Source organism: Cricetulus griseus (genome assembly GCF_003668045.3).
Source record: "Cricetulus griseus strain 17A/GY chromosome 1 unlocalized genomic scaffold, alternate assembly CriGri-PICRH-1.0 chr1_1, whole genome shotgun sequence".
NCBI lineage: Eukaryota > Metazoa > Chordata > Mammalia > Rodentia > Cricetidae > Cricetulus > Cricetulus griseus.
The window spans coordinates 5,333,030-5,477,208 of record NW_023276807.1 but is presented as its reverse complement, the minus strand read 5'-3'; the positions used below and the strand labels follow the sequence as shown (position 1 = coordinate 5,477,208).

General features: G+C 44.6%; 4 protein-coding genes and 1 long non-coding RNA gene across 7 annotated transcripts in view; 3 read left to right on the top strand and 2 right to left on the bottom strand.

Annotated features, from left to right (window-relative positions):
• Positions 1–10,977: 10,977 nt before the first annotated feature.
• On the top strand, positions 10,978–12,099 carry Gpr45 (G protein-coupled receptor 45). Its single transcript, XM_035452534.1, has one exon. It carries the CDS (start codon positions 10,978–10,980, stop codon positions 12,097–12,099), a length of 1,122 nt encoding a protein of 373 aa, XP_035308425.1.
• Positions 12,100–28,522: 16,423 nt separating this feature from the next.
• Tgfbrap1 (transforming growth factor beta receptor associated protein 1) lies at positions 28,523–81,273 on the bottom strand. 3 transcript variants are annotated; one of them, XM_027386738.2, is made up of 13 exons: positions 80,975–81,273; positions 79,470–79,667; positions 58,225–58,926; positions 52,003–52,197; positions 49,609–49,763; positions 45,204–45,286; positions 42,251–42,592; positions 40,699–40,756; positions 38,201–38,344; positions 35,734–35,880; positions 34,805–34,964; positions 32,887–33,320; positions 28,523–31,104 (listed from the first exon to the last, which is right to left on the bottom strand). In XM_027386738.2, exons 3-13 carry the CDS (start codon positions 58,910–58,912, stop codon positions 30,928–30,930), a joined length of 2,583 nt encoding a protein of 860 aa, XP_027242539.1. In that variant the 5' UTR covers positions 58,913–58,926; positions 79,470–79,667; positions 80,975–81,273; the 3' UTR covers positions 28,523–30,927. The 3 variants fall into 3 exon arrangements, with proteins under 3 accessions (XP_027242539.1, XP_027242540.1, XP_027242538.1); XM_027386739.2 differs by lacking the exons at positions 79,470–79,667; positions 80,975–81,273 and adding an exon at positions 74,746–74,839; XM_027386737.2 differs by lacking the exons at positions 79,470–79,667; positions 80,975–81,273 and adding an exon at positions 74,753–74,832.
• A 73-nt stretch (positions 81,274–81,346) lies between these two features.
• On the top strand, positions 81,347–91,802 carry CUNH2orf49 (chromosome unknown C2orf49 homolog). The gene is made up of 4 exons (XM_027386740.2): positions 81,347–81,504; positions 83,290–83,456; positions 86,818–87,193; positions 88,963–91,802. The coding sequence occupies exons 1-4, from the start codon at positions 81,406–81,408 to the stop codon at positions 89,017–89,019; spliced, it is 699 nt and encodes a 232-aa protein (XP_027242541.1). The 5' UTR covers positions 81,347–81,405; the 3' UTR covers positions 89,020–91,802.
• Positions 91,803–99,248: 7,446 nt separating this feature from the next.
• On the bottom strand, positions 99,249–137,098 carry Fhl2 (four and a half LIM domains 2). The gene is made up of 6 exons (XM_027386736.2): positions 136,788–137,098; positions 125,475–125,654; positions 115,502–115,676; positions 107,478–107,647; positions 104,611–104,797; positions 99,249–99,825 (listed from the first exon to the last, which is right to left on the bottom strand). The coding sequence occupies exons 2-6, from the start codon at positions 125,628–125,630 to the stop codon at positions 99,674–99,676; spliced, it is 840 nt and encodes a 279-aa protein (XP_027242537.1). The 5' UTR covers positions 125,631–125,654; positions 136,788–137,098; the 3' UTR covers positions 99,249–99,673.
• A 4,002-nt stretch (positions 137,099–141,100) lies between these two features.
• LOC118239717 overlaps positions 141,101–144,179 on the top strand; it is a 24,202-nt gene continuing 21,123 nt past the window's right edge. The window contains exon 1 of the long non-coding RNA XR_004772539.1: positions 141,101–141,798. This is a non-coding gene — a long non-coding RNA (uncharacterized LOC118239717). The remainder of the gene's footprint in view (positions 141,799–144,179) is intronic.

Below are 144,179 nucleotides of genomic sequence, written 5' to 3'. Positions count from 1 at the left end.
GCTGTTTCTACAGCAAAGGTCTGTTTCCCGCTTTTCCATCTGCCAAAACTGACTTCATTTCCAGATTTGGCATTTGAGAAACAGTATGTTTTTCTGGAGAAGAGATTGAAAAACCCAATATTCCAAACACCAATGGGTTACAAGAAGTAATACTAAATGCTGTGGAGACAGAGCCTATCAAGTTTCCTGCCACCAGCTGAAACTGGACCAGTAAGGAGAAAACAAATTCGTGTGTGTGTGTGTGTGTGTGTGTGTGTGTGTGTGTGTGTGTGTGTGTGTGTGTGTGTGTGTGCAGGTGCCTATCTTCTCTCCAGTTTTGAAAAACAGTTCCAAAAGGTTACAAACGCTAGGCTGGTGAGATGGCTCAGTGGGTAAAGGTACTTTCTTCTAAGCCTGATGTCTTGAGTTTGAGCCTGGAATCCACATAGTGGAGAAAAAAAGCCAACTCTGGTAGGTTGTCTTCTGACCTCCCCAAGAAGGTCAGGCACGAGAATGTGCATACACACACATACATACATGCACACACACATACACACACAGAGGCACACACAGAGGCACACACAGAGGCACACACAGAGGCACACACACACACACACACACACACACACACACACACACACACACTACATACTTTAAAACAAATACATGCACCATGAGGCTATGAGTGCAAGTGGTTTGCTCTCTAATCTGTGGGTTAGTGGCTCTACCCTATTGGTTATTGTCACTGTAAGGGGACAGGGGGCAAGGGGACTCAGATGCAGAGGACAGAGAAGAGACTAACAGAACCTGTCAGACTCTAGCAACAGATACCATAGGCCAGAGCACAGCCCTGTTCCTCTTTGGACCTGAGCCAAGCAGAGCCATATAGGGAAGCTTGGCAAAGACTACCAGGGCTGAGGAGATTGACTACAGCACTAGAACAGAAAGCCTTATATATGCAACTTATAAGGCTCAGAAAGCTGCTGGAGCCTCTAAGATTCACAACGTCCCTCCCCAGTGTTATTGTCTTAGTTACGTTTCTACTGTTTCAGAAAAAACATCATGACCAAGGCAACTGTATGAAAGAAAGTGTTCAATTTTATCATTTCAGGCAGAGGGTTAGTGTCTATGATGGTGAAGCCAAGGAACAGCTGAGAAAGTTTAGATCTCTCTCTCTCTCTCTCTCTCTCTCTCTCTCTCTCTCTCTCTCTCTCTCACACACACACACACACACACACACACACACACTCAGAGAGAGAGAGAGAGAGACAGACAGACAGACAGACAGACAGACAGACAGACAGACAGACAGAGACAGAGACAGAGTAGTACACAGAAGCAAGCGTACTGAGAATGGCAGGAGTCTTTTGAAACCATGAAGCTCCCAACCCACCTAGGGACACACCTCCTCCAAGAAGGCCACACCTCTTAACTCTTCCAAATAGTTCCACCAGCCAGGAGCCTATGGGAGCCATTCTCATCCAAACGGCTGCAGTTATATAAGCAGCAGTGGCTGCTGATGGTAGTAGAGTCTCTTCTCTGCCACTGACTATGAGACACGAAGGATGTTTCACAGGCGCAGCGTTATGAATCATCAGCAGTGCTGGGGTAGGTTTCTAGGAGATAGTAACCGTGTTCCTCAAGTAACCCCCCCCCACCCACACACCTATCAGTGGCCAAGTAAACTCATGGATTCATTGAGCTACACTTGAATGTAATTATGTCTTTAGTCTGTTGCCAGTGGCGTATCTGGTTTGAACAGACATTTGGTCATGTCTCTCCAGGAAAAACTCACACCAACACCTATACCCACCACAGAGAGAAGAAGCCATTCTGGGCATGTTTAACCAAAACAGGTTCTAGACCTGGAAAACTGAGAACTGATTGGATCCAAATATCTCTGTTATGTCAGCAAGGCATTTGAGTAGTGGGCCATGGCTTGTTACAGAACAAGTTTCTTTGAACTCGCATGCATAAAGACATTTCAGGCAATGGTGGGCCATGTGAATGATGGTGGTCTCACTGTATGCATTACCTAGTGACATCGGATCCATCGGAGTATGTGAAATTACACTTTATGGTACTTCCAAAATAACAGACACTTAACAATGCCATGTCAGAAATAAATAAATAAATAAATAAATAGTGCCCCATTGTGCCCCATATGTGATGAGTGATTGTGTTTTGTCTTGAGTGGAGGACAAAACAAGCCAATTCCAATTTCCAGTTGAGAACTCATTGAAGCTTATTGGTACTACCCCAGCTGATTTCTGCCTATACTACCAGCTACCACACAGGCAATAGAGATTTGTTAGGCAAGATATGTAGGCTGGAAGCTGCCATCTGCTCCTCCTTCCTGATTTGATGGCCACTCAAATATTTTTTATTCTCAATTATAACATTCTTTTTGTTGAAATTATTACCATCATTATCATTTTATTTTCTATGACAAGATCTCATTATATTGCTTACGTTGGCCTTGACCTTACAATTTTGTGCCTCACTCAATCTGCTGAGTGCTGACATTACAGTCATGTACCACTGTATTGACAATATTATGCACATATTTCTCAGAGGAAAATATGCAGCTAGCTAAAGTTTAGTCAAATTGTTAACTCATTGGATGCCGCCAAGTTTCTAAATTATGCTTTCACAGAATTTGTAAATGATTCTTGGTTGGCTGTGATAAAATACTATGACAAAAGCAGCTTACTTGACCAGGGTTTATTTCAGCTCACAGTTTAAAGTTCTAGTCATGGCAAGGAGGCCAAGGCATGAGGAGTCTGAAGCAACCAGCCACATTAAATCCAGAAGCAAGAAGCAATTCCCCCCCCATCAGTTAACTCAGTCAAGACGACCCCTCACAGACATTCTCAGAGGCCAACCTTAATCTAGACAATCCCTAAAAAAATAAGTCTGGAGGCCTATCCCCAAGATAATTCTAAATTCTGTCACATTGACAATTAACACCTTCCATCCCAAAAGTACACGTTGAATGATACATTGTTAGTAATCCAAAAGCACCTTCCACCATAAGGTCCTATGGCCAAGACAAATGAGGCTCCCATCCTTGACCTGAGGATTAGTTCTCAGCTGGCAGGAACAGATACTTGTTGTGCCCAGAATCTTAAATCTTCCCTCAGGACTATTTCATAAGAATCTTCTCCAGCGGCACAGAGGTTATCCCCATTTTACAGATAAGGGGACAAAGGCTTAGAGAAATTAAGGATATCATCAGTTAATAGGAGCCATATTAATCCAGGGCTGAGCTAACAGTCCCTCTTATACAAGCTGGCACCTTCTTCTCCTTCTCCTTCTCCTTCTCCTTCTCCTTCTCCTTCTCCTTCTCCTTATCCTTATCCTTATCCTTATCCTTCTCCTTCTCCTTCTTCTTCTCCTCCTCCTCCCCTTCCTCCTCCTCCTCTTTCTCTTCTTCCTCCCCCTCCTTCTCTTCTTCTGCCTCCTCCTCTTCTTTCCTTTCTCTGTTTTATTCTTTTATTGAAAATAGATTTTTCTCACACAATATATCCTGATTATAGTTCCCTTCCTCTACCCCTCCCTGGTCCTCCCCACTCCCCCAGTCCCCACTCTGAATCTGCTCCCTTTCTGTCTCTCATTAGAAAAGAACAAGCTTCTAAACAATAACAAGTAAACATGACAAAAGAAAATATAATAAGATGAAGCAAAAACCTTCATATCAAAGTTGGACTCAACAACCCAACAGGATGAAAAGAGACCCAAGCGCAGGCACAGGACTCAGAGACCCACTTGTCCTTACAGTCAAGAGTACCATAGCAATCCTAAGCTAATAGCTATAATACATACACAGAGGATCTGGTGCAGATACACATAGGCCCTGTGCTTGCTGCTTCAAGTTTTTGTGAGCCCATATGCACCTTGCTTAGTCGATTCAGATGGTCATGTTCTCCTGGTGTCCTCCATCCCCTCTGGCCCATACAATCTTTTTGCCTCCTCTTTGGCAGGATTCTTTGAGCTTTGGGGAAAGGAATTTGATGGAGACCTCCAATTTAGACTCTCTCTCTCTGCATAATGTCTGGCTGTGGGTCTCTACATCTGTTCCCATCTGCTCCTGGAGGAAGCCTGTCTGATGACTGGATAAGGCCCTGATCTATGAGTATAGCAGAATCTCATTAGGAACCACTTTATTGATTTTTTTTAGACCAGTCATATTTAGTTTTACTCTAGATCTATGGGACTTCTGGTCTCTGGTTTTTGGTTACCCAAGCAGTGTCAGGTGTGGGTTGCTTTTCATGGAGTGGGTTTTAAGTCAATTCAACATTGGTTGGCTACTCCCACAAATCCCATTGTCCTAGCATATCACGCAGGTCAAAAGTTTTGTGGATGGGTTGTTGTGTCTGTGTTTCTCTTTTGGTAGCCTTCAGAATACCTTCCTACACCAAAAAGACTAGATCATAGGGATGAAGGCTCCATGCAGGCCTCAGCTTGACTTCTCCATGTTTAACAAGTTGTGTGGGTGTTGTCCTCAGCAATGGGACCCCTCTGTCAATTTGTGGAAAGCAACCCTTTGTCTTAGCACCAGCCTCAGTTGTTTGGAGACTTTCATGGGACCCCCTTGGCCAAGAATTCCATTGAAAACAACCCAGTCCTGCTAGTGGAAGCCTTTCCTGCCTACAAGAGATAGTCCACACTGGCACTTCTGAAAGATGAATTGATGATGTTGGTACCTTCCTTATATACTGTGTGACATACTCAACATCTGTACTAAAATAAAAAGCCAGAGATTTGTTCAAATTTTGTGGGTTTTTTAAAAAGAAATATTCATTTTATCTGAATTCAGGCTACTCCTCCTCCCTTAAACTATTATATTCCCCATATTGGTAGGGAAAGCTGACAATGTGGATTGGGGGGAAGCCCTCACTGTAGGGGTACCTATAGCCACGCCTGCTTAGGGACTGGCTACAGGTCTGCCTGACCATGTGTTGTGATGTAAGAGTTTCAGGTGGCTGGCTTTCACTTTCGGTTTCCTTTTCGGCTGGCTGCCTAGGTTGCTCTGTAAGTAAGTAAGTAAGTAAGGCTTTTCCCTATTAAATACCCTTGTATTTCTACTTGGCTCCATATTGGTAATTTCCCACTTTACCTCACCTCGTGGACACTGTGATGACCCCAAATTAAGAACTAGCTTCTTCTCCCTGTGCCCTGATGCAAAACCTACCACCATCCTGCCACCCAAATGAAAGCCTGTAGAGAAACTGGCCCATAGAGACTCCTGGGCTATCAGATATGAAGGATGATCAAGATAGGAAAACTATTGGCAATTTTAAAGAGAAAGACAAATATAAACTGAGGAACTCTAAAGGAGTCACATATAAATCAGAAAAAATGGAAGAGAAACTAAAATTAAGTTTTTCCATAGCTTCAGAGGCATTTGAGAATGTAAGACAGCCATAAACAGGAATGCAGTACAATGCAATTGATACAGAACATAACGATGCTCTAAGATTTTAAAGACTGATTGTTAAAACCAGAATTAAGCCAGTGGACCACCACTTGACCTCTGTCATCTCTTCAAGAGCATGGTTAACAGGCCTTTTTCTGAGCGGTGGTGGCATACGCCTTTATTCCCAACACTTAGGAGGCAGAGGCAGGCAGATCAGGCAGATCTCTGTGAGCTCAAGGCCAGCCTGGTCTACAGGGCTAATTCTAGGACAGCCAAAGCCACACAAAGAATCCCTGTGTCAAACAACAAATAAATGTAGGCTACTTGTCAGTGAACTTGTAATGATGGCCACAACTCCTTGGACGTGGCCTCAGGCAGATGGAAGCCGAAAGAGAGGAGCTTAAGGCATGGCCTTCCTTGGCAGGCTCTTTCTGGTGGGTCAACAGATAAGGTAGGAAGGACAGGGAAAGGCTCCTGTGGTTCGTTGTATTTTTCTGTGTAATTGTTCCCCAGTAAACACCCATTTATCATTTATCATTTATCACTTATCTTGGGTTTTGTGATATCATTACATGCTCACCTTCAAATAAATAAATAAATAAATAAATAAATAAATAAACAAACAAACAAATAAAGCCAGGTGGTTGTGGTGCACACCTTTAATCCCAGCATTTGAGAAGCAGAGGCAAGTGGATCTCTGTGAGTTTGAGGCCAGCCTGATCTACAAAGTGAGTTCCAGGACACAGAGAAACCCTGTCTCAAGAAACCAAACCAAACCAAAACGAAGCAAACAAAAAAACCAACCAACCAAATAAACAAACAACAACAACAACAACAACAACAAAAACAGAATTAAAGAAAAATGAACTGGACAAATGAGCACCTGCCTGTGATCCTAGAATTTGGGAGGAGGAGGTAAGAGGTTTAGGATTTGAGGTTACATAGTGATTTTGAAGCCATCATAGGCTACATGAGACTGAAAACAAACACTAAACATAACACGTTTTGTTTTGTTTTGTTTTGTTTTTAAATCACCACAGAGCATAGGATACAAAAGAGAAAGTTTTTTTTAATGGGAAAGAAAATTGAGGCTGGAAGAATGACCTAGCATTCAAATCAGTCTGTGTTCTACCTCGGGATCGGTGGGAAGGTGATACCCAACCTACAGAGGAAAGGGTTTTCCTACAGTTGACCTGAGAGTACCTTTGGATTTAAATGACTTCGTGGGTGAGTGTCCCACATAGTAAAAAATGACCCAGGTGTACATCTGTCACCAACATTTCTAGAAACAAAAATTAACAAAATTTCAAGAGAAAAACACTTGTCATCAATGAAGAAAATAATGGAATCTACTTTAAAGCTAACGTCAGTGATACCGATTGTTGAAGGGGCAAAGCTTTCCATTTCTGGCAGTAAATCCTCAATAGTCAAAGTGTCCATCTGTGAGGAGGTAGAAGAAAATACCTTTTATTTTTCTTTCAGAGACACAAAAGCTTAGAATGCTTTTTTAGCTTGAAGCTTTTACCATTTCCTTGGAACATTTTCTTAGCAAGTAATTTATGGTCATTTTCCAGAAAAGAGACAGCAGTGGATTTAAGAACAAATGAATCATGAGCAGCCAAGCTACTGGCCCAGTGGACAGAGCTCAGATCTGGAGCAGAGGCAAATCTTTAGGAGGGACAGCAAGCCTGATCAAAAATACCAGACCAAAGAATGACATGACAGTGTGAAAAAGAGGTGACAAGGAAATCAAGGGAAACACAAACATCTGTAGGTGACAGTCATGGATCATATATGAAGTACACTGTCATATGTGATTCTTCTAGCTTCAAAGTTTTGATAAGTTACCCAAAATTTATACTTACCTTGACATTTACCTTAGGAATGTACTTGTATATCTGGCCCCTGTAGATCATAATCTTGAACCAGTCAGAAAAATAGGATTCTAGCAGATAAAAATACCCAAATTTGAACAATATTATACTGTCATAAGAATGTAAATAGCTTTATTTTGGGAGTTAAGTTATTAAAGTCTCCTTATAAAAATATCACAGAAGATTGAGCCACAACTGATAAATAGGTGACCTTAATTAGGCAAAAATAAAAATATACCTGATGGTCAAATAGATGTAAAAGAGAGAGAGAGAATGTGGATAATGATAAGAGGTACTGAACTGTGTGTCTTCTATGGTGGAGACAGAAGGAGTCCTGTCCATTCTCAGTGGAGTATCATGCAGAGATTATCTTCTTATAGTCACAATGCTTCTCAGATGACTTCAAAACACTTATCCATCAATCATTAAGAGGAAAAGTCAGTGGTGTTTTAGTTAGGATTTCATTTCTGTGAGAGACACCATCACCGCGGCAACTCTTATAAGAGAAACCATTTAACTGGGGCTGGCTTATAGCTTCGGAGGTTTAGTCCATTATCATCATGGTGGGAAGCATGGCGGCATGCAGGCAGACATGGTGCTGGAGAAGCAGCTGAGAGTACTTCATCTGGATTCACAGGCAACAGGAAGAGAGAATGAACCACTAGGCCTGGCTTGAGCATTTGAAACATCAAAGCCTACTTCCTCCAATTAAGCCACACTTACAATGCCACAACTCCTAATAGTACCACTCCCTATGAATCTATATGGGGGCCATTTTTATTCAAACCACAACAGTGAGATAATAAAACAAGCTCAACCTTGGCATACTGTGGTGAGAACAACAGTATTTAAAGTGAGTAGGTCAGAAACTAAGATGAGAGCTTGTCCTCCAGCATTGTGTGAGCATCATTAGTATAACCCATCATGCTAGAAACTGCTGGGAGTAGCTATTTAAGGGGAACTGGCAAAGATGCCAGCATAAAAAATGAAAGGTTAAAGCATCCATTATGCACAGTGGGAGAAGTAAATACTACCAATGTACATAGGGAAATGTAACTGTTTGAAAACCACACACACACACACACACACACACACACACACACACATACACACACACACTCTTGCGCGCGCATGCCTTTGCCTATACTATCTGCTCACTCCTACTTTCTGCTACCTGGTAACTTCTGTTTGGATGACCTGTGGCAGGGTGCTGAAAACAGATATACCAAGAGTTCCAATAGAGAGTTCCTTGTTGAAGGTAAGCTAGGATGAGGGAAGTGAAGGAGGCCTGCAGGGAGACAGGAAACACATGAAGAACCCTTGAAGAGGGCCAGGTTGTAGGTGTAGAGCACAGCTGTCCCCAGCAGCTGGGGCTTTGCAGGAGGATCAACCACAACCAGGCAGCAGGAAGCTGGGGCAGAATAGAGCTGGTTTCTCACCCCTCTTTATGGACTAGGGTCCATCCTCCCAGGTAAGGGCTGGATGGAGAGGACAGGGAATGTGGAGGGAACAAGAGAGCCTCCAGCACATCTTATGGACTCATCCACATACAGCTCTGTCATCTCTCTCTTTCAGCAGCTGTAGCTGCTATGAGCTCCTAGTTCCTATTTCCAGCTAAGTGTCTTAAGTCTGCTTTATCATGGTCAGGCTCTAGAATAGATTCCTGGGGCCACCTCCCGGTGCAATCAGCTGCAGTGGACTCAGTGAACGTCAAAACATGTTGCTATCAGGTCTATTCCACATGCAAATATGTGCACATGACTCTATGGAGTACATGAAATAGTAGCCATTGTAGCAATGTAATTGGCTTGCCTCGGGGTTTAAATGATAACCTTTAAACCACCTCCAGAGAGCCTTCTTCCATCCAGATGTGGTGACATGAATCTGTGGTATGCACAGCTACTCTGTACCTGGGCCTGAAGCATTCTAGATGAGGGAGTCCAACACAAGGAACTGGTGAGTGAGGATACCCATGGAATTGATGGATACACGGGGGAGGATCCATTTCACCCAGCAAAAACATTTGACCTTAGACCTTGGCTGCTGGACATGATTCCTGCCACATCTCTGAGAAAAGAAATAAAGATTAACACTGTTTTTAAGAACTAGTCCTCTGCTCTGCTTCTCAGTATTTACAAGAAGAATCTCATGGAAGCTTTACACCCATCTGAAACGTCCCTGCCAGAGAAACAAGGCAAAGGACATACACAAAGTCACTATTTGCTTATGACTCCACGTGAGTGTGAGTATACACCTGTCTCAAAGTTAAACAAATGTACTTAAAGATTTTAGTAAAAAACACATTTAAAATGTTTTTTTTTTCTCCAAAGGGAGATCACAGCAAAGAGGGTAGAAGGCTTCCAGGTACACACTTGTCCCTGGCACTATTGAGATGTAAACACAGACACCGTTCACATGCCCTTCACACCTCAAGAAGGTGTTGTTGTTTCCTAAGTTAAGACTTAGGTTATAGACTCTGAGTCTGGTTAATTTTGCTGTGTGATGGGGGTGGGATGGGGATTGGAGGGGGCATGGGAGGATGAGAGGGAGAAGGAACTGGAGTTGATATATAAAATATGATTGTTTCTAAACTAATTTTTTTAAAAAAAAGATAAAATTTCCACTTTTCACTCTGCAGATAAAAACATCTGAACAAAAGATAGCCTGTAATCTCCTTTTTTTTTAAAAAAGAGGAAATAAATATTAAGGTCACAGTATAAAAAAATTAATCATCTCTTCATCAAGGAGCCGGCAAGTACCACCTGCCCGGCAGTCAGGCGCTGTCCTAGGTGCTGGGGACACACAGACTAAAGCTGGCAAGAGTTCTCCCTGATTGAAGCTGGCATTCCAAAGCAAGTGGTTTGCCCAAGGCCCCATTCCATTGATTTTTCATAAAAAATCCATTCAAACTACATAAATGGTAATTCCAAAGTACCCACAAGGCAGTTTCCAAGTGCCCAGAGGATAGCTAGCTGCTTGTGTTTCCTAGACTGCTTGACAAGACTCAACCTTTGTAAATGCCAACCTTTGTCCTAAGTCAGAACAGAATGAGTCATTCTTCTCTCTGCTGCCTGTCCCTGGGAATTCACAAGGAATTGATCCCAACACTTCCTTACAGATTAACATCTCTGGATTCTCAGTTCCCTTATAGAGAGGATGGTGAGATGTCTGCATATAACACTACAATTCATCTTCAGATTATGTGTGGCACACAGTAGTGAAAGAGGTATGCAAATCATTGTATTGTTCAGAGAGAACTGTGGCATGAAGGTCTGTGTATGTTCAGTTCTGATTCTGATGGGGTTTTCTGAAAATTTCCTGGCTTGATTGGTTGAATGCATAGATGTAAAACCCTCACACATTAGACCATCAGTAACGGTAAAACTTAGATCATGTTCTATTCCACCAAGTTTCCAATATCTGACCCTTTTCTCTCTGCCTTCTTGCTCCAGGCTGTAGTGTCTTACTAGGGAGCTGTGCAAACACGTGGCTGCCAGACAGACAGGACAAGGATGTGAGTGATGAGTCACAAAACCCAGCTAGCCACTCCAAAGAAAGATTTCTCCCAACAATTCGAGGGCCCTAGAGATCCTTCACCATCAAATGAAAAGATGCATCAGACAGCGGACAGAAAATGAAAGCCACCCAAGCACTGGGGGGTGCCCTTGCAGCCACGTCTGTCCAGGTCCCGAGTTTCTCTTCACGATGGCCTGTAACAGCACATCCATCGGGACTAACGAACATCTGCTGCTGAATGCGAGCAAAGCTTCGGACCCTGGGGCCACCCCACTGTCCGCACCGCTCAGGATCTCGCTGGCAATAACGATGCTGCTGATGATCGTGGTAGGATTCCTCGGCAACACGGTGGTCTGCATCATCGTGTATCAGAGGCCGGCCATGCGTTCAGCCATCAACCTGCTGCTGGCCACCTTGGCCTTTTCTGACATCATGCTGTCCTTATGCTGCATGCCTTTCACCGCCATCACCCTCATCACGGTCCGCTGGCACTTTGGGGACCACTTTTGTCGGCTCTCAGCTACACTCTATTGGTTTTTTGTCCTAGAGGGCGTGGCCATCCTGCTCATCATTAGCGTGGACCGCTTTCTCATCATCGTGCAGCGTCAGGACAAGCTGAACCCCCGCAGGGCCAAGGCGATCATCGCAGCCTCCTGGGTGCTGTCTTTCTGCATCTCTGCGCCCTCCTTCACCGGCTGGACGTTCATGGAGGTGCCAGCTCGAGCTCCACAGTGCGTTCTAGGCTACACTGAGTTCCCAGGCGAACGCGCCTACGTGGTGATGCTGGTGGTGGCAGTGTTCTTCGCGCCCTTTGGGGTCATGCTGTGCTCCTATCTGTGTATCCTCAACACGGTGCGGAAGAACGCTGTCCGCGTGCGCAACCAGTCAGAAAGCCTGGACCTCAAACAGATGTCCAGGGCTGGCCTGAGACGGCTCCGGCGGCAGCAGCAGCAGGTCAGCCTGGACCTGAGCTTCAAAACCAAGGCCTTCACCACCATCCTCATCCTCTTCGTGGGCTTTTCGCTGTGCTGGCTGCCCCACTCAGTGTACAGCCTGCTGTCTGCATTCAGTCGGCGGTTCTATTACAGCGCCTCCTTCTACACCACCAGCACGTGCGTCCTGTGGCTCAGTTACCTCAAGTCCGTCTTCAACCCCATCGTCTACTGCTGGAGGATCAAGAAATTCCGCGAGGCCTGCATAGAGTTGCTTCCCCAAACTTTCCAAATCCTCCCTAAAGTGCCTGAGCGGATCCAGAGGAAAATCCAGCCGAGCACGGTCTATGTGTGCAATGAAAACCAATCCGCCGTCTAGGGAGCAGGTCAGAGCAGGTCAAGAGACCACTCTAAATGGTCTCGGACCAGACTCTGCTCTCTAGCATTTAGTTGTCTGCATTTTGTGGTGACTACACAAGCACAAAGGTACTCATTTGTTACCAGGTGATCTGTGGCTTTCAATTTTCCGATTTCCATAAGATGAAGTATTATTATTTTTCTCTCTCAGAAAAACCATATATAGTTCTAATGGGAATCGGGGCTTGCAGGAGCTGGCCAGAAAGTGAGAGGGGATGAGGGGAAGCAGACAGTGAAGCTGGCTGAGGGTGGGGCAGGAGGAGGATCTATCAAAAGAGCACATCCCTTTCATCTCAACACACACACACACACACACACACACACACACACACACACAGGCTCAGGAGAAGCCCCTGGGGGCAGATGGTGGTGCCATTGTTCGCTCTGATGTCAACATTCTTCACAGCTGGATCTGCAGGGCCTGGGTATGGCACGGAGGTCTCCATGATGTTCAACTGTGTGTTTCTGATCATGACAACTTATCCTTTCTGGAAAGAAATGGAGATCACATCGGGATGTTCTTAATGTCCCCAGTGTGGCAGGGTGTGTGTGTGAGGTGGGGGGTGGGGGAAGAGGCTCAAAGCTCAAAATGGACCGTGTGACAACTTAACTGAAATGAGAAGTCCACCTGGATAGTTGGGCATGTGCCTGCCCCTCACACATCTGTCTAGTCTGACAGTCTCTGTTCCTCTGTCCCTGTCTATTTTTTGTTTTTCATCCTTTCCAGTGTGCTAAGAACATACCTAGTGTTACTCGTCCACTGGACAAGTATTTGTAGTGACTTGCTCTCAGAAGCAGCCAGCGGCATGGCTTTGTTTACACATCTCCTCTGGACAACCCAGAGCCTCGGGAGGCACCAAATCCACATCACCAGAATCGCTACAGGGACAGAACAGACACCCCTCCCCAAAGCTGGGCTTATACCCATCCATCTCTGTTCCTCCTACCTCACTCATGTCCACTGCTGCTGTCAAATCCTCTGATCCTGGGAGTGAAGCTCCTTAGAGGGGACATTTGGCTTGTACCCTAAGTTTGAACACTATGCTTCTGGCCACCCATATAACCAAGAGCTTCTGGTATAGGAAGATGAATTCTGCAGGTTTGGGACACAGCAGTGGGTCCATTGAGCTCTCTTTACAAAGTCAGACCTGAAGAGAGGGAGAAAGTAAGAAAATATGATTCCAGGTCTGACTCTATCAGGGACCAGTCAGTAATCTCGTTCATTTCATCTTCTGTCAGCCTCAGTTTACCCATTTGTCAAAGGAGGAAACAAGTCTGTGTGACTTCAGTCCCCTCGAATCTATGCTTGATTGTAGCCAAAAGGCAGAGGAGAGATAAGTCCCCTTGATTCTAAACTGGATGTTTTCTGCCTGGAATCGCCAGTTCCCTCATACTTTTATGCTTCCATACAATGGGCATCTATTACGTAAGTGCCTATTGGATGAGATGTTCTATTCGAGTGATAGTGTCAAAAAAAAAAGGCTAGAATGTACCCCAAACTAGCCGTCTGGTTTCCCTCAGGAGTATGAGAACTCAGCCCAAGAGCGCAGAAGTTTTGGTTGGCTTCGTTTCTTATTTCTCCCCAAGTTATACACAGAGGCTAGCTCCCTCCTCTCCCACCCTCTTCCTGTGGTATCGGTGACAGAGGCAGTGGAGGAAGTTGGGGTGTGATGAGAACACAGCTTATGTTAACCTCAGCCCAGGGGAGGGTCTGTCAAGAAAACGACTGGCCAGTTTTCATCAACCAAGAGGAAAAGGGAGAAAAGATGGGACTGGTGTGTAGCTTATTAAGGCTGGTGCCACCAATCCTATGCCTCTCCCAGTGCCCCAGCAAGACTAGGGTTGGCCTCAGCTTCCATGGGTCAAGTTCACAGGGCCCAATGGTGCCCGAGAGTATTGCCAGACTACTGTGGGGGGCAGGCCTATGGGTATCTCCCCTCCAGTGGTACGTTAGAGAGTTTTTATTCAGGAACCTTGAGAAAAGAGAAATCACATAACTGAATGAAGGTAAAAAAATTTACATCAATGTGTGTTATATGATATATGTTGGATAGTAATATATATGTTTCAAAGTAATAATTTTGTATATATTTTAAATAAAGTATTATGGCTCTTTCAGTGTATAAGATCATGTTTTTGCCAAAACTTTTTTTGTATCAAAGCTACTATTAAGCCTGGAATCCTGTGCCCAATACCTATTCATCAGGCTGTTCAGGCTACACCTTTAACTGTGTAATTACAAACCTTGCAAATACAGGTTTTATAGTTCTATAAGCTGGAAAGTCTAAGATAAGGAAGTAGCAGATTTAGTGTCTGGTAAGGGTCACTCTCTTGAATCACAGAAGGTACCTTGTTGCTGTGTCATCACATGGCAGAAGCCGAAGGGGAGGGAGGTTCCTCTAGTGTGTGTGTGTGTGTGTGTATGTGTGTGTGGGTGGGTGTGGGTGTGTGTGGTATATATGTATGTATGCACGATCATGTGTGTTCACTTGTATATGCATATGTGTCTGTGGATGAGAGTGTGCATGCGAAGGCCAGAGGTTGACACCAGCTGTCTTTCTTGTTCTCATTTAAAAAATAGAATAAAGATGCTAATACTATTCAGAACAGTGGAGCCCTCATGGGGGAATCACCTCCCCATGGCTCCATCTCTTAATACTATCACACTGCTGTGAAGCTGCTGCATCAGAACTTGGGGGAACACTTCATAGCTATAGCAATTGCAAAGACACAATGGCCTCCCTGGCGTGGACAGCCTGTGAGTCACCAGCAAGGCTGGCAAGACGGAAGTGGATGTGACACTGAGATGACAGCTGGAGACTGTTGGAGCCACAGGTGTCTCCGTGCAGAGGCTGTTGCTGTTTTACACCATGATTCTGCTGAGCCAATGAGCAGCTGGCCACCTCCACCGTAGGCTGGGTGTCACTCACACTCTAGGGAACCTCCACTTCCTGAGAGTGGGAGTAAATGCCGAGTGCTGGTGTCCAGGACTTGAGAGGCAAGTCCTGCTTTGCTTTGGAATCATTCATTTATGTCTCATTCTCTTTGGCCCATAATTTAGCCAGGTCCTGGGATTTCCAGGATTTGTGATGCCACAGCAGCTATGTACATGATTTTATTTTTTTCTGTCAAGGCCTGAGGAAGAGAAAGAAACCTCTCAGTCATAGGGATAACTGATTCCCATCCCATGAAGATGCCTGAGCCACATGGAAGAGCCTCAGACATGAGAAACAGAGCCATACCCTCTGAGGGTGTGGGAACCAATTCCCTACAGATAGCTACATTTAGAGGTGCTCTGTCTCGTCTGTGAAGTGCTTCAATGTTCAAAGAACCAACGCACAGCCTCCCTGGATACTTTTGAAGCACTTGTAGACGATGCACATACTGTACAAGCACACAACATACTGCACTAAGGAAAAAAAATAATGACAGGGAGAGACCTGTACATATTTAGTACAAAGGATTTTATTTTTCAAATATTTTCCATCCCTGGGTGGTTGACTCCATGCATGTAGAACCCAAGGATATTGTCATAATTATAATGAATCCCCCCAAAAAACTATCACCTTTTTTCTATTATTTTTTTGGCATTTATGTGTGTACATGTGTTAGGGAAGGGGGGCAGAGCAGGCTGTGGAAGTTAGAGGACAGTTTGCAGGAGTCAGGCATCTCCTTCTACCACGTGGGTCCAGGTAATGAAGTTGAGTTGTCAGGCTTGGTGATAACACTTTTACCCACCGTGCCGTCTCTCCAGCCCCCATCTTTTCATCTTTAACCTTGGTCTCCACAGTCGGAGTAAAAGCAGAGCAATTGCTCAGCTAGGAAGAGTACGTAACTGCTCTTGCAGGGGACCCAGCTTTGGCTCCCAGAATCCACATGGTGGCTGGCAGGTGTCCTTAGCCCCAGTTCCAAGGGCTCCTGTGCCTTCATCTGGCCTCTGCAGGCATCAGGTGAACACATAGTGTTTATACATGCATGCATGCAGGCAAGAAACTCACACACATCAATAAAAATAAATACATCTTTAAAACAAAACAAAACAAAACAAAACCCAGCAAAGTCCCAAGAATGTTGTGACCATTAAAATGAACAATGGGAATCTAGGTCTGTTTCTCCTATTTCTGAACATTTTGTGTATTTTCCACCCGCACAATTCACAGAAGAGTCTGTTTGGGACCGAGTTCAGGGCTGAATACAGTCGCTCAGCTCCCCATGCTCAGGCAGTGGGCACCACCATCCCCATCCACCCTCTGTAGTTGGGAGGGGTGACACCCTGCACTCAGGACTGAGTCCAATAGAAACGTAATGTGTAACATGGGGGAAGTGCTCCTGATGGCCACAGTCTGCATCCCGAGGCTTCTTACTCCAAATAAGTAATGGAGCCCCTTGACCTCATGCCCCTCATCTTGGAAATGAAGGGAGTCTCCCCAGGCACAAAGCCTTGGCGAAGAGCAAGCAAAGGGCGAGGGGTCACTGGTGGAAGTGTGATCATCTAGCAATCTCAAGGTCCAAGCTTCCACCCCCAACCCTAACAACATAAACAAACAAATAGAAATTGCAGATTTATAGGCTAGAGCCCACAGAAGGCCTGACCCATGGCAGGCACTGGGATCTGGAAACCGTAATTATTTCAGATGGACTGGGCACCTGCTTCCTATCAGTTTGTCCTTTTTATGGGCTAGGGCAGAAAGTGGTTAGAGAAACAGGCTGTTGAGTTTTTCTGAACGAAAATGAAACAGAAACGACTCTCCAATTAAGAGTAGCATCTGGCTTGATTCAGTTTAGCAGTGTCTTACCTGGAGGTGACATCAGATCCCACAGGTTGGGGGCTCAGTCCCTAAGACTAGACAACCCCCCACCACATATTTCAGGTAACAGCACAAAAAGTAGCTGAAGTGCATAATGGTCTATAAACCAGAGCTCCCATAATGCCCTGCTAGGTGAGATTAATTTGGTACAGCTGCTCACAGAACCCAGGGAGCCGTTTTGCTTCCGCTTATTGCGTTATTGCAGAGGAAACTGAAAGGCTACAGATGGGCAGGTAGTGGAGGAGATGAGTAGGATGTGGCCTGAGGGGAGGAGCACTCTGCCTCCCTGCCCTCTCCTAGGTAGAAACCTCTGGCAAAACTTCACTAGGCAGCTCTGGGAAGCCCATCTGCACCCATCCTCTGGGTTGCTACGGAGGCTTCACTACACAGCCATGGCCACTAGTCACCTGTGGTCACCTCTCCTCTTGTCAAGGCTTGGAGTAGGATTGAAAAGTGCTTTGACTCTCTAGATTGCATTGACCTTCCCGGTGGCCAGTGCCACTTGGAAGCGCCCTGGAGGCCCCAGCCACACATGGGAGCATGCAAAAGAAACAACTGATCTGAGAATCCCAGCGTTTGGACGCCAGAACTAGGGGCAGACCCCACAATATTTGTTGCGTTCTCTCATAGTCCTTGCAATTACGTGGTTGAAGATTTCAAAGCATTGATGGATTTCAAAGGGGAAAGTCTGCCAAATGGCCTCAGCTGCACCCCTTTACTCCATACAAATTTCTGCTAGGCCGTGAGCTGGCCGAGAGGGGAGATGGGATGAATGCCATGGACAATGAGAGCAAACCCATCCCTCCACCTGGAGAAAACAATTGCATGCACATTGGCTCTTCTGGGGGCTGTTCCAGAACCTACAGCACACATGGGAAACCAGGGAGGCAGTATAAGATGGGAGCCATAGTTCCAGAGCCTACAGCACACATGGGAAACCGGGGAGGCAGTATAAGATGGGAGCCATAGGTAAACATGGCTTTTTGGGAAGCAGATATTGGTTACTAAATGGCTGGGCACACTGGCCATCATTCAGGCTGTCCCTTTTGCTGGTTTCCCATTATCCTCTTCATATTTATGGTCTCCACAGTGTGGGCTAGTCAGGGCTGCAACCACGTTCTCCAGCACATGAGGGTGGGGCAGGTATGGAGAAGCATGTGTGATCAATGTTCTCCACATAACCTGTCCTCCATGGGCTCACATCCATGGCTGGGACCTGGAGTGCTTTCTCGTGAGGCTATATGCCTCGCTATAGTTTGCTACCTCTGGAAGAAAAGGAGGCATTTAGCGGACTCCCCATAGTATCTGCCAGTGTACCACACAATTTAAAAATAGATGAGAGATCTCAGAACTCATAGGAATTATAAGTCCTAAGCTCGAATTTCTTACATGAGCCTCTATTCTCAAAAAATAAACATAACCCTATTACATCAATTGAAGAAGGTGATCTCCATTTTTTATGGATCTACAAGAAGGAGAAAGAGGGCCCACATTAAACTTCTCAGACAAACAATGGGAGACATAGAAGTGAAAGTTTGTAGCCACATAGGGATGAACATCACTAAGGTAAATTTTAAAAAATTAATACAAAACTAATTGACAGAACTCTGACTATGCTGAAGGAAAGGGTAAGCTCAAAGCTCCAGTGCCTTTGTGGTAGAGACTGGGTGCTACTTAAAGATTGCTTAGTGGGCTGACTGGACCATCATGCTCATTTAAACATGTAAGGAGAGGTTTGGGAACCCCTGCCGGTGTCTCTGTGTTTGGATTTTATCCTAATAGCAGTTGGTGTGAATGCAAATGCATGAGGGGTGTGTGTCATTCCGGGCAGGCATCCCAGGTTACTGCAGTAAGGAGTCCTAGGTTCCCTCCCGTTTCCTGTCCTTCACCCTGAGAAAGCTAAGGACTTGACACTCTGGGAAGAGAGTGCCAGAGAAAGGCATGGCCAAAGAGGGGACAGTCGAGGAGTGATGTCCAGCTTCATCCGAGGGCCACTCACTCACTCTACAGCTTCATCACCCCTCGTTAGTCTTGAAGGAACAGGGAGAGGTTTTTGTTTGTTTCTGTTTTTTTAATGAGAAGAGCTCAAATTTGATGGCGTTGTCAGAGTTCATCTTCATTGTTAACTGCACAGGATTCAGAGTCACCTGGGAGACATGCTTCTCTGTGTATCTGTGAAAGAGATTGGGGAGAGGGTAACAGAGGACTCTGCTTGAATGCGGACAGCCCATGCTGTGAACTGGGCCCAGACTCCTTAAAAAGGAGAATCAGCTGAGCGTATGTGTCCTGTGCTCTTCTGTGTTCTGATCCACCTGGATGTGGCCAAGCAGCCTTCTATTTCTGCAGCCACAGAGAGGGCCACTCCCATCACCACCCTTCCCCCCCCCCACACACACACAATGGACTATACCCTCAGACCACGAGCCAGAATAAAATTATTGTCTCTTAAGTTGCTTCTCTCTGATACTCTAGTCCAGCCTCCCTCAGTGTGTAAGTAAACACCTGCAGATCCCCATGGCCCAGTTAGGAAGAACAAATTACTTCCCCTATAGCTCCCTGTTCTGTCTCCAACCCTCTTTGCTGCTGCCTCCAGCATCCACTGTCCATTTGCCAAGTACTCCCTAGGGGAGGAGAAAAAAAAAAAAGACCAAGCCCATTTAGCATTTTTATCGGAAAGGCTTGCTGTTCCTGATGCACACTCCTTTGGGGAATGAATTTCCAGTTTCCTTCCTCATTGAAATGCTGCTGCTATACTTCTCCATTTCAGGACTTTGCAGTGGTATCAGGGAGCCTTTGAATGCTTTATTATACCGTGAAGGGAGGTCACTGCTCACCATGAAAGACAAACCGAACACTTTAGAAAATGGGTAAGGAAAAGTGGAAAGCTTAGAAAGAGAAAAGAGAAAAAATGCTTTCAAGGGTGAACAGAATCATGGAGAAACATTATCTGGAACTCGAAGCTTTTCTCCCTCAAGCCTTCCAGATTGCCCCTGGGATTTGATGGATCTACTGAGCTGCTAGCCCAGGCTATGGAGAAAGCACTTACCCCATGCACAGACCTTTGGGTATCATCTTATGACTTGAGCAGGCGGTTGTGGTCACTACTGGTTTTCTTCCTGCCAGGCATACCCAAGTGCTTCTGGCTGGCTGCCTCTCACATTCCCCAGAGGATGCCCTCTATATTTTCTAAATCAGTCGTACCTCATCTGAGTCCTCTTCCCAGGTTATCTCCTAATGCTATAACCCCACCTCAGACTGTTCAAATTGTAAGGAAAGAGATGTATTTAAGGCTTGTGGTTCTGAAGACCTGGAAAGCCGCATTGTTTGTTATAAGCATAGACTTGAGTCCCACGGGGCACCTGGTGGAGTTTCTGGGGTTTTGTTTGTTTGTTTTGCCTCCCAAGACAAATAATTGCACCAGAAACCCATGCTTAGACACAGAAATAGAGACAGAAAAAGAAAACACTCCCTCGAATGGGTTTGTGGGCTGGGAAAGACATACATTCAAAATCACTGGACCATGAGGCTCATGACCTTTAAGGTCATTTACATAGCATCCATCTCAAATCTCTGTATATTACAGGACTTCTTGTACCAGCCAATTCTTAACCATCCTCCCCCTCTCCACACACATATAGTAGCTTTATTAGCTTGCTCTCCTCTCTCTCTCTCTCTCTCTCTCTCTCTCTCTCTCTCTCTCTCTCTCTCTCTCTCTCCCCCACCCAAGTAATATAATAAGCACCCTGGCAAGGCCACAGTGGGCTGGGAACAGCTGACCTTGTCTGTCCATTGTTTACGAAGCAGCTCATTTTCCAGTATTTATGTAAACAGAAAATATCTGAAAACGACAACAGTGGAAGCAAATTAAGCTCACACAGGACAGACAGTGCCCTGCCTGCCTCTTGTGTTCACTTGCGTGAAATTACAGTGACGGAGCAGAGATAATGATGCGCTTACAGGATGCTCTCACATTCGGCATGCCTAGCCTCTATAATTAGATAACCTTTGCTTCCGTCTATTCTGTAGAGATTACCCAGGACACAGGCCTGCAACGCAGGTGTGCAAACATGCCAGGGAATCTGCAGTTCCCGGCTCCCCATGGCGGCAGAGAAAGGAAACAGGCTGGCTTTGACTCACTCAGATACTGTTTCCTCAGCTCATGCCCACGGAGAAGTGGAACACCAGCCCTTCCCATCCCATCCTAGACCAGACCCCATCCCCACCATTCACACCCCTCAAAAGGTCACCTTACGCCCCCAACAAATCGAGACAGAGGACTGCGCCCCTATCTTGGCCAGTTCATCAGGCTGTCACCAACCCATAGACTTCAACATCATAAGCAGTGGTGATCCACTCAGTTAAAAATGGAGGTCATGGTAACTTCAGCAATTTTCCAAGGAGGGACATGGCCAAGGTAATGAAGGTAGGGCATCCATAAGACTGGATGGTTGTATACAGAGAAAGGTTGAGGACAATTATGGGAGACATAACATTCGCTAGACCTACTGGAAAACACACCCCTGACTGTTCTGTCATATGCCAAGATCTGTAGGCACCTGGCCCTGCTCTACTTCCCTATGTAAGTCAGTCTGGCTCTTGTTTCTTAATCGGCTTTGCACAAACCTTTGAAGATAAGCAAGTGTCACATCATAAATGGGTGGTGGGGAGTCCTTGTTGACAAATATCTTGTACTGAGTTTAAACTCATTCTTGAGGTCCTACATCAGACCACATACCAGCTTTGCTTATTGTCTTAATCATTGATCCAGACAATAAATGGATGACATTTAGAGGGGTTGATATAAAGTTGTATTTTACATGTTCTGGGTATGAAAAATAGAAATCTTAATTCTATTATAATCTAATGATTTCTAACCTAGTAAGTTCATTATATATATACTCAGCTCTCTCTCTCTCTCTCTCTCTCTCTCTCTCTCTCTCTCTCTCTCTCTCTCTCGGCAACACACTATTTAAAACCATGAAATGGACTGTAGATTCTCTTTTTAAAAGTCAGTTATGACACATGCACACAATAGGCCAAGTGAATGCAGTCATGGCAAAGAACTGCATGGTTTGACTTATTTGAGCTGCCCTGCCATTAGGAATTGGAGTATGTTTGCAGGGGCCAGAGATGTCAGTATATCCCACAAACACAAAAACCTCAGGGATCATGACAAAGTGGAGAAGGATAATGGTAATGGTTGCATTGCAATGTGACTCACGCCACTGAAAGGCACACTGAAAAGCGGCTACTGGGCTGCAGAGGTGGCTCTGATGTTTTGTTTTGTTTTGAATTTTTTATTTGAATTACAAACAAGATTGAATTACATGACAATCCCAGTTCCCTTCTCCCTCCCTTCCTCCCCTACTACCCCCAAACTAAAACCCTACCTATCACATATCCTTTCTTCTAATCTACAGCTGACTCAACCTTTCTGCTCCCTCATGTCCTCTGCATCCTTCCTCTTCTCCCCTTCTCATTCTCATAGCTCCCTCCCTCCTCTTCCCATGCTCTCAATTTGCTCAGGGGATGGTGACCCTTTCCCCTTCTCCAGGGGACAAAGTTTGTCTCTTTTAGGGTCCTCCTTGTTTACTAGTTTCTCTGGCAGTGTGGATTGCAGGATGGTAATCCTTTACTCTATGTCTAAAATCCACATATGACTGAATACATATCATGTTTGTCTTTTTGTGATTGGGTTACCTCGATCAGAATGGTTTCTTCTAGTTCCATCCATTTTCCTGCAAATTTCAAGATTCCATTTTTTTCCCCGCTGAGTAGTACTCCATTGTGTAAATGTAACACATTTTCTCTATCCATTCTTCGTTTGAGGGGCATCTAGGCTGCTTCCAGTTTCTGGCTATTACAAATAGTGCTGCTATGAACATTGTTGAACAGATGTCTTTGTTGTATGAATGTGCTTCTTTTGGGTATATGCCTAAGAGTGGAATTGCTGGATCTTGTGGTAGACTATTCCCCTTTTCTTGAGGAGTCGCCATACTGATTTCCAAAGTGGCTGTACAAGTTGGCACTCCCACCAGCAGTGGAGGAGTGTTCCCCTTTCTCCACATCCTCTCCAGCATAAACTGTCATGGGTGTTTTTGATTTTAGCAATTCTGACAGGAGTAAGATAGTATCTCAGAGTTGTTTTGATTTGCATTTCCCTGATGGCTAAGGATGTTGAACACTTTCTTCTGTGTCTTTCAGCCATTTTAGATTCCTCTATTGAGAATTGTCTATTTAGTTCTGTACCCCACTTTTTAATTGGATTGTTTGGTGTTTTGGAGATTAGCTTCTTGAGTTCTTTGTATATTTTGGAGATCAGCCCTCTGTCAGATGTGGGGTTGGTGAATATCTTTTCCCAGTCTGTGGGCTGCCGTTTTTTCTCTTGCTGACTGTGTCCTTTGCCTTACAGAAGCTTCTCAGTTTCAGGAGGTCCCATTTATTAAGTGTTGATCTCAGTGTCTGTGCTACTGGTGTAGTGTTCAGGAAGCGGTCTCCTGTACCAATTAATTCAAGGGTATTTCCCACTTTATATTCTAATGGGTTCGGTGAGGCTGGTTTTCTGTTGAGATCTTTGATCCATTTTGACTTAAGTTTTGTGCAGGGCGAAAAGCTTGGGTCTATCTGTAGTCTTCTACATGTTTGCATCCAGTTATGCCAGCACCATTTGTTGAAGATGTTCTCTTTGTTCCAGTGTATATATTTGGATTGTTTGTCAAAAATCAGGTGTCCGTAGGTGTGTGGGTTAATATCAGGGTTTTCAACTCTATTCCATTGGTCTGCCTGTCTATTTTTGTGCCAATACCAAGCTGTTTTCAGTACTATAGTTCTGTAATAGAGCTTGAAGTCAGGGATGCTGATGCCTCCAGAAGTTCCTTTATTATACAGGGTTGTTTTGGCTATCCTGGGTCTTTTGTTTCTCCATATAAAGTTGAGAATTGTTCTTTCAAGGTCAGTGAAGAATTGTGTTGGGATTTTGATGGGGATTGCATTCAATCTGTAGATTGCTTTTGGCAAGATTGCCATTTTTACAGTGTTGATCCTGCCTATCCAAGAGCATGGGAGATCTTTCCATTTTCTGGTATCTTCTTTTATTTCTTTCTTTAGAGACTCAAAATTCTTATGGTACAGGTCTTTCACTTTTTTGGTTAATGTTACCCCAAGGTATTTTATGTTGTTTGTGGCAATTGTAAAGGATGATGTTTCTTTGATTTCTTTCTCCACCAATGTGTCATCCATATATAGTAGGGCTACAGATTTTTTTTTTTTTGAGTTAATCTTGTATCCTGTCACTTTGCTGAAGGTGTTTATCAGCTGTAGGAGTTCCCTGGTAGAGTTTTTCAGGTCATTTATATAGACTACATATCATCTGCAAATAGTGAGAGTTTGACAAAAACCTCAGGGATCATGACAAAGTGGAGATGGATAATGGTAATAGTTGCATTGCAATGTGTCCATACTCACGCCACTGAAAGGCACACTGAAAAGCGGCTACTGGGCTGCAGAGATGGCTCTGATATTAATAGTACCTACTGCTCTTTTAGAGGGCCAAGGTCCAATTCCCAGCACCTACATGACAACTCACAACTGTGTGTACTTACATTTCCACAGAGTTTAGCACCCCTGCTGGCCTTCTTGGGTACCTCACACAAGCATACCTGCAAGCAAACTCCTATGCACAGAAAACAAAAATAAATAAATCTCAGAAACGATCTATTTTAAAAGCAACTGCAGGGGGATGCAGAGAGGGTCTCAATGGTTAAGAACCCTGGCTTTCCTCCAGAAGACCCTGCTTCAATTTCCAGTACCACATGGTAGCTCATAACCATCTGTAACTCCAGTCCCAGGGGTCCCAGCGCCCTCTTCTGGCCTCTGTGGGCCTGGAATGAATCTTGTGCTTAGACATGCAAGCAGGCAAAATACTCATACACATAAAATAAAATAATATGGAAAAGGAAAGTGGTTGTAGGGTTGGTATAATGGCTCAGTGGTTGAAAATGATTACTACGGAGCCTAATGATCTGAGTCCAATCCCCAGGACCCATCTGATGAAAGAGAATTGACCCCCTTGAGTTGTCCTCTGATTTCTGGGTGTGTGTAGCTGCAAACTCTGACCTGCCCCCCACAAAAAAATGATGAAAAAATATTAGTGCTTGCAGTGATAATTTTTATGGGGTATGTCTTTATGGTTTGAAAGAGGAGCACTTTTTAAAATGTAGTCACATTGGTAACATAGAAACAGTTATTGCTTTTCTTTGGGGCATAACACTGATTTCTTGACATGGTTTATTCATATAAAATAAATATACTCTGGTAAATTATTTGAAATCAAAGAAACTGTTTTCAGAGGTGTGCGTTATTATGCAAATAACCAAGGAAATGCTTTCTTGTCCTCTAATTCCCAAGAAAGCAAAAGTTTAGCATTTGGTTATACATATTTATAAGCTTCAGTCAATGGTGGTCTGTAATTCAGCAAAGTATTGAAGCAATTTAGAATGGATCTGGGTTTGTTTGTTTGTTTGTTTTTCTGTAACACCCTGACTAGAGGGGAGGGGGTGAACGACAGAAGGCAGCCTGGCTCCCCTAATTCTATCATGTGCATCAGCTGACCCAGGTAAATCATCAGTGTCTATGTGGACCACTGGCAGGGCAAGCCAGCTTAATTGTAGCCAATGATGAGAACTACGTCACTTTAGCTTATATTCTTGAGAGCAGGCTGGGCTTTGTCTGCTGACCTGAGAAGAACATGAACAGAATCTGAAGGGAAAACTTTTGTCTCAAGTAAGACAAATGGGAAAAAAAATGTTCTGTTGAGAAAGATGACCATAGTGGTCAAGGACTCGAAGACACCAGAGGCAAAGCTGTCAGGGGCCATGAGAGATGCAGAAGGTGTTAACTAGTGTAAACTCCTAATAGCCTGCTTTGTTCTCTTACTCAGACTAACTGCACACAATTATCTCACTTTCACCTCAGAACAAGTTCAAATCGAAGACATTTTTTGTAAATAGATCATAAGTTTGAAACCTTATAGTTAGGTACAAGGTGAGAGCCATAGATGTCCAACCAACATTACTAAGAAAAGCAAGCCTATTCTTCACTTGACAGTCTACTAACAATAGATCTGTGTCTGAAAGTTGTCATTGGGCACTGTGCCCTCCCTGTCTGGTCATGGTTTTGCTCCTATGGCCTTGGACCCTTGTGATATCATGGTAAATGGCTCAGCTCCTTATCACTTGCTCTAAGAATGCCCTTTGGTCCAATGGAAGAAATTTCTTTATCACTTCAAGGCCCCTGAAGGAGGAGTTTTTAGAAGAAGCCAGAAGAAGCATGGAGAAGCTACAAGTAGGACAGGATTATTAGAGTAAAAATACAACAATAAAGAGCACAGGAAATAAAGAACATGCCCCTCAGATTGTGTGTGAAGTTACTATAGAAACCTTTTACCCCCTCCTTCGCTCCTGAGAAATATTTCACCTTTGGAAGCCTGCGTAGGAGCTGGAGCAGGACTCTCAGCCCTTACACAAAATGCTTCTTAGTACAGACTGGAAGACAGGGGCAATGGAACATCAGACAGCTAGAACCCATGTGGATGACTGTGGGGTCACTTTCCTGGACACAGTGAGTGAGGTGTGGAAGAGCTGGCATCCCACAGGGACAGGTTCACCCACAGCCATGCTGCTGAGTAGGAGTTTCTGTGCTGGGTGCTACTGGGGCTCCTCGAGCCCTAAAGAGCATCACTGAGTGTTCATGCCCATTCCCTCACCCCATGCTCAGAAAGTTAACACCTAAAGAGACCTCTGATGCTACCCAGCTCTATCTCCTGATCATGGAGGAGACCCCAAGGTCTAAAGGACATGACTGTGTCCAGGTAGAGTATCAGAGGCAGCAGCACCCAGATCTGGTACCTAACATCTTTTTGGTAAAGTCTCACTTGGTCCAGGAGCTGTGTGTTGCTCTCTAATTCTTTCTTCCCACGTGATCTCATTTAGCTAATTTACAACTCTAGGCTGCAGACTGAATTATAGCTATTTGTTTCCCTTCCACGGTTGCAAGCTAAAGAAAAGCAGGCGTCATTAATTCCGCACTTTTCTCTGAACAGCATGTTAACAAGCTTTTAGATGGTGCTGCAGCCACTGAGCTTTTCTGAGAAGGTGAAAAGGTCTCTGGTCCATATGGTCTAGATTCTTGTAGGTTTTCATTTCAAACGCTAAGGTTGACAGATCAGCTAGGAGCAAATGGGGTATTAGTTAATATCTAATTACTCCTAACACAAGTCACAGCCCATTTAACTGAGGCAGACGCCAATCTTTGCCTCCACAAAACCCACTTAGGACAATTTACTTTTTCTCTGCTACTTGGCCTTGTCTTTTATCTTTGTAGTAGTTCCACAATTCAGTGCGGATGGACCCTCTTCTTCCCAGGCAAGCCTCTACCATCTTTTGCTTTCTTACTATTTAATATGCTTGGATATCAGAGTGGAAAAAAAGGGGGGGGGACTATCCCAGCTGTGGCCTCCTGTCTCTCAAAATGGTACCCATAGTAGTTTGAGTAACACTGAACCTGGGTTAGCTTTTGGGTCTCCTTGCTTAGCAAAGTGCCAGACAGGAGAATTTGCAGTCAAGATGTCATCTAGCTGGCCTGGTGCCAAACTAAATCACCAGAGCAATACCCCAGTTTCCTGCTTGAAATCTGAATGACGACAAAGTGCCACACTCCACTGATGCAGGGTTGACCTGACAGGAGGGTTAGAAGAGTCAGAAAGTCACTTATAGTGCCCATGCTCAAAGATGGAGCAGTACCCAGGATGCAAGCCCATGAGACAAGACTGACATTCAACAGGATTGCTCAGTGACCTGCTGGGACCTCTTCAGGGACAGGGGTTGATGTGAAAAAACTTGGTACATGCCTGTGTACCATTTCAAGGAGGGGACTGTATGGAGGCAAGAGGGCTGTCTCAGGTGTCCTGGTCTGCCACTCTTCCTCATTCCCTGAAGACAGAGAGGGAGGGTCTCATTGAACCTGGAGCAATGCTGTCCCTGCCCTTCCATACCTCTAGGCTTACAGGCCAGCTGCTCCTGGCTTCCAACATGGGCTCTGGGATCGTGAATCAGGTTCTCAGGTTTGCAACAAGCACTCTCACCCACTGAGGGATCTTTTCACCCCATGAAAGTAGAGTATCAAAGGCAAGGTTTGCTTATATTCCTGGAACGTGTTCAGGGTCAAGAACGCAGGAGCCTAGGGCTTAAGAGCATTTAACTTGAAGGAGAATGAGCCAAGTCATTAGAAATCTTGGTGCCCACCTGTTAAGTGCATTGTTCACCTGAAGGCAATGAGTGTACAAGAGTGCCCTAGGAATATGCAGGAGATAAATTCTGAGGTGAAGGGGTTAAAACCCAGCCAAGCCACAGCAGGCACTAAGGGACATCTGCAGCTGATGCAGGCACTTCCATGGGCACAGGGGAAAGTCACAGTGCAGCTGGATTGTAGAACTCCTTACAATGGGGCAGTGTATGTAGAAACCAGCACTTCAGCAAGGTAATTTTTATCTTTAAAAAAAAAATGACTAAAAAAAGAACAAAGAATTAGAAGAATTTTAATAAAATCAACAAGTTTACATTTGTACATCTTGTGGATTTGGGACCCATTAAGAGGCAAAGGAAGCTACGAGGACAAAGTTCCTTTGGGAAAGCAAGCAGAAAGCAAGGGCTGCCCCAGCTGTGCGACAGGTGCCAGGTGACAGTGTGACCGAGCGCTCACTTCTCTGTGCTCCAGTAGCGTCAAGCATGGCTCATGAAGCCTCTCAGCTCTGTGCTCACATCCGGTGCCCACAGACTAGGTGACAGGCCCGCATTAACACTGAATTAAACAGTCCCACCCACCAGTTATGAATGTGAACCAATCTCGGCCCATGCTGCTCTAACGAGGATGGTTGCACAGAGCCTAAAGGGAGGAAATAGGCCTGATTCCAGTTGTCATGGCACCACTCAATGGACAGTCACCGGCTGTGAGCAGGGCTATGACAGGACCATGTGTTCATCTTTAAAATGGGATTTGAGAAATGGCCCTCGGGAGAGTGTGAGGAAGGTGAGGAGATAGGATTTGTAACATATGAGGTGATTCTTAGCCTTGTAGAACTGTTTGCATTAAAGGATTTGGTGGGGGTTGGACTGTTCAACTTTGTAGCTCAATACTCAAAGAGATCAGTGTCCCCACGTTAGGAGTGAGCAGTCACAAGCCCTTTCTGAGACCAAACCATTTTGTGCAGGGAGAACAGTGCTTTCAGGTTTGACACTGCTCATGGGGTAGCTTGTTCTTTGGGAATTAGGACACCAATTCATAGGTTGTAATGACATGCAGTGAGAAGAGTGTTCTCAGTTATCCTTGGGACACAGGGGAGCTGCAAGGAGACTTCATTTATTCTTAGACATTCAACACACGCAGAGAAAAGGGTGTCAGTCCCCCGAATGGTGACAGACGCTTTTGCTTCCTGGCTTCCTCAGAGTCCCAAGAGGAAAGGAATACACTGATCATTGTAAGTACAGGGAGCACTGTGTGGAGGGTGGGCACTGAGGGAAGGTCTGGCAGGTAGAGGGAGGGTGTGGCCTGTCAGCCCAGGGATCACAGAAGAGGGTGTGTTGTCTGCCCCGAGGCTCTCATAGAACCAGCACCCTGACGATGGCTGGGTGACTTGAAAGAGGGCAGTGAAATGGCAAGAGCTGCAGCTTGTCTGTGATACGACACAGAAACACCAAGTCCAGTTGGTCACGGATGAGGCCTTTCCTTTGAGGGCTCAGGAAAGCTCGGCAGGCATATAAAGTGCTGGCAGATCAGGTAGCCTGGCCAGACTGCCTCCTGAGATCCTGAAGAAACACCTGTGGGAAGCACAGGGACCAGCAGCTCTGCCAGCTACAGGGTGGAGGCCGATGCCAGCCTCCCCTGGAAGGCTCATCGGTTTACTCATCCTTTTCCCTTTGATTTTCCCAAGTATTCAGTAGGAGGTACACTTTAATGAGGAAAGGGATACCTGTAATGAAAATGACTGAGGAAATTCCAAATGACAGAAAACTGCAAAGATAATATGAATTCAAATAATAGTATTTAGCTGTGTATGTCCATCAAGGGTTTCCAATCAAGTGGATGGAAATGAACCTGTTACTGGCCATCACACAACCTGGGTCCCCTTTCTGTTGCAGTCGTCAGGACAGGCAAAGCAGCTTCCTACTTAGATCTCTTTTTCTTTTTTCCCCCTTACGTGTGTGTGTGTGTGTGTGTGTGTGTGTGTGTGTGTGTGTGTGTGTGTGTATAAGAGGACAGCCTGTGGGGGTTGGTTCTCTCCTTCCACATGTAGGATCTGGGGACTGAATTCAGGTTGTCAGGCTTGGTGGCAAGTGCCTTTGCCCACTGAACCATTTCAGCATCCAGCCTGCTTCAAGCTTTAACTGTTTCTAAATAGCTCTCCATGTGCTAGGCAGTCAGAAGCATAGGACCTTACACCAACTGAGTGCTTAAGTGAACAAGGCAAAGGGTTTCCGAGGTCGACAGCTGGGTGGGAAGAACAAAAACTATGTCCATTTTAGTGGCAGATGCGGAGCCTCTGTGAAGAGCATACCGCCTCAGAAGGCAAGGTGCCCACCTCAGGACTCTGCACCCTGGACACTTGCCTGAGCCAGGTGAGCCTCATTTCTGGGCCCCACCTGTGTCTGGATCACTCAGGCTACACTGCCTGCTTTTCAAAGTTGGCTTGTGCTTTGGATGACGGTAACCCTCCTGGACGGGTAGTCTCTGGCCTGTCACTATTCTCAGGGTTTCAGGCCTTTTCCGTTTACATTCCACACAAAGAACAATCAGTGGTGATGTGCCATCATTTCCCAGGGACAGCATTTCCCTGGCACCCAGATGCCTTCCCTTTGTTCTAGCTGGCTGGCACAAAGCAGGTTTGGAAAAGAACTCAGAATCCCCGTTGCAGCCTGGAACCAGCTCTTTCAAGTCCGAGTACCAGGGCTGGGTGAGCTGGGGGTCGTGTGTCTGCTGGCAGCACAGTGGGTGTGCACAAGCCCTCCGTTTGGGTATCTGACAAACACAGGCTCACTGAAAGGGTTCTGGCAGAGCTGGCAAAGCTTTTTTTCAGAGAGCTGGACTGCACTTCCCTTCAGCTTCATCTGCAAACAGAAAGCAATAAATAGTGAGGAGGCTGAGTCAGGGTGGATGCACATTCTGTCATGGACGATGATCGCTGCCAGGACTGCACCCCATCAACTTCTTGACACAGGACACAAGAAATGGAAATAAACAGAACCATTCTTAGTGAGCAGACAGAGGAAGCAGCAGAGTTGCTTTCCTTTTATTTTTAAATATTGATTTAGTCATTTTTATATGTATCTCTGTGTGCCTGTATGAGTTTATGTGGCTGCAGAAGCCAGAAAAGGTCATCAGACCCCTGGAACTGAAGTGAGCCACTGTGTAGGTGCTGGGGACTGAACCCAGGTCCTCTGCAAGAGCAGTAAGCGCTCTTCAACTCTGAGCCATCTATCTCTCCAGCCCCAGGAGTTAGTTTTCTTAAAGTAACCACTGTGCCTGGAAATTCCTACACAAACTCTTCCCTTCAGCATTCTCAAAGCGCTGGCTGTCTTAACCCCAGACTGACACAAGAGCATGGCTATCAGAGCTGAGTATCAGGGACCAAGTAAGACCCTCATTTGCATATAAAAAGAAGGACCCAAATCAGGGATTTGGCCACAGTCACTCAGTTAATTAGTGGCACATTCCCACATCACAATTTCATTTTTTGAAAGTTAGTAAGAAACAGTACCTGTCACTATTGGTCCTAGTCTGATAATTAGGACTTGAGTTGCATAACTTGAAGTTTCTCTATACAATCTCTCCATCAGTCTGGGCAAGTCAGTCCACTGACAGGGGCAAGCAGCAACTCAGGGAATTCTCCTGCATGAACTAGTACTCTCAACATGCAGCCCAGCAGCATGCTGGGATTGGCACTAGGGAAGCATAAATAAAGGTTCCTGTCCTCAATATCTAAAAGTAAGAGAGGAAGTTGTCAATGCACACATAAGGGGTGTGGGTAGGCAAAAGACTTAAAGCTTAAGGCTTTAAGGTGGAGAAAAAGAGTCAGGCCAAATGCTGACTGGGTGTTCACGAAGAAAAAGGAAAACTACTGCAGGTGGTGGAGTCAGCATTGCCAAGGATAGGAGGTAAGGCAGCAGACCACATGGCCAGACAGCTAAGCCAGGGCATGCACTGGGAAGCAAGAAGGAATTAGAAAGAGGTGATACTGAATCTCCCAGGCCACAGGGTCTTAAGGAAGGCTTATGTGTGGGACAATAAATGATTCCTGCTGTTTCAGCCAGCCATGTGGGTTTCCGAACTGGCCTAGAAGGTACTTCCTTCTGGGCTCTTCCATGTGACTGTCACAGGCTCAGTTTTGTCCTCTGTGCACGAGAGAGGACACCAAGAGACACCACCATGATGCTATAAAGTGCTCCAAAAGGCATAAAGAATGTATCTGGGGAGCCGCGTCACTATTCTTATAGCACTCGCCCTCCCTACACAGTTTTCCTGGTTTGTTTGAGACAGGGTCTTGCACTGAAGCCCACACTGGTCTGGAACTTACTATGAACCCCAGGCTGACCTTGAGGTCCTGACCATTTTCCTGCCTAGCCCCCCAAGTTCTGGGACGACAGTGAGTGACCCCATCCAGCTCTATAGCTGCATGATTACCTGTGTCCCAATGGGAAAGGCCTCACTGATATTGCCAGTGCAGCCTCTGCGTCTGCTCACATAGATCCCTGTATCTTGGTGGAAACACTCAATACGTGTAGAATAGAAATAAGAACTAACCAAGACCATTTTTTCATAGGCTAAAAACTCACTTCTCGTGCAAAATGGGCTTGCAGAGAAGCAAGTTAGCACAAAGGCCAGGCACTCACCTTATCATATGTGTAAATCAGGTTTTCTGACTTGGCCAGGCCAAGAGCCACCTGTGTGGTCCTCCTGGCATGGATGCTGTCCCTCATAGCCCCTGTGAGGAACGGGCAGAGAAGCTGCACTGACCAGGTATCAGGCAGTAGCTGTAGGACCTGGGTGGCATCAAACTCCCTGGAGTGATGGTTCAGCAAGTCCACAGCAGCCACAGTCAGCTCATGGGCAGAGGGGCCTGCACGGAGGTACATGGCGAGCAGTGTGTGGAAAAGGCGCTGACGGCAGGCTGCGTCCTGACCCTCAGAGCCCCATAGGCAGTAGTCCTCAGCTGCAGAGAAGTCCCCCATCTCATGCACCAGAATATGCAGGGCCTTCTCGTGCTCGCCCAGCTTCCCGTGGAGGATGGCACTTTCCATGGGCAGGCCAGCACCCTGGATCTTCTCTGTCAGACAAAATTGGCACTCAGTAACACACTGGGCTGGCTGGCTGAGGCCACCTGCTTGTTCCTACAGCCTCAGAAAGCGCAGGCTATGCAGCTACTCTAGACATTGCTAAATACTGCCACCTAGATGGTTGAGGGAGGTGGCTCCTTGGATTTTTCCCCTGGTGACTCTGAGTCATAGAAAAACTGGACAGACTCCACTGCTATGAACCAATGGGTGAGTCTGGTCTCAAAAGGTCCCTAAGCATTGCTAGAACCCTATCTTCTGGTCTGCAGTTACCATAGCATCACTCTATCTTCCGGTATGAAATCTTATGACTAACACACGGGGGAACAACTGTCCCTCCCTCTGTGTCTTCAGGGGAACTAGAGTCAAGACTCTCTCAGAAAGAGCCCCAAATTCCCTGTAGTGTTTTCCAGTAACTAACACTTTATACTTAAGATCACCTCTGGAGGACTTAGGATACAGTGTAAACATGGCTGACCGTAAGGCTATGATATTTAGGGGGACATATTTTCAAATCACAGTTGGTGGAATCTACAGATGCAGAACCCATGGATAAAGTCCAAATATCCACTTAACTCACAAAGCCATGTTCAATGCCCTTTGTTCCAATTTAAAATACGCTTCACTGAAAGGAACATGGGTTCAAGGTATTTTAAAAAATCCTATCTGTATTATCCAATGAGTGTCTGCAGATCTAAAAACTTTTCCTCTATTCCCCCTGCAGTTAAGCTTCTAGAAATGACACAGCCCAGAGGCATGTCAGTCCTCATCAAGGCTCCCCATTAGTGGGCTGATGGGCTGAGTCTCACTACCCAAGGTCACTTTGCTCCTCTGTGGGCTATGAAATAGGGAACAACACAAGATCTTTCCCTGCTGCAATAGGATAATCTCAGGCCAACTCTCTGTTGAGGGCCAAGTTTAATACTAAATGATAGGCACTGGTATCTGTAGTTTGGCCACTATGGGCTGCTCCTCAGGCCTAATTCCCGAGGCAGATATTACCAGCCTGGAGGTAACGGGCTGGCTGTATAGCCTGTGTCAAGTAGAGCAGCAGCCAGACACCACAGCACACATGCATTGCCATTCTGCCCACAGTGGAATGTCAGGAAACAATTACTAGGAGGCTGCCATATTTAAGGCACAGACAGAGGTACAAAGGTTAGCAGATGGGAGCTACACAGGTTCTATGCTCAGACTATGACGTTCAAGGGCATGAGCATCGCAGATCTGGGGAGTCCTGGGGGCCCACGTGACACCTCCAAGGATACTGAGTGATGAAGGTACTGAAATCATTAGAAAGACCTGAATCGTGGGTGTTTTAAAGCTCAGTCCAAAACTCATCAGGACAGCTCTGAGGAAAGAAAAGGGGCTCAAGGCTCAAGGAAGCACCCTATGGGACCCAAATGTACTCTGGGACAATGGCTCCCAGCCCCAGCCCCAAAGAAGTCTCTCACTGGGATGCAAAGCTTATCCTCACCTTTCAACAAGTGGACGTGGTATGAGTCAGACTTCTGGAGCAGCCTCCGGAGTTTGACCTGAGTCTCAGTGGCTTCCATGTCCTTGCTGCCAGTGGCTACCCTCTGCCTCAGCACTTCTTCCAGGTAGAGGGTGGCCAGGTGGGTGTGGTACTCTTCTTTCTGTAGAAATCAGGGATGCGCCAGACACAGTGTTTACATGAGGGAGGCTGTGCTGGATTCTTAAACATGGTGGGCAGGACACCATCAGGGCACTGGAAAACCCCCAGCAACCCCAACACAGAAGAAGGGATTACTTGCTATAGCGTGGATGCTGAATGTGCCCCCAAAGTCCATGGGAAGCTACTGGGGGCAGTGGGGATGGAACCTGGAAGGAATGGAGCCAATGGGAAGGAGTGGGACCACAGCAGGGACAATGGAACCTCAACAAATGCTCTGCTCTGCCCTCCTGACTTTCTGGTCATGGCACTGCCCTCTTCTGCCAAGATGCTTCATCAAAAAGAATGGGACAACCTGCCACAGATCAAAAGCTCCAGGGTTGTGGGGCCAAACAAACCCCTTCCCTCCTTAAGTTAATTGCCTGGGGTATTTTGTCATATGATGGAAAGAAGACTAACACAGGTGGGGGGGGGGGACACATGAAGGGGTTATTATCATTCTGGTATTCTACAAGTGATGTAGCTTCTCCCATTTTCTTTGAGGATGGTAACAAAGAGAAGTGGAGTGGTTATGAGACTGGAGATACAAACATCTACCTAGTCCCTCCCGGTTGTTTCCACTAAGGCTCATACTCCCTCAAATAATCAACAAGAACAGATGGAGTGACCGAGGGACACCATCAGCCCCAAAAGCGACAGTCAGATTCCTTATCCTAAGTTGTGAATGACTTTGTAGCCTGCCAGGGACCTTGGTCCAGCCTCTGAGTGCTCACCTGTAGTCTCCTGTCGATAACAAGATGCTCCAGATATTTAACCAGGGCTTTAGGATATTTCTTAAGGCAACGAATAATGTCATCTGGATTAAAACTAGTCTGTTGCTGCTCATCCAGGGGTCTCTTGGTGAAAACTTGAACTCCGATCTGCAGAAAGAGCAGCAATTCAGTTTTCTCCATCTTTCCTTTAGTAACTTAACATTTATGGTTTGGCTAACTTCATGCAGAATATGCTGATGGATTAAGCAGGTGCAGCTTCTCATACGCCACACTCATCTCAAAAATATGGAAGAAAACAGTCTAGCAAGAAGTCCTGAGAAAGACCAAACAAAGGACACAATGCAGACAGGAACAAGGCCAGCATTTTGAAACAATCCCCACTCACTGCTGGGATTTCTCGTAGAATGGTTGGCAACTGACGAATGGAGCAGTCACTGGTAATAAATAGGCTTTGACAGCCATGCAGCAAACACTTGTGTTATTAAGCTTATCCTAAATAGAGACTGTCCCTTGCAAAGTTTAAGAGAGAAAAAATCCAAAAAGAATGAAAATGCAGTGTACTCTTGGTTCTCTGAATGCATTGTCTGGCTAGGGGATTATTTCCTGTGCTTGGCTAGTCCACCATCTGAGCCTGTCATCCCTGAACAGCTTCCAGGCTGCCTTCCCGTGTCAGCAATGAGGAGCACTCTAGACCGATCCTGCCTTCTGAGAAAATACTAAGAAGACCATTACTCCTTGTTGGGTTCACCGTACACTTACATGTGCAAGTATTATTGCATGCCCACAGGTTTACATGCACACATACCACATAACATCTGAACCCCAAACACGAGAAACACGACCCAGCTCCAGGTATGGATTTGTGTCTCAGCTTTGCCTGTCTACATGACCTTGAAAAGCTCTGCTATTTGTTTGTTTTTTTCCTTTTGTTTTCCGTCTTGTTTTTAGGGTTTTGTTGTTGGTGGTGGTAGTGGTTGGTTGGTTTTTTCAAGGCTTTCTCTATGTAGCTCTGGCTGTCCAGGAACTCACTCTGTAAACCAGACTGGCCTTGAACTCACAGAAATACACATGCCTCTGCCTCCTGAGTGTTGGGATTAAAGGTCTGTTAACCCCATTTGTGAACCTTGCTCTTCAAGAAATGACAAAGGTCAAGTGGTGGGCCACGATGTGGCACACAGAATCTGTGCATTTGGTTATGATTGCCCAGTGAGTGGATAGAACTTAACCCTTTCAATGACACTGTATCCACACCACAAGAACATGTGCTGGTGTGTTCTGTAGGCATGTGTAGGGGTAAAGGAAGAATGGAAGAAAAAATATACAAGGAGGGGCCCATGAGCTGGCTCAGCAGGTAAAGTTACTTGCTACCAAGCTTGAATATTTGACTGGAGTAAAATTTGACTCCAGTCAAATATTCAAGGGAAATGCTTGGAGGAAGATGAAGACCTCAGCTGTCCTCTGTCAATCATACATACAAAGTGGTACATATATGTACATGTATGTGCACAAATACACACAAATAAATGTAATTTAAAAATGTTTCAATATAGAAGGCATAAGGGCTCTGACCTGGCTCAGGAAGTAGAATGCATAGCAGGAGAGTCTGCCCTGCCCTGCCTTGAACTTGTCTGATCTTGTGTCTCCAAGGGGGGCCAAGGAAATGTTATGCTTGCTGACTTTGTGAGAGTGACCTGTGGGGCCCCATTAAGGTCTGTGTCCTTCTCTCCTGAGCATGCTGCCTGTCTTTAGAGCAGTGGTTCTCAACCTGTGAGCTGTGACCCCTTTGGGGTCACATATAAGATATTTACATTATTATTCATAACAACAGCAAAATTACAGCCATGAATTTTAGGGTTAGAGTCACCACAACATGAAGAACAGTATTGAAGGGTCTCAACATTAGGAAGGTTGAGAACCATGGCTCTACAGCCAAGAGCCAACAGTTGCTTTTTCACTACTATATTGTTTCAGACTCCAAGATGAGGCAGGTCATGGTCAGGCCACTTCACACCTCCATGTCCAGGGCCTCTAAGTAAGAGACAGAAACAGAAGAGGACGGTGCTCTTCCTGATGTGGCCCAGTTGGGGTCTACTTCTTGAAAGACCAGGCTGTGCAGGTCTTTCCTGGGAGCAGGGAACAACCTGCTCCCATCCCAGAAAACAAAATGCAGACTTCTGTTTCCCAGCAAGTGAAGAGGGAACTATAGAGTGTTTTCAGAACACCAGGAGCATGCTGCAGACTAGGGAGCATGCTTCAGACTAGGCAGTTTGTATTTCTAGAGAGGCATCTGCAGGATCTCAGCAGCAGCACACTATGGCATTTGCTCTTGCACAAAGGAAGGGATTCAAAATGGTACAAAGTAAATGGGGAGAATGAGTGTAGCTTTTTTCCCCTTCCACCTAAAGCTGAGGGGGCTTAGGTGTCTTTTACCAGCCATTCTGAAGAGAATGCATTATGAAACACAAACCTCCTCACTTTTCTGCAACAGCCAGTCAGCGTGTGTCCACACCAGCTCTTTGTCTAAGCAGTAGGTAAGAAAATCAACGATGTATTCATACAGGTCTGAGCGTGTGGAGTCCTGGATGTCCCCGTTCACAATGTTCACCCACAACTGAAAAGAAATAAAACCCAAGAAACTTTAAATCCAGAATGTTATATGTCTTGTAGAATTATCTTACAAAGCCCTTGTTTTCTTATTCTCTTAAGACTTTTAAAAACACAGGATGAAGCATCCCTCACATGAGAATCTAGAATCCGAACACTGGCTAACATGTTGACAGTACAGCCTGGATTTCAGGGTTGCAGACTGGGTGACTGGCTGGGGTGGCTCTCACTGCCCATGAATTACTTTAAAATCTGAAAAACTCTGACATCTAAAATGATTCTGGTCCCCAGCATTCTGAACAAAGGGTGCTCTATAGAATGCTGTAAATTTCTAGATCAGTTTTGGTTTTTTGAGAAATAAATTTGAAAATCCAAATGTGCTAAATTTTCTTTACAATGTGAGATGATGCTAAAAGTGGAAAATCCCACACCATCAAATTTGGTTTTGAGCACAGTTTATAAAAAGTATTGTATAAATTACTTTCATGCTATTTGTGTAAGACACAAGTGAAATTTAGTTTAGGCTCAGGTCTTATGTCCAAGACATTTCATTTTGTTCATGCAAATACTACAAAATCTAAAATAAGTTGTAATTTAAAATGGTGGTGATCCCCCAATTAAAAATGATTACGATGCTTAATGCATATGAATTATTTTCAGTCCCGAATTTAGTCCTGATTCAGTTACTAAATAACTGAATCAAAGGTCCACTGAAAAGTATTTTTTAATAGAACTTTTGTCACTTATGAATATTTACTCCATATTATTCAAGAATGCAAATCTTTCTCTATAGCTGTTCTAACATCATCATAACACACATGCAGTAATTCTAAAGATGCTGCTACCATGTCTTAAAAATAAACGTTCTGTCTGTAATATCCAAATCTGCTCTTGGCCTTGAGGCATGTGTTGATGGAAACTCATTTTCCTGTTCTCTTCGCTCTGCAATTATGTTATTGTGATGCTTTAGCAAAGTAGCTGCAGACTAAACTCATGGAGCCAATATTACATAAAAGGCTCACGAGGAAACTAGCACCCAATGCAATCTGCAGCATAACAGGGCAGAGAGGAGTACCTCTCCCCAGGGTGTGAGAAGATGCTCTGTAAAGATCAATGGAAACCTGTAAGGTGCAAGCCAAGAGACAAGGCTAACAAATCGATGTCATTGAATTCAGGCCCAGCATCCCTGCTGGCCTTTACATCACAGCTCCTCCACAGAGCAGGGGCATGAACTTGATCACCATTGTTCTGCATTGGTGCTATAAGGGAAGCAACTGCTCAGTTCACTGGCAAGGGTTGCTGTTATTAACAGTGGAAATTATACATGCAACTGTTACCTGCTACCCTAATTTTCTAAGGTGATGTCATATGCCTGCTGGTTCAGCAAAAACAGCGCATTTTAAAGCTAATTTCATACAAGTCATGAAAAGCAGTGGATATTAGCAGTTAGGAAGGGCAGGGAGGGGGTAGGCAGGGGGAAGTTAGATATGGGTTACTAAATACAGTTAGAGAAATAATCCTTAGTGTTCTGTGCTCACCGGGTTGAATAAAAGCACTAAAACAGACGAGCCCCGAGTTTCCCAGTGCAGAGAGATGGTGAGCAGTTAAGAAGGTGGGGACTCCAAAGACCATGACTACATCACCTTCCACTGTAAGCTGAGGTCAAGTGGTACACAGAATCCAAGAAATGTATACATCACTATGTGACAAATTTCTAAATACATATTGATGTGTATGTATGTGCATATGCCACACGTGTGCAGTGCCCAGAGGCCAGAAGAGGGGGGTCAATCCCTAGGATCTGGAGTTATGAGGTGGTGAGCTACCCAACTCAGGTGCTGATGTGGACTCTAGAAGAGCAGCAACCACTCTTAGCCACTGAACCATCTCTCCAGGCCCCCTTTTCATTTTTAAAAAGGAAATCAGCCTTTTTTCATTTCTTCAATTTTCACAAACTCAAGCTTCATAATATTCTTTGAAGAGATTTAAAGACATCACTTCCTGACCTTTTTATCAGGAAGAGACTTGAAGCCAACACTTTTGAAAAGAGTGTTAGGTTTGTTCTCTGTAGAAAAGGCCAGATCAGGCAAAAGTGCTTTCTACTGATTGATGGGAGTAACACAATATTAAAGGTCATGGACTAACAACACTAAAATGCTTTTTTAAAAAATGTGTGTGTGTGTGTGTGTGTGTGTGTATAAACATGGAAGCCCCATGTGCCTCTGTATACATGTGGAGGTCTGAGAACAACTTTCAAAAGTTGGTTTTCTGAGGCTTAGACTCAGGGTGCCGAGGAGGGCACAGCAAGTGGACTTACCTGCCAACTCACCTTGCTAGCCCACTAAAACCTTTGCAACTCACCTGAACTGCAGAGGCATCTTGTTTATTGTAATGATAGAGCAGCCCTAGTGCAAAATACCTGGGAAAAAAAGGAGGAAAAGGATAAGCAAGGGCATGGCACACAGTCTGGGACAGGCATACCTCATGCTCTGCCATGGTCTTCTTCTCACTCAGCAGGTGACCCCCAGAGAGGGCAGGGCCACATCTCAAGACACTGAAATGTCAGCTGGACCCTTCTCTTTTAAATCTCTGGGACCATTATGTGGCTTTTTATAGATACAACATCCTGAGTCACTACCACCAGGTGTCAGTGTGCACTCTGGATTTGAAATCAACAAGCTGAGTAGCACTAATCTGAAACCTGAAATCTGAAACATGTCAAAACATGAAACTTCAAGGGCAAACTAGATGATCAAAACACTTAGGGTCTTTTGTGTGTGTGTGTGTGTGTGTGTGTGTGTGTGTGTGTGTGTGTGTGTGTGTGTGTGTGTGTGTGATTCCCAGTGTAGTCTGCATGTGTTTGGGGGCATATTCCTGTGGAGGCCAACCCTTGCCTTCAGCCATCTCCCTCCATCACTCTCTACTCTGTTTAGTGAAGTTGGGTTTCTCACTGAACCTGGTGCCCATCAGTTTGTGTAGTCGAGGAGCCAGCAGGTCCCAGGTGGGCTGCCATATGTGCCCAGCTTTTTGTGTAGGTTCTGGAGTCTAAGTTCCAGTCCTCAAGCTTGTAGAGCAAATGCTTTCTTCACTGAGCCCTCCCACAAGCCTGTTTCAGGTCTTAAAGCAGATCAGATATTAGAGTTTCAGATTACGAAATTCTTCTGTCCAGGCATTGTGGTTAAGAGATATGCACCTACACCAGCATTCCATAATGTGCTCACTGTAAGCTAGGGAAAGAGCTAACACTGCCAAGGAATTCCATACCACCTTAGGTGTACTACCTGACTGAGTACTACCCTTTTCATTTCGAATTCTAAACAAAAATCACATGAAGTATGGAGAGATGGCTAGGCTTTTAAGCAGAGGACCCAAGGAGCTGCCAGTCCTAAGCAAGCTGGTTACTGTGCAACCACTGTCCATGGACTTAGGACTGCCTACTAACTGTTAGGCATATTAAAGGCAGTTCAAACCATGGTCAGTAAGATCAAGAAGGCTCAGCTATCTATTTAGATGCCTATCTAACCAATTTGGTTGTGAGTGACTCAATTGCACTATGACTACCAAGTAAGCAGCATCTCCTAGGGATGAGTCCTAGTCTGACAACAAGACGATTTGAACTGCTGCATTTACTAACAAAGCTCATGGAAATTCACACTGTACACTCCAACATGAACAAGCACAAGAGTGGATTTCTCCAAGGTCCCTTAGACCAGGAGAACATGGTCATCTGAGGACCATTCATGCCTATTGTCACAATGACTTCTTGGCGTCTGTGTTAGACTTGCTGCCTGGACCCTGGAGAAGCCAAACACAATATTGGCTGAGTCAGTTTCATAGCATCTCCTTGAGGGGCCTCATGGAGTACAAGAGGGCTGGACAGGAAGCCTCACCACACGGGGCTAAGAGCACTCACTTTTTGTGCTTCTCCAGCCAGGCAGCACTGTCCGTCAGCAGGCAGAAGTTCTCAGTGACCAAGAGGTCCAGTAGGCTGTCATGGTCAGCCTCTGCATACAGCTTGAGCAGGGCCGTGTCTATGTCTTCCTTGTAGCCGTTTGCTACCTCTGTGCTGCGGACTTCATTCAGGTAGCTCATGAGGAAGCGCTTGCACTTGGCCATCTTCTCCTGATCGCCTTGGGTCAGTTGGTTCAGGTCTGCATACTCATGAAGAGGAGGGTGAGACCGGGTGAAGGAAGAGGAGGTGGGCAACAGGAAGGGGTAGAGAGAGATCAGCTCCCGGACATCCAGCTGGCTGCTTCTGCAATTACAGTGTCAAACTAAATGAAGCAAAAAAGAGAGAAAGAGTACACATAGGCACACAAACAACACTGGAGGGCAGTGCCTGTAGGCACATGCTAATGGGGGTGAGTGTGTCCCAAGTGATCATCCTAATTTGCTAGCATCAATGAAACAGTACTAAACATGGTTCCAAAAAGAGCAGAGGAAACAAGGGGGACAGACATATACAGATGACTGGGGAGTGCAACATCACGATACCTGAGTTGTGAGGAAACCCAATGAGCCCTGGGATTCCTTGAGTAAGAAAGATCCATCCAAATACAATGTGGCATCAATATGAGCAAGGACATGGTCATGGCCCTTCAGAAGCCAGCATCTCCCTGATACTAAATCCCAAACAGGTTGCTCAGTGGTGCTTAAGTAAGGGACTTTATTCTAACCTGGTTTGTGCTACTACAATTATCTAGTAGCTAGAATCCAGGGCTGAGCACCCTACATTTTACCAGACAGCCCTGCCCCAACACACCCACAATGAAGAACCATCATGCCTAAGAACCAAGACTGTCACAGTCAAGACACTGAGGCCTACGGGAGGGTTCCTGATATAGGAAAAGTCTGCTCACTGCTTCAGATCCAGGGTGAACCTGGTGAAGGAAGATTCTCCTCCTGGTGAACATGAGTCCAGGCAGTACTTACTGGCCAGGTTAGTCCCCACACTAGATGGGAGAGGTCGCTTTCCAACCCCGGATGGCTCTTCAGAAGTACAGGCTCTCTCTCAGCCCCCTGTGTTCTCCATTCTAATACTTAGGCCAAGTTTGCTAAGGGATATCAAGATAGGCTAAATGTCTCCAGAGGAAGACATATAGCATGGGCCCCCTACATGGACACCATGTGGGTTTTCTCATAGGGCCAACCTTGATGAACTAGCAGTATGGTCTTGGGCACAGTTCTGGGGTAGAGTCTGAGGACAAGGCCCATTACAGTGAGGAACTCCTTCACAGCACAAGGGCAACAACAGTTACTCCTGAGAAGCTTCTTACCTAAACGTCACTTCTCAGTGACACTGAATAGGTGAGCAGCCACCAGCCTGATGCTGTGCTGTAGAAAGACTAAGACAGAGGCATAAGAACCTCGTGCTAATGGCAGACAGGCCCAGCTTCTGATCTCTCACCAAGGCAGGAGACTTTTCTAGGCATGCACTCATGGCCATTTATCTGGTATCTTAGGCTGACCCACAAAACGATGTATTGGGATGCATCTATGATGAGAAAGTCAAGGGCACTGACACTGCCAGGACAATACATGATGGGAGCTGAGGTGCAAATGAGGAAGGGATCAGGTTAAACTGAAGACTGCCAGTCTTTACAGGAGCAGATGGTGGCAGCAACTGGACTGGCATAGATAAAAGTTCTCTTGTGGGAGCCACTCCTTAAGAAATGACTTCTTCCCTCAGAAGTCTGTCACTTGGTGACAGAGGATGACATCAAACGTGCCGTGTACATCAGTGCATGCTCGGGCATGAGCAATCATCCTTGAGGAAGGACAGAGGAAGCCTACCTGAGAAGGGCCTGCTAAATCCACTGGGATGTCCAGGGTCTACACAGAGTTTCTTACATATGTTGTTTGTTAGAAAGCTCTAGACCACAGAATGTTCCAGTGCAGCACTGCTCTTTGGGATACTTAGAGACTACAACCATAGCAGGCGCCACAAAGAAATCTTAGATTCCCCCAGCATCTATGTGGATGCTGAGCAAGTTTGTGAGTAGCCATGGAACACACTGGTAAGGGCAAAGGACAGACACAAGGGCAGCTGTGATGACAAAGGTGTGCTTCCTGCACACATGTGGATAAGGAAGACGAAGAGCAAGGGAGATTGTGAGAAGCAAATGAGCAAGAGAAATGGAGAGAAGACAAAAGAGAAATGAATGCCTGTGAGGGCCCACAGGGAAGCCCCAACAGCTACAGGACCAATCAGAATGACAAGTGGTTGTCCTTCTAAAGACAAACTCACTTCCTGAGTGGGCTAACTGGGCATATGCCATCTTTGAAAGTCTACAAGATGACTGAAAAGTTTTTATAAGCTGGGAAGTGGCAGCATACACCTTTAATCCCAGCACTCAGGAGGCAGAGGCTTTGGATCTCTGTGAGTTCAAGGCCTGGCTGGTCTACAAAGGGAGTTCCAAGACAGCCAGGACTGTTACACAGAGAAACCCTGTCTCAAAAAACAACAACAAAAAAAAGTTTTTATAGTTTTTCCCAGAAGCTCTTGCTTTCTTTAAACTCAGCTTCTAGTGAAATCTCTAAAAAGGAGTCAAGAATAAATGTGCCTCAGAATCAACACGTTAGCAATCCCATTCCAGAACCCCGCTGTCCTGGCTCAGGAGACCTGCTACCTTTGTGGACTCTCCTCGGTCTGCCAACTCAGGAACTGGGACAGTGGGCATCCTAAGGGGGTGGTGGAGCCCAGAAGTCACCTTGAAAAGTGTGAACTACCACACACAGCCCTTACCATTCCTACCTGCATCTCCATCTGGCCCTACCACAATCCCCCCTTGAAATCACACACATGATGGAGGTGCCCAGCACAGGGGACACTGAGTGACAGTCCTGCAACCAACACTTCAAATTACCTGAAGAGCTCTTTGGCTTCCAGGAACTGGAGTTGTGCAAACTGTATAAAGCCTGCCTGTTGCAGAATCCGCCTGTACATTACCTGTAAGGAAACACGGATCAATTATCTCCTGAAGATGCCTTAACACCATCACCACAGGGGAAGGCTGCACTCGCCATCCACAACCCAATTTACCTTACTCCACAGCAATAACAAACTACTACTACTACAAAAAAAAAATGTACTTGAACATATGTACTTATCCTGCAGTAGTGAGAAGGCACAGGGTTCCAGGGCCCCAGAGATACCAACATATGTTCAACTTCCTTAGACAAAGCAGCATTGCATCTCATAGATTGTCCTATGTGCTTTAAGTCATGTCTAGATTATCTGTAATACCTAGCAAGTTGTCAGTCCAATACAAACAGTTCTTATAATGTCCAAGAAAACAGGCTGTACATCTTCAGTACAAATGCAAATCTTTCTTCTTGTGATGCTCAAGGGTGGAGCCCAGATCCTCATGTATGCAGGGAAGTACTCTACTGAGCAGAGGAGCTGAACACACACACACACACACACACACACACACTCACACACACACACACACACACACACACACACACACACACACACACTGAGACATCTTCATAGATTTGATTCCATGAACCCCTAAGGTACTGCTTCACCCCTCTTCTTAATCTACTAGACCATGTGTACTACCCTCTTGAAGATACTCCACTCACATTAAAAACAGACTGCATAAGTTCCTGCAGTAACATTGCCAGTTCACCTGGACATGGACCACTGCAACCCAACTTAACTCGTCTGCAGGACTCATTCATTCTTGTAACATCAAACAACACCAACACCAACACCAACACCCCCCCCACACACACACACCCCTGGTCTAGAAAGATGACTCAGTGGTTAAGAGCACTAGCTGTTCTTCCAGAGGACCCAGGTTCGATTCCTAGCACTCACATGGCAGCTCACAACTGTCTGTAATTCCTGTCCAGGGAATCTGACACCTTCATACAGATATACACTCAGGCAGAACACCAATGTACAGAAAATAAAAATAAAAGAAATTATTAAACAATAATTAAAAGCTGGGCAGTGGTAGCACATGCCTTTAATCTCAGCACTCTAGGTGGATCTCTCGATTTGAGGCCAGCCTGGTCTACAGAGTGAGTTCCAGGGCAGCCAGGGCTACACAGAGAAAGCCTGTCTCGAAAAGCAAACAAACAAACAAACAAAATGACACGTACACACTTCAGGAAAGTCAGTCCCTTCCTCCATTCTCTCACTGCCCATGTCTGAGCTCCACTAAGGTTTGTCTGAAATGGGTTCTGCACACATCTTGTTGCTTGTTCTCAAACACCATCCTAGCACTGTGTCCCAACTGAAGACAGTTTTCATTGCTCTCTTTGATACCAATTCTTCTTCTTCTAACCTAGAATGCCAAGAGATCCTTGGATATAAGGTATGCCCACTACTTACCGGAGTACCTCATCATCAGTTTATCAACTACCTCCCATTTATTTGGGGATTGTTGCTCTGAAGGATTCCCTGGTCCATTTTCATTGAACAAATCATTTTCACTCATTGCGCCCCCCATTTTAAATATGAGAAATTCTATTTAGAGATAAGTTTTTAGCTTCAAAGTGGCTAAAATAATAAATAATTGAGACAGGAGCTAAAGTCAGAACTCATCAATACCTTCTATTGTTTCTTGCAACAATCTTGTTCTCTCAAATCAACTTTAAAAGGTTTTTCAGTGGTGTGTGTGTGTGTGTGTGTGTGTGTGTGTGAGAGAGAGAGAGAGAGAGAAAGAGAGACAGACAGACACAGACACAGACACAGAGAGACATAGAGAGACACAGAGAGAGAGAGAGAGTTGTGAATTCTTTTGGATTACTGGGGGTCAAACTGAAGTTGTTGTACATGTTGGTCAAGGGTTCTGCTACTGAGAAACACCCCAGCTCAGTATGGTTTTAAAGAGTTCTCCAAGCATAGCAACAGTTCCTTCAGGGGCACTGAGATCAGCACTCTGTTTAAAAGTACCAACAGGCTTAACAGCTTACACAACATTCTCCATCTGCCTTTGTCTTTCTTCTCTGAAAATAGCCATTTCTGACCTAACAACTGGATTTACTATACCTCCTTATTACAACAATAAGCAGAAAGCAGAGTCCTGCTGCCCACTATCCAGTTCTGCTTCTGGAACTAGAGATAATATGTGCCATCCTTGTAGCAAAAAAGGTTAAAAGAACCTATCAGGTGTGGGGAAAATTCCAACCATATCCAGTCTCGCTTCAAAGAAATCGGTGACAGCAGCATCTTCATGAAACTACTGGACTCAAATGCCCCCTGCCCCTATCACAGGAAGGAGACAGAACCACCATCAGTAAAGATACTGAAGTTTAAATGAGTCCTCAACGTTAACCCCAGATTCATGTTAACAGTGTTTGGAGGTGCAGTGCACCAGATGCAGATAGTGTTGGATGAGGTCACGAAGGCAGGGCCACTAGGATGGCACTAGTACCCTTCTTGTGATGGAAGGTAAGACTAAAGCCCGTGCATTTCCTCTCACTGTGAGATGCCTTGGGGTTGGAAGGTATGAGCTAGACACAGGCTTCACAGGGGCAGCATCAGCTTTAGAAGATATGTTCAGAAAAGAGGATGGGACACCTACACACACACACACACACACACACACACACACACACACACACACACACACACACACACACACGGCTGTTTGCATAGCTCAGGGAAAATAACACCCACATAACAAGAGAGTTGAATTTGCAGGATTACAGGGAGAAGGCAGGGATCAGATGCAAAGGCACAGACACCCCCCTCCCCCACACCACCCCCTGCCATATAGCAGGATGGAGAGCAAGAGAACTCATGTGATTTCATCAGGTGTTGGCTATGTACTTTGCTCTTGTCAAAAAGGGAAGAGTGGAAAAAAAAAAAAAAAAGCAAAATTCAGACACAGAATTCTGAAAACTTCCGTAAGAAAATGCTATATAATTTAAGCGCAGTGGACAACAGCAACTGTGACACAATGCCAGGGCTGCACACTGCCTCTGCCTGCCTGTACTATGTGGACACACGAGGTAATGAAAGTGCCAGCAGTCAGAGCTTTGTGCCTTTGCGTTTGCTGCCCCCTGCTGAATGCCAGTAGGTCAGTGCCACTTCAGCAAGTTAAGAGCAGGGATGAGAATGTCTCAACCATCTGCATGACACATTCACTGGCAGAAGCTACCCTTTGCTCTATGGGTAACTTACATCCAAACACATCTTTTCTGCTACAGCAATCATCCATGGGTAAAATGTGGCTGGCTTTAGTTTCTAAGAACTGTTAGTGATAGATTCGGCTGCTAATAACAAATGTCTATACAGCATCATCATTTGTAGTTTTGTTGTTGCTCTTTTTGTAGCAGTAGGGATTGAACCTAAAGCCTCACCCATGCTAGGAACGTGATGTCACTTTTTACTTTGAGACAGGGTTCCCCTAAATTCCCAGGCTGGCCTTAAGCTCACTCTGTACCTTAGGCAAGCCTTGAACTGGAGGGTCCCTTACCTTAGGCTTTCAAGTAGCTAGCTTTACAGGTCTATGCCTCCAGGCTCAGCTCCCATGTTTTAGCACTCTCAAACATGTGGAGAGAGAGAGCCTTGAATGGTACATCTGATCAGGTAGGAATTTTAGGGAGTGGGATTGATATTAGTTGTATTTATACCAATGACATTTAAAGTTAACATTTCTTCAGGGCACTGCCTGTTTTCTCCCAGGCATGTAGTGATGTGTGCCTGTAATTCCTGTACTTGACAGACTGAGCTTTTCTAAGGAAAAGACTGGGTTTCTGTAATGGGGGGGGGCTCTTTAACCACAGAGTGGGAAAAGCATTGCCTACAGATGATAAAAGACAGACTGCTTGGGGGAGGCAACCTTTTCACATCGTGACATGATAATGTGTGGTCTACTAATGCACTGGATTGATCTGTCCTAGATGCATGTGTCCCCCCATCACACACAGTCTACAGGGAGGACACACAATTAATTGAAGCCCAACAGAGACAAACTCTAGATCAGAGACCAGTGGCTTGACCTCACTCTGCCAGCTCATAACTGTTCTCAGGAGGTGACTGAAGGAGGGAGCTGATTTCAAATGTAGTCTAGTGTATCAAGTGAGAAACTGACAAGCTAACCATCCATGGTTAGCTGTGCAATCGCAGGAGAGCTATTTGGCACTCTGCAAATAGCTATGGAGGTGAGATGTGTTGTAAAAACTACATGGCGGGCACCCCCACATGGTTTTATGTAGAGTGAGCCCGATGCATGTGGTTAAATCTGAATTTAACTTTCTAACTTGTGGCTTGCAGGCACGCTTTCTTGTGACCAGATGATTACCAACCTGAAATTTCTCTTTTGGAATGTTCCTCCGGGCTCCTTTTGCTAAAACCAAGGCCTCCTCCACTCTCCGGCTTGCTAACAGATCCTGTATTTGTTTTTCCAGAGGTAATGGAACCAAGATGTAAACTCCTTTACTTGTGGCAACAATCACTCTTCCTGAGGGAAGAGAAGAAAAACATTAACGCTGTGGAAAGGGAAAGGCATTGCCTCCCGCAATGCATTACTGCCTTCCTCAGACTCGGCCTTTATCTGATCCACTAATCACTCCCACCGGCTTTTCCAATACCACTCCAAATGAAATTATAGTATGATGCCTCCCTTTTCTTCCACACTGACAACTGTTGGGAAAGGCCTACTTTAATGTCACATTGCTAAAGAATAAAATGTGCTCTTTATCCCTTGTCTACATGAAAAAGTGCCCATTGATTTAGAAACCTATGAGGAGACACATGATACAGAGTCCAGTGGAGCTGTAGAGCTCCACCATCAAAAACTCACCAAAAATCTTTTCCTTCCAAAGTTGGTTTACATAAACTAAGATTTTAATGTCATGTTTTCAACTATGGGATAATATTTCCTGTCCATCCATATACCACCAACTCTTTCTATTTACTTGGTGATTTCCCTACCATCCTGCCAGCTCTCCTTACCCATCACTGGAACCCTTGGACCCAAGACCCTCTACAGGAAGGCCGTGGAAGATCAGGACTGCAATCCAAGCTAGCACCTTCCACTGGGCTTTCAAAGTGAGCTCTGATTCTCCTCCTAACTCAGCAGTCCCTGTTCACTGGAAGTAGTTAGCTGATTTCTTCTGTCTCCTGTACCCCCCTATCAAAGTGGTTTTCCTTGTTTTCTGGCTATCTGCTTGGAACCACTCTTCCCAGGAGCCCCTTTGCTCCCATATAAGGTAAGCTATACTGGCCTCCTCTATGTCAGTAAGCCCTATGCGAGTTGGCACCACTCAATATACAAAGTCCCACAACCTGAGTATAAAGTCAGCCCCCTGTATCTGCAGATTGCAAATCCACAGCTTCGGAATCTGTAGGTTCAACCCACCAGAGATTGAAAATAATTGGGAAAGAATGATAGTGTCTGTAGCTGAACATGAGTAGACATTTTGTCCTCATTCCCCAAACAATAAGTAAGTTAACAATAGCATTTGCATGACTTTAAGTAGTAGAGTCATCTAGAGATGATTCAAAGTCAACAAGAGTATGTAGGTAGGTTCTAGGCTAATGCTAAGCCATGCCACGGAAAGGACCGAAACATCCATGTGTTTCACTATTCGTGCAACCTGTCCATGTGTGTCCCAAGAGATGATGGCACATGTTACTCCAATTCATGTGTCAGTGTTTACTTGGACCTGACCCCCGTTGTGGTGGGGGCTATACTTTTCACTAAGCATCTCAGACACCAGTAAGGTGATGTTTAAAAAACAGAAAGATTTCAAATGGCAAGTACAAGGTATGAATCTAGATTAAAAATGCTCAGAGCAATTCTTAGGACATGAATATGGGCGGGCTAGTAGATGGTACTACAGAACCAACGTCGACATTGTCAGCTGCCAGTGTTCTTAGGAGGCTTGTGCTGAGGCTGGTCGGTGTCTTCCATTTACTTATGAACAATGCTGAGAAACATAAACAAGCTTCCAGTCAAGGTGAAGTTGGTTCACCCTGTTTCTCTGAATGTTTGAAAACGTTCAAAATGGAACAGAGGGAAACTGAAACTGATGCACATGGGGCCACTTGTCAACTGTGCCCTACCACACTGTAGCCTCAGTGCCCTGCCCTCCTTGCCTTCCACACATACCAAGGACTCACTTGGAAGCCCTCTTGTCCAGACACAACCTTTTCTCTGATAAAAGGTTCTGCATACACCTGCTTGGCTGACTCCTATTCATCCTTAAAGTCACCCTCAGGAAGCCCTCCCTGATTTCTCCAGGAATCAACTCTCTTTTTGCACACCCCAGGGGACCTACTCCATCTTTAGCCAAAACTGCTGTGGCTCTTTACTGAAATGCCTGTCACACCCTTAACCTTGTTGTTCCTGAAACACAGAATCTGCATTACAGTAACTACCTTTCTTTTTCAAGTTTTATTTCTTTTATTTGTGTGTGTGTGTGTGTGTGTGTGTGTGTGTGTGTGTGTGTGTTGTGTGCACACATACAGGTGCACACACACACACAACTGTGAGCAGTCTGACGTGGTTTTGAGAACCAAACCTGGGTCCTCTGCAAGAGCAGTGGGTGCACTTAACCACAGCCATTTCTCCAGCTGTTTATGTATCTTCTCTCAGCATAAGGCCCAGCTCCTAGTGCATCCCGGCTATCATTTATGGTAGAAAGACTACAGAAAGCATGGAATGAAAATGCTGTTAAGATTTCTACAACGGGTACCTTCAAAGTCCTGCAGGATGTGACCTTCCTTGAAGGGCAGAGTCTGTTTCTGCTGCTGATCCAGCATGCTGTGAACTGTGATGAATTCGTCATCCAGTGCTATGACATAGGGGAAGCAAACAGCTGCCCCAATCACATTCTCTGACCAGTGCACAGGGGCACGCTGGGAAATCCCGGCCACAGTGGCAAACATGCCTAGGAAAATAGAAAGGAGGTGTCTTCAAATAGCTATGAGGCATTCCTTGCCATAGAAGTGATGGGTGAAAAGTAACTCACTCACTCAATTCTCCTACAGGCTTGCATTTCAAAAGCAATAATAAAATATACTCATGTGCAAAGAACCGGATATGACTTTATCACCAGGAAGAGAACTACCTTATTCAGAATGTATCTCATGTCTGCTTGTAATTACAAATGAGATTGTAAAATATTTCTATTGAACTCACGTGCCCATTTATAAATGACATGTTCTTCAAACAGGAGAAAGAAAACTGCTCAGGAAGCGTGGCAAGATTTCTTCCACTCCTCCACCTAGCTTGCCTCTGTGTTTCCAGCTCCTTGTCACACATATGATCAACATATTTACTGAGCACCTACTATGTGCCAGGCACTCTACTAAGAGTCCTTTCAGAATCTGGCTATCCTTGGAGTTGAGGTCTGAGCAGGCAATTGGTTCTACCCCTTTATCACTGAAAATGTATATATGCTATAAGAATACATATGCTATAACAGAGAAAACTGTTTTTTTTTTCTATTCAAGACAGACTGCTGTAAAGCCTTTGTCCATAGTAAACTTGTGACAGTTTATCTACACTGTACAGAAGACATCTCTGAGGTGAACATTTTGACCAAGAGGTGTCAATCCACTTTAACTTTTGAAAGCATCACAGTGTTGCTTCCAAATGATTAGACACCACTGAAGCAATCAAGTGGGTACTGCTACAACAGGGGTTTGGAGAGGAGGCAGGGATAAAGGAGGGTCCGAAAGGCCATTGCTTTGGGTTTCTGCTGAGGCAGCACATCCTAGCAGAAGCATAAAGCAGACAAAGCCACCACCTCATGAGCCAGGAAGCAAACCCAGAAAAGTGGGGAGGAGGGAACCCAGACCCCCCAATCCTTTTCAAGACCCACCCTAGCGGCTTTCTTCCAGATTCCACCTCCTAGAAAATGGTTCTCAACGTGTCATTTGTGACCCCTAGGAGTTCGAATGACCCTTTCACTGGGGTTGCCTAAGACCTTCAGAAAACAGATATTTACATTACCATTCATAACAGTAACAAAATTACAGCTATGAAGTAGCAACAAAATAATTGTATGGTTGGGGGTCACCACAACATGAGGAACTGTATTAAAGGGTCACAGCATTAGGAAAATTGAGGACCACTGTCCTAGAGGACCCACCATTTTCCACTGTCACCATAGGGACCAAGACGCTAACACAGGGACCCCTTGGGTGACACACATCCTGACCATAGGAAACAGTCATGCCCAAGTATACAAAACAACATCAGAAAACACTGAGGGAATGAAGCACAGAGATAAATGAAGACTAAGCTGGGGATGTTAGTGCTGTGATTGGAAGTCAGCCAGAGGCCAAAACAGAGAAGAAATGAACAGCCTGGCTGGTAATGCGACACCACCTCCACCAAGACACGAGGTAAATACAAATGGGCAAAGGGATGAGCATGAATGATCGCAGCGATACTGCTAAATTCTGGGTAAAAAAGCCATGCTCTGAGCATAACATAGAGACTCTCAACACTGCCAGTCACTACATTTACCCTCTCAAGGGAATCACACAATGCAGAAGCCCTGGCTAGTGTTTCTGACAGAAAGAGGACAGAAGCCAGATGCCAAGAGCTATGGCTTCTGCAGTTTCACTGGAGTGAAGGATCAGAGCCCTAACTGGCAAATGAGAAGGGTCAGTCAAGCCAGAAAAGTACCCCCTAAGCAAGATGGTACTAACTAGACTGTTACTAAAGTACCCCAGCTATCTCTCTCCTGGCCAAGCAGGCGATGAAGTCTGTGGCTTTTATACTACTATAGGAGCCCAAGTGTTTCTGGTATGCAATGTGAGAGATATGGAAAGGGCACACCAACTTTTAAAGCCACTCTATTTGGCCATGCCCCTTCTAGGTTCAAGCCCACCTGTGATCCAAGGACAAGTTGGAGAAGAGCCCACATAACACGAAGAGCAACTGAATTATTTCCCTGTCTAGAAGTGCCATCAAGGAGTGTAGTTAAAGTACTATAAAAAGTTTGGTAAACTTGCCTTACAAAAGGTCAAGCATGATCTCTTATGACAAGAGTGGTCATAAGTTACACTCAGGGAGAAAGGCAGAAGAAAAAAGAAATGTAGGTGTCAAGTTGAAAGGGGCATGTATAATCTTGATAGTAATTTGTTTGAACTCTTAGTAATGATGCTATTTGTAGAACCTATAGCTACAGAAGGTATGCGTAAGAAACCTTACAAATAATCTTTCTATGTGCTTATAACTCTATTCATTACAAGAAGAATGACAATTGAGTAAGTTGGTTCATTTAGCATGATGCTCATGTAGATGAGACATAGAAAGCTTGGGGGGAAATGCATCCAAAAGATGACAATCCTTTTCCTTTAATCTAACACTATCACCAAGAAAGAAACATGGGACTCTTAACAGTTTCCCTGTGAAGCCTTCAGAACCAGAGCAGTTAGGGTTTCACTACAGGACAGGTGCAGAGAAATGGGAATTCCAGATACATACCTAAGGTATGAGGAAGTTAGGGTCTAATGAAGGCAGTCACTGAAGTTGGCAAAGAAAAGGGCTCTGCCAACAGTTGATGGGCATAGTGGACAGTCACATAAAAACATAGCAATTGAATTGCTTCTTTACAAGGTAAGACATGAGACCATATAGGTAATATCAGAAAACATAGGTGACTTTCTCTATAAAGTGGAAGACAGGGAAGCCTCCTAATTACAACTCAAAATCATAAAGTAGTACTTAAAAAGCTGATACATTGGATTATAGAACTTTGTAGAAAGAGATTTTGCAAGGCAAAAATTAGAAACAAATACCTAAAAGGTAGGTGGCAGATATGTTGGTATTTCAAATGTATAAAGAATTCCAAACAATTCTAATGGTAATAAAAGGTTTGGGGTAGGGTTCAACGAGTGGTAGGACATGGGCTTGGCATGAATGAGGCCCTGAGTTCAGCTTCGAGCATGTGTGTGCGCATACACACACACACACACACACACACACACACCCCACACGAAATTAAAAATAGATGACAAAATAGGTAATCCCTATTAACCTAAAGAAGCACCATAGACTCCTAAACATAAGAAATTCAACGTTGTGCACAGGGAAATGTGTTATGCTCCCAAAGACACAAAAGCTTGGCAGTATTCTCTGTTGGCCAAGCTTGGTGGAAAAGCACTGTCATGTCATCAGGGAGAACACAAAATAACCAAAGGAGACATGGTAATACCCAGCTCAGTTCACAAACATTCATGCTCTCAGTATAAATCTGCTGAAATAGAAAACAAAACTAATAATAATAATAACATAAGCAAATAAATAGGTTACCTAAGGGAGGAGGCTACATGTGGGCAGGATTCAGGCTAGATCCTCTGTGGGTATCTATATCACAAGAGTACTTGCAGGAAGATGGAGAGGAACCCTTGGTGTGGTGGAAAGGTGGCACTAAGGTACAGAAGGATGGATCCTAACATGATCTTATGATGCAGTTATTCTACAAAGGCAGAATTCCCAGCACTGTCCATTGACAAGTGCCTAGAGAAAGTGAATAAGAGCTCCCGCACCCAGACTATGGTCTGTAAGCAGCAGGGCTCTGGGGAGGAGTGGCTTGACACCATATGACGTGTAAGAATATATGAAATGTGAAGCTCTTGGATTTCTAGAGACATAGCAAAGTGGTTCAAGAATCCACCACGGAGGGTCACAGCCAGCACCAATGAAACCACAGATATCTAACGGGACCTACGAGTTTACAATCAGGATCACTAAAAAATAGCCCTAGTTGATAGAAAGGACCTGAGTTGTCTCACCCTGATTTCATATATAGTGCCTGGGAGATGCCAACTGGGTAAGGAAGGGAAAGTTTGCTCCAAAGAGGCATTCTCAGTGATTCATGAAGGGAAGAATAGACAGAAACACAATGTTGCCTATTGTTGGGCCTAATGATGGCATGGACCTAGGCAGTGGTCAGCAACAGCCATTATCACCACAAGAGGGCAGAAAGCCATGCAAACTCCCCATAGAGGTACCCACACTAAGCAAGCACAGAAGACCTTAAATCTCCTAACTATCTAACTGCAGTGAAGAGAGGTCTGAGGGGTCAGAGTGGCATGTTAAACCACTCTGTGGGGTTAAAACCATCAAAATTCCAGAGTGTAGGAAACCATCCACCTTCTTCAACAAGGGGGGGAAGAGAAAATAGAGGGAGGGACCTGAAGAAAAAATAAAATTTAACAAATCTATCAGCCAATTACAATGTATGAGCCCTGGATGGTACTGAGACAAGAAAACTGAAAACACAACAATAATAAAAAAGAAAACTACACAGATATTTAAACATAAGCACACATTACGTATTTGTATGTGTGTGTGTGTAATACGTGTGATAAAATAGGAGGAATATAATGTGTCTAAATGTATTTGATAGTATTTTAAGATCATTGCAGTTTTTCATTTGCATACATGTGTCTGTAACTTTGAACCATATTAAATATTTATAGATAAAGTGCTATGGTGTCTAGAGCGATTTCAAATTAACAAAAGGGAGAGGACAGGCATACAAAGGGACAGACAAGGCTGAGGCCAGAGGAAAGACACACTGGTTTTTTTTATGCTATCCTCATATTCATATATCTGTGTATGTGTATTATTTAATATATATTTATAGATTAAATATATAACTATATATATAATTTCCTTTTAATTAAAATTATTTAACAATATTTTAATGCATAATATATAATTATATATAAATACATATAATTGTATACATAATATACAATTATATATTATATAAAGATAATTATATATTTAGTTATAAATGATATCTAATAATTTACACAGCATATAAATTAAAAACACATATGGGTGCCTTGGTCCTGCCTCAACTACATGATGGGACAGACTTAGTAGACTTCCTATGGGAGGCCTTACCCTCTGTGGAGCAAATGGGAGGAGGGGAGGGTAGAGAGAGAGGAGGGAGGGGGAACTGGGATTAGAATGTAAAAAGTAAATTTAAAAAAATATTGTTTATAATATATAAATACATATACATATAATTCATATTATATGTAAATTATGTATAGATAAATAATTTATAATGATATGAATTACATTATAGGAATATATAATTTATGTACTATAAATATATCATTAAGTATATATAGATACATATATATTCTTTCCATAATAAAAATTCATTTTTTTTTAGAGCAAAGGACATTGGACCCAAGCATTTTCTTCTTCTATCAAGCCATGAACAGACATGTAAAAGCTACACTCAAAGGCCACATAGCATATGATTCGAACTATATATATATCCATGTCAACTGTGAGAACAGTACAGGGGCTAGTAGTTGCCAGGAGGAAGGGTAGGGGTTCAGGAGGACTAGGTCAAACCCAGGGATTTTTAAGGCAGTGCAAGCATGCTGCATGATTCCACAGGAGTGGTTACAAGTCACTGTACATTTGTGCAGTGACGGTGTACAAGTGTACACCGTCAAGCATGAGCCCTAATGTGAATGTGAACTCTGTTTATTAATGAGGTGTTAATCAGGTTCACTGTTTATATCTAAAATACCACTCTGCTGGAAAATGGTCACCTCAATCCCATTCACAATCTGATGGACTTTTAGCACGCGTCAGTCATGCAGATCTGCTGTGACCTGGCCACACATTTCCAGTGCTGTAGTGCACTCATGGGTACAAACATGTACCACGTGCCATCTGGTCTATAGTGCACTGCACGGGGTGACTCTGCCACCTAGTGACACTGTAGCCATCTTAACTGACCAACAGATACTTGGAAGGTGTACAATGATAAAATCACCTAGTGCATGTTTCTTAGAACCGTGTCACTGAGTGACACATTTCACTGTGGAGCCCTCACTCTCCCACTGCAAGGTATATCCAGAAACCCTAAGACAGCAGGCAGGATGCAGGTGCCCTGAACAGCAACACTGCGGCCCCTCCTCACCCAGGCCTCCGGGGCCAGCCAGCAGGAACTCCTGTCTGCCTATCCTCTTGACGATGGGCGGCTTCTCCTCGCTGCAGTAGGGAAACAGGTCCTGGGAAAGGCCTGTGCTGTAGTTCAGGATGATGTACTGAGTAGTCAGAGCCAGACACAAGAAGTAGCCATCCACAGCCACAGCAAGAGGCTGCTCTGGAGTGGATACTTCCTTGACAATCTGTACTCGGTCCTCATACACCAGAAACATTTGGACGGTCCTGCGTTTCACAGAAATGATGCACACTTCCACGCAGAAAGGGTCCCCATTCACAGGGTTCTCATTCACGGCAAATGTTGTCGCCCCTTTGATGCGGGCTCCTGAGGGGACTGGCTCCAGGTTCAGCATGTTAACCAGGGTTATTGAGTTGTCACAGAGTACCAGCAGCCTATTGAGAGCTGAGGCTGCACACAGCTCATTCACAGGCTTCTTGAAGCCCAGGTGTCTGTGCAGCTGCTTGGTGGCAATGAATGAGGCTGTCCCGGTAGGCAGGGCCTTCTCCTCCAACAGGAAGTGGTAAATGAAGCAGTCGCTGGTGCCGACATAGAGGTTCCTGCCACAGCACTCCACACACTCGATGCTGATGTGCTCTTTGTCACCTGTCAGCAGCTCCCGCTCCACTGCAGAGACCAAGGTGAAGGCCTTGATGTTCATCATGTCTACTGGGTGATCTGTGGGAAGAGGGATGGGAAAAGATCAATGTTGGAGGAAGAAGCACAGACAACAAGCTGCAGGAAAGACGCACGGATTCACCATTCACCATTTTGGCAGAAGAATCTGACACCATTAGAAGGCAGAAAGAAAAGTGTTCCCATGACTTGCCTGGGAAAGAATACACATACATGTGCTTAGGATGACTTGCCCTTCCGCTCGTTCCCAACAGAGCTGAAAGCGCCGCAGAATTTTCTCCATCGTTCCTGGGAGATACGCTGCAGACAGAACACCCACTTACACCCACACATCCACAGACAATGTGAGAGATACACTTCTAAAACAAGCAGTAAGAGACCTCATCAGGCTTCTTGCATGTGTGTCTAACAGAGTAGTGGGAGCTATGTTCTGAATCCCTTTGTGCTCTCCGTGGGGCAAGCTTGTCAGCTTCAGCTCCACACTAGTCTCTAGGAATAAACACGCTCCCACCGAGTAGCAAAGATGAGCCTCCAGTCTCCCATCTTGCAGGTGGTGAGATGAGCTGCTCAGTAGGTCTGTGAGTGGGTCACAGGTATGGCTGTCACTGGATAGCCTCACTGGAAGAAAAGCACCCTGGGCTTCCAAAGGTCTCCTCTGACACGAACTCTGGTTTTACATTTCATAAAGTCAGAAGCTGCAAGACAGCCTTCCTTGGTTTCTCAATGGTAGAAAGGCAGTTCCCAAGGACAACCCCTAACTCCTGTGAGACAGGGGACCCACAGATTTAGAGGGACTAGAAGGCTGAGAGAAGTGACAGAGGCCATCATCAGGCCAACATAAGAAAGCGGCCTCTGGGGGCTGGAGAGGTGGCTCAGTGGTTAAGAGCACTCTGTGCTCTTCCAAAGGGCCTGCGTTCAATTCCCAGCAACCACATGGTGGTTCACAACCATCTGTAGTGAAATCTCGTGCCCTCTTCTGGCCTACAGACATACATATAGGAAGAACACTGTGTACATGATAAATAAATAAATCTTAAAAAAAAAAGAAAAGAAAGAAAGTAGCCTCTATCACATCAATCTTCTCAGATGGAATAGGATCACTTTATGAGAGATTAATTCCAATTCTCTGACACATTCCAATGAAGGCTGGAAGACCTCAGAAATGAGCTATTTCAGGGAAAGGGAGGAGCTCCACAGTGTCTCTGATGCTTTTCCACTCAAACACTCTAGAGCAGTGGTTCTCAACTTTCCTAATGCTGAGACCCTTTAATACAGTTCCTCACACTGTAGTGATCCCCAACTATAAATTTATTTCTGTTGCTACTTCATAACTATAATTTTGCTACTGTTATGAATCATAATGTAATGTTTTTGGAGATAGAGGGTTGTCATGGGGTCACAACCCACAGGTTGAGAATCACTGAGTGTCACAGTTTTGGGCACCAGAGGCAATGGCAGGTATTTTACATCAGACTGTGACTCTGAGCCCAAATGCCCAAGAGGGAGGACCATCTGTGGAAATACCTAAGCTCTTCCCATCCATTTCCATCACTTGAAATGAAATTGGAATGTCTCTCCCTAGGTCGTGAGTTCAAACTTCACCTCCTTTCTAGTCGTAATGGGAGGAGAAATGGCTTTGAGATTAAGGCTTGAGCGTGAGGACCCTAGGTATGGGCTTAGTGCCCTTCACAAGGAGGGTAGAGAGCTGTGTGTCCCTTCTACTGTGTGATTACATAGCACAAAGTGCCTCTACGAACAGGGATCCTAACCAGACACTGGCTGATAGTCCTTTGAGCTTCACATTCTCCACGGGTGGGAGCAATAAAGCACCATCACTTACAGGTCACCCAGGACCTGTGTTGTAGCAGGACAAAGACACTTAGCTTTTCAATCTGGTCCCCATCTGTGAAATGAATGTAAAAGCAGCAGTCCTGACTTCACAAGACTGAGGTGGAATAAATCTGCTCAGGGAGTGTTCACTCTCTGGCACACAGCACTCTGAAGCTGTTCATTCCAGCACGGAGACTAACTCTGCCCACTTCTTGATAGGCTCCACTGCTCTCGGCACAACCCCCACTCCTCAATCTGCTTTATCTCCCAATCTGGGCTCCAAGAAAGGAAAGACTACCATGCTCTGTTCTCTGGTATGGCTATCTCACTGACCTCTACCCAAGGACAGAGGGAAACAAACAAGAGCCAGCATAAGGTATGCTGGTGCACACCCGCTATCCAGCACATACAGAAGGGGCAGAGGTGAACTACCAAAAGTCCAAAGCCAGCCAGGGCTACATAGTAGGACCCTGTCTCACAGCAAAACAAAAAGCAGGAGCAGGGGAGGAGAAGGGGTGGGGGAGAACCTCTTACTCCTGGCCCTGATGAGAGATGTGAGCCTGTAATCCAAGCTACTAAGTGAGCTAAAGAGGGAAGGAAGATCACACATGAAGGCCTACCAGTCTCTAGGTGACAGGCCTTCTCAGAGCCCCTGGGACAGCTGGAAGAAGAGCCCGTATAGACCTCTGCAGGTAATGTCTGGGGCATAAAACTTTCTTTCCCTCTTTCTTAAAACAGCACCACCTATTTGTCAAGACCAAATAGAATTACCAGAACCTACCTAGACAACTTTTCCATTTAAATGCTAATGAGTAAACCACAGATATTGAAATGTAGGCTTGGAGACATCTAAGCCAGTAAAAGCTGAAATAATACAAAATATGTCTTCCTTCATTGGTTGATCAATCAGGGCTGTCTTTTAAAACGGCAGGATAAAGCGATCCTGCCACTTAAAGTATGAATTGTACCTCCTGCTTTTGGGAAAGAATAAGGAAACAAGCTTTGGGCACCTATAATCACACTCCTCTTATTTTAACTTCATAAAGCAGGTTGTACATAATTCTAGTCCCCGTCTTCCCTCAGCATAGAGATAAACTACACATATTTGCAGTGAAGAATATCATGTAGAGCCAAATACCTCCTGTTTAGTTTAATGAAGGGTGAGCAGGAAGAGGGGAAGGAGAGGAACTGGAAGGCAATCATGTGTCTTATGAAAAAGCTATAATTCTATGGTACTTCAAACAAATGCAGTATTGTTTCATCATCTACCAGCTCAAGTCTTGCTGATGATGAATTTCCTAGTAGAGGTCTTTAAATGAAAAAAAAAAACAGAAAAAAAAACAAAAACAAAAACAAAACAGAGCTGGAGAGATGGCTCATTGATTAAGACCACTGGCTGTTCTTCTAGAGGACCTGGGTACAATTCCCAGCACCCAACCACATGATGGCTTACAACTATCTACAGCTCCATTGTCAGGGAAATCTGATGCCCTCTTCTGGTCTTCCTGGATACCAGGCATCACATGGTGCAATGCATGCAGGCAAAATCCTCATATACAAAGGAATCCTAGTATTTTTGTAAAATTAAAAGACCACTCCTTTCTCTCTCTCTGTTGTTGTTGAAGTCAGGGTGTCTTGTAGCCCAAGTTCTTCTAGAATCGCCAGCCTCCTCCTTCCACTCCTAAGTGCCGTGATTATTAGGTGTGTTTCCCCACATCTATTAAGAGCCTGTACCCAGAAAATAAAATACTCAGAAACTGATATTGGGGTTCAAACTTCAAGCTGAAGATAAGAAAAGCAAAGCAGCCAGGCAGTAGCTCTCACTCTACCTCAGACTGAAAGATGATTCTGGCTCCACCAAACCTCAGAATGCTGCTTCTCAGCATGGCTGGAGAATCCTGAGACTTCAATGCCTTCCTAACCTCAATGTGGCTGGAGAATGACTGCCAGCTCTGAGACCTTGCTCCTGTCTTATATACCTCCCTAATGCTGGGATCAAAGGCATGAGCTCCATTATTCTTCATTCTTGTATAGGCCATGGTGGCCTTGAACTAACAGAGATCCGTCTACCTTTTAATCTTAAATCCTGGGATTAAAGGTATGTACTACCACTGCCTGTTATCTATAGCTTGAGGCTGACTTTGCTTTCTGAATCCTAAGGCAAGCTTTAATAAATCATAAATAATATATCACCACAAGAGCCTGCTCTTGTAGTTAAACAATAGTTTATAAAAAGCAAAGTTGGGGGCTGGAGAGATGGCTCAGCGGTTAAGAGCACTGAATGCTCTTCCAGAGTTCCTGAGTTCAATTCCCGGCAACCACATGGTGGCTCATGACCACCTTGAATGAGATCTGGTACCCTCTGCTGGCCTGCAGGCAGAAGACTGTATACATAATAAATAAATAAAATCTTAAAAAAAAAAAAAAAGCAAAGTTGGATGGAGGCAAGTGAAAGATGAACACACAACTTAAAACGGTTTATTCTTATAAGCAGTAGCAGCATTCTCTCCATGACCTAGTTCAAAGGATATTTATGTAGCTAAAATAAGAATTCTAAAAAGGTAAACATTAGGCCACATATTTGTGTTATCATTAGGTCCAACTTGCAGCAAGTTCCTCTTAGTGTGTAAATAAAATAAAAAGTTCTAAGATGGTGACTCACTTCCCAAAGGGCCTTACAACTTCATGAAGGAAGTAAGACTAAAAAATACAAGGGGGATAGATAAATGTTGCCTAAAGGCCAAAATAATAGTGTTATATTTTGCTTTTAACATAACTTTTTTGCTAGTCCTTTAAGAATTTCAAACAATGTGTTCTCTGCCCACTGACTTAACTTTGTGCCTTCCTTCCTTCCTTCCTTCCTTCCTTCCTTCCTTCCTTCCTTCCTTCCCTCCCTCCCTCCCTCCCTCCCTCCCGCCTTCCTTCCTTCCTTCCCTCCTTCCTTCCTTTTAACCATCAAGTCCAATTTGCTCTGCCCATATATTCTTGGCTGTGTGCCTTCACACACACACACACACACACACACACACACACACACACACTCGCGCGCGCGCGCACACACACACACAGGAACTACCCTATAAGAAGACAACAATGCTGCTAGTTGCTACTAGACACCACATATCAAATAAATAAATAAGCTCGGTGCCAGAAATGGGTTTCTACTTTTGGAGTTGCTGACTGGTGAGATCTCACAGATTCCAAATATTATAGGCTATTGCCAAGGCTCTTGGTTACCCTACAGACCTCAACAGTAAGGCCCTATTACTGAAGACACAACATACTTGAGTCACAAAACATGAAGATATCATGTTGGTATTGACCTGGAAGCTTTATTCCTACTGGCTGCTTTCATAGTGCTGGAAGGTGCTATGCAAAGTAACAATCTTAATCATTGTTCTCTACCAACTTGAGATTATGCACTCTGTCCTTTGAAAGATACTGCCACTAATAATCTAAATGTGTCTTTGACAATTCCAATGTAGGGCCAGAGAGATGACTCACTGGGTAAAGATGCTGTTGTCAAGCCTAAGGACCTCAGTTGGATCCCCAGAATTGACATGGTGGAAGGATAAAATCAGCTCCCACAAGCTGTCCTCTGACCTCTACATGCATACTGTGCACAAAATAAAATAAAAATTTTAAAAGAACATTCTAATATAAAAGTATTCGTTTATTTCTACCAATGAACACAAAAGCAGTATTGGTTAGTTAGCATCTACAGGGGCTGCTATAATAACTGGCTGCTTTGGGTGTCTTCCCTTAGACTTTTAGGTCTCCAAACCTAAGCTCCAGAATGATGAATTCATTTTTTAAGGCTCCCCATGGGTTGGGTACCAGAGAATTTAACATTGCCCATTTCTAAAGATGCCTGTTCTCTTGACTTGGAAACAATAGTCATGTAGGCTTCCAGGGCTTAGCTTCTTCCTCTTCATAGTACACAGCCAAGGTCAGAAGCTCAGATATGAGGGAGTTTATGAGCTATGCAGAGCACCAGTTCTATGTTCTGACTTCATGGACACTGTGTTCCCCAAAGCAAGCCCAGGGTTCTCTATGTACATTCTATTAAACATTTGAGAATCACACAATACAAGTTCTGCATAATAAACTCTCCTGAGAATTGAAAAATAGGGGGTTCATATCCCCTTTTATGAAACCAATATAAAGCATATCTCTGATAGTAAAGCTCAATCGTGTTTTTCTCAAAAGGGAAAATTAGGTCATTCTTACAAATAAACATGCCCCTTAGCAGCTGTGTCAATCAATCAACATACACTTAAAACAAAATGTGACTAAGCTGGAATACTTATATTGGCAGTATGTTTACAGGAAAGTCCACAAAGATAAAATCTGTTGGTTTAGTTTTCCACATTTACAAACTAAGAAAGAAAAATGTCATTAGTTTCATAGTTGCATAAAATCTCAATTCAACATAATATATTATCCTACTACCTAAAACAAATCCCCAAAATCAAGATTTTTATAAGATGTGCTTTATTAGTTAATAGTGTGTGTGTGTGAGTGTGTGTGCAAGTACTCACAGAGGCCAGGATCCCCTCTTGAGCTGTAGTTATAGACACAGGTGCTTGGAACAAAACTCCAGCCCTCTGTAAGAGCAGTATACTTTCTTAACCACTGAGCCGTCTCTCTAGACCTCAACAGCTAAAATGTACAACTACCTCCTTCAAAAGAAGACAAAGATGTCTGTTAGTACCATCTGTAGTGGGATGAATGGAGTCCTAGTCAAAACGCTAAAAGGCCTAACCCTAACCCTGTGAACACCACCTTCTGCAACACAAGACCTTACAGATGACTGGATTGACACGAAATATTTAGGTCAAGCCCTAACCAACATAACTATGTTGTATAATAGAGGAATCAGGCTACATACACCACACACACACACACACACACACACACACACACACACACACACACACAGAGAGAGAGAGAGAGAGAGAGAGAGATTAATAAGGGGGGGGAGATCAGGATCTATAATTCAACCAATGATGGATGGTACCAGAAGAGGAATTCCATGGATTCTCCAGCTCTCAGAGGAAGTGGCCTGCCCGCCCTGGACCCCAGATTTTGATCCTCCAGAGCTGTGAAACAGCAAATTACTACTGCTTAAGGCACCTACTTTGTTACAGCAGTCCTGGCACACACTGATACATTGTGTCTATTCTAAGATGTACTGGGAGTTTGCCAGTATGAAAGTAGAAACCCAAATCAACAAATAGTACACAAGAAGTTGTAAAGAATTGAAATCAAAGACATAAAAGTACTAATACTCAAATGTCTACATGGAGGTCTACAAAGATTCTCTTAGAATTAGTAAGAGTTTAAAAGTAGTTAATTAAAAATATTTATATCAAAGTAATCTGCATATCTACATATAAGTAACAATGATAAACTTTAATCTTAAAACATATTCAGTATAACAATATGAAAGAATCATCTAACAAAGTTGTACAAGATCTCTGAGAGGTGATGGCACATGCCTTTAATCCCAGCACTTGGGAGGCAGAGGCAGGCAAATCTCTGTGAGTTTGAAGCCAGCCTAGTCTACAGAGTGAGATCCAGAACAGCCAGGCCTATGCAGAGAAACTCTGCCTTGGGCAGGAGTGGGGGGGGGTGTCTATGAATAAAATCTTATTCCTATACATTAAGGAAGACCTAAATTGTAAACTTAGTTTTTTTTTTTCCTGCAGAAACTGACATATTAGTTTTAAATTTTACATGGAAATCCAAGGACCTTGAATTGTCCAAACAATCTTGAAACTGAAGCACAAAATGACAGGACCTAGAATAATAAGAGATCAGAAACCGCTATCAAACAACAGTATGCAACTAAGACATAAGGCTAGCCCGGTTCTGCAGTGCCTGAATGTAGTCCCATCTACTTGGCTAGGCTAAGGCAAGAGGATCACTTCTGCCTAAGAGCTAGAGCCTAGATGGGCAACATAGCTATCTCAAAACAGTAAAGCAAAGAAAGAAGGGGAAGGAGAGAGAAAGGGAGGAAAGGAGAGAAAAATACATAAGGGTTTATATAAATAAGCATGTCAAGCCCCATACGGGGAGGAGAAACTGCAGTCCATATACCTGCTAAATCACATGAGAAGATATAAAAATCCTAAAAGCCAACAGTCAAAACAAGAAACACTTATTTTCCACATGAGTAAAAAAATGCAAGAGGACACTTCAGAAAACAAGGTACATCGATGACCAAAAAGAACATGAAAAAACTGTCACTATTACTAGATACCAGAAAAATTTAGGTTAAGCTGCATAAGCTGACTTCATACCTATGAGAATAGCATGCAGTAAGATGACTGACACCAAGCAGAGCATGGTGGCATTTGCCTCCAACTCCAACACAGAGGAAAGCAGAGGCAGATAGATCTATGAGTTCGAGTCCAGAATGGTCTACAGAGCAAGTTCCTGTTGTGAAATATTATTTTAAGGAGTGCCACACTTGTTCATGCTGTGGAACATTTGTTAAATGAAGCAAAGATGTGCTGAATTCTTTTATATTGCATTTGTTTAACTCTGTGAAGCTGTGTTACTTTGCCTGTCTAAAATACCTGATTGGTCTAATAAAAAATTGAACAGCCAATAGCAAGGCAGGAAAAATGACAGGCGGGGCTGGCAGGCAGAGAGAATAGATATCTGGGAAGAGAGCAATCGAGGCACGAAAGAGAGGAGGGAAGGAAGACTCGAGGGGCAGCCTCCCAGCTACACAGTAAGCCACAGAGTAAGAAGTAAAGAAAGGTATACAGAAATAGAAAAAAGTAAAAAGCAAACAAAACAAACAAACAAACAAAAAAACATAGGCATGAGGTAGGTGGGATAATTTAAGTTAAGAAATGCTGGCTAGAAACAAGCCAAGCTAAGTCCAGGGATTTATAAGTAAGAAAAGGTGATTATGTGGGAGCTGGGTAGCAGGCCAACCCAAGAGCCAAAGAGCAAAGGGTAAAATCAACTAGCAAGGCTGCATATTGAGAGTCTGTCTTAAAAAAAAAATTGACTTATAAAGACCTGGGATCAGAATCTAGTACTATCTGTTGTAATTTAAGAAAAGCAGCTCTCAAGAGAAAGATGCCATATGACAGGGTTTAAGCAGAGGGGTTTTTATTAGGGAAAGGGATCATAAAGAGGGGAAAGGGGAGGAGGGAGACCAGCCTCCTAGGACAGGAGCAGCAGGAGGAAGGGAGAGAGGAACAGAGAGAGGGAGAGGAAGAGGGAGAGGGAGAGAGAGAGAGACAGAGACAGAGAGAGAGGGAAGGAGGGAGGGAGGTGGGCAGGGCCCTTTTAAAAGGGAACAAAATGAATGTGCACAGGTGGTGCTCTTAATGGCTGCAGCTGAGGGCGTATCCTGTCAGAACCCCATGGACAGGCCAGTACAGATGCCTGAATACCAACACTATCTAAACAAAAGAAAACAAACAAGAAAGTAAAGATGGATGCCAAGTGTCAATGGGGACTTAGATCAAATGGAAATCTTAGGCTTTGCTGGATCAAGTTTAAGGTGGTATAGTCTCTTTGAAATTCTATTTGGTGATTTTTCTTTTTACCAAAGCTAAAATATTATCTAGTACCCCACTGATTTCCCCCCTCCCCTCGACAGGGCCTCAAATTCAATATGTAACTGGAATTACTGACATGAACCACCTCGCTTGGCCATTCTTTTGCTTTTTCCTTTTTCTTTTCTTTTTTTTTTTTTCTTTCCTGAGTCAGGGTTTCCCTGTGTAGGTCTGGCTGTCCTGGACCTCACTCTGTAGACCAGGCTGGCCTTGAACTTGGAGATCTGCCTGCCTCTGCCTCCCAAGTGCTGGGATTAAGATCATGTGCCACCACCGCCCAGCTTAGTTACTTTTCTATTGCTGTGACCAAACACCATGACCAAGGCAACTTATAGAAGAGTTTATTTAAGGCTTATAGTTTTAGAGAGTTGGGGTCCGTGACCATTAAGGTGAGGAACAAAGCATGAGAAAGGGAGGGAGGGAGGGAAGGACAGGAAGAGGGAAGGGGGGAAGAGGAGAGGGAGGAGGAGAGAGGGAGAAAGGTGGAGGGAGAGAACAAGCGCACTAACTGGGAATGGCATGGGCTTTCTGTTGTTGTTGTTTGGTTGGTTTTTTCAAGACAGGGTTTCTTTGTGTAGCTTTGGAGCCTGCCCTGAAACTCGCTCTGTAGACCAGGCTGTCCTCGATCTCACAGAGATCCACCTGCCTCTGCTTCCTGAGTGCTGGGATTAAAGACATGCACCACCACCTCCCTGCTGTGCCACCATCACCCAGTGGCATGGGCTTTTAAAACCCCAAAGTCCACTCCAGTTATACACCTCTTAATCCATCCCAAATAGTCCCCAAACATTCAAATAGGAGTCTACAGAAGCCATTCTCATTCAAACTATCACACTTGTCAAAATTCATTAACCTGTATGGTATGTGCATTCTCCTAGGCACACCTGTAAAATATATATATATATATATATATATATATATATATATATATATATAATATATAGTGGGGAGGCAGGAGGACTGAGTTCAATCTACACAAGGAAACTTCCTGAAAAAAAAGACAATAAGGGGCTCATATATTTGACCAAAGGTATCTGGATGTCATGGGAAACTAGTAGAACACCAGCCCAGGCATAATATTGGCACAGATGTTCCCCTGAAAAGGTAAAATGCTATAATAAGCACAAAGCTTCAGGTTATCACTGCAGGAGATTTCAGTTTCTGTCCATGGCTTTAACAAAACACATGGAAACTGCGAGTGAGTATAAGAACACTACACAATGAAAACTACACTGCCTGTGGGAGAATTCTAGCATTTTCTGAATAAGCCGATGATCCTCCCAGCCATGGAATTTATTTTATGTTCACAAAAACAAGAACAAGGAAGGAACATCGATCATGTCCGAGATGGGAGAAAACTAGAAACACCCCAGTTTTCCTCCACAGGATAGAGAACTGCACAATGCAATAAGAAAATGACCTACAGGTAGTACAAGGTTGAATCCATTCATGGGGAAATCTCATGAGAAGAAGAAATAAATTCATAGGTGATGAGCCTGGGATTGGACAGATGACGGATTTTTAACACATCAAAACTGTTTAGTTTCCTAAACTGAATGTTGCTGTCATTATTTGTTGTATCTTTACAGATTATAAGTATTTTTCTACATGTTACTAATTAAACATTAAATTTTAAAGCTTTTTATTAGTATATATTAATTATATATATAATGGGTTTCATTATCACAGCTTTTTTAAAAATTTTTGTGTGTATCTGTGGGGATGTGTATGTACCTCACATGTGCATGCTCATGTGTGAGTACATGTATGTTCATGCCAAGACATGCATGTAGAAATGAGAGGACAGCCTCAGATGTTGATCTTTACCTTCCACCTTGGAAGCACCTCTTGAGCTAGCTAACCTATGAACTGCCAGGAATTCTTCTTCCTATAGTTTCCATGTTGTCATAGGTGTACTGTCATTACAGACATATGCTACCAAGCCTGGCTTTAAGTGGATTCTGCAGACTTGAACTCAGACCCTCACATTTGTGTGGCAAGTGCTTGACCCACTGAACCATCTCTTCAGTCCTCATTATGACATTTCCATACACAAACATAGTGTATTTTGATTGGTGCAATAGTGGCATGACTATTGTAGAGGTAACCATTCACTATCTTATTAGCTTTACACATTAATTATCTATAAATTATTTGCTTTCCCAAACTAGTTTAATCTTGGGAATATAAAAAGAATACATTCAGTAAATTTACTAGAATACACAACTCACACGGTTTTCATTTAAAATTTCATTTCATGGAAGCATTATTTATCACATATGTAAGTGATCTACTCACAATTACTGAGTTCATCTAAATCCAGTATTTAGTTTACATTAAATCCATATCTAAGGACCATTTCCAAATATTAAATATATTTGAAATCTTTAGGGGGCATCTCATAAATTATTAATCATAAATGCCTCTTATATTATTAGAAGAAAAAGGATAAGATGAGCATGTGGGAGACTGCTTAATGAGACAGATGCCCTACACTGGGTGAGGGTCTGCCCCTTCTGAGGCAGCAGGTTTCACAAGGACACCCACTTACCTCTTGGGCTGTTCGCCATAGTAAGGCCAGGGAGATGGCTCAGCCAGTAAGGGCACCTGCCACTAAGTTAGATGACCTGAGTTTGGTCCCGGAACCCACATTGGGGCAGAAGTTAAGAACTTATTGCTGCAAGTTATTCTCCAACCTCCATACAAGCATGTGTCCTCACACACACAATAAGTCAATGCAAAAACAAACAAAATGAAAAGCCACAGCACAAGAACAAATGAGTGAAATAAAAGCATTTGTAAGATCAGTTATCTAGAAGCCAAGAGAAATTTGCAGATACATCATAATTTATGTACATATAAAATTAGACCAACTCTTGCTCTGGACAGAAAAAAAAATGTTGAAAGAGTACTGAGACAAAGTGGCATTTATTAAGATGGGTGCTACACAAGGATTTGGCCCCAGTTTGTTTCTAACTCCATATTCTCCCAGCTCTACTGACTGAAAGGACATGCTGACTTCAGTTCTTCTGAGCAAAAGCCTTCCTGACCACAGTAGCAGCGCTAATAAGAGGCCTGGATCTTTCAAGGCAACTACCTCGGTGGTAACTGGTCCTGATGTGATTCCTGAGATCAGTAGGGCTCTTACTGCCTGCTGTGGGTCCCAAGGATGAATCAATCCTAAGACTCCATCTGCCTTGCTGAGATTCAGGGACATTCCCATCAAATCAGGATATATATTTACCTGACATAAATTGTTCTTGCTGACAAGCACCCCAGTCTAGTGACTCAATCCTGAAATTTGCTGGAAGCCAACAACAAATACATTAGCTTGTAACCAGGCAACACTTTCAAAACGAGTACAGAGAGACAGCAAAAAACTAGGTATAAAAAAAGTCATAGAATACTGGCCTGTTTCCAGTGACCTGAGAGAGACAGAGGAAGGGGAGAAGACAACTACAGTCTAATTGGTCTTTATACTACCCATCACACTTCTGCATCTAACTACTCATCGATGTGCTAATACAAATGCTAATAAAAATACAGAAGTATAAGTCGTCCCCTTATCGATGAATTCCATATCTGAACCCATGGATTCGGGGTTCAGTGGAACCCATATCAAAAGTATTTGGCACACATCATGTATATCATGCAAAGCTGCTACATGTGTCTGTACTAAATATGTTCATCTAGAGATGACTTAAAGCATATGGCAGCACGTGTAGATGTAATATACAACTGCTACAGCATCCTGTATTCTATAATACTTAAGACCCACAGACCTGGTACCCAGGGAGAATTCTGGAGCCCAAATCCATAGATATTAAGATGACTGTGTACACATACATACACATGCTATATATTCACATATACTGTAAGCACTTATCATACAGATGGCATGTACACATGTATGACTAGTGTGTATCTAGGCATGAATATATCATCTACATCCTAAATGAGTTACATTAATGGTTGTAACTGAAGAAACGAGGGGTGAGGGGAAGTGGAAAGGAAAGGGATGGGAATAGGTGTTTCTCAGGCATTTACCACATAACACCATCCTCAGCACAGAATCTTCAAACACCAACAATGAATTATCACATGCCTACGAGACGTTAAGCAGTTATCTTATTTATATACTGAAACAGGTCAGGTTTGCCTCAAAGGAGATGAGTTGTAAGATCTGAGCCAAGTTACTCTGCAGAACCCAAACACCTGGCTGCCACAAATGATGACTTTAATGTCTTTCTAAGGAGGACTGGATCCTGACCAAGACGAGATGCTTAACCCTTTCAGGGAAACTGGCTGGTTTTCATAAAGGATCAAACATAAAAGGCCATTAATAACTGCTAAAAACAACAACAACCAAAAATGCTAGCTGCGAGTCAGGCCTAGAAAAAACACATGTATTGTTTTTTGTTTGTTTCCAAAACCTTTCATTTGCCTTTGTGCCGGGCCTCTACTCACTTGGGCAGAATTTAAACAAACAAACAAACAAACAAACAAAAAACAAAAAACAGGGACTTCTATATCCCAGGCTCCCCCCCCCAAGTGAAGAATTACAGCCTTTTGCCACTACACCTGGCTTTATGTTGTGTTAGAGATGGAACCAAAGGCTTCCTTCGTTCGAGGCTACCAGTCTACCCACTGAGCTCCATCCCCAGGCCCCATGCATTGCTTTTCAATCATCAAGCTCTAGACTTTGTCAGCTTTACAACTAGAAGCTGCTGTGAAGCACAGGGCAGTGCCAATCCTCGTCTCTAGAGAATTTAGGCCAAGGCTGTATCAGTCCTGCAGGCCTGCAGCAGTGAACAGCTCTGTCCCCATCTCTAGGACCAGAGGATTGTAACTCAAATATGAGTGGAGGAAGAATGGCAGAGGAAAGTAAGGCCAAGAGTCCTACCAAGTCTTACCAATGAGCTGAAAATGCACACCTTGGCATGTACAGTGAACTGAAATCCAGAATCCACAGTCTAACTCCACAGTTAAGCCTCCATGGGATCAACAGTTGCTCAGAACACAGAACCATGTGTTTTTTGGAGTGGAAGCATGGCTTTACACTCTCATTTTTATTGGTGAAAACTCATTTACTGTATTTCTGCTAAGTGTCAGGTCTTGTGATAGATGCCTCCCATGAAAATTTTATGAGAATCCACACACCCTTTGTAAAATTAGCCCTACTTGGTGAATAGGGCAGATAAGACAGGGCTTCGTGTAACCTAGGCTGGCCTCAAACATGATATATAGTCATGGATGGCTGATGATGGTCTTGAACTCCCTGTCTTTCTACCTCTACCTCCTGAATGCAGGGACCACCACACCCAGCAATTAGTCCTGTTTTGATCAGGAAAAATAGCATCCAATGGCCACTGTTAAAAGTGACAGGAGTGGGATTTAAACCCACAGCCTCACCCTCATCGTGGCCAAGGAGTGTGAGGAACCAGGTTCTTGGGAATTCTGGTCAGGCACTGCCTTTTATTTTACGCCGAAGTGGCAGTTGCTTGGTTAGCAGAAATGAAAAGAAAAAGAAAAGGAAGCAGCTGTCCAAGTGTCTCTTCCTTTCTGACCCTGGAGCTGTGAGCCCTCAGCTTTGCTGACCAAGAAAGAATCATGACCACCAGCAGGAGAGTACAGCAGGCACCACACCAGCCAGTCTCTGCCTGTAGTCTACAGTCAGCAGCAGGCAGGCAGGCCAGCTCACAGGGCACCCCTTGCCACCACATTAATACCAATGTTGCCTGCCTGCCCTCCTGACACTGCTCAAGATTTCCAGGCCCCAACTAAGTAGCACAGGGTGAACTCCACTTCAGCCCCCAGTGGTATGAGCCCCAGAGCAGCGGCCGCTGACACTCAACCAACAACCCTTTGACAGAAGCAAGACCAGGAGGCAACAGGACAGCCCCACAGAGCACAGGAAGTCAGGCAGAAGGCGATGAGAAGTCCCACTGGGGTGCAACACCCTGACCTGGTGCACCCGTGGTAAAGACTGGGACCAGGGATCAAACACGGGCCTCCTCTTTCCTCTCAACACTCCCCTGCCTAGTCTCCCAGTCTCTCAATTCAGACCTGACCTCAATTTCAACCCCTAATCCACAAAGCTCGGGAAACTTCAATTCCAGCAGCACCCAAACCGTTCCAGCCCAAGGGTGGAGGCGCACCGGCAGTCCTTCCTGATCCTCATCTCTCTCTCTCTTACCCCCAAGAACGCAAGTTCAAGGGCTAGGTCTGTCGGATTTGCCTCTGCCTTACACTGACACACCCCCAGATCACAGCATACCCAGTGACCCGGCGCGGGTGAACACCCCAGGTTCCCCCAGCCTGCACGCCGGCCCCGGCGGCGCACCTGGCCCAGTCATGTGGGCACCCGCCCGCTCCCGCCCCGCTGCACCTGCGCGGGCGCTCGCCACGGCCGCTCGCGCACCCGCGGCTCCCTCAGGCCGCCCCTCACCTCTCACCAGCGCAGCGCAGCCGTCCGCGCGCAGCCCGCGGCCTGGGGCCCCGCCGCCGCTCCGGCCGCGGCTCCTGGGCTCCCGCCCCCGCCGCCGCGCTTCCCGTCACGTGGGCCGCCGCCGGCGCCGGCGGAGGGAGGGCGGGCGCTCACCCGTGCCCAGGCCGCCGTGCGCCGCTGGGGGCTCCGCGTCAGGGCCCGGGGCTCGGGACCGAGGGCGAGCGCGCTCGGGCGAGTGCGTAGGCGGCACCGACCCCGGCCGTCGCCCCCGGGAGAGCAGAGTCCCGGCCGGCCCCCTTGGAAGCGCGGAGGCAGCGCAGCCTAGTCTTCTCCGCTTTCCACTCCATGGCTGCCTAGTACACAGCAGCAGCTCTGGTCAGGTGGAGGCGCGGAGAAATGCCTCCTGAACAGATGCGTGGACGGACTGACAGCCCGGGCCCGACTAGCGAGAGGGGATGCCTCCTGAACCGCAGTGTGCCAACTGGGGGCACCGTCTGTCGGTTCCCAGGCCCACTGCTAGTCCTGGCAGAAGGACTGCAAATCCCGGAGAGGAGGAGCATCTTTGCAGGCTCTTCCGTCCTAGCTGGGAGTCCCGGGGCTATTCCACCCACTTCTTTTTAGGGCAGTCCATCAATGGCCACTCGTTTGTGCCAAGCCCTGGTGAAGAATCCTAGAATCCTTCTTCCTCATAGAATCAAAACCCAGTTTCCTGATAAAGGGTTAAAACGCTCCTCCAGAGTCATCAGTGCTATCAACACCAAACAAACTAGACAGGTTTCTCCAGTTATTTCTACTGACTTGAAAACTCGCTATTGAGGTGGCTTAGGGTCTCCCTCCCCCACGACGCTGTCCCCAGATTTTGTAGGAAAGATGCCACCCCAAGCCCCAAGAGTGTAGTCTTGTTTCAAAGGAGGAAGGTCTGTAGGGGTGAAGGCATAGAAAGACTAGCTTCTGAGGGAACCTCTACTGACTCATTATAGACCGTCAGTTTGGTGCTGTCCATTTTCCCATTTCACTGAGGCAAAGAGAGGTAAATAACTTGTCCTGAATCTCATGCTAGTAAGGATCAGAGCAAGAACTCCGACTTCGCGGGGCGTTGTCACGCACGCCTTTAATCCCAGCACTCGGGAGGCAGAGGCAGGCGGATCTCTGTGAGTTCAAGGCCAGCCTAGAGCGAGTTCCAGAACAGCTCCAAAGTCACAGAGAAACCCTGTCTCGAAAAAAAACAAAAGAAAAAAAGAAAAAGAAAAAAAAAAAGAACTCCGACTTCAGTAACAAGGTGTGTTTGTAACAAAAAACTAAGTTCTATTGATTAGTTCATGTAACAACCTTCACACTTCACTCTAGATGATCCAGGAATGAAGATGCATGTATCCAAAGAGGTAAAACAGAACTAAGTATTTTCTTTACGAGAAGGCTTACCACAGGTTTTTTGTTTTTTGTTTTTCTTTTAAGTGGCAAGCTCTATTGTTGGCACATCTGTTCTTGGGACATACTGATTCATCTACATCACAAATGACAGCTACCTTTAGGTAACGCCTGCACTGAAAAATATCTTCATAAGCTAATTAAAGTCTTCTCGTTGTTTCTGTTGGGTCCATTTAAAAACAAACTTGATGTCATGGTTTTCAAATGAATGTTTTCAAAATCACTTTTCTATGTATGAGTGTTTTGCTTGCATGTGTGTGTATCACATGAGTACAGGAGCACACAGAGGCCAGGAGAAGGCATCAGATCTGGAACTGGAGTTATAGATGGCCATGAGTCAGGTGGATGTTGGGAACCAAACTCAGGTCCTCTCTAGGAACAGCAGGCACTTTTAACTGCTGAGTCATCTCTGTCCCCTCCAAAGAACCCCCTGGGCCCATATCAAACACTATGATGACATTTTACAGGATGTGAAAAGAAGTGCTCTGACAGAAGACTAAGACTAAGACTAAGACCCATTTCATAAATACAACTGCATGCTTCAATAGTTGCCAAACACTTCCAAAACTAGTATCTTCTGTCTTGTGCTGTGTAACCCAATTCTATCAAGCTCTCTGTTCTATCTGCTTGTATACAGAAGCACTTAGCCAGTTTTTTTTTTTTTAAAAAAAATGGATGATTTAATGCTCATCATTAATGCACTGAAGTATCTTTAAAAGGCACTTACTAGTGATGCTGGGAGAAAGTGGGGACCTGTTCATGTTGAAGATGCTCTTTACCACACAGCAGTGTTACTAACCCCAGATGGGTTTAATTCTAATATTCTCTGACTCCAACTTGTATACATTCTTAAGAATGTATCTAACATGACTGACGACTAGCTAACATCTAACATATTTGGATATCACTTTTAAAGATCATATTAAGTAAAGTTACATTTATGATTTTAAAAGTAAATATAACTTATAGCATGCTATGTTTTGAGAGCTTTTATTATATAATATTATCTCATTTAATGATATCTACACATATTCATATATTTGTACTTTAGCTCTAGCAAAATAAAATTTTCAGTTATTACTCAATTAACTACTTCCTGGGCAGCTACTTCATGCCAAGTGCTAGGCCAGAGACTAAGTCAGACTCTGTATCCAGGAGCTTACTGTTATGAAAACCACTAAATTAGGGAGATAATGTACAAGAAAAACCTATCCAGTCAAATCATAAAGTAAAAATTAATGTGCTTGGTGACAATGGAGCTCAAGTAGCAAGTGCCTAAGAATCACCCAGCACAAACTTAATAGTTCTTGCTGTGTGGCAAGCACTGTGCTGGGGGCTAAAGATAAAAAGAGGTAACCTGTAAGAAAAGTGCCTTGATTGAGATGTATGTGTGTCCCCAAATATCTGCAGAAGTATATTCCCCAGTATAACAGTATTAAGAGGCAAAACCTTTAGGATAAAGCCCATGAGTGGGATTATCAAAGAAGTGGAACCCTTTACCCCTCTACCATGGTCCATATGAGGACACAGTGAGACGTCATGGTCTCACTAGATGCCAAATTCTCCAGAACCTTGGATCATCCAGACTCCAGAACTCTGAGAAACATGTCTCTGGTGTCGGGAAGCCACCTAGTACTCATCAATGTGTCTGTACACATTAAGACACTCAGGAATGAAAAACAGTAATATTACCAATAATAGTGTTATAAATACCAATAGCTAGAACCACAAGTTCAGAATATTAACTACTTCATTAACTGTTACCTTCATTTTGAAGCTCCTTGCCTTAAACTCAGATATATTTCTGACAAATAGCACATATTGGTATGAGCTAGGAAGACAACTCAGCAGTCAAACACTAGCCATTCTAGCAGAGGATCTAGGTTCCATTCCCAGAATCCACATGGCAGCTTACAACCATCTGTAACTCCAGTTTCAGGAAATCCAATGTCCTATTCTGACCTCCATGGGCACCAAGTACAAACAAAGTACATGAACATAAATGCAGGCAAAAACAACAACAACAACAAAAAAAAAAAACAACCAACCACCCATAGACCAAATAAATACATAAATAAATGTTTATAGCACAGTATCTTTTTTTTTTTTTTTTGGTTTTTCAAGACAATGTTTCTCTATGTAGCTTTGGAGCCTAACCTAGCACGCGCTCTGGAGACCAGGCTGGCCTCGAACTCATAGAGATCAGCCTGCCTCTGCCTCCCGAGTGCTGGGATTAAAGGCGTGCGCCAACGCCTGGCCTGTGGCACAGTATCGTAAGCATTACTTTATCTACAAACAGAATTAATACCCAAAGTTCTTAGAGAATATTTTTCTCCTGAGTTAATCATCCACAAACATTTTTATTTATTATTTTTGTTTTGAGACAAGGTTTCACTGTGTAAGCCACACTTGCCTCAATCTTAGCCTCCCAAGTACTAGGATTAAAGGCATGTGTCATCATCCTGGCAACCAAAACCTACTGAGAGCCAACTAACTACAACATGATACATACTAGTGAACCTGGTGAGGAAGTAAATGGAAATACAGGGAACTTGCTGTATTCACCCACCATCGGGTGAGCTGTTAGTCGGTTCCCCTTGGCTTTGTCTCTGTTTTTCTAGAATTACTAAATCAGAATGTCAATGAATAAGTACCCACCATGTTATAGTGACAATATTCTCACCAGCATGGTAGATTTTCCTCAGGTCTGTGTCTAGATTGGAAAGACCATACATGTCAAGAGGAGATACCAGAGGCATCAGGTCCTCACAGCCTGAGGTAGTCTTTTTCCACTCTGGTAACTGGTTTTCAGTCTTTTGGTTCCTGGCTCTTGACTGGGAGCTTGGTTTTGGTAGCTTTGTCATGTAATGTGATTGAAATCTTCTTGAAGCAGTCCTCTGCCTGGACATATTTGAAGTATGAACCCAAAGTTTTTTTTTTTAAATCCCCCCTCCCCAAATTCTCATTCTGGGGCTTTTTCACTGGCCCAAGATAAACTCTGATGAAATACAGTTGGTAAAGTGTAAACTCCCCAGAGCTCCACTCTATAGAGGTTCTGCCTAGGAAGGAATAATTAGACATTGTCAACAAGAACCTCTTTCCCTTGGGGGTAGAAAAGGATGGGTATGAAACACATTACAGTTCTCTCTTCATCTTTTCCTTTTGTCTCAAACTACCGTTTCTTCCACCTTGTGGTTTCTGATTTAGTTTAACCTAGAATAGTTCTAGTGGATTTAGTTTAAGCCAGGAAGTGCTTTGGGTACTGGGAGGGGTTAAAAAGAAAAGACAGATCTTACCTGTCACAGTTTTTGTTTTTTTTTTTTTTCAGATGAAAAGTCTGAAGCTTCAGCTTGGGTGATGGGTCCAGAGAGCCACAAAGATAAGGAGTAGAGCAAGCTTTTGGGACCACATTTCCAGACTTGCTGCTTCATACACTGCCTTCGTGCTATGTCTCTCCCATGATGTCAATCAACAGATACAACAGGTGGAAGAAACTGGAGAGGCGTTTGACATACTTTAGGTGTAATCCTTACAACATTGTGAGCCAATTATAATTTTATCTCGTAGATAAGAAGCTATAAGGTAGAGGACGTATCTGTCCTCAGCGAAAGTAGCAATGGGGTTATATTCCATGGCTGGCCACTCCAAAACTGGTCCCCTTTCCCCTTCTTTGCAGTCTATGACCAATAACTTTCTAATATCACTCAGTGCTTCACAAGTACAAACACCTCATGTGTTATCCCTATTTTAATCACTCTTCAGCTGTTTCCTGAAGAAGGAACTCAGGCTGAGAGACCAAATCACCCAATGACCGTGCAGCAGTGAAAACTGGGTTCAGTTTCAAGTACAGGTTCCCTGCAAAGCAGCTACTTTAGCTACCATGATGACCTCCCAGTGAAGGAAATGGAGACAATGATGCCACCTATGCTGGTTTTATTATTATATGACAATAGAAAAGTTAATTTGAATATAGAATTGCTCGGTAATATTACAAAGCTAAGGCACTTACTTCCAACATTCATCCCAGCTTTAGGATTGCTCATTTTAGGATAGGTCAATAGATCTTTTTAAGATCTATTTCCCAGACACAAAAATAAAAGCGTTAGATTGGATATTTTTTTAGGAACCAACTTTAAATTTTCCTCCCAACTCTGAAATTGCTTCTACCCCCAAAGTATCACATAAACAAATAGAAATATTTGCAAGATGCCTCTCAGCTTTATCTCATTCCTAATTTAACATCTCACTTTCTTCCACAGTACTCTTTTTTAATTTTTGGCAGCCTCCCAGTTGTTCATATTTTTCATAGACAATGCAACGGTTTCCAATAAAACAATATATTATGGAAGATAAAAAAATGCACTCCAAACAGTATGAAGTGCGACTTTTAAATGTGCTAAAGTCTTTCCCATGAATGATGAAAACAGATTTCTCTCACAACTCTTAGTCCATAGTTGATGCCTACAATATTTTGTTTAAAGTAAAAACTGTTACTTCATTGTAGTTATTAGTAAGCGCAGAGGCAAATTACTTGATTTTTGGCTACGGTCAGTCTGTGATCTCCAATTACTCTTTCTATGCCTCGTTTTCCTCAACAGAGAAACAAGCATTCTAGTTCCACACCAGGCTGTTCTGAGGAATGACTTGTGTCGCTACCACTTTCTCTGCAGGTTGTTATTTTTCCGCATGTGAGCTGTTTGGTTTAAAGTATCGTTACAGGGAACAATACTTGATGCTTATTATGTCCGAGGTGCGGGAGTTACAGGGAATGGGTTCTATGGCCTGGCCATATTGGGCTTACTTTATGAAGAAGGGAGATTAGGCAATAAACGAGCGAAAGGAGGATGACTTCAGACATGACAATGCCAATCGGGGTCAGGGCTATCCGCCCTCTAGGTCGATTCTGTCTCTCCAGCAGTCCGAAGAATCCCTGCGGCTTCTGCCATGGGACGTCACAGGAGGCGCGACCAATGGCAGCCCGCTCGGGTGGCTTCGCCTTCCGTGTTTCCGGCGCAGCCCGGCCCGGCCGCCCCTGAGCTTGGCATCCTTAGTCTGTCCTCTCGACTCAGGTGCGTCAGCCAGGGCTGCCAGCCCCACCCTCCACCCTCAGCCGCAGGCATCAAGTCTCGGGCGCGCCGAGTGACACCGGAGTCCCGCCCCCGTATGTCACTTCCGCGACGCTTCCGCCGCGGTGTCTTGTGGGTAGCCGGCCGGGGTCTCCTGGCGACGACCATGGCGGGGGATGTGGGCGGTCGCAGCTGCACGGACTCGGAGCTGCTGCTGCATCCTGAGCTGCTGTCCCAGGAGTTCCTCCTCCTCACTCTGGAGCAGGTGGGGCGTTCGGGCCCGACTGAGGACGGACGGGCAGCCGGGAGGACGGGCAGGCCTGCGGGAGGCTCGCGGCCGCTCCCCGCCCACACAGATCCGGTGGGGCTTGCCTCGCTCGCATCCCCAAAGGAAACCTCCAGAGAGTGGTTGGAATCCCCGGGAAGTCCTCGATAACTCGGAGAGGGCGTCCCAGACCACCTCCGCTGCCTCTGTGCGAGCAACGGCCTGCAGAAGACGGGCACTAGGAGGACAGACAGGGAGGGGAGAAGTCTGGTGCAGTCAGGGCTGGATCCAGAGCGTCTGAGAAAGTCGGTTACACAGCTTTTCGCCTCCCTTAGAGACCCTGAAACCGAGTCCCAGAGAGATGGGCTTACTTCCTAAGATCGTTATCTGGACCGAGTCACCCTTAGAACTTAAGGCGCCTGATTTTCCAGGCGGTGTGCTTGTTTTGTTTGTTTGTTTTGGTTTGTTTGTTTTTGTTTTTTTCCAAGGTGGTGTGACCTAAGAAACTAGGCAAACCAAAGAAAAACGTGATCCGTTTTATTCAAATTGCTGAAAGTTTCGCTGGGGTTTTGTACGGCACGTTTTGTTTTCCATGTGGTTTTTCTTCCTCTTAACTACCATACCTTTCTCTAATTAACTGAAATTCTCCATACGTTATTTTAAAGATGGCCTTTAACCTGTGGTTCTCAAGCTTTTAAGCATACCAGGATTATCGAGGTCTTATTGAAACTTACCAGTTTCGGTCGTTAGTTTCTCATTAAGTAGGTTCCGCATGTGCCCTGCAACAGCATTTTAACTAGTTCTCGATGTTGACCCAAGGACAACACCTTTAAGCACTGCTGCTAGAAGCAAGCCAGCTATTCAGTGCTTTCTAAGCAGATGAAGTCCTCTGGGAATGCGGTCCAAGGGTTTCAGGGCCCTCTCACCCCTGAGTGAATTCAAGAGGAAAATCAGCAATATACTATATGAAAGAGGAATAAAATGGTTTAAAAAAATAGTCAAACTAGTTAACTGGCGTTGATTTTTCAGTTATACAAAGCATACAGTTCTCCAGTTTTTTCCTGTGCCTTGTACTTAATGATGTTGGGAGGAAATTGGGCAATGAAAGAGATTGAGGCATGGGTGTTTGGACAATGAGTTGAATGGTAAAAATGTGATGGGGCATGGTGTACTGGTACTCTGTGTGTGTGTGTGTGTGTGTGTGTGTGTGTGTGTGTGTGTGTGTGTGTTGGAGTTGGGGGTCTCCATGGTAAAGCCAGTACTTGGCATACTTACGGACCTGGGTTCAATCCCTAACATCAAAAGCAAGTACCCACCCACCAGAATAAAGAAACATGAGAAATAAAACACAGGGTGGGAGACTGAGATCTGACCCCACCAATATGACCATGATGAGCATACTCAAAGTAGATTAAGGAGAGAATTGGGTAATATACTTGCTTTTATCTGTTTTCCTCAAATAGTGCCCCATTTTCATTTAGATTAAGGAGGTGGTAGTGGTTGTGGGAATTGTGGTGGCTGTCCTCTACTATTAGAGTTGGCTAACATTTGTAGGCAGTTCTCTATAGGGAGTGTGTGCTAAGATGAGGCACAACATATTATTTGTAGAGGTTAATATAGGTCTTAAATACAGTATCTAATAATATCTTATAGGACTCTTAATTGGATGTGATTGTGAAAATCGATTTATAGTTTAAGCATAATGCTTTTGACCATGTTATGCAGATAGGTAGTTTTTAAATGAAAGATCTTGTTTTGAGATACTTTTTGTTTCCTTTCCCACAGAAGAACATAACTGTTGAAAACGATGTAAGAGTGAACAAAGACAACCTCACGGACCTTTACGTCCAGCATGCCATCCCATTGCCTCAGAGGGATTTGCCAAAGAATAGATGGGGGAGGATGATGGAAAAGAAAAGAGAACAGCATGAAGTCAAAATTGAGACCAAAAGGTACTTCCTCGTGGTGCTAGGTTTCATCTAATGCTTCATGAGTAAAGGGTTTTGTTTTTGTGTTTTTTTTCCCCACCAGATAAACTGGAGAGACAGACATTCCTTTGGTAACAACTGTTAACTGAACACCTAGTACTGTGGTTGCTATAGTGGACAGTACTGACACCCCTTTCATGTTTTAGTTGAGAGAAACTTAATCAAGTTAAACGTATGCTATGGAAATAGGTAAACCCATGGAGAGGTAATAGCAATTTTTGATAAAGTGGCCAGCAACTACTTCACTACCGAGTGACATTCCAGTAGAAAGACCTGTAAGAAGTAGAGATTTGTCTGTTATTCCCCTGTCTGAGAACCTGGATCAGCAGTGTGCCTGTCATGTGTCAGACATAGGACTGGAAAGAGATGGAGGTAAAACGTCTACTCTGAATGAATGGTAGGGATTGTGGGATCATGTAGAACTGGTGGACTGAGGGGATTTTGGTTTTAGTCTGAGATGAGAAGCTTCGAGGAGGTTTTGAGGCCGTGATGGTGGTGACCCCACCCCCTGGAGTTTTAACAGGGTCACCCTTTCTACTGAACGGAGAAGTAACTTAAGGTGGGGGAGTTGCAAGGATGGTGTCAGGGAACTAGATTAAGAAAGAAGGCTGTGTTGTAATCCAGGCTGTAAATGGTAGTTTTGACTAAAGTAGGGAGTTTGATGGAGTAGGGTCTAGATTATTTTGTAGGTAGAACCAAAAGCATTTGTTGACTTTTGAGAAAAAAGATGAGTCAGGTAAGACTGATATGGAAATCGAGAGTCTGTTACTATCCTTTAATTCTTAAGAGATTTTTAAGTTTCAGAAAAATTATCATAAAAACAACAAGTGAATTATTTTTAAGAAGAAAATTACATTTGATTAATGAATGTTGCTGACTACCTCGTGAGGATGGCATTTTAAGATCCTTGAGTGTTGCTCTAACAAGTGATGGTATTGATCACATGGGCTGTCTCAACATAATGCACTGTCATAGGCAATGCCCTAGAGACAATAGGGGAAGGATTAGAAGTCTGGAGGAAGAGGGAACATGTAAGTCTAACTTGATCAGTTTTGATCCCTAGTGAGTCCCTTAACTGAAGTGACTGGAAAGTGTGTAGTTGGATGTATGTGTACTCTTAGTCTTTGGGAAAAGAAATACAGAGGTAGTCTTGCCTTTGAGCAGGAGATAGTACAGGCTACACATTAGTTTTAACTTTCAAATCTCTGAATTAATGTTACATATACCTTTCATTTTGTTTACTTGTTTAGGTTCTTAAATTTGAGCAGTATTGTCAGCACATTCCAGCACTTGTCTTAGTAATAAGCAAAACTTTCAATGCTATTCATACTTTCCTTCAAAGCTAAACTTTGTATGACAGTCCCTGGGTATTGTTTGGAAAAAATCTTTGACTCTTTTAATAATTTTCAATTTGGGGGTTAAAGTTTAGCTCAGTTATAGAACACTTGCCTAGACAATGTGCTAGGTCTGGGCTTGATAGCCAGCACCATATGAACCCAATCCCGCTGTGCATGCATACTTATTTTACAATTTGAATCTTGAACCTGAACATTATAGTTGAAAGGATCTAGAAGCATCTGTTTTGTTGAGTTCATTATTTTTTCTGGGGAGAAATTGATATGGAGGGATGCTGTAACTTGCTCAAGGTGACAGGTAGTATATTAGTTTACATTTCTGTTGCTGTGGTAGAGCACCATTACCAGGGCAGGTTATGGAAGGAGGAGTTTATTTGGCTTATGACTCCAGAAGGCTAAGAATCCATCACCGTCACAGGGGAAACACTGTAGCAAGCCCTAGGCATGGTGGTAGGAATAGCTGAGAGCTCACATCTCAAGCCCCACACAGGAAGCAGAGTAAACTCCAGTGGCACAAGTCTTTAAGGCAGTGGTTTTCAACCTGTGGGTCTTGACCCCTTTGGGAGTCGAAGGACACTTTCCGATAAGACCTTTGGAAAACACAGATATTTACATCACAGTTCTTAAAAGAAGCAAAATTATAGTTATGAAGTAGCAATGAAAATAATATTATGGCTGAGGGTCACGACAGTGTGAGAAACTGTATTAAAGGACCACAGCATTAGGAAGGTTGAGAAATACTACACTAAATGCATGCCTTCCCTCAGATGGTGCAACTGCCCTAAGGTGAGGGTGTGCATGGAGGCCTCACCATGCCTGAATGAAGATCAAGGCTGTACTTCACAATATAAGCGTGCCCAATTTGGTCTATAAACACCATGTACTTAATTTACACCAGATTTATAGAGTATTTCTGCTTTGTACCTTTTGTTGTGCATCTTTATAGTCCCAATCTTCACTTTCACTCATCACTCCCCCATCATTCATCCAGACCAATACTGAGCCCCACAAGCCCCATTCACTGAAAGTGCTGGCTATTCTTTTAAATCTCCTATGCCTTGTTTTTCTATGTTTCTATGCTTTTAAGTGTTTGAATCCACAAATATTCATAATTTCCTGAAATATTCAGGCCTGTGCTTTGGAGCAATGAAGTGCACCAGTTAATTAACCAGTGGGCATGAAGACTCATCAAATGGCATGATTAAAACTGTACAAATATTTTAATCACTGATTTATAAAGTGCCCAGACCTTAGAGACACTTGGAGTCTACAGTTGGGTTTTGCTTTGTTGTTTGTGAACTGCCACTGTAGGAGTGAGTCTTGGTAGTATCTCTTTGTAAAATAATAATTGATTATGGTCAGGATAGCAGTATGAATAAGCTGCTCTTTTTTTTATTGTGGAACTAATTAATATTTGTATTACCTACTTCTTTTTTATCTGTTTGATAAAACAACAAGTTCAAGGCAGTTTGTAGAAAGAAAGGCTTATGGTTTCAGAAGGATGAGTCCAAGACAGGGAGTCATGGCAGCAGTCTACAGACAGTTGAGAGCTCACATCTTGAACTGCAAGCAGGAAGTAGAGAACCAGCTGGGAATGGCAAGAGTCTTTGAATTGTCATAGCCCTCTTCCACTGAGATACACCTCTAGCAAGGCCACAGCTCTCAATCTGCCCAAACAGCACCACCTGCTGGGGACCAAGTATTCAGATTCCCAAGACTATGAGGGGCATCTCATTCAGCAGTTTAGAAATAATTATAGTTTTATGAGAGATAACAGAATTTCTTATAAATAAATATTTTATACTTTCAAGTGCAAGGAACTTATTTCTTTGGGCCTGGAAGTCTTATTTCCACTAGTTCCCTTTACCATGGTGTGGTCAATAAATCTTGTTTCTTGTTCTGACTGAATGCAGTACACAGATCTGCCAGCCCATCTGGTGCTTTTTAAGAGAACATCTCTCTGATTTCAGGAATAATGCTGTAGACGGATTAAGGAAAAGACCCCTCATTGTGTTCGATGGGAGCTCAACCAGCACAAGCATCAAAGTGAAAAAGAAGGAGAACGGAGCAGACGACCGGCTCAAGCCTCCCACCCAGACAGGCTCTAACCGGGATACCTTTCGGAAATTACCAAATTCCTCTTCAAGGGTTTCACCCCTAGTTTTGTTTTCCAATTTGCCTATGAACAATAAGATGGAGCACAATAATAATGACACTAAACAGAACCATGACTTAACACATAGGAAAAGTCCTTCAGGTCCTGTGAAGTCGCCGCCTTTGTCCCCCGTTGGAACTACTCCTGTGAAATTAAAGCGGGCTGCTCCTAAGGAAGAGGCAGAGGCCACGGTAAGTGTGGGATGACTTCCATATTAAGCTTGGCACTGAGCACCCACCCTGCAATCCTAGGCTGTGCCTGCTGCCTTTTATTGGGGCTGGGGTGCTAAAATCAGGCCTATGTCCTAAATTTAGAGGGTTATGATCTGAAAACAGTATAGTTTAAAATTTGGCTCCATGTGAAACCTTCATGGAATTTTGATAGTTAAGCTGACACCTCTTTTCCTTACTATAATGTAAAGGTCACCCTGAGACTGGTTCCTGCAGCAGGGAAGGCTTAGTGGTCCTACCCGTACACTGGGACCATCAGAGGATGTTCCCTCACCTAGCCAGGCTCTGCAGCCTCTCTGTCTACTCCAGTGGGGACAGTCAGTAGCAGTGCAGTGTGTATTGCTGGCCAGTCCAGGTGAGGGGCAGAGGGTGAGGTCCCTGTAGATTAGCAAGTGCCATTTCTGGGTGTGTGGGTGCTGCCAGGCACACCCTCCCCAAGGTTCATCACTGCCTAGGAGGGAGAGAGCACACATGATACCACTTGACTTGACCATCTACAGTGGCCCCGGATGTCATTGAACTCTGCAGTAGTCTGCCTTGTTTTGTTTGTTTTGTTTTGTTTTGGGACAGGGTTTCTCTGTGTGTATTCCTGGCTGTCCTGGAACTCACTTGTAGACCAGGCTGGCCTCGAACTCACAGAGATCCACCTGTATTTGCCTCCCCAGTGCTGGCACTAACGGCGTGCACCAACACTGTGGGGCAATAGTCTGGTTTTTATATCTCGTTGCTCATACATTTGAATCCTGGAATCTAAAAATCCACAATGATTATTGTTTTTGAAAGTTCACTGAATTTCTTTCTATGTAAAATGAATGCAGAAAAGTGGGTTTCCTAAAATTTTCTCTTTCTGTCTTGGAATAATAAAACTAAATACTCCTTGTGTCTGGAGCAGCACATTTATGCAGTAGTGTTTGGGCCTAAGCCTGGAATCTTTGTACTTACATTAAACATGAAATTAAGTAACCATGGAAGGACAGGAATTCTGAGGGGAGTCTCTCATACATTGTGCTCTGCCATATCTAAGCATCTGGGTGCTGCGATTTTGTACACAAGTCACAGGTGCATGACTTCCCGTTAGGTGGCCAAACTGTCCATTGATTACAGGGCATACATGGGACACCAGTGTGCCTCCATACTTATTTTAACCTCCTTGTGTGATAGAGGAGAAAGTGGGATGGAAGTCAGAATAAGCCACATCCTAAATAGAACTACTATGAGGATCGAGCCTTAGAGGCATATATATTTACATAGCTATGACTTCTGTATATACATGCAGATGCATATAGATAGGTATTATTTTATTTAGAAGTGTAAATATTTAGTCACCATTTCTCTCCAAGTTTAGACTGTGATACCACTGAAGGAGGTGGGCTAGGTGGGGAAGAAGCAAGTTTCCAGCAGCCAAACTTGCTCTGCCCATTAGAATCACCATAGGAGCTTCTAGAAAGCCAAGAGAGGCCTATCCCTCTACTTCTGTGGTTTCTGGTTCTGCTGTTTGTGGGATAGGGTTCAGGGCGTGTGTGTGTGTGTGTGTGTGTGTGTGTGTGTGTGTGTGTGTGGTGAGCCAGAAGACTTCCTTTTTAATCTGAGTGCCATCCCCACCAGGTGGCAGCAGAGCTCTTGCACTGCTGCAGCTGTAGCAGCCAACCTTGGCTAGGTACCTGTTGCTCTGAGCTGCTCTGAGGCATCACTGCCATTGTAAACTGGTTCTTCTCCTTCCTCTCTTCCAGAATCCCCTGAAGCCTCCAGAAACAAAGAGGAAGATACAGCATGTTACATGGCCGTGAAGGGAAGCCTCGGAAATGTAAATAGAGCTGCAGCCACAGTTGTCAGATGAGTCCACAGTGTTTACAGAGGTCCTGATCACTGTGGGATTTTCTTGGTTTAAAATAGGTTTGGAAAATTAAGCTTTTCCCTTCCTTTCCTCCCCTCCTTCCATCCCTTTTCCCTTCCTTAAAATGTCTTGACATTCATGGCCCAATTAAGGAAGAATTTTTTTTAATGTAGCTTTGTACACATCCTTTATAAATTGCTTTTCCCAAGCGGAAGCATATAGCAGTTCACAGTATTCTGGTAAATATTGCCACCTGTATTGTGAAGGGTTCACCAAGAAAAGTGTGTTGATGGTGTTGCTGGAAAAGCATTCTGCTCTTCAGTTGCGTGTGCCACTTTGTCCCATGGAAGGCAAAAGGGAAGTCAGGGCTTGCTGTCACTTCTCTCTCAATGTCAGAAGCTGCTCAAGCGTCTTTAGAATGTCCCTGTCGTGCAGGGGTCCTACTCTTTTCTCATGTGGCTTGAGGTCTCATTGTGAGGTCAGCTTCTCTCGTGAGTTTTATCTTTTTAAAATGAGACTGATTTCAAAGTCTTCCAGCTGGTGATCGTGTGAGAGGTAGTACTTGACAGTAGAGAGTCTGGGGTGATGGGTGTGACAATTCTAGACATTAGAAAAGTCTAGAACATGTGGCAGTGGTGGGTGTGCTTATGGTATGCTGTGGAGTAGACAGTTGTCATTGTCAGGCCACTGGAATTGGAATTCACTGTAGAGTACAGCTGAGAAGGAGACTCCTCGATGAACGAGGTTCCTGTGCTATAGTACAACTTCCTGTAGGGCTGTCCCATGCAGGGTTAACTGACAGTCTTTTTATTTTTGTGCAAGTAGCATTATCCATTTGTATAATGCAGGAGAGTGAGAACATACTGTTTGCTTTACATTCATAACTTCTAGGATCTACTCCCTCCTTTATATTTCTAACTAAGAGCAAAGATACTTCATACCTTTTCCATGTATTATCTTGAGATTGGTGGTTTGCCTTGTTGGCCTTAGGATCATCTCCTTTCTTTGATTTGTTAAAACAAGCGTTTTAGATCAGTTATTGACTAGCCTTACAAAACAGAATTCAGCCTTGCAGGTAAGTACTATTCTTAGACATCAGCCCTGTAGTTTTTTAGTGTTCTGCTCTTTTTTTTCCAGACTAAATTTACATAAAAGACAAAATTGATGCATATTAAATGTTGCATGACTTGTTGATGCTACTGTAAGATTTTAAATATATTGTTATCTGCAGGGCTGATTAAGTAATATTGTTGATGGGAACTGTGCTCCTATATGTAACTGTCAAGGGAGATTTTAAAAGTGCACCTTTTAGGATAGAATGACACATTATATTTTATATTCAGTTGGCCCTTCTGCTTCCACCGGCATTTCTCTCTTTGAAGAGAGAGTTAGCCATTTGACAGTTTTAAGTCAGTGGGAACTTATTTTTAGTTACTCAGTGAAATTAATTTTTAATTTGTATGTTTAACTTACAGAGTAGGTTGGTAATAACAGCTGAACTGTGTAACATTGTTGCTTCAAATTGAAGTCTATACTATGAACACTCAGCATCTACGCTCACATAGCAGCATATTATTGAGCTGTTTGGAGTTTGCAAGGTGGAGAAGCATTGAACCACGCACTGTGTATTGTGTACTCCCTCTGTCACAGCTCTGTGCCTCCTAACGGGATCATGGAGCTGGCTTCCTCCATGTGATGAAGCGTGCCAAGCACTGGGAATCTGTAGAAGCAGCTTGGGAGTCTTGTTCTGAAGTGGTGTTTGTGCAGGTTAGAAGGGCTCAATGTGGGTGGTGGGCAGTTCTGGAGTAACTTCACTCACTCACATAGGGTTAGTATTGTTGCTTTTGATTCTGTAGCCCAACGAGGCCTGCTGCTCTGATTGCTGGGTTGGGCAGAAGAATGGCACTGGAATCAGTGGGTAGATTGTGAGGTACAAGAGGCACCACATCTGCCATCAGCAAGTCGGCCTTGTTCTTTTCTCCTACCTGTGTGCATCCTACTCTTTCCCATTCTCCTTTTTTTCTTCTCTAGGTCTCAGCTTCAGACTTAGATTTGCAAGTTGTATTGTGTCTGTGACCTTACTCCATTCACTAAGGGGGGGGAAGGTAGTCTGACCCCCAGCCTTCTTACATCTGGGGGATAATAGACCACTGTGTGGGTCCTGCAGGCTGGAACCCTGCAGCACCAGGGCACTACATTGCTTCTCAAAGGCTGTTACAGCAGCATAGCTTTCCAAAGTAGCCTTATTAGTCTAGACAGCTGCCGGACACTTGGAAGAGTGGCTCACTACTATCATGAGGCTGTATTTGCTGGTATTAAAACTCTTCAGAATTGAAGTTTTTATTTGAAATTCTATTTTGGTTGACTTAAATTTGAGAGACAGTTCTAAAACCGATGTAGAGACTCATTCAACAGCAATGACCTTTAAAAACTTACATTAAGTAAAACTGCCAGTAGACTAAACCATCCCTGTGTGTTAGAGCTTCCTCTAGGTACTGCTGTGGAACTTGAGCATTGTTGAGAGCTACTCATTGGTCAACATGTTTTTAAGTGTGCTTTTACTAAATGCTTGTGTAAGTTTTGTAATTCACTATAGAAAAGGTTGACCTTGTAATGTATGTTTTTGTATGTATAGTCTTTTAAGTAGCCTTGTCTTTATTTAAATAAACTGAATAAAATTATCTTGAGCAGATTTATCATTTGCAAAACAAATAAAATAGAAAGGTATTCCTGTTACTTGATGTGACTGAAGAAACTGATTCAGGAAGTGTCATTGTGTGTAGCGTAATCTCTGCATTAAATTCATTGCATTCAAACAGTCCAGCCCAGTCACCTGTTGTGAGCAAGAGGGCAGGTAATTATGTCATGTTTGAGACATCTTGATTGACATGAAGATGTGCATCCCTACGTATTCCTAAGTAATAAATAAATGAGACAAAGCAGAAACTTGGTTGAGAGACTTAGGGTGAATGATCTGAAGTCAACAGCTAATTTCCCCTCTGGGGAGGGGGGGTGCTTTCCTAGGTGGGTTCCAACCCAGTCTTCTTGCTTATACCTCCTGAGTACTAGGAGCACAGCTCTTCGCTTAAATGACTAATTTCCTTAGCTGGGATCTTAATGTTCCCTGTATTTGAAGACTGAAGTTCTAAATCAAGTAACTTGGAAAATATTCCGGTAATTTTAAACCAGAAAAAGAAAAGAAAAAAGCAAAAACAAAACTCACCTTGCATTTGGTTGATTTTTTTTTTAAACCAGTGTGTTTTGTGAACTGAAATGCCTTTAATCTTTTCCATTGCTTAATAACTTACTTGATTTCCTGATTGTGAAATAAAAAATAAAGATGTGTTCCTATGTATTTTAAAATGCCTGTATTGTGTATCTTAGGTTTGAGCAAGGTGATTCAGTTCCTGATTCCATGGAGAGGGTAGGCCAGTGAGCATGGAATGATAGGGAGTGAACCATTAGTTTATCCAGTACTCTGTGTGTAGATGCATGGACACTTTATGCTTTGGGTTGTGTCTTAGTTACTTTTCTATAGCTGTGATAAAACACTATGCCCAGAGCAAGTTATTTTGTGCTTACAGTTTCAGTGTGTCAGAATGCATGATGGCACAGTGAAAAGAAGCAGGCACTGGGTAGCAGGAGGGGCAGCTGAGTTCTCAAATTCTGAAGTATAAACAGGAGGCAGGAGGAGCACACTGGGAGTGCCATGAGTCTGGTGAAACCTCAAAGTGCGCTCTCTCATCTCTCTCTCTCTCTCTCTCTCTCTCTCTCTCTCTCTCTCTCTCTCTCTCTCATACACACACACACACACACACACACACACACACACACACACACACTTCCTCTAGCAAGGCTACATCTCCTGTCTTTCAATTACTGTGATAAGACACCATGACCAAGGCAACTTTAGGAGGTTTAAGCGAGGCTTACAGTTTCAGAGGGTTAGAGTCTATAACCATCATGGTGAGGAGTATTATAGCAGGCAGATAGGCAGATATGCATTGGAGCAGTAGCTGAAAGCTAACATCTTGAGATACACCCACGTGGCAGACAGTTCTTTTGAAGCCTCAGTGCTCGCCCCCAATAACACACCTCTAAAAAGGCCACCTAATCCTACCCCAAACAGGTCTACCAGCTGGGACCAAGTATTCAACTACATGAACCTATGGGGGCCGTTCTCATTCAAACCATCACATTCACCTCCCTACCCTCAAGCTCATGGCTATATATGTCATAGTGCAAAATGCAGTTCAACTTCAGAGGTCCCTGTAGTCTTTCACAGTCTTAGCACAGTTTAAAAGTCCAAAGTCACTCTCTTCTGAGACTCGGGTAGTCTCTTAATTGTAATCCCTTATAAAATAAAAAGGCAAGTAGCATACTTCCAACATACAATGGCACCGGATATAGTTACTATTTGAAAAGGAAGGAATGGGGACACCGTGAGAAATACTGAACCAAAGCAAGACCAATAGCCAGCAGCACAAATTCCAGACCCTGAAGCTTCATGTGTGATGTCAGATGGCTTCGATGGCTCCACCCTTCCAGCTTTGCTGCCTGTAGCATACTCCTCTCTCCTTGGCTGGATCCACTTCCTGTGTGCAGCTATCAACAGCAGATGTCTCATGGCTCTGGCATCTCCAACATCTTGGGGTCTCCAGTGCAATCCAGGCTTCATTTTCACAGCTTCGTGAAATGGTCCATCAAGGCTTCCATTCAGGAACTCTCCTGCCACTGGCTCTCTTTAACCATGGAGGGAGATTATATATCCTCTTTACTTGTGTATCCCTCATGATTCTGAAGCCAGAACCACATGGACAACACTGGCAAGTTCAGCTGACTGCTTGGGATGGAATCTAGCCCCACAGAATCACATTTGCTGTCTATCCCTCTATCTCTGTCTCTCTCTCTCCCCTTTTTTTGTTTTTCGTTTTGTTTTTTGTTTGCTTGTTTGTTTGAGACAGGCTTTCTCTGTAGCTTTGAAGCCTGTCCTGGAACGAACTCTATAGACCAGGCTGGCCTCGAACTCACAGAGATCCACCTGTCTCTGCTGGAATTAAAGGGTGTGCCACCACCACCAGGCCTGCTGAAGCTTTCTTTTGTTGTTGCTTTTTAGGAAAAAAAATTCCTTAGGCCTTTCCTTTATGCAAGTTGAACACTTACCTTGGTGGGGTCTTGCCCTGAGGACACTCGTCCCTTTATTCTGTCTTGAATCTCTTTCAGCACAAGCCTCGGCTCTCTTTTTCTCCTTAAATTGGATTTCATTTTGCTCCACTTGTTCTTTTTCATTGTATATATTAGAGTGAATACTGATAGCCATGTGACAGTCACTATTAGGCTGTCTTGAAATCTCCACCAAGGAAATTAATCCACTACTTTTCAATTTAGCCTCAGCCAGATTCTTGGGACAAAGGCAGAGAGCAGCCACTTTCTTCGCCAAAATATCTCAAGTGGTCTCTTGGCAGTTACTAATGTTGTTCCTGTCTGAAACCTCTTGAGTTGGGCCTCCACAGTCCACATTGCTCTCAGTACTGCTGTCTTTCAGGCTCCTACTAGAATTGCCCATTAAGCCTGCTTACAGCATTTAGTCCAACTTCAACTGCTTTTAGTCCAAAATCTCAAATCTTTCTCATTCTCCCCCAAAGCAGCATGGTCTGGCCTGTCACTGAATAGCCCATTCCCTGGTACCAACTTCATAGTATGGTTCTCTAAAGGAACAGAGCTAATGGAATGAATGAATATGTATATGTGATTTATTGGATTGGCTTATAGGCTATGATCTGAGTAGTCCAACATGAATATCTCCAGTCAGGAAGGTCAAAGATCCAGTAGTTGTTCAGCCCATAAGACTGGCTGTCTCAGCAGTCCTGTTGAGTCCTGTTCAGTCAGTACTGGAATTCTGAAAGTGCATGTTATAACACCAGCAAAAGACTGTTTCAGAAAGTTAATCAAATGAACTTAACAGATACATACATAATACTCCTTCCAAAAGACAAAGAATACATAATCTTCTTAGCAGCCCATGGAAACATTTCTAAAATAGAACACATCCTAGACCATAAACCCAATGTTGCCAAAAATACAAAATAATTGAAATAATTTCCTGAATTTTATCAGATCATGGTAGAATAAAACTAAGTTAGTAGTAAGAGAAATTGTAGAAACTACACAAATACATGAAGAATGGAAAAATTAATGTTTTTCTTTATCAAAGACTTTAAATTATTTTTAAATTTTAATATAAAGGTTATTTTAAAATACAATTATTCTTTAATTAAATTTATTCTTTGACAACTTAATACATTGTATAGTGCATTCTGACGATGCTTACCCCACCCCGTCATCTCTCATCCCCATCCCAATAACTAAGTGCCACTCTCGGCATTGATCAGAGAAGTTTCTTTTTGTGGCAAACTATGATAAATGCAAATACTCTCAAGGTGCAGCTAAAGAAGCTGAGAATGAGTAGCTGTTGTGGGCTCTGGCCCAAATGGAACATCTATATCAACCCCTCCAAGGCTTAGGGAATGTGGAAAAATTCTAAGAGCTGGATGATGGAGGGAAGGACGAGAAACATCATCTGATTATGACATGGATGTTACAAGTATCGACGATATAGTCTTCGATGACCAGTGCATCAGCGAGGAAATTGGACAGGAATTCTCTAGTAGTCTTAGAATCAATGAAACTGAAAGTAGAGCTTACCAGAATTGGGTTGCAGCTAAGGCAGCTCTAAGAGGAAAGTTTATAGCTATAAGTACATCTGTTAAAAAGTCAGAAAGACTTTTTAATAACTAAATAACATAATGATGAACCACAATATCTTAGGAAAACAAGAACAATCCAAACTCCAAAGGAATCCGCAGTAAGAAAGGATAAAGGGCTGGAAATATGGCTCAATGGTTAAGACACTGGCTGCTTTTCCAGAGGACCCACATTTGATTCTCGGCACACAAAACTCACAGAACTCTGTAACTCCGGTTCCAGGGGATCTGATACCCTCTTCTGGCCTGTGGTGGCACTTGCACACAAATGGTACACAGACATGTGCCTAAAAAACACCCATGCACATTAAATTAAAAATTTAAAAACAGACTACCTCCCCCAAGAAATTATAAAGATGAGGGCATAAATTAATGACACAGAAACTAAAGAATAACATATAAAATCAATCAGAGTTAATGAGTTGGTTCTTGAAAAAGTAAACAAGATTAGCGGCTTTCTGGCAAAATGGGGGTGTGGTGGAGGTAGAGAATGCCCAAATTAGTAAAAGTTGAGATGGAGGGGGGTTAACACCAATTCCAACAAAGCCCAGAAAATCATTAGGGAATATTTTGAAATTTTGCTTAAAAAGACTGGAAAATCTAGAAGAAGTGGATGCTCCTAGATACATACCAACCAACCAAGACTGAGTAAAGAATATATAAAACAAGTCAAGCAGATTTATTACAACCAATGTTACAGAAACTATAAAAAGTTTCACAATAAGGAAAATCCCAGGACCACATGAATTCACTGCCTAATCTTACCAAACCTTTAAAGATGAGCTTGAGCCAATGCTTCTCAAATGGTTCCATAGCATAGAGGGAATGCCAGACTCAATTTATGAAGCCAGTATTACTCAGATAAGGTCTCACACACACACACACACACACACACACACACACACACACACACAGAGAGAGAGAGAGAGGGGGGTGAGGGAGGGAGGGAGGGAGGGAGGGAGGGAGGGAGGGAGGGAGGGAGAGAGGAAAGGACCTAAGAATTATAGATCAGTTTCCCCTATGAACAGGGAAGGATATGCGGTCTTCGAGAGGTGTGTCACTGGGGTGGGCTTTGAGATTTTAAGACTCCTGCAATTCCCAGTGCACGCTCTCTCTCTCTCTCTGTCTCTCTCTCTCTGTCTCTCTCTCTGTCTCTCTGTCTCTCTCTCTCTGTCTCTCTCTGTCTCTCTCTGTCTCTGTCCTCTCTCTGTCTCTCTCTGACTCTGTCCTCTCTCTCTCTCTCTCTCTCTCTCTCTCCCTCCCTCCCTCCTTCTCCACCTTGTGCTTGTGGATCCTTTCTCCAAACCCTCCCATATACCCCTCCCATATACCCCTCCCATATACCCCTCCCATATACCCCTCCCATATACCCCTGCCATATACCCCTGCCATATACCCCTCCCATATACCCCTCCCATATACCCCTGCCATATACCCCTCCCATATACCCCTCCCATATACCCCTGCCATATACCCCTGACACTCTCCTTCACATTCATGGCCTCTTTTTTCATCAATGTTTTCTTTTAATGAGTTGTCTTGATCATTCTTATTACAGCAATAGAAAAGTAACTAAGACAATGGCAAAACCTCAAGTCTGCTTTAAGTCCAGAAGACCCACGGTGGTATTAGTTACTTTCATGTTGCTGTGCTAAGGCATCATGACCCAAAGAAACTTACGGAGAAAGTTTATGTTTGTTTACAGTGCCAGAGTAGTGAGAGTCCATCAGGGTGGGGTGCATGGCCGCAGGAGCAAGATACTGGAAGATCACGTCTATATCCACACACAGGAAGCAGATGAGGAGCCGGAAGTAGGGTGAGGCTATAAAACCTCAAAGCCCATCCCCAGTGACATAACTCCTCCAGCAAGGCTCCACCTCCTAGAGGTTGCATAACCTCCCAAAAATGGCCACCAACTGGGGACCAAGTGTTCAAATACTTGAGACTTGGAGGACCATGTCTCATCCCAATCACCACAACCACTCCACATGTTACTAAGCATCATCCAGATTAGGAAACTGACTCAGAAAGCCAGTGGGAAAGTCATAAGCGCTAGTGGAGAGCCTATTGTTTTGCTAAAGGCTCGAGGTATCAAACTGCCCTCTAAATATTTGTTTACACCCACAGTATAGAGCTGCTCTCTCTACCTTGCAGTGGATGATGATCAATGCAGTGGCTGCTGGGTGCTCGGCCTGAAGCGGTCGGTCATCCGCTTCACTCCCTGCAAGCAAACACTGCGGAAAAGAGGGCAGAACGTAAGAGCCAGGGGACCGGAAGGACTGACGTAAAATGCTGTCTTCTGGCAATAGCGTAGCTGTTTTCCTCAGGAAGCCAGTAGTTCTGGTTATCAGCACATGATGGGGCCCCTCAGAATTCCATCATGCAGGGATGAGGGGCCAATAAGGCCCCGCCCCTCCCTGAGGATCTATTATAATTAATGATTGTTTGGAAAGGGGAGTAATTGCTTTCAGTGGTATAGCTATTGGTAAGTTGTCCGTGCTTGAGTAAATAACCTCACCCGTGCTCATGCAAGCAATCCTAATAAAACTAGGTGGATTATAACATGGAGGTAGGAGAGGATTTGTCGGGGATCAGCAGGAGTGGGAAAGGGAGTAGAGAAGGAAATGGTGAGTAAAAAAGTGACTCATATACATTATATACATGTTTGATATTGTCAAAAATAAAAAGACATTCTGTATCCATTATTTAAAAAACCTAACGTTACATTACTGAACAGAGGTATTCCTTTTGTACGGCTTGCCTTTTTATCATACTGTCTTTTTCTTATGAAAGAAGAGGGAGAAAAGTCGCCACTCTGCCATCCTAAAGAGAAATGAATGCATTGTCAGATACACAAATTGGCTCACTGTGTCCTCTTTTAGCCACTAGGCAAGATTCTTTCACAGGCTGCTGCCATAGTCTGAGTTCTCTGTGTGTCTGTGTATTGTTTTTCCACTTTAGTGAAATCCTAAAGGTGTGCTGGATACAATAGGCCATCCCATAATTCCAGCACTTGGGAAGCTAAAACAGAATGATTGCTACAGAGTGTGACTCTGATACCACCTACATATGCATACATAGACACACACACACACTCAAAACCTGGGTTCCCTGTCATTAGCCTCCTAGCCTCGCTGCCACTCAAATCATGGGGCATAAGTTATGCATCAAATGTAGAGTGATTCTACATTTGCATTCCAAGAGGAGAGTTTGTGAGGGAGAAAAGTTAGTGATGGGAAGTATGGTACTACCAGAAGGCTTTCTTAAAACAAAGTGTGGTGGAATTTTGATGAATACTGCCCCAGCCCAACCTGCACTCCCCCCCATCGGGACCTACTGCAGGCAGTGGTCACTGGCCCTCTCAGTAAAGTGCTATTTAAAGGGAGACCCCAGCATTTAATCATTATTTCACACACCGTGCTTGGCCAAAGGTTTTATTCTGAATAACTTTATTCTAAGTCACATAAATGTTACTCTGGGTTTTTACACAAAAAGGAAGTTACAAAGCTGCAAACCCCATCCCTCCCTTGAAAACACATTCATAACAAATGTTAATTGCACTTAAAATTAAATAGGCAGTGAAAGGGATGCATTATAGAGACACAGGGGAGGATGCCTTTGTTTGATCTGCCTTGCATTTCTACAAAATCCCAAGTCATCTCCCCATCCAAGGTTAACAGGACTGAAGCAGTGCAGAGAACTAAAAGATTTCAATTAACGTGAAGCTGGGACAGCAAGAGGAAACCTCGTGGTGGCTGGTGGGAACCAGAACACAGCACTGCCTGGTTAAGAAAGAAAATATCCAAATCTCTACGTCACAAAGTTGTGGCTTCCGAGCTGCCTTCAGATGTCCTTCCCACAGTCGGGGCAGAGGATGTCATCTCTCTCTGTGAGGAAGCCTCGCCCCACCAGGGACAGGGAGCACTTCTTACAGTTAAAGCAGTCGTTGTGCCACTGACGTTCCTCGAAAGAGATGTACTTCGTGCCCCCGAGACCTGTGAACAAAAGGAAAACACAGGATGAGGTGTCTCCAGGTGACCAACCTCAGCAGAGCCCGAAAAGACATGACAGTTTGATCCGCTTCAACTTGGTGCCCACTGTGAAGCACATGTGGCCATCAGACGAGAGACGGAGAGCAGGGAATTCACATGCAATCATCAACTCTGCACAGCTCAGGGTCATCCGAAGAACGGGCACAGAAACTGGTTCCAGCAAGGGAGCGATAACACCCTATAAAAAAGTGCCTGTTTGAGCTAGGTGTGTCGCTCAGTGGAAGAGCGCTTGCACACGGAGCGTGGGGTCCTGGCTTCCAACCCCCACGGGAAGAAAAGTGTCTGCGGTTTCCTGTTTCCTTGTGAAATGAAACCTGCTCCCCACGAGGAAAGGGAGCTGGGTGCCATAGCAAAGGGAGTAGATGGAGGGAGGGAGACAAAGGGAGGTGTGATCACCCTGGGAATGTCGAGGAAAGGACCAGCCTGCAGAGGGGTGATCCTGGGACCAGCCCTAGAAGCAGGAGCTGAGGTGAGAGATGGGGCTTGGTGAGTCGGGGTACAGTACAATGAAAGAAGAATGGGTCACAGGTTGGAGCTGACCCTGAAAGTGTCAAGGACTGAACAAAACCGCAGTTTTATCTTTTTCACAGTGCTGAAGGCAGGCCCCCAGCCAGGCATGCTATGGAAGCATTTGAGCACTGAGCTACACAGCCCTGTTCCAGTATTGGTAAACAAGCAAACTAACTAGTTTCACCTCTGTCCTTCTGATGACTCATGTCTGACTAGTCCCCATGAGATGTTTAAGGTACACAGTATACTGATTGCAACAACAAGTGGTCTATTTGGCCACTGGCCACCCTGAAACAAAGAAGGATGCAATACACAGAATTATGCCACACTGGCCATGTGTTCTGGTGAAATTTAGATGATGAATTTCAGTCCTCAAGATTCTGGTGTAAGCCAGGTGGTGGTGGCACACGCCTTTAAATACTAGCACTCGGGAGGCAGAGACAGGTGGATCTTTGTGAGATTGAGGCCAGCCTGGTCTACAGAGCGAGTTCTAGGACCGTCTCCAAAGCCACAGGGAAACCCTGTCCCAAAAAAACAAAAAAACAAAAAGAGTCGGGTGTGATAAACCATACTATAACAACTATAACCATAGCCACACTCACACCAATTCCCAGACTTATATGAACTCTGACTCACCAGTTAATTCCTATTATACCCTTTCCACACTGGGAAACTATCAAGTTTTTCCTCTTTGGCAAGCCATGGCAAGGCTAGGTCTTAGCTCTGGTCTCTAATGAAGTAAGTGCCTGTGTCCTTCCAAAGACCACTTCTGCTCCTGACAGAGGGATGCACAAGCAAAGCTCATCAGCCCTCTTTCCCTAAACAACTTGTAGCATTAAAACAAAACAAACAAAACAAAACCAAGCAAATTCCTGGAGCTGAGGCTCTAACTCAGTGGCACAGTGCTTGTTTACTTAGCATGTATGATGCCCTGGGTTCGATCTACAGAACCACAAAGGGGAACAAAACAAGCAAAACTGAGTATCTAGTTTCCATATAAATTGCCTTTTGTATTCCTAAAACCAGAGCCTGGTCCCTGGCCCTGGGAAGAACCCAATCTGGGCTTTGGTCTTGACACTATAATTTTTCTGCCTGCCTTAGTCACTTAGGAAGTTCTGGAAAGTTCCCAGGGCTGCAGAAGGGAGATGATGGTTTCTCTTCTTAGCATATGGATCTGAGTGAGCTGCAAAGGCAAGATGGTTTTTATTTTTATTTTTGAGGTTTTTATTTTAATTTTCATATGCATGTCTGCCCGAACATATATTTGTGTACCATGTTTGTGCAAATGGCCAGAAGAGGGTGTCAGACACCCCCCCCCCCCGAACTGGAATTGCAGACTGTTGTGCACCACCATGTGGGTGCTGGGACTTGAACACAAGTCCTCTGGAAGAGCATCCAGTGCTCTTAACCACTCATTTACGCTCCAGCCTCCTTCCAAGAAGCTTTTAGGACCCCTGCCATGCCATACTCCTTTACACCCTTGAGTTCTACAGCAGAGAGCTGCAGCAAAGATGAGCACTGGTGGGGTGGGCAGGGGGCATCTGTGTGAGGAAAGATGTGAGAACACCATGGAGGACAGGAGTCCCAGGTTGAGCACATCCCCTGAGGCTCTATTTTAGCCCTGAAGTGCCAGCATATGGAACAAGATGTAGAAATGGGAACTGAGCAGAACACAGGGAAAACTCCTAAAGGCGGTGTGTGTTTGTGTGTCTGTGTGTGTCTGTGTGTGCATATTATGAATATATATTATGTAATCAATCCTGATTTTTTCATGGTGGTTATACCCCATAATGCCCTTAACAAGACTGAATTAACAAATACTAAACTACCGCTTCTAAGAAAGACACAGTAGGTTTCTAAACTCCTCTGTGAAATTTCAATGGACCGACTCAAAGATGTTCCTCTCTGTGTGCCTCCCTTTCGAATAGAAGACACTTTGACATAATTTATAATCATTGACATTAGCACTGTGGTCCACTTAAAATGCTTGAATGGACCTTTAAGGTATTTCCTCTGATAAGGCACGTCATCTTTTTACATTTGGGGGCACTACATGGAAATGCTCCACCCCCCAGTCACAAAAATGTAGGAAAAAAAAAAAACAACACATGTCATTGTTATTGGATGTATCTTCAAAACTACACATGTTTAAGAAGGGAGCTGGTGCTGGGCATTGGTGGCGCACGCCTTTTATCCCAGCACTCAGGAGGCAGAGGCAGGCGGATCTCTGTGAGTTCGAGACCAGCCTGGTCTACAAGAGCAAGTGCCAGGATAGCCTCCAAAGCTACACAGAGAAACCCTGTCTTGAAAAAGCTGGAACACAAAGGCAGGGCTTCATTTGTCTAGTGTCAACCAGAAACACAGATGACTGAGAACTCAAAACTACTACTGCTCTGTACACAGCTGTGGGTCACTAAAAGTACCAGGGGTATTGTTTTAAGATTGCAAATCATTTTTAAAGACTAGACACGCTTGCAAATCTGTGTGGGTAAAATAATATGATCGACTGCAGATGAGAAGCAAGCATTGCTGCAGGTAAAAATCTGTAGTGTTTTCCAATTTGTTCACAAAAGCAGTGTAGACTGTGTTGAAGAGGAAAAGCACTAAAGACCTGTCTGAAACTTCATCCAAGCTCAGGGTGTAAGTCTCTGGAAATCTGTCTGAAAGCACATTTTAGTTGCAATTTGACAGTCCTTCTATATGGTTTTTGAAAATCTGTCACTGCTTTTCAAAGAACTAATTCTGCTGTTTTAAAGGAAGAATCGTGTTCGTCCTAGAGTTTTGTTTTTTTCAGAATTCTATGATAACTGCAACAAACATGCATGTCTAGCACTAAAGTCCTTCACATTTACGAGGTTTTCCCACAGATTAAAAAGTGTTGCAAATGTTTCCCTCAACAGAAGTTATTAAAAAAAAAACAGCATCAAAGATGATGTATTACTGAGAAATGTCCCATTTTCCTCCATAACTAATTTCAAGAAAATTAGAGTATATGAGCACTAGAATCAGATGTCTTGACAAAGGAAAATGTAAGTATTCTGTATACTCTGATTTTACATGCAAATAAAGCATAAGCTCTGGGTACATTCCAGAGTCCTGCCAATGTGAAAGGGGAGTAGGACCAAGGTGACTTGGTTCTAGGCAAGGCGAACGTTGGTGTGCGTGTCTGCAGAGGTACAGGGAAAATCCGTGGCTTGCTGCTCCCTGCCACATTATGTCTGCTGATTGTACATCGAGGATAAAGCCATGGTGGACTGGTTAACTTTTTGCCAACTCGACACTACGTAGAGTTATCTGTGCAAAGGGAACCTCTTCCTGTTGGCAAGTAGGCTCTGAGGCATTTTCTTGATTAACAATCAACGTGGGAGGACCCAGCCTAATGTGGGGAGTGTCACCCCTGGACAGGTAGTTCTGGGTTATGAAGCCGGCCTAGCAAGACACGGAGAGCAAGGCAGGAAGCTGCACTCTTCCCTAGCTCTGCTTGAGCTCCTGCCTCAGGTTCCTGCCCTTACGTCCCTTCTTGCTTGACTGTAAGCAGTAAGATGAAATAAACCCTTTGCTCTACAAGTTGTTTTTGATCATGGTGTTTATCAGAGCAATAGAAAGCAAACTAAACCAGATGGAATGAGTGAATGGGATTGGAAAATCCACCTCGAGAAACATTCCTACATTTGACAGAACACTTGCACTTTTCTCTCCCCACCTGGCCACTGATTGGTATATATGGTGAGTGTTCAGTCTGAAGCCATCTAGTCTCCACCTGATAACTGGCTGGCCAGCCCAGGACATGTGGGGCTCTCACTTTGTCAAACACTTTGGGTGCTGTGCTATGAATAAACGACTCAGAATGTGCCCTGTGTCTCCCTGTAGCTGCGGTCTGTGGTTAAATGAGTCTCACTAAGATGGCCTGGACACTTCCACATACTGAGTCTGATGTTGGGGCTGAAATGAATCATACATTTTGATCATGTGCTTATAGCAGGCTCATAGACCCCAGCAGAAACACTCAACGACAGGCCAATGGTTCTCCATGACCAGATGAGGGGAAGTCATCAGGAACCTGCTGAAGCACAAGCAGCGTGCCAAGGACGGGCAGCAGAGAGGTGGGCTGGGCGCAGCACCTCAGGGTGCTAACACCCATGCTGAAACTCTAGGCCTCCCCAGTGCTCCAGGAGGCAGACAGCCCATTCCATGACAGTGGCCTTCGTGGATGCTTACCACTGATGGGGTTGGTGCACCCAGCACACTTCTTGGCGTACAACTCACAGAAACAGGTCAGGCAGTAGGGAAACTCATCCCTTGCTGTGAAGCGTTGCCCAGACAGCTGCTTCTTGCAGGCAGTGCACACAAAGCACTCCTTGTGCCAGGGCTGCTCCCGGTAAGTGACACCTCCTGTGGTGATGGGCTGGGAGAGGGGAGAAACAAATGCAAGAGTCAGGGCGGCTACTATTTCTGGTAGGCATCTGTCACCACTGTTGCCAGTGGATGACGCATGATGCCCTCAACCCCCTGTAAACGTCCAGTTTGTTGAAGTGGTAAAGGAACCTCAAACCTCAGGCACCTCATGTTACCCTCCATACCACTAATGTGGCTCCTGGCTTTCTCCCTAGTGCCAATGGGTCTTTAGGTATCACTAGTGCAGGGGAACAGAAGGCATGGGTGTTATGGGGCATTGTCACCTTCCCAAACACAAAGGTGATGCAGAGGTGCAGTCACGATCAGAGATAACATTGAGGACATCGATGCCTTCTTCTGAGCATCCCTGTAGCTGAAGAGTCAAGGCACAAGACCTCAGCGCTATGACGTTGCACTGATGAAGATGTGGACAAATCTCTGTGGAAGCCTTCTCTCAAATACCAGCAAGTGGTGACCTCTCCAGCTTTATTCTCATGCCCAGCCTGGACAGTAACTACAAGGGCAGGACAGGAGAGGCTTAAAGACATTTGGAATTGGCACCTACTGGTGTGGGCTAAAGGGACCTGCATCCTGGGAACCTTTATCCTCACCCTGTCTTACAGACACAGGTTTTCGAAGATGGTGCAAAGTGTTAAACAGCTCGCCATCCCTCAACTGCATCTAATTACCTTGAAATACTGCTTTTCGTGGGAATTGGAAGCATGTATGAAGAGTGGGGTCAGAAATCGGGGGAGTCTGAATAGGTCTCAGCTTGACAGGCGGTGGTGAAAGAAGCAGGAAAAAAAAAAAAAAGGAAATACTCCAGACCACATCTTTTTTGTTTTGTTTTGTTTTGTTTTGTTGTTGTTGTTTTCCTTTTTGAACAGTGTGGCAGCATTCGGCAGTTTCTGGGGTCCTTGTATGATGCTTGTGCAGCAAGATGCTGTTTCTAAGCTGCAGAAGAATCAACTGAGACCCAGGTATTGTCCAAGAATGAAGTCATAGCTGGTTAATGACAAGGCAAGAAGAATCGAGACTCCCTTCTATCCTGCTCTCTTGTCATTAAACCATACATTAAAGATCATTTGCCGGTCACTCCCCTATCCCAGGAATGGAATTTAAGGAAAATAAATTCTATGTTACGTGTTCTGTGTCCTCCATGCTCTGTGGAGATACAGGAGGCACGTATATGTGAGGTGGTATTTATTCTGCCTGGAGGTCCTTGCTCTGTGCCCTGGATCTCACATCCACTGTCTCCTAAACCCTACACTCCCCCATCTCCATCTCTCTTCACCCCTTCTATTCTCCCCCTCTCATCACTCCATCTCTCTTCGTACCTTCCACCCCCCACTCTCCCTCCACCTCTCCTCACCCCTCCCCCTTCTCACACCACATCAGCAGCTTCAGCATCACTTCGGCTTCAGCATAGCTTTCTCAGAGATTTCTTCCCTAAACACCCCCAGTCTCCACGCTCCAGCTTAGCTGCTTTCTCCTTGTTGCCTGCTCTGTGAACAATCTGTCCTGTCCCACGGGACATGTGCCAAGACACTCACAGGCTGCACAGTCATCTCCACCTACGTTAAAATCCAGCCTTTGAATGAGTCCTGTCTGGTCTCAGATCCCTGATGCTCCAGGGCTTCTTTCATTGCCCAAGGAAGGATGTGTCTAGCTTGAAAGCTCTGGGTGGATTTAGGGAGTGCATATACAAAGGCATGCACCCCACAAGGCTATGCCACCCACACTTTAGGAACTAAATGGGCAGATGACAGGAGGGAGCAACTCAAAGGAGTCCAGGGGAGGCCTCCATGGTGTGGTAATGTGGAGTCTGTAGGGGTCCCTACAGGTTTGTAGGCCTGACCATGGGGCTGATCTCAAGGTCAATGACCTCCAAACAGAGCTCAGGTTTTTGTTGTGCATAAGAACAAATGAAGAGAACTTGAGGCATTACCTATAGATTCTATGGCCATAAAATCTTCATGGGTGAACAAGAATGAGCTACCTGCATTGCTTAGAGTTCACGATGGGTGAACCCACATGTGAGCTTCCCCCACCATGTCAAGATGAACCTCAGTGAAAAGAACCAAACCGTTTCCAAGCTGGAAGAGGTAGCTGCACAGCAGAAAGATATCCCAGAAAAAGCAAGACCTTAAAGTGCAGGATTAATTAGTAAAAAATAACCATAAATGTGGTAGGGGGTGGTGGAGCAGGGATATTAGCAGAGGGGAGGGCACAGATGAGCAGGGAAGTGAGGGAGGGAGAGGCATAACAACAGACTGGCATAAGCCCTAATGGCATTGAGGCCCTGCAAGTGCCACCATCCATGGAGCTGTATGTGGGAGAGAGTGGTGGCCCTCTTCTGTGATTCTTGTTGATTCCAGATCAGCTTAACAGAGACTGGTTAAGACAGGGAGTTTCACTTCCCTCTGCCATTAGGCCATAGACATTCAGAAATGTTCTGGAAGGCATGAACTTTTCTCAGAGCTCATCTCTTTGAAACAGAGACCAGATCTCAGACCCAATTGACCATCAATGCACAGACTTGAGCAAGAAGAAGAAAAAAAAAAAAAAAAACACGAAAGACAGAAATGTCCACGCCCTCCTAACATGGAGATGTGACAGCTGTTCCTTCATGACAGTCGGGCCAAGGATGGGAACTGAGAAGTTCAAGAGCCCCTGGGGGAGCCGAGTACCTTTTTGCACTGCACACACTGCAGGGCATACTGCTTCTCATAGCAGGGCACACAGAAGTTCTGGTCCTCCTTGGGTATGAAGCTCTTGGTTCCAATGGGCTGCTGGCAGCGCTGGCAGGTGAAACAGGTCTCATGCCAACTGCTGCCCTTGTATTCCATCTTTCGGGTACCTGTGGTGAGAGGCAGGAGATATCAGCGGCTGTCGTTAGACTGGCATGGAGTCCCTGTAGTGTGCCTCCAGAGCCCGTTACCACTGAGTCTCATGACATGGCAAGTCTCTCCTGCTCTCAAAGGCTCACCTCTCACTGGAGATAATCCCTATTCTGCCTTTTGAGTCAAGGCTTCATATGTGATCCTAGAAGAATTCGGGTACGTACTAGGCTCTTGAGATTTACATTAAATAAGGTGGTTGGAAATGTTGAATGAAAATAAAAATCTAAGTGCGTTTCTGCATCACAAAACAAGATGAAATGCAACACAATTTAGCTCATTCTTATGGAATGGGGCTGTCACACAGGGATGACAACAGTTCCCCTCTACACTCATGCTTCAACCTTCCATGGTTTCAGTTTCTGCAGCCAAACTTAGGTCAAAGTGAAAATATCTAATGGAAGATTCCAGAAATAAACAATAAAAAATACTTTAAAAATAAATAATTAAAAGTAAATTGCACACCCTTCTGGGTAGTATGGTGAGGCACCACATTGCTCTATCCAGTCTTGCTAAAGACGGGCATTGTCCTGTTGTCCAGTGCACTCACCTCAGTTACAAGACCAACTATCATGGTACCACACAGTCCTTGGGTCCACATCACTTTATCTTCCCTAATATTATTTTGTCCAGTCCACACATTAAATTTTATCATAAAGCAGAGGAAATGTAGGCCAAGTACTATCGATGGCGAGTCTCAGAATACACTTGCTAAGTATGGAGGGAATACGGTACATTCTCCGGTTGAGAATTATTATACAGCATTCTTAGGACACTTTCTCAGCTTCTAATTCTTCAAAGAGAAGTAGTTCAGGTTCTGCCTTACCTAGACTATGTAAAATGCACAGGGCATATGTGTGGGTAACACACAGTGACTTTTAAAATGAAAAGTCCACAGTCTGTCCTGGGGCCATGGGGTCCTGAAGTGAAAATTACACTAAACAACCAGAATCCAGGTGAGAATGAGTTTTAAAATGTGTTTCCTTGGCACCCAGGGACTGGCTCCTCTACCACCTTGTACACCTCGGTCCCCTGCTCGTGTCTGAGCTGTTGCTGTTAAGCACGCCACTAGCTAAGTGACTTCTCACTGAATACAGTCAGCTACAACTCTCTCAACAGTTCACTTTTGGTGTGTGCTCCTTTGTTTTCTTGAGACAGGGTCAGGTTTTGTAGCTCTGGCTGCCCTAGAATTCATATTGTAGACTAGGCTGGTGTAGAATTTTATCTATCATTCTCACTCTACCTCGTGAGTGCTGGGACTACAGGTATATTCCACCATGCTGGGCTCTGAAGTAAATCTCATAGCAATGCAGGGTGGGGAATTGTACCTTCAGGGAGAGTGCTGGAAGGATGCCCACTGCCATGGCCACAGGCTTCAGAGTTACTGTGAATTGTGGCTAGCAGGGGGCAGGAGAGCACCTTCTGTTAAAGGGGCTCAGAAGAGTCTCCAACAGAGAGGAACAGACTGTTTGGAAAAAGGGGTCCTATTTCCATCCAAACAGACAAGCAAGGAACCAGGCACACGCTGGTGCAAGGTTAGAGCCTGCGAGTCTCTTCGAGCCTTCCTCCGTCTGATATCAGCAAGAAACCTGCTGAGGGGCTAGCATTCAGGCCATGAGGACCGGCGAGACTCAGGATAGGCTTATGATGGAATCCTAGTTTCTTGCTTTATCAGTGTGGTGTATGGGGCTGGGTACGGCTCTATCCCGCAAACCTTAAACCACTACCAATGCTACAGAGACACTCTCCCCACTGTTTACATCGTTCTTTTATGTTTTAATTGGTATATGATATTCACACTAATCCAACAGGGTACATGGTACTTTAAGTAATGATTGTAAACAGTGAGTAGTGATCAAATCATGGCCATTTCCAGATACAGGCATGTCTGTAGTTCCAGCCATTCAGGAGGCTGAGGCAAGAGGATCACTTGAGCTGGAGTTTGAGGCAAGCCTGGCAGTGCAGAGAGATCCTTTCTCTTAAATACTAAACAGCAATAACAACAAATACCCTGATCCCAAGGCTGCTTTGTGTGTGTGGTTTTCAATGGGATTCCTGGCTGCAGCCAGGAGACTTGTAATGAAGCAGATTACATCTATTCCAGCAGAGGGGTCTCACCCAATCAGTTGAAGATGACCTGAGTAGAAGAGACTAAGGTCTCCTTCAGGGCAGGAAGTCTCAGGACCAACTCAGAGATTGCCTGTGTGCCTCCAGCCAGCTGCCTGGTGGAATGTAGGTGCTCCACTGCAAGCTGATGTGTGGGGATGCACCACAGATATTTAACTTCCCACCATTGTGTGAGGCAGTCCTTTGACAGACCCATCCCTCTGCGCTCACTAACAGCCTGCGTGAGTCTGTCTCAAAGACAGGTGAAATTTTCAAATAGCTCCAATAGCTGCCTGAACTGAGACTTCCAAACAAATTCAATGAATCAATGACAGACAAGTTTCTGGGACTTGTTGGAAGAGGAGACGATGTCCCCATGAGAGTCTGTGACTTCAGAACTGTCATTTCTACCCAGGAGAGCTGGAAATCCAGAGCAGGGTGTATCCCGGACTGACAGGGTGGGGGTGGGGGTGGGGGGGAAACAAACTGGTTTCCTGTGGCTCACTTGCTGTTCAGCAAGGATATCCACAGCATCAGAGAGACTTCAGGAGGAGCTGAGCACAGAGGGTCAATGCTGTGGCATATGTCCTATAGTATGCAAGGGGACATAAATGCTGTACGGTCCCATCAGCTGCATTGCTTCTGAATTCAAAGTAAGTCTGATTGGCATGGTTCACTTAACCATGCTCTAGTAGAGGAGTCTTGCTGACCATGACCTCCCTGTGAGGTGAGCAGACCAAGGCTCACACAGCTCCTGGCCACACCTGGGAAGGAAGCAGAGACTACATAGGTTTCTTCCAGCACAATGGACCACATGGGGATGGATCCCAGGACTGCTCTTTTATCCCCTACTAGGGAGGCTATGTGTGCTAACTACAGCAAAAGGCCTCCGTGACACCTCCGTGACACCTTCACCGTGATGTCCCAGAGCCCAAGGGAAGGAAATGAGCCACCCTGTCTGTGTCTTCCTTTTCATTTGTCCTGTACCATGTCGTGTAGTTCACCAAGATGCTGGCCCAGCTGCTCTCTGATGACACTAGTCCCTTCTCTGTGCCTTTTCCTCCCCAGGGCCTGCTTGTCTGCCCCCAGGCATGAAAGATCCTTGCACTGGTCTTCTATGCATGAAGGTCAGGGTAAACTGGAGCGACCTGGAATCCGCAGGAGTCACACAGAAGAGTGTGGGGCAGTAGAACAAACAAAGCCAAAGTGGGAGAACAGAGACAGAAATAAGTGGAGCTGTTGTGGCTGGGCTGCAGCTGTTGTGGCTGGGCTGCAGCTGTATAGCTGGGCAGCAGATGTATGTCTCGGCTGTAGCAGTGTGGCTGGGCGGCAGCTGTGTGCACACCTGTGTGCTTGGGCTACAGGTATGAGGAGGGTTTAGAGGGACCCTGCCCCCCCCCAGAGGAACGGCAAACTGACTGTTTGGGGCTCTTGTTCAGGACACCGCCAAGTATTTAATTTGTTTTTCTCTTTTAAGGCAGAGTCTTGTGCTGGGTGTTGGATTTGTTTGTCTGTTTTTGTCAACTTGATGTGAGGTAGAATCACTTGGGGAGAGGAGCCTCAGTTACTAAAATGTCCCCATGAGATGGGCCTATGACTTGATGATTGATGTGGGAGGGGCCATGCTTCAATGCCCACCGTCATACCCCACTTAGGCCCTATGTTTCTAATTAATGTGGCCTAGAATTCAACCATCATTGGTTGCCAAGCAGCTCGCTCTGTCGTCCCCACTCCTCCCCAGCTGTGCTGTGGGTTGGGTGCTTCTGTTCCTGTCACAGTGTGTCACAGTCATTTAAAAGTCATATTAACCAGAAGAGTATTGTCACAATAAGAATCTACCTTAGCAAAGGTCTAATTATCTCGTTTGGAGAAGTATTACTTCTCGCCCCATGTATCTTCCCCAAATACTTCCCATATGTCTGTCTGTCACCAAGAACTCGGCAGCACCTCTTCTTTGCCAAAAGCAAAGCAAGCCAAAAATAAAACACAAAGTGTAGCTGGTTAGTCCGCTCTCCCACAGAAGGGTCGGAGCTTGAGGGCTGTGGACATAGCTCAGTGGCTGAGTGTACACTGGCATGCAGGAGGCCGTGAACATTCAATGTTCCGTGTATCACAATTTGACTCTAAATTGTCTCTTAAACGTCATGTTCTTCACACATTGATGGGACCTGGCTACCAAATGACACAGGATTATTCTGTTCATTGCTTCAGATTTAAAGTTGAAACTACAAACTCAAAAGTCTCGACTTGAATTGAATCCCCCATCACCCCCATGTGAGTGTGTGTGTGTGTGTGTGTGTGTGTGTGTGTGTGTGTGTGTGTGTGACATGAACACACAGGGAACCACACATATGTATAGAGGTCAGAGGTCAACCTCAGATGTTGTCTCTCAGGAGCTGTCTACCTTGCTTTCCTTGTGGGGACTTTGGGCTCCCTGATCAGCCAAAGCTGGCTGGGATCGTGTTTTGGCATGTGAAGATAGATTCACTGACAGCTCTTGTAGCCATCACTGAACAGTCAGGTGGCCTACATTCCTGGCACAGCAGTGTAGGCAAACACTTGGAAAGACCCAGGGAGAATGGGAGGTCCCTCCACCTCCACCATGTCCTTCCTTCAGGAATTAACTGCTTCTGGGACTTGTGGCATTTCTCTCCTTGGTAAAAAATGTTTATTGTATCTGAGGTGGGGCAGACAGAGCAGAGGTAAAGATGACAACATCTTTCCAACAAAATGGAAGTCCCCATGCAGAGCTCACCATGCATGGCCCTGCCACATGAGGGAGCACTACACATCTGTGGAAGTGGGTTACCACGGCTGAGAACTGGAGCCTGAGTGAGTACACACTTGATCCCAATGACCAATCAGTGCTCTTCCTGTGAGCTGCCTAAAATGGCTACAGAATGGTTCCAGGACTCTCCTTCTGTCACCCCCGCTGTGTGAGGAAGACTTGCCACATGTAAGGCATGAGTGAGTAAACAAATAGAGAGAATAAATGTGTCGGTCAACATCTACCTGGTCAGACCAGGTAGAACATTGCAGAAGATCAGTGTGAACACAGCAGAGGATCAGTGTGAACACTGCAGAGGACCAGTGTGAATGTTGCAGAGGACCAGTGTGAACATTGCAGAGCATCGGTGTGAACACTGCAGAACATTGGTGTGAGCACTGCAGAAAATCAGCGTGAACATTGCAGAAGGGCCTCCTTAAAACCCCTTTCCAACCTCCCCATCTGTTCTGACATTGGGGTTTCACAGCTCACATACCCCTGCAAGGGAATCAGGCATTTTCTGACTGAGCCATCTCCCCAGCTCCAATTTCAGTTGCTTTTACATGCATCATTACTGTTTCCACTGGCCCGATGGAGTTTAAAAGTCTCCTTCAGCCAGACACAGTGGGGCACACTATAGTTCCAATTACTTGGAAGCCTGAGGTGAGAGGGTCAATTGAGCTTCCTCTCAACCCCTCCCCACCACACGTGGTCCTCACAATATGGTTTGGTTTGAAATTTTTGTTCTCAGCTGAATCTTATTCTTTTGTTGCTGTTTTTAGACAGAGGCTCATCACATTAACTGGCTGGGCTAGAATTCAGAGCTCTGCCAGTCTCCATCTATGGAGTGCTGAGATTAAAGGTGTGCCCCCATTACACCCAGCACTGAATGTTATTCTTAAAGAAAAATAATATTTTAAAATGGCTTTAGGTTGGTCTCAGTTACCAACGGAGCAAACCGAATTTCTTTCAAACTTCACTTTCAAATGTAATATATTTGATAGCTTTACTTAAAAGGTCTTTGATTAACAAACTTCAAATTCTTAAGTAGTAGCAAAAATAAGTTAAAATTATAGGTACTATGAATAATGATGTATTTTAAGTGCTAGAATAGCAAATACGTTGAGAAATTTCAACTTAAAATCACAAGTGCAGATCACTTTTTCAGTATGTACTTTAAAACTCAAATCCCAAGGTTTAATTCCCATGTTTGAAACCTTACATTCTTTAGCGGTTACTTAATATTCCCGTGGTCTCAGGGGTGTACAACCGGCTGACATTGCAATATGATATTGTGATCTGCAGACATGTTACTGGCATTCATGGCTATCCTGGGATGCACAAAGCCTGTGGGCCACAGAGTGGATACACTTGGTGATTCTGAAGTTTCTCAATGTGTCTGCTTCCCCTTGATTCTAAACCTCCCTGGAATTAAAGGATTCCAAAGAAGATGTCTTGACACTTTAAATTATTTATTTATTGTACATAGAATCTGGCAGTATGGCCATGGCTAGCCTGGAATGCCTAGTCCTCCTGCCTCAGCTTCCCACCTGGAGGTTCAGGACTACACTAACAATCCTGCCTTGTAAACAATTTGAATTCTCGGTCTATACCCAGTTTCTCCACTAGAGGACGCCTGATGGCCTTGCTTGGACCGCCGCACACTATGTCTTCCCACATGAATGGTTCAGAGCCCACATGCCCAAAGTAACATTCCCTGAATCCCATCTGCTCAAAGATGTCTCTATCCTCAGTCAGCTTGCCATCCCCCCTGAATCCCAGTGATCTGCTCACTGGTGCTTCCACCTATCTAGTCTTCAGGGAGGGCCTACACTTCCTGATGACACTCCAATGGACAGACGCTCTCTGCTGGCTTTGTGTAGCTATCCAGTAACCATGCATGACACATGCTGAAAGCTACCTGGCTCTTTGAAGTAAGTGAAGACCTGTATTTTTATTGGCTGAACCAGGCAACTTGAATCTGGACAGCCTTTAATAGGTCATGCAAAGGCTATTCCTCATGGTGACCCCTGAGCCTACCTACTGTGCCTGTACTACCTTTTCTAAGTCAAGTGACATCAGAATCCTGGGCCAGCTTCTCTGAGCTGCTCTAATGCCCATTTTTTACATCATGTGTATCATAAGTTTTGCTTCTTAAATCCCATATTTGAGTATGTGCATTTGTGTATATTTTTGCAGTAATGGTAATCAAACCCACATGCTAGGCAAGCATTCTACCACTGAGCTACACCAGTCCTACACACACACACACACACACACACATCCAAGACAGGGTTTCTCTGTGTAGCTTTGGAGCCTGTCCTGGAACTAGCTCTGTAGACCAGGGTGGCCTGGAAAAAAAAAAAAAGAATCCAAAGAAAACAATTGTCTCTGCAGAGAACTTCTGCTGACTTCTGTCATTATTTTCCACATGGCACAGTATAACGGTATTCATATAGCACTTGCAGATGATTTAAAATAAATGGGCAGATGTTCTATACAAACATTAGGCATTTTGCATAGGGAGCTTGAGACTCTGTGAGTTTGGGTAGCTGGACCCAATCCCTGAAGACACCAAGGGGTGACTGAACGTAAATTCCACTTAGAGGTCCCAATCCTCTTAGTGATATATACCTCATCCCTCCCCGACCCCTGTGTCATTTTGTTTTTCAGTTTTAGAGACAGGGTTTCCTCTGTGTAGCCCTAGCTGTCCTGTATCTAGCACCGTAGACCAGCCCTGCCTCCCGAGTGCTGGGATTAAAGAAGGACGTTACCACCCCCACATCTCAGGTCACTAAGCACATTTTGTAGTTCAGGGGACAGCACTGAAGCATCACCACCAGTGTCTATGGCCAAGTGAGAGTCCCGCCCCACAGCCCATCCCTAGACTGACGCAGCTTCTCCTGTGTTATGGGCTCGGGATAAAGGCGCGTGCTCTGACCTGGCATGATGGTCTTCTTGCATCCCTGGCACTTGGACGAGTACTCGTTGGAATAGCAGTCGGTGCACAGCAGCTGCTCCTCCTTGGCGGCAAAGGGCTTGTCCACCAGCGAGCTCCCGCACCTGGAGCAGTGGAAGCAGCCTTCGTGCCAGTGCCGGTCCTTGTAGGACAAGTCCTGGAGAGCCAGACACACAAATAGTCAGAGGCAGGACAGGAAAGGTGGGGCTGCTGTCTAACTCATCATAGCACAGGGGCACAGTGAAACTCTTAGGACAAACATGGCCTGGGAGCCTTGGTGAACTGGAGTGTGTGTACACACCCATGTGCACATGCGCGAGCACGTGTGTGTGTGTGTGTGTGTGTGTGTGTGTGTGTGTGTGTGTGTGTGCTCTCGAGCACGCACATGTGTGAAAGAGGCAGAGGGAGGAAGGAGGGTGGCTTTTGAAAAATGTACTTCCCATAAAAAATACATTCAGAAGTTGGACCTCTGTGGTCACAAGCACGGCATAAAGACCCTGGGTGTTGGGCATTCAGACACTGGCTCCAGGGCAGGTCCCGGGCCAGCGGGTGGGAAGTGGATCAGGGAAGAGAAAGAAGATTGGTGTGGACAGCTGTGGGACAGGAGAGACAAGAGACAGGGTGCCTGTCAGAGCTTCATGTCACTGAGGGCCAGGCCCATGGTGAGAAAGTTCTTGTCCAGGTGGATCAGGATATGTTCCTGTTTGCATGGAGTTCATTTCCTCCTGAAGGCTAGAGAGAGAGAGAGAGAGAGAGAGAGAGAGAGAGAGAGAGAGAGAGAGAGAGAGAGAGAGGAGAGAGAGAAGTGATGAAAGGATTAGGGCCCAGTAGCAGGAGTGGAAAGCAGGGGTCAACACTGAGCGGGGAGGGAGTGTGTACACTGGGCTGCCTCTGGGGGAGTGAGAGGGGAGGATTTGAGCTGGGTTGCATTGGTGGCACATGGCAACAATACACAGATGGGGAAGGCCTTGAGAAGATAGAAGCAGAGACCTTAGTAAATGATAACAGGGACCAAAGAGTCCAGGGGAGAAAATCCTGTTGCCTCTGTGCTGCCTTTGACCTTGCTTGAAGAATGAGAGAAGACCTGTCTGCATTTGCCCTAGCATTTTGAAAGCTCCCACATGGAGTAAAGTAACAGCCCTGTAATGCCCACTTTCACATTAGAAAACCTCTGTTCCTGCCATTGCAGCTCTGAGCCACACCACCATCAATCAGGCAGAAACAGAATATGAAGCCACAGGGTTTCCTGGGCTGACTTCCAGCTGACTGACAATCTCCTGAACGCCCATAGTAAGGCTCAAGCAGAGGGCATCAAGAGCAAACACCCCAAGCCCTGTGAGCTGCACGAAGGTCAAGCTTAGGGTGACACCCAGGGGAAGGGAGAGGTGTGAGCGCACACCTCAAGGACTTATTAGGAAGCCTTAACCACCCCCAACCCAACTCAGAACCGAAATAAAACTACAACAGTTATCTTTTGCTGATACCAACCCCCCCTTCCTGATCCCTGAGTAGGTTGGTTCTTTCAGGACCCAGGGGACCAGGGACATGCCTTACCAACAAGCTGGTGTCCCGCAAGCCTGTGAATGTTGAGACTAGGGAGTAAGAGAGCAGAGCCCTTACCTGTTTTTTGCAGGTTTAATGCTTAAAATATTTTTTGAAAAAAATATTTTTTTTGGGGGGGGGACTGGAGATCGCATGTCCTTTGTTGCTTAAGTGAAATAAAGTATAAACTGCTTGCTATGGAGACCGACTCAAACTCAGTATTCTCTTTTTTTAGCTTCCCAAGCGCAAGGGTTCCAGGCATGCGACACCACACCCCATTAAAAAATTTTAACATCTTAAAAGCTTCCACAGTAATTATTCCAGCACTCCAATTTTGTATAGTGCTTTTAAACTTTCCTTGGTCCTTATAATCTAAAAATATGTTTCTAAATTCATTTTGCCTATTTCAAGCCATACAATAACCCTATGAGACAAAGCTGGACGCTTATATATGAGCAGATGTGACACAAGGATGCAAAAAGCTATGTCTCCCCCATAGCAACCCCCAACCCACACCCCAAAACCAAACTCGGCTCCGGATTTTGTTTGTTTATTTGTTTTTTAGGTGGCACATCTGCGTCAACCCTTTCCAAATTGATCCCAGCAGGCTCGCCTGGCCTCTAGCCCCACCCTTTTACACCTCCATCCATTTCTCTCCTTTCTGGCAAAATGCTGCTCAGCTGCAGGCTCAGTCCACATCTCACCCGCCCTGTGGAAGTTCTGGCCAACACAGAACCTCATGCATTTCTTTCCGTCTCACACATGCAAAGCCATACATCACTTATTAGGCCACTGGGCTCTTCCTGGGGCTCTTGGGCTGTGCTCTGAGGTCACTTGATACTGTCACATCTTCCTCCTGATCTCGCTGCTTCTGTACTTATCAGGAAGTGGGCAAAGAGCTTATGGTGAGAAGATGGTAACCGAGAATGCACATTTCACTAGTTTCAACATACAGAGTGGCTTTCAGGTCCATTTGGTTTCAGTGTCTTGAGTCTTAGTGCGAGACAAGGTCTTAGTCCCAGGATTCCCTGGGGCTCAGAGACAGTTCAAAAATGCCACTCAAAAACTGAGATGATATGTCAGAGCTGGCCAGTGCTTGACACTACATGACACATACTCATCATGAAGACCCAGTGCCAAGTGATCTTTCCAATACTCAGATTCACAACTCCAAACAGAACTTTAGTCTTCATGATTAGCACCATGCCAGCATTGGCTAGTTCATTTTTTTCCTATATTGTTTTGTACAAATGACTCTGATAGCCACAGATTCTGAATCCATCGGTTTAGTGAACCACAGATGGAAAAGATTCAAAACTAAAACATCTGAATTGAACATGCATAGTTTGGGGGGAGGCTAATATTCCCTAAATAATACATCACAACAATTCTTTATGTAGTACCAGTACTGCAGTGGGTATCACAAGGCTTATAGACAGTTAATAGGATGTGGAGGCCATGGAAATACTGTACTATTCTGTACAAGAGACTCAATCTTCATGTTTTATTACTAAGAGACCCTGCATCCAGTCTCTTCCAGATACCGAAGACCACACAGCATTATGAACATTGATAATGACAACACTTAGATGCTAAGGGTCAGGGCAGCTTGAACTTGCTTAGTTAGCGTGCATGAAGCCCTTTGCTCATCCCAGCACTGGAGAGAGAGAGAGAGAGAGAGAGAGAGAGAGAGAGAGAGAGAGAGAGACAGACAGACAGACAGACAGACAGACAGACAGAGACACAAAGACAGACAGAGACAGACACAAAGGGAGGGAAGGAGGGGGACAGAAAAGAGGGAGGGAGGGAATGAGGGAGGGAGGGAGATTGGAAAAAGAAGGGGAAATGCCTTTTCTATTTCCCAGAACAACAAAGAGAAAACCACTAAGGCTAACCTTGAGCTCACAGGAAGGTCGTAAATGGCAGTAAATGTTGATGACATGGAAGAACAGCACAAACACTTCTTTTCAGATTATAGCTTACACTTTGAGAACAGTCCCGATCTAGGACATGCTTGTTTGCTGGCCTCCAAATGTGCCCTTGTTGAGACTTCAGCTGAGCCCCAGGATAGTCAGTGATCTTAAGGGACCCCTGGGCCTTTGCATAGCTGGAGGTGGCTCTAAATAGCAGGTCCCTACTGGGCAGTCAGCTATCTTGTCACTGCTCCTTTGCCTGAGCTTCCACCTAATCTAGGAGATGGAGACACTTGGCTGTCATTTTCCCATACTAACTGCTTCTCAGGCTGTCTGCTTTCAGAGCGTAAGTGGACTTGCTCAACATGCTGAAAAGATCTTCCGCTTTGAGACTATTAGGTGATCCTGTTTCTACTACATTCTTTCATATCCTTACAAATGAAGTCTGGTGTAACGGACGGCAGGAGAAAGGATGGCTGTCACATACCATCCTAGAGAAGGAGAATTTCCTCACATTGTCAATTCCCGTGACAGTTCTGTGAGATAAGCAACCTCATTTGATAGGCTCATAAATGGCAGAGCTGGCTCCTGTCCCCGAGCTTGTTGGAGATGGAACCAGGCATAAGCCCAGGCAGCACTGCTCCAGGGTCCTGCCTTGGGCGTGCCACTGGAGGATGCTGTCACGCCTTCTTGAGCGGAGAGGTCCTTCTGTCAGAATCCAGTCAGCTAGCTTTATTCCTCACTCTGAAGGCCCTGATTTATTAAGTTTCCTTTAAATATAATTTTTTTTAAAGATTGTTCAATTAAATCCAATACTCACCCTTTACTACAGTTTTACTTTCTATACTTTCAGATACCAACAGCCAACCACAATATAAAATTGTTAATGGAAAACTACAGAAATAAACAATTCTTAAGTTTTAAGTTACAACACAATCTGAGCATGACAAAACCTCAAGACATTTCACTTTGTCCCAGCTGGGGCATGAATCTTCTTTTGTCACATTGTATATGCAGCTCTCAGAAGTGACCTGTTATTATGCTGACTGTAGGGTGTCCTGGTACAAGTCACAACTTCAGGAGTCCACCAGGAATCTTGAATGCACCCTGGGGGACAAGTGGAATTATGGTACCCAGCATGTCTGTGCTCATTACAAAGTCTGTGGACAGCCTGGTGGTGGTGGCACATGCCTTTAGTCCCAGCACTGGGGAGGCAGAGGCAGGTGGATCTCTGTGAGTTCGAGATCAGCCTGGTCTATAAGAGCTAGTTCCAGGACAGCCTCCAAAGCCCCAGAGAAACCCTGTCTTAAAAAAAAAAAAAAAAAAAAAAGAAGTCTGTGGACAGATTCTGCATGTAAAGGTGGTTTGCTCATTAAAACCTGAGAAATCAAACCAAGCGATGGTTCATCTGACAGAGGAGCTTATGTACAGGCCTGATCCTTGGGTCCTATAAATCAGAAGAAAACTGATTCCCTGAAGAATTGTCATCTAACCTCTACACAAACACACAAAACCCCACATATATCTACATTCACACACACAAGCACAAAGTAATAATAACAACAATAACAACAGCAACAGCAATAATAAAATGAACTTAAACATCCTAATTTGGAGAATACTGACTTGATACATTTTTTAAAAGTATTTTCGTTATTATTATTTTGTAGACAGGGTAGCCTTGGCTGGCCTAGAACTTGAGATGTCAACCGGAATGGCTTTGATCTCACCTGCCTTTGCCTCTGGAGTACTGGGATTAAAGGCATGAACCACCACACCCAACACAAAATCTCATATTTTTGAAAGAAAAAAAAACTTGAAAATCATTCCAAAGAGTAAGCATCAAGGTTGCAGGGGGCCATGAAAGGAAGAAGGGAAGACTGGAGTAGCAGTCTTACTAGAGAAGGGTCCAGAAGGGCTGAGGGCAAGGTCTGCATCATGCTGGCAGGAAGACTGGACTCTTCCTGACAACTTCCTGTTCTACTGGTGCTCAAGAACTTTCTAAAACACAATAAGGGTATCTAGGTCTTCCCTGGATATGTGAAGATTAGAGTTTACCTTAGAGTTCACACATGTGATCCCCCAAATAAGGACCTCCTAGATTTTCTTTTTAAAAACTTTCCAACATTAAGTGAGAAACTGCACTATGTGTGAAGAATTTGTACTGATTCCTTTATTGCTTCAATGTTTGTTTCTCTCTTAATTGACTAGTAGAGCCAATGAGTAGCTCATGAATGTGCTCGGAGCTCTTGAATCAATACTGCAGGCCACAGCTGCTGTCATTAGTCACTTTATTTGCGTAGCGATAACATCCGCGTATGGGCCTCGATATCCACAGGTGTGGAAGTTTGATATAATCATCTATTCCATGTTTAACCCACAAATATCCCAACCCTGCCCTGGGGAGTGGACCTGAGACTTCCTCTTAAATTTCCATAGACTTGTGGAATAAACTCCACTGGGAAGCTCGCTATTTCAGTGACTGACATACTGTGGTGGACAGGGACAGGACACACAATGAGTCCGCCTCAGCAACACCAGGAATCTGGAGAGGAACTGTAGAACAAACCCGGCACCATTTCTGCAGCGTGCTCATTGCTATTAGACAGGAGAAAGACAAGGACCTTTTCCATCAAGGGAGACAGTTGGCAAAGGTCAGGCAAACATCTCTTAGTCACATGAATGACCAGTGAGAGTCCATATCTGACTGAAGACCATGGCCAAGGCTGTGGGCAGGGAGCGAAGCTTGTTGGTAGGAACCTTCCATGTCTGTCTTTACTACTTCCAAATTTCAACCCTCAGTGAGACCTTTAACTCTGGCTTCTACATAAGATGAGATGAAAAAGTCCTTATTAGCGGGAGGGCTCTAGAGGGGTTTAGATAATGCAACAGAGTCATTTCCAAATGCCAGAGCCTAGTAACTTCCCAGCAGGTGCTACGTTTTAAGATTAGTCTTGGCAGCTAGCATTCCTCTACAGGTCTCTTTCCATTATCAATGCTGCTCTTGTCACAGCACCCCCTCAAGGTACCCTGGGGTATGACAGCCTGCCCAGCAGCACAACTTTGCTTTCAGAGACATGGAATATTCAGTCTGTTCCATCTGAGGCCCTTTGTTAAAATCATTAATTTTTCAGATGCACAGTGTTCTATGAGAAGTCTGTTTTTCTTCACTTTCTGAGGTTCAGAATTCAGGTTGATAAAAAAAATTCTATAATCAATACAAAATAAACTAAGAAGGATGTAATATTGCAAAACAATAAAATTACATTTGTATTGTGACTTCTGAACTATTCCACTGGTTGTCATAATCAATCATCTTCTTGCCTTGGGTATCACAGCATTTCCAAAGAGCTGCTGAGTGGAGACGAGGAAGCAAGCTAGGGGGCTGCCTGGGACAGTCAAATAATACTAGTTACGAGGACAGGTTCCAAAACTCATCTGTCTCATTTAAAATTCAGTCAGTATGTCAAAATCAGCCCAATTCCCCCAGGCAAAAGTGTATCTTAAAATTTTACACATTGGTGTGTCTTCCAGAGAGTTCAGTGGGGTCCCTGGTGGCTGGGCTCCTTTAAGAAGCCTGAAGACTGAGTGGTCATTAGCTCATCAAGCACCCCACCTCCTGCTGCAATTATTTTACATTACTTCCTGAAGTCATAGAAACATTTTTTTTTTTTTGTCAGTACTTCCTCCACAAAGTCAACTACACAACTATGTTTGACAATCAGGAAAACCACAGCAAACACTGTAAATCCTCCAATGCAAAAGTCTCACTCCAACCCAACCATCTTTGTTCCCAAATGAGGAAAATCACAAGGCAGGACCCACACCCACTGATCTCAAGTTGCTGGTGTGGGTTGAAAAGTTCAGCGTGCTAGCTTTTGACCCCTTCAGCAGTCTTGTTGACTTTGGCCCCTCGTAGGAACTCTTGTTTATTTGTGCATAAAATGTCTTTGGAAGGAAGACTGGCTTTTGGGGTCTTTCCATTAAATCATTCTGGAGAAATGATAAGTGACTTTCGTCTTGTTTTTACTTCAGCCATTGGTCAGGGATGACTAGCCCCAGATATGCACAATATTTCCTTTAAACTGGTGTTCATCATCAGAACACTATGTAGACCTCTAACTAATGTAACTCTTTCTTATCCAGAGAAGGTTTGTTTAGATACATCTTTTTGTCTCTGCCTGGGAGTTTGTCTTCCACACTGGCATTTTTACCCATATGCCCATTATGAAAATGGATAGGGAAGGGCAGGGCTTCTGAGAGGCATGTGTTTCAGAAAGCATTACAGAAAGACTGGAAAGGGAGTTGGAGAGAAAGTGGAAGCATGGGGCTTACACCATTGCAGCTGCCATTCAGTGTGAGTACTTTGTGTGAGGACACTTATCACAATGACCCCACTTGGCAGACACCTGATTTTCCTTTTTACATATGTGGACAAGAGTAGAGAGGAGTCAAGGGACTGGTTGAAGTTCAACAGAAAGGCATGAAACTGTCGGTAGCTGGGCTCTAATGCTTGGTCTGTTAAATCAGTGGAGAGAGTGCTACTGTTTGGATCTTAGGTTTCCTCTGAAGTCCTGCGTATTAAAGGTTTAGTTCCTAATCAGGAGCTATTGGGATGCCTTTAGAAGGTAGACAGGGCCTTAGATGATGGAGGGTATGCTTTTAAAGGGGGGTTGTGAGACCCTGGCTCCTGCCTCCTTCCCACTTTGTTTCTCGGGTTACATAGTAAGCAGTTTTGTTTTCCCATATTCATCTACCATGATGGGTTGCCTTGGCACAGGTCTCAACAAAAGTGGTGTGCCCATCCAATGGTGGAGGGACTCCTCTACAGCTAGGAGTCTAAATGACTCTCTTTATAGGCAAATGGTCTATGCTACCACGATGGGAAGCTGTCACAGGGACACTTGGCACCTGGAACATGACATAGACCAGCAAAAACCGGAGAAAGGAGGAAATGCAATTTGAGATGGGTCAGGTCAGCTGTTTGCTTGTGGTCGTCAAATCTTTGAGAGTTTTTAACATTTGTATGATGCAACTTCTAGGTTTCCTCTAATACCCCAGGGCTCCTGTTCTGAGGCTGAAGCTACCAGTCTGTAGCTTGGTTTTGAGTTGCCCAGGTCCACATCATTCATTGCTGGCCCAGACAGAAATCCTTCCTCAATACAGAGATACCTAGCAACAGAAATTATTGGCACACCCATTCATTTGGCTACTCTTTTCTAGGAGACAGACGATAAAAGAATGAGGAAGGGGCATGCACAGGCCATGCTAGAATGTTCATACTGCAGTCAGAGCATGAGTCAGTCAGAAGTTATGTATTGGTTTTTATAGTCATGGAAGAGAGTGGTAAAAATCCCAGTGGAATAGAGAATACTGATAGAGGAAATTAGACTGTACAATGCCATAAGTTCCCTTTGAGTTCATAAGCTAGGAATTCCCTAGGGACTCCAAAGGGGCCCCATTTTGCAGTTCTGTGGCTGTGGGGGTGGAAATCACTTGAAGTGCTTTTCAAGTGTGTTTTAGGAGTGCTTTTGCAGGCAACAATATCAGCAATCTTGAATGGACCCTACTATAGCTGGGGTCTAAGATGTCCCCCAAAGGTCCATGTTTAAGCCTTGGTGCCCAGCTTGGTGCTGCTAATAGGTGGTGGGACCTTCAGGAAATGGAGCCTGGGGAAGGGGCAGCCACTGGAGATGTACCCTTGAGGGGAATACTGGGGTCTTAACCGTTTCCTATTTCTAACCAGGAGGGGAGAGGCTTTCTCTGTCATATGCTCCTGCCATGGTATACTGCCCAAAGGTGACAATGCCAACCTCCCAAGAATTGGAAGGTCTCGCATTGTGAGACGCATTAAACTTTCCCTTAGAAGTTGTTTGTCTTGGGTACGTTGTCACGTTGATAGAACCTATGATAGACCCTCCCTTGTATGACCCAGGTTAGGCTATGTGTGACCTTTCATCACTGGCCAATTATCAGGAATGAAGAGATGTTGTTACCCATGCACCATCTGTGGGAAGCTGCTGATTCCTTTGTTTCCAAAAGGACAAGAGCCCATCAGATCCCAAGAACCTTGCTGCTTTTCTGGGTCGGTTTATCTAGGGGGCTGACTAGATACCGCATATATACATTCACTCATCAAATATTTACTAAGTAGCACCTGTTGTTCCCTATTAGTCACCAAGAGGCAAACAGCAGGGGCAAGAGAAGGCTTTACCATTGCCCGGAAGGGTGGGGTTAGATAAGGGCCCTAGTAACCAGGACAGGGAGAGTGGACTTAGAACACCAACCATGCAGCCTGGTAAGGCACTCATTTGATGGGCAGAGACTGGATCATGGAGAAAGCAGCTCTTCCTGGCCTCATAAGGACTCAAGGCCATCAAATGGGGGCTTTCTTAGACAGAATCTACTAGGAGATAAGGGCCAGGATGCCAAGAAACAGCTTGTTCTTGGGAAGGTCAGGGGTGGGGTGGAAATGCTGTCAAGAGCCAACAGGCAGCTACCTTGCAGTCACAGCCAATGGGAGTGCCACACTCCTCACATGTGTTGGCGTAGAGCTCTTCGAAGCAGGCCACACAGTGTGGGTTCTCCTCCTTCAAGATGTACTTCTTGCCATACAGAGACTCATTGCAGTGGTAGCAGTCAAAGCGTTCAGTCATGTTGACACCTGGTTTCACAGCAACCTGTGACAAAAGAGGAGAAAAGCCACACTTCAGACTCAGGAACACACCATGTTCCATGCCTATGAAGCTAGGAATCTGACAGATTGCCAATGCTCATGATTTTCAGTGAAACACTTTCTGGATGCAGGAGTTTTGTGCTTGAATGCTCTCCATTCACTAAAGCAGTCATTACTGACTGGATCAGAATGTCAGATTCCACAAAAAGCGTCAGAACCTCCACTCTACCCTAGGTATGTGTAGCTTCCAGGGTGTGACCCTGCCTCACCTCTCTGCCCTCAGAATAGAAAGGCAGGCACAGAAACAATATGTCTATCTCTATAAAAAGATTTTCCATGCACTCTGCTTTATGATTCATAAACTTGAATAGGAAGAAAGCATGGTGGCACAAGGCAAGGGTGTCTGACAGGAAAATCTGTAGTCAGAGGCCAGGAGAGTATTGCCCTTGACCTGAACATGCGTTGGGAAGTACAATGTGGACGAGAAAGTGCCAACTTGCTTTAGGGAGTCATTCCTCCTGGATGAAAAGGTCTCTATCTTTCAGCTGTCCAGGTACCCAGAGAGCAGGATAAAGAGGAAGGCTTGATTCCAAGAACAGGGATTAGCGCACAGTTGGGAATGCAGTGACTACATTCAATGACTTTCCAGGAGACACCTCAAGCCTTGCAAAAGGGGAACAAGAATGTGTCTCCCTGCCAGACATGTTGCATTTTTCCGGGATGAATAGGCAGTGTCAAGAGAAAGAGATGTTCTGTAGGGGGAGGAAAGGAAATGACTGATTTTCACCTCCCCACCTTAAACCACCATCCCTAAAAATCATGGCAGGACTATTTTGGATACGAAAAGCCCATCCTGATAATAGTGGAATGGTCAAAGGCCTCTTGCACATTAAAATTTTAGACTTGATTTTTTTTTCAGGAGATTTTTCTTGATTGACAATAACTAATGTGTTAAAAGTGAAAAGTTTTATCCATCATCAACAGGCACACCAGCTAGCTGTGTGACTAAGCAGTATTTCACAAACTCCAATTCCAGTCACTTCAAGGGTGAACTCCCAGAATTTGGCTCTGTGATGCAAACACAACATTGCTGTCTGGTTTATGATTACAGGAAATGTGATAGTAGCCATTAATTTGATACCATGTGTACATAAGGTTGCAGTGACTATAAGCTTTTGTTACTGGTTTATGTCTGTGTTTGTAGAATAATTTGCTTCCAAGAGCACAAAACACACAGCTGGATACATGTGGCAAGATCCTTCCTTCTATGTAGCTCTTCCCAGAGTTAAAGAAAACGGTCTGGACATTCCTGTGACAGCATCCTAAGATGAGGCTCTTGAACTTGAGTTATTATTCTGAAACATGACATATGAATGCCGTTTTTGCTTAGGCTATCTGGGTCGGCAGCAGCTATGCTGGCAGATGATTCCATGCTTTCCCGTAAGTCTTCAGTTATTGGCCTTGAAAGTGCCTGCTCACTTATTTCATCCCAGCGGGGAGTCAGCCTTCCAACATACATGTTTTTCCATTAAACATTGCCATTTAGCAGTGGAGTGAGATCACTGCCTATTCTGTTCACACAAACAGAAGGACAAGGGAGAGTGAACTATGAAGCAGGGGGTTTCGAAAGCTGGAAAACACTCCCCAAATCATCTAAAACAACGACCTCATTTTATGGATGGAAAACCAACCGTCATTCAGAAATAGTGATGGAGAAAGAGGAGTTTCATGGGCTCTCCCAGAGCTACCTGACTGAGAGAGCAAACTCCTGATCTTAATCGGAAAGGTGGTTCCGAGTTTAGATAAGCACCTGCCCTTCTGGGGAAAGAAGGCTATCTCGAAAGCTATACAGCTATCTGCATAAACACCATGTCTGATACCAGGGAGGGATACCTACTTTTTACTCTGGTCATGATGCATGTGCTTTCCACCTCATCTGGTTCTATAGGTCGAGTGTGGAGAGACAGGAAAAAAACAAAAACAAAAAAAAAACAAAAAAAACCCAAGGGTGCAACCTCTGAGAATCAACAGATATCCCACATCTGTTCAAAGTATAAGGCCATCCTATGCTAAATATCACTATTGTTGACCCCAAGTCCCCAGCAGGGATGATGCAGCAGCTGCATTGCGTTCTGGAGGTCTAACAGGGATGACACATTTGGCCCCATTTCCATGGAATCCTGTCTCATGGTGGTTGAATTCATCCTGCCCCGTTCCTTATGTTTTCACTCCTGTTTTCCTCCTCAACCACCTGGTGTAAGTCACAAAATGAGCAAATCGGGACTACTATCCTTAGGAACATAACAAGATATACATTAGTGACGTCCTCTCTTAAAAAACTTTTTTTTTTTTTTTTTTTTGAGACAGGCTCTGGTTGTCCTGGAACTCGATTTGTAGACTAGGCTTACCTCAAACTCACAGGGATCTACCTACCTCTGCCTTCCAAATGCTGGGATTAAAGGTGTGCACCACCACCCGCCCCGGCAAATTAATTTTTATGAACATGCAAAATAATAGATTTTTCTTTTAGTCTTTTAAAAACTTTACTTGCATACATGTCATATTTATTCCAGTTATTTAGTAATTATTCTTGTGAATATACTAATACTAAACAAAAGAAAAATACACATTAATAGCAGGGAACCATAGCAGTAATTAGAAGCCTGCTTTTCTGATGATTAATGCAGATCATTTTTCAAAATTAAATATATACTTTTCAAAATTAATTATATACTTTTCACCTATCAACTAGCTCATTAATTACTTATGATTCTTAACATGTCAGGTCCTATTTTGTGTGATGTAGATGTCATCCAGAGGTTTTTCAGTCCTTAAGACACACAAGTACCAGCCATATGCATCTTTGTGTGTGTCTCTGATAATTACCAACAAATTGGCTCTTCCCTAGTTGGGAAAGGAAGGAAACCCTAGAATTTGAGACCATGATTATTTTAGAAGTGTGCTTATGTGTCCCTTTTCACCACCATGCTGTGTAAATTGAATCTAGAAAATGGAGGTCAATTAATCAGGAGTTTAATAGCCACTAATTTTTGTTGCTGGGACAAAAAAAATAAGCAATTTTCAGAGGAGAGGGGACATGGCCCATCATGGAGGAGGAAGCATGTAGGCTGGAGTGGAGGTTGGCTGCTCATATTGCATTTGCAGGCAGGAAGGAAGGGGGGAGGAGGGGAGAGGGGGAAGAGGGCAGAGCTGGAGCCAGCCTATACAACTTGATGCTCTACCTTCCGTGACCCATTTCTTCCAGAGAAGCTCTGTCTCCTAAAGGTTTTAGGATCTTCCCAAACAACACCACCAGTAGTTGGGGGCCAAATGTTCAAACATGTGAGCCTATGGGGGTCACTTAGTAAGGAGTATGGAGGTGCTAAATAACTTCCTGAATTTTAGGGGTGATGGTTCAAGATCAAATCTGGGGACTCCCCATTCCAGGTATCACTATCATTCGTTAGTTTATCTTTATCTTTCTTTTTTAGTATTTCAGAGTATAGACTCACCATGTGCAGTGCTGTGCTAAATGACAGTTTATTATATAGATACACATTTATTGATGAGCAAGTATTTCTGAATATATTTGTTTGGAGTCCTGTGGGTAAATACCCGAGAGTGGCATAACTAGGTCACGTGGTAGGTTAATTTTTAGTTTCTGAGAACCATCCATACTGATTTCCACAGCAGCTGGACTAGTTTACACTCATACCAGCAAAGCATAAGGGTTCCGTTTTGTCTCCATCCTCACCAGCACTTGCTGCTAATTGTTTTCTTTAGTGACTGCCATTGTGACTGGAGGAAGATGGGATTCCAAAGTAGCTTTGATTTGTATTTTGCTGTGCTGAGGCTGAACACCGTCATCTCCTTTGCTAACGAGGTGCCTTATGTCATGCTTCATGAGGACATACATCCATAGTGTTACATTAGAAATTCCCTGTAATTTTTTACTTTTAAATCCTACAAAAGCTGGTTGTTCTTACACTCACTCAAAAATGATTGAATAAGATGGAATTACGTACTGGATGTCAGACAAAGGATTGGGGCTACAGGGATGGGAGAGGAACCGGTGGCAGAGGAAAGCCCTCACGTGGACTTCCAAAGCTCCAGGCTGGGAGGTCAGTGGAGACCCACAGTCTTTAGCAAGAGCAACCTCTGGAGGGGAGGTACTTCTGCTGAGAAGGGTGGTGATGTCATGCTGAAGGTGAGGGCACAGAAGGCCACACTGTGGACAAAGAAACAGTGCTGGACATACACACATCAGGAAGATGGAAGGTATGGGGAGGGGGAGGTTCAGCCAAAAAGACAGTCAAGGGTCAAGGCAAGGAGGAGTTGTATGCCTGGTTTGCTGACTTTGGTATTCCTTGTAGGCTGTGGAATTTTACATACCATTTCTCCAAATCTGCACAGCACTGAGAATGTTTGCTGCACAAAGGTGACTTTATCATGTAAAACTGGGGGAGACAAAATACGAGCAATGCCTCCTAAGAATGAGCCCATGCTGTCAGAGTCAAGTTTTTGTTTGTCGTCCCCTCCATTCCCTCACCTCCACCCAGTGGTAAGGCTCAAACCTAGAGATTTGCACATGTTGGATCAGGACTCTACCACTGATCCATATCCCTGTCCTTTACATTCCAGTGCTGAATAGTCTTTCCAAAATTACAAGTAGGTGAGTGTGGTGGTTTGAGTAAGAATGGCCCCCATAGGCTCACATATTCGAGTGCTTAGTCACCAGGGAGTAGAACTCTTTGAAAGGATTAGAAGGACTAGGAGGTGTCCCTTTTTAGAGAAAGTGTGTCACTGCCTGTGGGTAGGCTTTGAGGGTTCAAAATCTCATGCCAGGCCCAGACTCTGTCTCTCTGCCTGTGGATCAGGATGTAGAACTCTCAGCTATTTCTCCAACAAACACCATATCTGCCTCCATGGCACCATGTTCACTGTCATGATTGTAATGGGCCAAGTTAAATGCTTTCTTTTATAAGAGTTGCCTTGGGCATCATGTCTCTTCACAGCAACAGAGTCATGATTAAGACAGGGAGTTTCTCACTCAACTGTGTACAACCCACTTGCCATTTCTGAACCCTTCTCTCTCCTACCAGGCTATATATAATTCCTGCCTATTACCTGTTGCATAGGAATGCTGAAAGGATTAAGTAAGGGCATGTAGGGAGACACCTGGATGTGAGGTGTGACTGCTGACTGAATCAAATCTAAATTACAGGGTATCAGAGTTCTCAACCTTCCCAGGATGAAATCATCCTCTGATGTCATTCCCTTCCAGCTCTGAGCAACCAGGGTACTTGAAGAAGCTGGATGTTAGGTCCCAAACAGGAGACTAGACTCAGCTACCGGCACTGGGGGAAGCTCAGGGGTCTGCATTGGGGACAAGGGTTTTGACTTCTGTGTTTACAAATGCAGTTGTGTTTATAAGTATTCAGACAGGGAAGTGTCAGAGCTACAAAAACAGAAGAGAAACACGAAAAGCCAGGAGAAAGAAAAAGAAGGGAGGGAGTGGTGATAGAGAAAAAGGAGGGAGGGTGAGAGGTAAACGTGTGGCCAGAGTTCTCTTCTCTTGCTTTTCTGCTCAAGTAAGAAAGATTTCCTAAGAGTTCTATAGTGGGAAATTACACGCCTACAGCTTCCTCTACAGAGTTCAAGGTGGGTGCTGGCACAGCAGAAAACCCAATTTTGGCCTACTGGCTCAGGCCTTTGAATTTCAGGTCAATCCTTGTGAAATAAGGTGGGCCACCACACATGGCTAGTGTTGGGAAAGAGTCCCAAAGAAGCACCCTTCTCAATACTTCTTTTATCTGTTTATTTTTACCAATGCCTCCCCCCAAGGATCCATTCAAATCCCAAGGGATGCCAACCATGTTTCACGTATATTAACCTTGCTGTTTGTGGATCTCCTGGAGCCATACTTAAGGAGAAACCTGTGACCCTTCTGGAGACTCTCCCACAACACATGTTGAAGCAACTACAATTTGGGACAAAGTTAATATTCCTTCATTCATGCTTTCATTGTTCACTCATGAAGGACAGGGTCTTGCTGTGCAGCCCAAACCAGCCTTAAACATGCATTCCTCATGCCAGTGACTCCAGACAGCTAGGATTTCAGGTTTGGGCTACTAGATGTGTCTCTCATCGTGCTATTCTTTAAAATGTTACCATAGATTTAGGAAGGAAATCTCAATGCTAGGAAGTAATTCAGCACAATTTGTTAATAAAAAATAAGAAGTTGGTCAGTTGGCTGTTGGCTCTTTGTAGGAATTCAGTGAAAACACAGGGCTTTGTGAGCCACAGTATGACTGTCTATGCCAATCAACCACAGTATTGGGCAGGGAGCCTTGTATGTCATGGAGACTTCTCCAGCAGGGAGCACACACGGGGCCTTTTGTAAGTAGAACAAATAAGAAATAAATGAATAGGTGGGCAAATGAATCAAGTCTTAGTAGAGTGCTGGAGAGTTTGCCCAGTGGTTAAGAGCATGGCTGCCCTTGCAGAAGATTCAATTTGATTTCCAGCACCCACATGGAATCTCACAGCTGTCTGTAACTCCAGCCCCAAGAGATCCCATACCCTCTTCTGACCTCTTTGGACACCAGGCATGGATGCGGTACACAAGCATACATGTGGGTAAGATGCTCATGGACATAAAATAATAAAATAAATAAATCTAAAACAGAAGTATCTTGCAGGAATGTGGGCAAAGGTCACTAGTGAAAAGTGGAAAGTTTTATATGTGTAATGTACCCAAAAGTGATTGTGGTTTGGCAATGGATGCCCTCAAGATCTCTACACTAACAGATCCAGGTCTTTATGTTTTTCTCTCCAACACTATTGTCTTCCCTCCTCCCAGATAATTTGCTGCTTCCACAGGAGGGAGAACATTCTTGTTGTGTTTGGACTCTGAATCCAGCCAACACACAGCTGCATAGTTCAGGCTACAACCTGAGTAGGTCAAGAACTAAAAAGCCAGCCAGGAGACACTCCCAGGCCCTGAGAAAAATGGACAGATCCAGACATGGGCTGCAGACATCAGCAAAATCCCTTGGTGGGTGTTGTGTTTGTAATCAATGATGCTCCACCCAAGTCCAGAGGCACGGTACTCTTACACCAGCACTGAGTCAGAGGCCATGTGTACTGATGGGATTTGTCTTCCCCTGGAAGATGACACTGACAAACTCTGCTCGCTCAATATTGTTCTCTTTAGTAAGTAAGTCTAATCAAGCTGACTTAGTTTAGGTAGAGATTCTGGTGAAAGGGATGGGGGTCAGTTCAAATGATACCCGTGTGTTTAAAAATAGAACAATCTACCCAGAATCCACTTGAGGTCAACCTCTATATGTCTGAACTGCAAACACTTTAGATTATAAAGTGTATGCTTACTGATTCACTTAACAAGCTCCTCATTGGATAGTGTACCTAAGGGCAGAGGTCAAGGTGAGGCATTGTGTGTTATATACACTAATAACTTTTAAAAACTGAAAACGGAAACAAATCTTGGCTTGTCTCTGAAAATTTTAAGATACATTTTGTGATGGGGGGGCAAAAATGCTGTCTTCTGAATGATCCTTGGATTATTCAATAATAAAAGCCAATAAATGTCAAATTTCTGAAGCCTACCAAGATAGCTATACTTTTTTTTTTTAATGTGCTTCCAATTTTTTAATCCAGTCAAAAGAATGTACTGAGTAACTGGACTGTGTTAGGTACCGGGGAGCTAAAATTAAAGGCACTCTGCCCAGAAGCCACAGCCTGATTCTGTGTCTAAGTCATCATTTAAGATCCTATCACAACAGTTATTCTCAAAACATGCCCATTCAGCCTCCACAGGACAACCTGGTGAAGCCCGGAAGGGCAGGCTGTTTCAAGTTCCTAAGTCTTCCAGATGGAGGGAGATTCCACCCCATGGCTCTACCACTGCTTTCGAGGGTGTGAAGCTTTCAGCTTCCACACCTACAGAATGAAAGCCAACTGTTCTCTCTCAGCAGGCTCCTTCTCTCTTCAAGGTACAAATCATTAGCAGCTTTGTCTTCATCTGCCTGTCCTCCATATTTCAGCCCCAACTCCCTACACAGACTTTCACTGGCCTTTTCCTTTAGCATTCCCACTCCAGGAACAACTGCCGTCTTTCTTTTCATGGTTGCCCTTCTCTTTTGTGGTTCTGCCTCAGTGTTCCATATCAGGGCTCCATCAAGAGAGGCTGATGACGTACTTCCTTCCACTCATTCACTGATTGCCCAACTCAGCTGGCTCCAAAGGTTGCAGCAAGCACAGGTCTATATCTTCTTTGACTGACAGTCTAGTTGTATGACAAGCTATATTTGCTGGCTCCAAGGACACTTTCCAACTTCTTAAACTCTCCCGCTTTTTGCTGTTCTGTAACTGGTAATTCTGGATATTCAAAGGTCTCATCTTTGCTCTGGTGAGGACCTCACTAAGGACATAGCCAGATCACACTGTCAAAGGAAGCAGAGAATGAGAGAGATGGGTACCACTGTCCCTCCCGAGGGTGGGCCTTCTGCTGACTAGGGCCCCTCTCCTAAGTTCTTTCATTTTTATTTTTTTACATAGTGTGTACATGTCTGCATGAGTGTGTGCAGGTGCTCATGAAAGCCAGAAGAAGATATAGGCTCTTTTGTAGTAGAAGTTACCGGGGTTCATGAATGGTGTGTCCAACTCAAGCCCTCTGTAAGTACTCCTAGCTGATGGACCAGCTCTCTAACCTCTAGACTTCACTCCCTACCTCCCAACATTTACCCAAGGATGACCAAGCTTCCAACACAAGAGTCTTGAAGAAAAATCATATCTGAACCACAGCTGCTTACAAATGGCTAAGCTGGTGTGTGGTAGTTTATATTAGAGTGATCCTTGTGGGCTCATATGTTCGAATGCTTAGCCACCAGGAAGTGGAATTCTCCGAAGGATTAGAAGGATTAGGAGGTGTGGTCTTGATGGAGGAAGTGTGTTGCTAAGGGTAGGCTTTGAGGTTTCAAAAGCCCATGCCAGACTCAGCCCCATTTTTCTTCCTGCTACTTGTGGATCATAAAATAGAACTTTCAGCTACGTCTCCAGCATAAGTCTGCCTGAGTGCCACCATGCTCTCTGCTGTGACAGTGACAGTAATGGACTAAGCCTCTGAAACTGTAACCAGCCCTCTACTAAATGCTCTCTTTTATAAGAGTTGCCTTGGTCGTGGTGTCTTCTCACAACAATAGAACAGTGACTTGGACGTGGTGTGTTAGGTGCTGGGTAGCCAGCCCTCTGTGCAGAACAGGGGGAGAATCCACTCCTCTTGGCTTTCTGAATTTTTTTCTTCTATATCCTGCTACGCATTTCTCTCTGAAGTTGAGATAGTGCTTAGTATTGAAGGCATTTAACAGTCTTAGGTAAAAACATGCCGCATAGGGCCTCAACAAAATATTCATACAGTGAGGCCCAGTACAGAGTAGAAATCTCCAGATACAGCTCTCAGGGCTACAATCTACATACTGGGAAACTTTGGACATCAGAGTTACTTCGACCATTCTGTTTCAGTTTTCTTATCTGTGAACAAGAGGCTATAAAATCTACATATGCTGCATATAATATGCAGGATATATATGCATCTATATACACACATATGTGTATATATGTATGCTGGGAAAGCGTCTTTGTTATCTGATTCTCTCGGAGGAAACTGAGCAACCAATAGATTTTGTGAATTAGGCAAGGCCATGTGGGCTAAGAGGTCCCAGTGTTAATTCTGGCATCTTGGTTCTGTTCCAGGTGCATCTGCCAACCAAGCTTTCTACACCTATCCATGTTGTATCTGTTAGGCCGGACAGCAAGGAGGTAGAACAAAGAGAAGCCAGGATGGGGGCCACCAATGCAACACACTATTCTGTTAAAAACTAGGAGAGAGATGAATCTGAAAAAAAGAGTGAGAAAAATGACTGTTTTAAATTTGGTTTTATTGACCTTTAGGTAATGGGTTGGGAACTCTAAGCCTTAGGGCAAATTGGGTTTTTTTGTGGGAGGGAGAGGGGGGCTTGAGGAATTCGTGGTCATTCCTGTAATTGCAACACTTTGGAGGCTGAGGCAGGAGGATAGGCACCAGTGTGAGTTCACCTGAGATGGCATGGTAAACTCCAGGCTTTCCCAGCTACAGAGTAAGGATTTATCTCAAACGATAACCACAGTAACACTACCACAAGCAACCTTCCTCACATACATTACTGCAAAATATACATATAAGCAGAGCAACACCACGACATGACACACATTTAGAGTAGTGTTTTGAAGACAATCTCATCATGACTGTAAGCCCAAATTGTAGTTCATTACTTCCTAAAAATATGTGCAAGAAAGTGCACGCCACAAGTTGGCTTTGCCAAAGACAGCTGCATATTTCATAAAATGCCTGCTTCGGTGAGTTCCAGAGACACAACTGGAGACTATCAAGCAAATACGACCAATGCTTCATTTAAAACCAGAAACAGCATTGAAGCGTTTCTTTCCACAAGACATCACAAGACTGCAATCTATCAGTTAGAATTCTGTTCATTTCAAAGCGTTATTATTATTATTTTTCTTTAACCCTATGGCTCAGGTTTTAATTTTGTGGATGAGTCAAGATGTGTGGTCACAGGCAAACTCCCATTTCTTCCCAAGGGAAATGCCTGGCCATCCACGTGCTGACCAGCGTGTCACCTCCCTTCCATAGACTTCAGAGACCAGTTCCACTTTGCCTCTGGGGGAGACTCATCGTCTCTCACCACCTGGCGGCGACTCACTCCTCTAGGGCTGTAGCCCTCTCTCTGGACACCAATGGTCCCCTTCCCCACCATTCCCAAGTCAGACTCTCCTGTGCTCGGGTCCCTAGCACTCATGATTCTAGTCCTCTCTGCCCCGCATCCGCTCTTCCTGTAGATCAACTCCCCGGTTCTGAGGTCTCCCCTTCAAGACTCCCCTTCTTCTCTCATGTTTCCGGTCCACCGTCTCCATGACTCTCCGTATCCCCTCCTTCCCCTTCATTTCGAGTCCCCTTTCTGAGTATCCCCTGCCCAGCTAGGCTCTCCTCTCCCCGGATCTACGCTCTCCGTTTTAGGTCCCCATCCCTGGTGTCCTCTGCAAAACAGGGCTCTCCTACCTCCAGGATCTGTTCCTCCCGTTTTGGGTCCCTACAGGGGTGCGGTCTGCACAGCCCTGCTCGGGTCTGCCGGGTCTCCGCCCCACGGTCAGGGTACGCTGGCCACCGGTGTCTCTCCACGCGTGCTAGGGCAGCTGTCTGCTGGCTATTCTTGTGTACCAGGTCCGGCTGTGGACTGGGCGGCGGCAGGAGTACTCGCGCAAGACGGGGCCGGGGTCTAGGGCACTCAGAGGACTGTTGCGCGGTGGTGGTGGCGGCGGCGGCGGCTCAGCAGGCGGAGTGCAGCCGGCTCGGCTCCCGCCCTCGAGAACCCCCGCCGAGTCATTTGACCATATAAGGACACACGCGCAGGGGCGGCGGGCTGGGCGCGCGGGCCAAGGGAGCAGGGCGCGGTGGCGAGCGCCCCTCGATCGCCTGTCGTCGCGTGTTCCCCCCTGCTGCAGCTGCTGCGGACCCTTTGTTTGACTTAACGTTCTTCTTTACTTCCCGGTGTGTGGCGCACAGAGTCAAGCCTCCCTGCGCCCTGGCCTCCGCTCCAGGGGCCAGTGGCAGTGCAGTGCAGAGGGTTGTGGCCGCTGTCACCTAAGGGCAGAATGACATGGGTCTATTCTCACCAGGACCCTCCTCTGGGTTGCTGGGTCTGCGCCTGGTCGCCGTCTGGGCAAGCATGGGTGGGCCATTTGGAGATTTGGGGGAGGAACGATGTGTGCGTAGGGCATGCACTGGCATGGTAGTTTCCCCGGCCTTCCCTTGCAAATACCTCTCCGTGGTGGAATGAACCCAACCAATGACGTAAAGAATCTTTAATGACTCTGTTCCACCAGGTAGCTGACTGAGAGAAGGTTGAGAGCTGTTTAGCTGTTGACATTCAGTGGCTCCATGCAGGCAGAAAGCAAATGAAGGGCTTAATGTGTCCTTCATGCTCAAAGCCAAGGTCTTCTGCACAGAGCTGGCCCTTAGTAGGGACAGGAGGCAATGTCCAACATGGTGGTGGAAGGTACCCGCATCCCCACGTCTAGGAAGGGCAGCATCTGCTCTTGAGTAGGTGGGGGGCCCACATGCAGTGGCAGAGGCAAGGACTTCTCAGTGCTGTAACCTGACCAACAACTTAATGGAAGGATTCGTTTGGCTGCAGGGTTTATGAAGGAATACAGCTGGTCATCACTGAGATGGCATGGCCACTGTGAGAATGTCAAGTTGGTTGGTCACATTGCCTTCTCAGTCAGGAAACAGTTTAATTTCCCCTTTTCATCCAGTCTGAGAGGCCAGCTCTTGAGAGGTGCTGTCCACATTTGGGGGTCAGTCTTTGCCCCTCGGTTAAACCTCTCTGGAACTGCCCTCAAAGAGGTGTGTCTCCTAGGGGTTCCCAAGTTCAGCCAATCGACTGAAGGACCATCACAATGGTTTTGGGTGTAGGCATTCTCCAGGGGAGCTCGGGGTAACATATGTTAGAGAAGGCAGGGAGAGCTGTGGGATGGCTTTCTTCTCATTGATACTTCCTGACTGGCACCACAAGAGGATCCCCATGATGGAATCTCAGAACATGAGAGGCAAGGGGGGTCACATGACCTGTCACTTACTCGGCATCATATATATATATATATATATATATATATATATATATATATGTATATATATATATGGCCTCCCCAGGATGCTCAGCCCCTCTATGTAAAGTTAGTTATCTCAAACTGGGTGTTGGTGGCACATCCCTTTAATCCCAGCACTCGGGAGGCAGAGGCAGAAGATCTCTATGAGTTCGAGACCAGCCTGGTCTACAAGAGCTAGTTCCAGGACAACAGCCTCCAAAGCCACAGAGAAACCCTGTCTCGAAAAACAGATTTTACCAGCTGAGATTTTCACCGGTGTCTATGAGATAGCAAGGCCATTTCAGTATCGTAAAGGATCAGAAATTCCCAATTCCTGTGGCTCACTCAGGTGATTCCCTGTGGTTAACACTTTTCTCTGAGGAGAATGGACATGCTGAGATTTGACACAGGAAATCCATTCCACTCCTATCCCCATCTTCAAAGTGAGGCATACCCTAAGTGACTTACCACTGATGGTCAAGATAGGCTGAACTGTGGATTCAAAGCGAAGTGTATGTAGACAGACCAATCGCTCTGAAGCTACTAACATTTACTTTCTCTATGAAAAGTTACAGGTATCGAAATGGTCTAGGTCTCTTAAGCCTCGGTTTTAAATACAGGTTCAAAAAATAAACCAATTTATCCCCTTCCTGCTTCCTTTTGTTTTATTTGTTTAAATTGTGTGAGTTACTAATTGCTGCAGCTGTACCACACTGATTATGTTGCTTTCTTTATTAAAAAGTCCTGTGACTTATTCTTGTATTTTGCTTTCGACATTAGAGAGCTATTAAATACCTCAATGGTCTTACGGTGAGGAAAATTCAGTCTCTCAAAACAGACTTACCCATTTCTACAATAATGCTAAGCGAGACAGCAGGAGAAGACAATGCAGCAAAAACCAACCAACCAACCAAACAAACAAACAAACAAACAAAAAACACCAACAACCAACTAACCACAATTTATGCTTGGATTTTGATCACAAAACAAACTATTAAAAGAAGAAATTTTGTATGAGCCAATCTGGGAAATTCTGGCATTGATAGGGTATTTGATGACATTAATAAGTCAGTAGTTTATTTTTATATGGAATTACATATACATTTTTTTTCTTCTTCTTTAAAGCTCCCTTGCTTTTCAGAAACTTTCCCAAAGTATTGAGCACTGAAGTAACATGTCAGGGTTAATTCAAGATAAATTGAGGTAGGGGAAGGAGACGGAGCTAAGATGTATATATAAAAAGGTTTCACCTGTGAATTTTTATAGTAACTAAAGCTCTATGGTAAATTGAGACTTCATCATACCTCTCTTTTCCCTTTGCAATGCTTGAAAAATCTCATGTTGAAAACTGTCTTTAAAATAAAAATGCATATACTGTTGGCCATTCCTAGGTTTCCGCCTTCCAGGGACCTACCTTGTATGTACTTGTTCTTGTGCAAAATGATATGCACACAAGAGCAATCACTGCAGAATTGTTTGTGACAGCAAAATACTGGACCAGATCAAGTGTCCACCAACAGGGGACTTGTTAAACACAGCATGGTACATTTTCAAATTATTTATGAGTGAAGCCATTAAAATTATGGTAAGTATATTTACTGATTTGGCGTGATCCCCAAGATACAGCAACCAAGAAAAATAAAAGTAGAGAACATTTCCTAGATTGTAGCCAGTCATTTGCCTTTGTGGACAAAGAGAGAAGAAACAATACATTCTTGTATGTGATGAGGCCTCAAGGCTGGGCGATTGGGGCAGGAGGGAAAGGAGACTTTTTTTTTTTTTTAATTTGTAGCTTTTATTTGTTTCCTGTGACATTCAAGAAACCCAAATGTGTTAACCATTAAAAAAAATGTATTTGTTAAGTGTTTTAAAACTGAAAGTAACACATGTTCATTTAAGAAGAATAAGAAACTAATTGCTTAGAGAGAATTAAAGAGTCAGGGAAGCTGTCCGGAAACAGGAAGGCTAAACAATTTCTGGGTTTAATATCACCTACTACTATGAACAACTCAAGGAATAAACTATTTAAAAATAAAAAAAAATACGAAATAATCTGGATTCAGGAACGAAACAGTCACTGAAAGATAGCTTATGACAATCTCTCATTTTTTTAAATAATGATTTTTTTTTATAGCACATTGGGTGAAGCATTCTGAAAAGTATAAATTCTACTGTGGAAGTATAGAGCCCTAAATTCAGACCTGTACCTTAGTGCCCTACCTACAATGAGAACTGTGAGCTCAGGTTAACCTCGAGGTTTCCTAGCCCTCAATTTACTTATTTATAACATGGCCTAGTTAATATCTATTTTAAAGAATTATTAGTCTTTAGTGGTCTTGCATGTAAGTCATCCAGGACCAAACCGTATAGCGCACAGTAGGTCCCCAGTAAACATTAGCTTTTATCCAAGGATAAAGGAGTGATGGATCCAAGGATAAGAAAGAAACATATGCATCAGGAGAAAGAATAAGACTTTGCTCTAGTTCTATAAATGGAAATTTTCTTCTGGAGAGAAAAACTCTGCTCTAGACAACAGGCTAGTTGGTCAAAGAAAAAGAAATTGAAAGAGATCTAGTTCCCTAAACAGAACCAAGCCACAATGAGGGCAAACAATAGGTGACTGCGTTCTTGGCCTGTAATTTTGTCACTAGCCAATAGTCTCTGGGCCCTGGGGCCACACAGCTGGTGGGGGGCGGGGATAATCTCCTAGCTGCGTGTCTCAAAACCAGTGTCCAGCTGCGCTCAGGATGCACGGGACCTTGTGAGAGTGCAAGTCCCTAGGGCAACAGCCCTCCAGGTGATTCCCCATGGGGCTTTGAGTGAAACAACTGCTTGGAATTCCAACTGCTTGGGCTAGGTTACTGTAATCCTGTGTCAGTCTCTGTGGGGAGAGCAGAGGCCGACCGACCAGACAGATCACCACTGGGAACACTAAAACCCAATCTCACATATCACATCCTCCATCATGGGAGAAAAGCACAGAAATGTCACAGTGTCAGAAGGTTCAGTCTGTGGATCAGAGTGATCCAAATACTGACATTGCTTTGGCTTGAAGACTGAGTATCTGGGGCAGGTGGATGCTACCACCTGGTGGCAAATCAACTAGGGAGAGAGGCTGGCTACAAGCCCAACTGTGAGGAACAGACCAGGGTCTCCTTCCTCTGCTGGTGGCCACTCGATGGGGACCAGGAGAACCTAATCATCACCAGGAAGAAAAGGAATACATGAAACAGGCCCAGGAGACAGACCTTCCCATATGGGTTTCACTATCTGGCCACTGGATAACTTCCAGCACACCTTTGTCCCATTGAAGAGAGATTCCTTCCACGAAGACATCCCCACTCAACCCTGGGCAGGAAGCGGCCTGGATGACTCAGCCTTGATTCAGAGCTCAACATCCAGTTGCCTCATATGGTCGGAAGGTGAGTAAGTGTCTAGGATCAGAAAGCCAGGACAATCCACAGAAGTGATCAAACACCGTGCTCTCTCCACCCGGGGATCTGAGGCAGGTGTCTGCATGCGTCTAGATGACACAGAAATGGTGTGTGGTGGCTCAGCAGGTTCTACGTGCTTTCTGGAAAACACTGTTGTCTTGCTCAGCAGAAAAACCAAGCAGTTGACAGGGCTCTAGTCTTGTCAGAGCATTTGCACACAAGGACTCCCAAAGGCTTCCTCCAATGAAGGGGAGAAGCTTGATTTCTTTAGAGCTCCCATCTGCCACCCATACTTTGTTCATTTGCCTGAGATTCCCAAGAGAAGCTCAGCATGCCAGCAAAGACCACCACCTCTCCTCTCAGGCTCTGTTTAGGAGGAAGATGCTTGGTTCTCTGGGATGCAGTTTCCATATCCTATTTCTTTCCTCTCTCTCTTTTTCACAAACTTATTTAATGGATGCAAATACTCAGCGTTTGAAGCCTCAAAACACGTCTGACTCCCAGCCAAACCCACAAACGACTCTATGATTCTGAGTTTTCCATGGGTGGTTAAAGCTTGCTTGGAACATTGGATGCAAGTTTCCACTGTGGCTTTGATAGCACACCGAGAAGGGCTCTGTTTGGTTGGCTGAACCACCAAGGGAAAGGAAAAAAAAAAAAAAAAAAAAAAAAAAAAAAAAAAAAAAAAAAAACACAACGCTGGCATCGCAGTTCAGTCCTGTCAGCGAATGTTGGACTCTTACTCATGAGAACTCTCCTGGTGCAGACCCTTGAAAACATGTGCATTTTGCTTTTCATTTGAAATCTCACAACCATGAACTGCATGTTTGAGACCTTTCTGTTCTCTGCTCTTGGGCCTTTTCTGGAGAGAATCTGTCACCTTTCAGCTTGTCTTCTCTGGCTGTTTCACTCTCTCTTGCCCTGGTCAAGAAACCTTGAAATGTTTGCACATGTGGCCTCTCACCTTTCTTCCCTGCATCCCCAAAAGGGGACAATCTCATGCTTCTGGTGTTCCTGGGATGTTTACCTAAGCCGCACTAAAACTGTTTCCCTGTGTGGAGTAATTTTGTGAGTCAGCCTTGCAACTTGGAGATCTCGCTCTCTTGCTTCTCATTGGCAATCTGAATGGTCTGTCCCAGCAGGGCTTTGGGCCAGCCTGGCTAGAGCTGGGAAGGGGCTAAACCCAGAAACTGTGGGGCAATGGTAGCTTTCCGTCACTCCGTCACAGAGAACATTATTTTAGATCGTGGTTTGGAGTGTTCTTAATTAGCCCCATTGCGTGGGCCTCTGCTGAGGCTCTACATCAGCATGAGGTGATAAAGCCGGTCACCTCAAGGCCAAGGAGCAAGGCAGTCAGGATCTGGGATAACATGATCCCATTCAAGGACATCCCCAGTCCCCTGCTGGGAACCAAGGTTTGATTGTTACTATTTGTTCATTTTAAGTTGGGGAGATCCAGGCCAGGTTTTGTATATGCTTAGCAAACAGTTTCTACTGAGCTACATCCTGGTCTTGGGGACCAAGGTCCTAACACATGGATTTGGGGTGATGTATAAGATCCAAGTATAGCAGTAGGGTGTGTGTGACTTGGGAAGATCCTTCTGTACTCTCTTCTTTACCTCACCCGTGAAACAAAGGGAAGAGGTGCCTTTCTTTTTACCTCATGAAAAGAGATCACCTGGCTTTTCTTCAGTCCATTTATGGTTAAGTTTCAATTGGAACAATTCTAGAATTCCTCTTGAGGATAATTCTGCACCAGGAGAAAGTTAGTTGTATATGTCTTAAGTTCTCCCAGTAAGAAAATCAAGGACAATTTTCTACCTAGTTTGGAAGATAGATACTTTAAAATAGGGCCTGGGAGTCGTGGCAGAGCTTTCCAGAGCAACCAAGTTTCCTTTTACATCACTGCATTGGGTAGTTGACTTTTGGGATACCAGGGATACGTTTTCTGAAACGTGTGACTTTTAACATCTTCTGGTAGTAGCATTTGCTGGAAAACTAAGAATAAATAAATAATGTTCATGCTATACTAACTGTGCAGATATTTTTGGAATCTTCTGCATAGGAAAGACGCTGGGAGATTGCTGTGCAATAGCAGTGGCTTGGTTATCTGCCTTCTGGGACAGATCCGGGGAGCCCCAGTGCAATTAATGGTCAGACATCTGAAACAGCTATCAAGCTGTCAAAAATCTACTCTCCCCAGCACTTTTTGCCATCCTTTCCACAATTTGAAATTCTACATTTCGAATATATCCTCGAGGTAGTCTGCTTTTTCTGGCTTTATTGCCTTGGGATGGACTCCCCCACCCTATTAGATCACTGTCTGCTTCCTTGTGTTGCTGAGTACCTTGTGCTTCTGTAGTAAATCA

What these genes read in the sequence shown, in the direction of transcription:
- CUNH2orf49 (XM_027386740.2), top strand. Translation starts at nt 81,406, where the DNA reads ATGGCGGGGGATGTGGGCGGTCGCAGCTGCACGGACTCGGAGCTGCTG. An exon ending in GTCAAAATTGAGACCAAAAG is followed by an intron (nt 83,457 to 86,817) that starts GTACTTCCTCGT and finishes CTCTGATTTCAG; the next exon opens with GAATAATGCTGTAGACGGAT. An exon ending in AGGAAGAGGCAGAGGCCACG is followed by an intron (nt 87,194 to 88,962) that starts GTAAGTGTGGGA and finishes CCTCTCTTCCAG; the next exon opens with AATCCCCTGAAGCCTCCAGA.
- Gpr45 (XM_035452534.1), top strand. Translation starts at nt 10,978, where the DNA reads ATGGCCTGTAACAGCACATCCATCGGGACTAACGAACATCTGCTGCTG.
- Tgfbrap1 (XM_027386738.2), bottom strand. Translation starts at nt 58,912, where the DNA reads ATGATGAACATCAAGGCCTTCACCTTGGTCTCTGCAGTGGAGCGGGAG. An exon ending in CATCCTGCAGGACTTTGAAG is followed by an intron (nt 49,764 to 52,002) that starts GTACCCGTTGTA and finishes CTCTTCCCTCAG; the next exon opens with GAAGAGTGATTGTTGCCACA. An exon ending in CCACGTCCACTTGTTGAAAG is followed by an intron (nt 33,321 to 34,804) that starts GTGAGGATAAGC and finishes TTTGTCTGACAG; the next exon opens with AGAAGATCCAGGGTGCTGGC.
- Fhl2 (XM_027386736.2), bottom strand. Translation starts at nt 125,630, where the DNA reads ATGACTGAACGCTTTGACTGCTACCACTGCAATGAGTCTCTGTATGGC. An exon ending in CAAGAAGACCATCATGCCAG is followed by an intron (nt 107,648 to 115,501) that starts GTCAGAGCACGC and finishes CTCTCACCACAG; the next exon opens with GTACCCGAAAGATGGAATAC. An exon ending in AGTGTGTGCAGTGCAAAAAG is followed by an intron (nt 104,798 to 107,477) that starts GTACTCGGCTCC and finishes CCCCTCTCCCAG; the next exon opens with CCCATCACCACAGGAGGTGT.